Source organism: Oryza glaberrima, chromosome 8 (assembly GCF_000147395.1).
Source record: "Oryza glaberrima chromosome 8, OglaRS2, whole genome shotgun sequence".
NCBI lineage: Eukaryota > Viridiplantae > Streptophyta > Magnoliopsida > Poales > Poaceae > Oryza > Oryza glaberrima.
In genome coordinates this window covers 1,336,923-1,471,717 of record NC_068333.1, presented here as the reverse complement: position 1 = coordinate 1,471,717, position 134,795 = coordinate 1,336,923, and the positions used below count along the sequence as shown (strand labels likewise).

The 134,795-nt window shown below is 43.2% G+C and overlaps 23 protein-coding genes, 2 long non-coding RNA genes, 3 other non-coding genes and 1 pseudogene across 34 annotated transcripts in view; 9 read left to right on the top strand and 20 right to left on the bottom strand.

Moving 5' to 3' along the window:
• LOC127781444 (uncharacterized) overlaps positions 1-1,006 on the top strand; it is a 3,427-nt gene extending 2,421 nt beyond the window's left edge. Inside the window, exons 3-5 of the mRNA XM_052308398.1 lie at positions 1-230; positions 311-575; positions 689-1,006. The exon at positions 1-230 is cut by the window's left edge and continues 35 nt beyond it. Of these exons, the coding sequence (XP_052164358.1) occupies positions 1-230; positions 311-561 (481 nt within the window). The 3' untranslated portion in view covers positions 562-575; positions 689-1,006. The remainder of the gene's footprint in view (positions 231-310; positions 576-688) is intronic.
• A 401-nt stretch (positions 1,007-1,407) lies between these two features.
• LOC127782560 (uncharacterized) lies at positions 1,408-4,212 on the bottom strand. 2 transcript variants are annotated; one of them, XR_008019193.1, is made up of 5 exons: positions 3,974-4,212; positions 2,623-2,787; positions 2,476-2,525; positions 2,144-2,220; positions 1,408-1,984 (listed from the first exon to the last, which is right to left on the bottom strand). XR_008019193.1 is itself a non-coding variant. In XM_052309819.1 (4 exons), the coding sequence occupies exons 1-3, from the start codon at positions 4,203-4,205 to the stop codon at positions 2,488-2,490; spliced, it is 435 nt and encodes a 144-aa protein (XP_052165779.1). In that variant the 5' UTR covers positions 4,206-4,212; the 3' UTR covers positions 1,515-2,220; positions 2,476-2,487. The 2 variants fall into 2 exon arrangements, 1 of the variants encoding a protein (XP_052165779.1); XM_052309819.1 differs by having other exon boundaries at positions 1,515-2,220.
• Positions 4,213-5,770: 1,558 nt separating this feature from the next.
• On the bottom strand, positions 5,771-7,184 carry LOC127783290 (uncharacterized). The gene is made up of 2 exons (XR_008019276.1): positions 7,096-7,184; positions 5,771-5,844 (listed from the first exon to the last, which is right to left on the bottom strand). It is a non-coding gene; the product is annotated as an uncharacterized LOC127783290 (long non-coding RNA).
• A 3,023-nt stretch (positions 7,185-10,207) lies between these two features.
• Positions 10,208-15,308, bottom strand: LOC127782710 (probable UDP-arabinose 4-epimerase 3). The gene is made up of 11 exons (XM_052309977.1): positions 15,050-15,308; positions 14,580-14,740; positions 13,638-13,762; positions 12,617-12,730; positions 12,426-12,533; positions 12,251-12,342; positions 11,792-11,933; positions 11,556-11,653; positions 11,344-11,473; positions 10,985-11,129; positions 10,208-10,706 (listed from the first exon to the last, which is right to left on the bottom strand). Exons 2-11 carry the CDS (start codon positions 14,617-14,619, stop codon positions 10,480-10,482), a joined length of 1,221 nt encoding a protein of 406 aa, XP_052165937.1. The 5' UTR covers positions 14,620-14,740; positions 15,050-15,308; the 3' UTR covers positions 10,208-10,479.
• An 8,154-nt stretch (positions 15,309-23,462) lies between these two features.
• LOC127781915 (protein CHUP1, chloroplastic-like) lies at positions 23,463-28,727 on the top strand. 3 transcript variants are annotated; one of them, XM_052308984.1, is made up of 9 exons: positions 23,463-23,646; positions 23,870-24,047; positions 24,834-25,705; positions 25,798-26,754; positions 26,874-27,005; positions 27,081-27,262; positions 27,367-27,478; positions 27,928-28,071; positions 28,403-28,727. In XM_052308984.1, exons 3-9 carry the CDS (start codon positions 24,920-24,922, stop codon positions 28,484-28,486), a joined length of 2,397 nt encoding a protein of 798 aa, XP_052164944.1. In that variant the 5' UTR covers positions 23,463-23,646; positions 23,870-24,047; positions 24,834-24,919; the 3' UTR covers positions 28,487-28,727. The 3 variants fall into 3 exon arrangements, with proteins under 3 accessions (XP_052164944.1, XP_052164945.1, XP_052164946.1); XM_052308985.1 differs by having other exon boundaries at positions 23,820-24,047; XM_052308986.1 differs by lacking the exon at positions 23,870-24,047.
• A 614-nt stretch (positions 28,728-29,341) lies between these two features.
• Positions 29,342-33,014, top strand: LOC127781921 (uncharacterized). Its single transcript, XM_052308993.1, has 5 exons — positions 29,342-29,716; positions 29,855-29,916; positions 31,746-31,836; positions 31,918-31,999; positions 32,100-33,014. The coding sequence occupies exons 1-5, from the start codon at positions 29,523-29,525 to the stop codon at positions 32,745-32,747; spliced, it is 1,077 nt and encodes a 358-aa protein (XP_052164953.1). The 5' UTR covers positions 29,342-29,522; the 3' UTR covers positions 32,748-33,014.
• On the bottom strand, positions 32,968-33,480 carry LOC127781997 (BTB/POZ and MATH domain-containing protein 2-like). The gene has a single exon (XM_052309070.1). The coding sequence runs from the start codon at positions 33,478-33,480 to the stop codon at positions 32,968-32,970; it is 513 nt and encodes a 170-aa protein (XP_052165030.1).
• A 1,026-nt stretch (positions 33,481-34,506) lies between these two features.
• On the bottom strand, positions 34,507-35,684 carry LOC127781996 (BTB/POZ and MATH domain-containing protein 2-like). Its single transcript, XM_052309069.1, has 2 exons — positions 34,631-35,684; positions 34,507-34,565 (listed from the first exon to the last, which is right to left on the bottom strand). The coding sequence occupies exons 1-2, from the start codon at positions 35,682-35,684 to the stop codon at positions 34,507-34,509; spliced, it is 1,113 nt and encodes a 370-aa protein (XP_052165029.1).
• A 319-nt stretch (positions 35,685-36,003) lies between these two features.
• Positions 36,004-37,014, top strand: LOC127781924 (glycine-rich protein 2-like). The gene has a single exon (XM_052308995.1). The coding sequence runs from the start codon at positions 36,098-36,100 to the stop codon at positions 36,686-36,688; it is 591 nt and encodes a 196-aa protein (XP_052164955.1). The 5' UTR covers positions 36,004-36,097; the 3' UTR covers positions 36,689-37,014.
• Positions 37,015-38,619: 1,605 nt separating this feature from the next.
• Positions 38,620-40,027, bottom strand: LOC127781919 (BTB/POZ and MATH domain-containing protein 2-like). Its single transcript, XM_052308990.1, has one exon. The coding sequence runs from the start codon at positions 39,760-39,762 to the stop codon at positions 38,620-38,622; it is 1,143 nt and encodes a 380-aa protein (XP_052164950.1). The 5' UTR covers positions 39,763-40,027.
• Positions 40,028-41,956: 1,929 nt separating this feature from the next.
• On the bottom strand, positions 41,957-43,102 carry LOC127781995 (BTB/POZ and MATH domain-containing protein 2-like). Its single transcript, XM_052309068.1, has one exon. It carries the CDS (start codon positions 43,100-43,102, stop codon positions 41,957-41,959), a length of 1,146 nt encoding a protein of 381 aa, XP_052165028.1.
• A 3,491-nt stretch (positions 43,103-46,593) lies between these two features.
• LOC127781994 (BTB/POZ and MATH domain-containing protein 2-like) lies at positions 46,594-47,463 on the bottom strand. Its single transcript, XM_052309067.1, has 2 exons — positions 47,171-47,463; positions 46,594-47,074 (listed from the first exon to the last, which is right to left on the bottom strand). The coding sequence occupies exons 1-2, from the start codon at positions 47,461-47,463 to the stop codon at positions 46,594-46,596; spliced, it is 774 nt and encodes a 257-aa protein (XP_052165027.1).
• A 1,350-nt stretch (positions 47,464-48,813) lies between these two features.
• On the bottom strand, positions 48,814-49,720 carry LOC127781922 (BTB/POZ and MATH domain-containing protein 2-like; annotated as a pseudogene).
• Positions 49,721-50,899: 1,179 nt separating this feature from the next.
• Positions 50,900-52,292, bottom strand: LOC127781920 (BTB/POZ and MATH domain-containing protein 3-like). The gene has a single exon (XM_052308992.1). The coding sequence runs from the start codon at positions 52,169-52,171 to the stop codon at positions 51,059-51,061; it is 1,113 nt and encodes a 370-aa protein (XP_052164952.1). The 5' UTR covers positions 52,172-52,292; the 3' UTR covers positions 50,900-51,058.
• A 5,610-nt stretch (positions 52,293-57,902) lies between these two features.
• On the top strand, positions 57,903-60,233 carry LOC127781925 (uncharacterized). Its single transcript, XR_008019098.1, has 3 exons — positions 57,903-58,083; positions 58,192-58,282; positions 59,764-60,233. It is a non-coding gene; the product is annotated as an uncharacterized LOC127781925 (long non-coding RNA).
• Positions 60,234-60,745: 512 nt separating this feature from the next.
• On the bottom strand, positions 60,746-62,955 carry LOC127781923 (60S ribosomal protein L37-1-like). The gene is made up of 4 exons (XM_052308994.1): positions 62,849-62,955; positions 62,631-62,766; positions 61,066-61,167; positions 60,746-60,958 (listed from the first exon to the last, which is right to left on the bottom strand). The coding sequence occupies exons 1-4, from the start codon at positions 62,849-62,851 to the stop codon at positions 60,915-60,917; spliced, it is 285 nt and encodes a 94-aa protein (XP_052164954.1). The 5' UTR covers positions 62,852-62,955; the 3' UTR covers positions 60,746-60,914.
• Positions 61,638-61,722, bottom strand: LOC127783427 (small nucleolar RNA Z199). The gene has a single exon (XR_008019330.1). It is a non-coding gene; the product is annotated as a small nucleolar RNA Z199 (small nucleolar RNA).
• Positions 61,860-61,953, bottom strand: LOC127783432 (small nucleolar RNA R64/Z200 family). The gene has a single exon (XR_008019334.1). It is a non-coding gene; the product is annotated as a small nucleolar RNA R64/Z200 family (small nucleolar RNA).
• LOC127783426 (small nucleolar RNA Z199) lies at positions 62,110-62,193 on the bottom strand. The gene has a single exon (XR_008019329.1). It is a non-coding gene; the product is annotated as a small nucleolar RNA Z199 (small nucleolar RNA).
• Positions 62,956-67,300: 4,345 nt separating the features above from the next.
• Positions 67,301-72,439, top strand: LOC127781918 (actin-related protein 3-like). Its single transcript, XM_052308989.1, has 10 exons — positions 67,301-67,636; positions 68,382-68,616; positions 68,708-68,962; positions 69,615-69,761; positions 70,026-70,118; positions 70,676-70,795; positions 71,271-71,381; positions 71,456-71,581; positions 71,722-71,814; positions 72,002-72,439. The coding sequence occupies exons 1-10, from the start codon at positions 67,590-67,592 to the stop codon at positions 72,080-72,082; spliced, it is 1,308 nt and encodes a 435-aa protein (XP_052164949.1). The 5' UTR covers positions 67,301-67,589; the 3' UTR covers positions 72,083-72,439.
• A 114-nt stretch (positions 72,440-72,553) lies between these two features.
• Positions 72,554-75,853, bottom strand: LOC127781917 (uncharacterized). The gene is made up of 4 exons (XM_052308988.1): positions 75,279-75,853; positions 73,864-74,295; positions 73,461-73,773; positions 72,554-73,252 (listed from the first exon to the last, which is right to left on the bottom strand). The coding sequence occupies exons 1-4, from the start codon at positions 75,807-75,809 to the stop codon at positions 73,080-73,082; spliced, it is 1,449 nt and encodes a 482-aa protein (XP_052164948.1). The 5' UTR covers positions 75,810-75,853; the 3' UTR covers positions 72,554-73,079.
• A 1,380-nt stretch (positions 75,854-77,233) lies between these two features.
• On the bottom strand, positions 77,234-81,434 carry LOC127781258 (kelch repeat-containing protein At3g27220-like). 4 transcript variants are annotated; one of them, XR_008018950.1, is made up of 9 exons: positions 81,120-81,434; positions 80,847-81,056; positions 80,522-80,751; positions 80,036-80,206; positions 79,795-79,900; positions 79,259-79,465; positions 78,965-79,166; positions 77,733-77,792; positions 77,234-77,611 (listed from the first exon to the last, which is right to left on the bottom strand). XR_008018950.1 is itself a non-coding variant. In XM_052308190.1 (8 exons), the coding sequence occupies exons 1-7, from the start codon at positions 81,270-81,272 to the stop codon at positions 79,002-79,004; spliced, it is 1,242 nt and encodes a 413-aa protein (XP_052164150.1). In that variant the 5' UTR covers positions 81,273-81,434; the 3' UTR covers positions 77,234-77,792; positions 78,965-79,001. The 4 variants fall into 4 exon arrangements, 2 of the variants coding, with proteins under 2 accessions (XP_052164150.1, XP_052164151.1); XR_008018949.1 differs by having other exon boundaries at positions 77,234-77,608; XM_052308190.1 differs by having other exon boundaries at positions 77,234-77,792.
• Positions 81,435-82,621: 1,187 nt separating this feature from the next.
• On the bottom strand, positions 82,622-84,866 carry LOC127781257 (cocosin 1-like). Its single transcript, XM_052308189.1, has 3 exons — positions 84,192-84,866; positions 83,623-84,105; positions 82,622-83,245 (listed from the first exon to the last, which is right to left on the bottom strand). Exons 1-3 carry the CDS (start codon positions 84,864-84,866, stop codon positions 82,808-82,810), a joined length of 1,596 nt encoding a protein of 531 aa, XP_052164149.1. The 3' UTR covers positions 82,622-82,807.
• A 6,829-nt stretch (positions 84,867-91,695) lies between these two features.
• On the top strand, positions 91,696-93,112 carry LOC127782454 (uncharacterized). The gene has a single exon (XM_052309644.1). The coding sequence runs from the start codon at positions 91,910-91,912 to the stop codon at positions 92,681-92,683; it is 774 nt and encodes a 257-aa protein (XP_052165604.1). The 5' UTR covers positions 91,696-91,909; the 3' UTR covers positions 92,684-93,112.
• A 62-nt stretch (positions 93,113-93,174) lies between these two features.
• On the bottom strand, positions 93,175-96,947 carry LOC127782453 (pre-mRNA-splicing factor SLU7). The gene is made up of 8 exons (XM_052309643.1): positions 96,774-96,947; positions 96,334-96,497; positions 96,119-96,231; positions 95,325-95,874; positions 94,914-95,213; positions 94,121-94,337; positions 93,641-93,744; positions 93,175-93,550 (listed from the first exon to the last, which is right to left on the bottom strand). Exons 1-8 carry the CDS (start codon positions 96,787-96,789, stop codon positions 93,404-93,406), a joined length of 1,611 nt encoding a protein of 536 aa, XP_052165603.1. The 5' UTR covers positions 96,790-96,947; the 3' UTR covers positions 93,175-93,403.
• Positions 96,948-97,112: 165 nt separating this feature from the next.
• Positions 97,113-101,035, top strand: LOC127782487 (protein CHLOROPLAST J-LIKE DOMAIN 1, chloroplastic-like). Its single transcript, XM_052309688.1, has 10 exons — positions 97,113-97,289; positions 97,376-97,481; positions 97,568-97,672; positions 97,755-97,832; positions 98,308-98,363; positions 99,043-99,100; positions 99,746-99,871; positions 100,260-100,355; positions 100,463-100,534; positions 100,664-101,035. The coding sequence occupies exons 1-10, from the start codon at positions 97,168-97,170 to the stop codon at positions 100,724-100,726; spliced, it is 882 nt and encodes a 293-aa protein (XP_052165648.1). The 5' UTR covers positions 97,113-97,167; the 3' UTR covers positions 100,727-101,035.
• An 805-nt stretch (positions 101,036-101,840) lies between these two features.
• LOC127782488 (uncharacterized) lies at positions 101,841-103,890 on the bottom strand. Its single transcript, XM_052309689.1, has 5 exons — positions 103,553-103,890; positions 103,311-103,467; positions 102,637-102,687; positions 102,267-102,359; positions 101,841-102,135 (listed from the first exon to the last, which is right to left on the bottom strand). Exons 1-5 carry the CDS (start codon positions 103,717-103,719, stop codon positions 102,049-102,051), a joined length of 555 nt encoding a protein of 184 aa, XP_052165649.1. The 5' UTR covers positions 103,720-103,890; the 3' UTR covers positions 101,841-102,048.
• A 3,711-nt stretch (positions 103,891-107,601) lies between these two features.
• LOC127781230 (transcription factor GTE9-like) lies at positions 107,602-114,615 on the top strand. Its single transcript, XM_052308161.1, has 10 exons — positions 107,602-109,568; positions 109,644-109,692; positions 109,769-109,924; positions 111,785-111,855; positions 111,950-111,989; positions 113,149-113,217; positions 113,291-113,403; positions 113,494-113,560; positions 113,637-113,779; positions 113,862-114,615. Exons 1-10 carry the CDS (start codon positions 108,126-108,128, stop codon positions 114,123-114,125), a joined length of 2,415 nt encoding a protein of 804 aa, XP_052164121.1. The 5' UTR covers positions 107,602-108,125; the 3' UTR covers positions 114,126-114,615.
• Positions 114,616-115,143: 528 nt separating this feature from the next.
• LOC127781231 (lysine histidine transporter 1-like) lies at positions 115,144-120,350 on the bottom strand. The gene is made up of 6 exons (XM_052308162.1): positions 120,172-120,350; positions 117,067-117,221; positions 116,085-116,974; positions 115,903-115,994; positions 115,736-115,804; positions 115,144-115,604 (listed from the first exon to the last, which is right to left on the bottom strand). The coding sequence occupies exons 1-6, from the start codon at positions 120,208-120,210 to the stop codon at positions 115,506-115,508; spliced, it is 1,344 nt and encodes a 447-aa protein (XP_052164122.1). The 5' UTR covers positions 120,211-120,350; the 3' UTR covers positions 115,144-115,505.
• Positions 120,351-134,795: the final 14,445 nt, after the last annotated feature.

The window sequence follows — 134,795 nt, the reverse complement described above, 5'->3', positions numbered from 1 at the left end:
AAAGGAAAAATGTGCGAGCAAGAGTTGGTTTGCGAGTGAAGATATTGTTGCTCTTGAAGATCTGATAGGCCGTCTTAGGAGGCTGAAGGAAAATCTTGGATTTATAACGAATAGGGTGACTACACTTCAAGCTAGTCTAGATAGCTGGCAATCTGAGCAGATAAACAAAAGCTTGTACTATCTTTCATTTTTGTCCATAATATTCCTTCCTCTATCCATTGTCACTGGAGGTATGTTCCCATGCGTATTTCTGATGCCATTTATTGCTTAAGGTCTCCAATTTACCTGATCTGCTGCAATGTTTGTGCAGTTTTTGGGATGAATGTTGGTGGTGTGCCATGGACTGAGCAGAAAAACCCTGCAAATCTAGATGGCTTCTTCAATGTCATGTTAATATGCGTCGTGATCTTGTTGATCCTGCTGCTTTGTTTCTTATTTCCTTCATTGTATTCACACGTGTCGGCATGGAGAACCCGCCGTGCACTGGCCCGGAGCAGTTCTCAGAACAAGAGACATCTGAAACTCTTTAAGGGTCACAAAGATGGTTACATGCGCCTCTGAGAACAGAAATGCAGGTAACTGGTAATATATGGTTTTCCATAGGAATCATAATTATCAGTTACTAGTTGAGATTATTGCAGTCTTCCCATGGATTGATAATCTCCTTACAATCTCTATATTGATGCAGGTTCTCCATGTACTTAGCCAGCACATGGATGCCTTTGTAATATGGAACCATAGATAGAAAATCCAACGCGCTCATGTTGTCAGCAAGCAAAGTTGACAGAAAGATAAGTTTATTGATGTGATTGTAACATTGGCAAGAGGAAATCCTAGATAGTCATTCGCACATGTACAGCTTTTGATTCAGAGCCTCTACTGGAGGTTCATATCTTTTTCATTGCTTAGTTCTTTCCTTTGTTTCTTGGGAAGCTTGTGAATGTGGTGGTTTGTTTCCCTGTAAACTTCAGCATTCTATGAGTCATGACTGTACACATTGTTTTCATTCCCTGTGGTTCAATCTTCATATCTATTGTTGTTAACTGTACACATTGTTTTCATTCCCTGTGGTTCAACCTTCACTATGAGCAATTCGGTGTGTTTTTCTTTACTGAGTCATGACTTCATATATGCTTTACTGAGTAGTGACTTCATATATGGTTGGCGCTAGAGTTTGCCAGCGCAAGTGCCATTAACTGTGAGTCAGTTTCACTTCATGTTGGAGCATGGAAGAAAACCCTCCAGATTGTACATCAGGTTGCAATCTGCCGGCAAGAATGTCTGTAAAATTTACTGGTTGGATTCGTCGATCGAATTTGTTTGCAATTTGGGAATAGCCCTCGCCAGAATGTGTACCAAATCATCGATCGAATATGTTTGGAATTTGGGAATACGCCTCGCCAGAATGTTACAGAGCACGGCATCTATTCTATGGAGAAATCATTGTTAATTGTTCATTGAGGCTGTAAGTGAAGCATTCTTGAAACGATCAATCAAAGATTGTTTCGCTGCGCACAATATTTTCCTCGTCTGGCAGTACATTTAGAGCATAATACTCCATCCGTCCCAAAATATAAGGAGTTTTAATTAGACGAGACACATCTCAATACTGTCAAGTCCAACCAAAACTCCTTATATTTGAAAGGGAGTGAGTACATAGTAACGTACTAGATGAATCAATTAACAACTATTCTAAATTTTCTTGTTTTCACTAACGTTGCCGCATCAATGAATATACGCAAGACGGCACAGGTCGGCTTCATCGATTAAACAAAATTTAGACAATTTGTTTGAAATTTGGGAACAAGGTTGGCCAGAAAGGTACAACAGAAAACATATAACAACACAATCGATTGATTCACGTTGTTGGCAACTTCGATGTGTCGATGGAGCAACATTCATCTGATATATGCAGTGACGATTCCTCACCCACAAAAAGAAAGTTCACAAATGCAAATGATACATCTGAAGTACATTTCCCAGTCTGCAGTACGAACAAAAAAAAAAGATTGGTCCAATATATTACTCCCACTCCATTAAATGGCAAAAAGAAATGGAGTGTCTAAGTGAGACTCATTTGGAGGACAAACTGCAAATGTTACTCTCACTTTTAGGCACAACCTCGTACGAAAATGTTGCTTACAGTAGAACTTCAAATGGCAACTCTCCCAGACAGAAACGGGAGTACACGGGGTAACAGTGGAAACTATCTTCTAAACCCTGTAATTCATAGCAGGGGTGTCATATACAGCATGCAAGTCAATAAAAGATGCAATTATAAGGTAGAGAAGATTTCTTATGTGATACTTGGTGAGGCTTATAACATTTCAGATATAAAATTGTTCGAGTTTTTAGCACTAGATTATACTAGCAAATAAGGAAAATCACAACTCTGCATCTCTATTCAATTCATCAGGACTAATCTGTTGTCAGCATATTTTATTAAGGCCTACATCTGGGGACTATATGCTGTACCTCAATCCAACTTCAATTCTGTCTGTGCAACTGTACATGAGAAGAATGATCTGCGAACAAAATGCAAGATGTTAATCATAAGGGACTCATCAAAGTGTTGACAGAAAGATTCAGACCAATACATTATTCATCGTAGAAGAGCAATACCACTTGTTACACCAGTAGAAACAATTCTATCAATGTTATCTATACGTCTTTGTATGGAGCGCAGGAGCATGTTCAAAGCTAAAACTCTCTTGCGAATAGAACAAATCCTTGTGGCTTGTTGCATTATGACCGGGGAGGGTGCATTCTCTAATAGCTTGTCTAGTTCTGCAAAAGAATAAAGGTAATTTCATATAATTCATTAGTGCATGTACAAAGGGCCATGGAGAAACCGCATTTTGAAATAACATATTTGATGGGAGGCAAACTGAGCAAATATCAACATTTTTTTAAGGGAGGACCGGAGGAAGAATCAGATGTAGAAAATGTAGATAAACTACCTCGAGGAATATAGACAGATCAAAAAAATAGGCAGGTCAACCAAAATTGAATTCGTACTTTGTCATGCATGGACAGTATGGATATCCCAAAAGTTTCTGACTATGTTGATCTTCATAATAGCAATTCCCTTACTAGGATTTACAAGTTCATACATTCATGTTTAGGGTGAAATTAAATACAAATACCCTCTCTAAGTCCCAATCATAAACATATCAAACAACCAAATGAGCATTCAATTTATGAGTGGAACTAAGAACCATACAAGTACAGTCAGTAAATCTCCTGGTTCGCTAATTTATTGTACAGTATACTACAAGGTTTAATAACAAAAGATGAATGGCATGTTCCGTGAATTAGTTCAACTCCACACAAGAAATCGTACTGCATGTCTGCATCAGTTTAACAGCTATTTCAATAAGCCAATCATAACAAGTTTTGCAATAAGGAAAAAAATGGAGACGATCTTTAGCAATGTTACGATTTTGAAATAAATATAGAACTAATTTCAACTCATCCAAACCACTTGAATACAACTCTAAACCAAAAAAGAAATCCTCTTGAACTAACATGAATATCCAATCATCCATGTAGCAAACAGATAAAAGTTCAGCGGGAACGGACACGAAAATATCTACCTAATGCTGGAAACAAGAAGACTATATCAGTAATTCAGTATCAAAATATCCAGACAATTAGAGACGTACTTGTCCATAGTGCATAGCTTGTAAAGAAGACTGTACTCGATACTAGCACAATTCACAAAATGCGTGAACTATAAGCATAATTCGTTAATTATTGGTTCACGTATGCCGCAAGCTAACGCCTTAGTGCATCAGAACATTTCTACGAATCAATTACATAGCAGAAAATCGTCAACGCAACTCGAACGACGATTCCTACACCATAAAAGGCACACAAAACCCTAGGAGTCGACGAGCCTACACAGCAGCAGTAGGAAGCAAAGCAACGGAAGTCGCGGGGGGAAGGCTCGGAGAGACAGGCACGCACTCACCTCCGTTGAGCCGGTCGACGGCGGCGGCGAGCTCGCCCTGGCTCCGAGCGGTGGCCGCCGCGCACGCCTCGTGTTCCTGCAGCGCGCCGCCCAGCACCCCCGCGATGGCCCCGGCCAGAGCCTCGCACCGCTCCGGCTGGGCCGCGGGCGCGGCGGCTCGCTCGTCGTCGTCGTCGCCGGCGGCGGCTGCGGCGGATGGGGAGGCGGCGGCGGGTGGATCGGAGCCGTCCATTGGAGCGGCGATGCCATCGAGGGGGGCTTCAGATTGGGGACTAGAAGCGAGAAAGTGCGACACGGTGATGGGCCTCCATGTAATGGGCCCATATTTGGATGTGAAATGGGCTGTGCGGTTATATTTGGGCCTAATTCAGTCTATGAATAAGTTCACTTTATATTCCTCAAATTATCGCTGAGTTTAAAATTCATCAATCAACCACAATAATATGCATCGTTAACATTGAACAGTATGCAATGAGTAGCTAGAACTAGCAGTAACAGATCCTTCCAACGCAGCGTACCAAGAACACAGAGGTCGAAACACCGTGAAAGCAGCGAAATAAACGAAAAATATACGTTCATGAACATGATTTAGACGGCTTCCATCTAATCTTTCCACGCTACATCTTACACAGATTTAAACGACCTATCCAATGTCACACCATTGCTCACGATATGAAATAAACGCAAAATTACTTAACCGCAATGAACAGCAAATTCAGAATTTGCAAAATATCTCCAAATTACATACTCCTAGGGCTTGTTTAAATCAAACTGTTTTGAGCTGCACCTCTGAGAAAATAAACTAGAGAACCAAGATGTTTCAGCTTCGCCTTAAAAGGGATCAGACTGGTATGCTCTCAAATCATATGCCTTCTTTAGTTCCTAACTTTACTTTTCCATCACGTCAAAACTTTTTCCTTACTTTTTCCTACACGTAAGCTCCCATCGGTTGCCCATTTGACCCAAAATGGCTTATTTGGCTTATTAGAAAATTAAAATTAATAAGTAAAACTTTTATAGATTTGTTCATAGCAACTTAAAAGCCAACATTAACAAAAATTATGTTAAAAGCATTTCAAAATCAACTTCAAAATCAAATTCAAAAATTCAAATTTTGGTTTATTCTTTGGCTGTTTAGGCCAAACGATAGGGCTAATAAACTTCCAACTTTTTTTCTTCAAACTTCCAATTTTTAGTCAAACTTCCAATTTTAGCATGGAACTAAACACAGCCATAGACTAGAGAGCAGGGTTCAGGCTGCTCTCCAAAGCCAACTCTTGAGTTAAATTTGGAAGTTCAACCCTGCAAAACAGGCCCTAAGTAGAACAACAAACAAGCTACCACAGGAAGCAAGAACCAGCCGAAGAACTGCAGACATGCAAAACAATGTTAAGCTTCTAAAGAAAAAGTAAGGCCTGTCCAGGCTGAGCATCAGCGTCTCCAGGGAAATTCCTACACTGAAACCATCAAGCAAGCAATAACGCAGAGATCAACACACCAATGCTAACAGATAAAGCAGCAATCAACAGATGTTACCACAGAGCCAACAAAGCAATTACTCAACGGTAGGTAAATATTAGCAGCAAATACGGCTCCATAACAAGTTCACATAACTGAACCGACATGTCTTGGTGCAAAACTCTTGGTAAAACTAGGGATATAAGATGATAACAGCACAGGTAAATAAGCCATTCAACAGTCAAATGGTGACACCACGCCAAGCAGCTTGACATATCAACGAGCTTGGCAGCCGAAGACATGGATCACTGCGACACGCCATCACCATGATCGCCCATCTCCTTCGCCTACTTAGATCTCTGCCTCATCTTTCGGCGCTTCCTCTTCAGCCTCCTCATGCGCTTCTTCTTCCACTGAATACAATACAAACAGAAGTATCAGATCACAGAAAGTTAACTGATGAAAATTAGCTGATAAGCATGGTAGCATAGCTAAGAAACTGCAAAAGATCACAACACAGTAGCCTTCTCTCAAAGAACACAAGGGTGAACAGAAACTGGAACGCAGAAGCAAGAAGCAACATAGCATCACAGCAAATTTAGTTGATTTAAATTCATTGCTTGCGTGATTCAAGAATGCCAGCATAGACATTGTTGAACAAACCAACTAAAGTAGGGGCATCATGGATGGCAAAATGGCAATACAGATTGACAAAATACAGAATGACAATTTCATATTACAAAGTCTATCAAATCATGAATGAATGATTAAGATGTACTTCCCTGGATAAGCTTTGCACCACAAAAATAACTACTATGAAATGGTAACTTAGGTAATCACCGATAATGCAGTTATGTAACTGAATTTCATGTTCACAGGGAATTGAAAGCATTCATAATTTCCTACTGAAACTACAGCAGGAATAGCATATAGACAGTGAGCATCACATAATTACTGATCAACTTAACAGCTACTATTAGTATATAATAGTTATAATTTCCTACAGACAGTACTACGGAGTATTATTTAAACAGTGAGCACCACAAAATTAATGAGCATCTTCAGCATCTAATGGATAAACCTAATTTCCTATGCTAACTGACAAACGGGTAATCCAAGCAAATATCACGCACCATCCATCAGATGTTGCAAGAACAGGAATTCAGCTCGCCAACCAAATACCATCATAAAGGGGGCTCATATCAAGTGTATGCGTTAAAAACGAAGCCTTCATCGTGGCAGGAAACCCCCTCACGAGACAGCAACCCACCACCACGCGCCATCCATTCCTCCCCCAGAAATGAACTTATAACCTTATGAAACGGAGGAAGTAGCAATAACATTTTGGACGGGGAGGGAGTAGTACTAGCATGGTGAGCCATGGATGCAACTACCGAGATACCCAAGCCAACATCGCGATGGGGCGGCACCTCGGGTTCCATCCACTCCACCGCCGTGAACACACGGGGTGCTCGTGGGGAGGAGGGGGGGCACACGGCGAGATCCGCCGCCTCGCTAGGGTTTCCCGTGAAAATTCACCACTCGAGCCTCTCTCTTTGTAATCACAGCCCCCGACCAACCAAGAACAAGCACGGCGACGACGCAACAACACATGGGCGTAGACAGCCTAGGGAGGAGGAGGAGACGGCGGGGAGGTTGGTTACCTTGGCCCTCATGGTCGCCTCCTCGTCGGCTTCTTCTTCTTCTTCGGCGGCGGCGGCGGTGGTGGGAAAGGGAGGAAGTGGGAGAGAGGCGGCGCGTGGTGGTATATATAGGTGCTTCGGGGGAAGCAAACCCTAGGATGGTGGAGAGGCTTCGGGAACGTGGGCTTGGGCCGCTTCGGCCCGTCTTGGCCCAGTGGGAACAGCCCGTGTTGTTGGGCCTAGGCTGCGATAACTTGGGCCAAAACCCCGAGAAGTATAAACTCTTCCCTTTTTTTCCTGTCAAAATTTGGAGTGATTCTGGTTTGCATGGAAATTCAAGTTAGTTAGATTATAAGAAAGTTGTAATAAAATTTGGTCAAAATTTTATTACCATAAGCACTTTGTATAGAGTTATTAGTCATGTCTTTTTTAATATGTGCCAGTTGTATTAGACATTACCACAGCAATTTTAGGCTCTGTTGTGGAATTTGGATCAGTAAACCTGGAAATAAAATTAGAACAATTAACCAAGGGATAACATAAAATTTAAATCTAAATATGACCTGCTATCCAAGCCTCCAATGTGAAATGTTGAATTCACTGCTGAAACTCTCTATGCATATGGAGAGAGTACAGCTTAGGCTAAGTTCTTCCCCCAGGTCACCAACTCTTCTCTCTTGATTTCCGCGCGCACGTTTTTCAAACTGCTAAACGGTGCGTTTTTTTTAAAAAAAATATTCTATATGAAAATTGCTTTAAAAAATCAAATTAATCCATTCTTGAAAAAAAAATACTAATACTTAATTAATCACGTGCTAATGGATCGCTCCGTTTTCCGTGCATGGGACATCGGTTCCCAACCAGAACTAGCGAACAGAGGCTTACTATAGGCTGTATAAATTTTAGCAAAAAGCCAAATTAGTTGTGGGAAAAGAAGGATCTTTCTGTGATGAAAAGAAAGCTGTGGGTACATTCATCATGCAAATTGTTAGCACAATATTATATTATAACTAATGATAGTTATTCTTTTAGATAAATGGAAGCATTGCCGTTTTAAGATAATGGAAGAGATTTACACTGAGATTTACAGCCTGAATCATGCATGTATCATAGTACTCCGTATTTGTCTCGCATACTACTAAAATTCCAGACAAATAATAATAATAGTGACGTACTACTAAAAGTTGTGATAGTCTGTACTTTTTGGAGTACCATACTTTGGTTAGTACTCTGGATACTACTCACATAAATGTTGTCAGCTAACCGATGACCAACAAAGCTTAATTTGCTCCCGGTTCATCCTACCAGAAGCACACTCTCATCTCATCCTTATCATGTGACAATTTTAGCCGTTCTATGTGGTAGTACCATAAACATTCACCATCTACATAATAACTATATCTATTTCTTTTTATAATAGAAATCAGTCCAGCCTCTGCATCGAGATGTATAATAGCATTTGTGAGAAATACCCGGGGGTCTTCTGGCTAGCTCCATAAGGTGGTGGGCTAGATGATTTGGGTTCAAAGCCTCGCTCTTTCTAATTATTTGATATTAGGTACTTCCCTAATATTTGCGTCTTTATAATAGCATTGGTTAAGCTGCGACTGATAAGCTTATAGAAATATGAACGAAAAAGCTAAACATAGTTTATTAATAAAACTTTTATATATATATTATTCACAATTTAAAAACCAATACTAAAAAATAGACTATAATAAAAAAGGTAAAATCAACGTTAAAATTTTGGATGCTGCTGATAAACCGAGAAATCATATCTATTCAAAATTCACCATGCCGAACAAAATGGGAGGAATTTCTTTTGTGTAAACCAATGGGGGAGACTTGGCGTGGCAACTAAAAAAAGAGACATGTTGTGGGCACTTGCATACACCAATATGATCCAAATCCATCACTCTCTCTCCAAAAGAAATCCTGGTTGCTTGTGCATGTGCGTTAGGTTTGGTCACCTGTTGCTGCAGCCTTGCAAGTTGCTAACTACCACTTCATGCAAACCCCAGCATACCATATTAACTGATCTGCTGCCAAAAACTGAAAGAGAGAGGAGGCAAAACGCACTGCTCACCAACCTGCAAAGAGACGCATGAACCGGCAGAATTTAAGCATGAGCATTGGAGAGTTCATGGTGCTACTCCTATCTATGATGGCCTCTCTGTTTCTCCAGCTTGATTGGAGACTATGGCCAAGACAAAAAAGATGCAATCTGGTAGGCCTAATTGAGCATTTTAGTCAAATGGTAGTAGCTGAGATTAGGCAGCTTATAAATGATGGGTCCTTTTGGGGATTGTTGATTTGTGGAGCCATCTTCATTTAAACTTTGATTAGGCACTTTGGATTAGTACCTTTTTATTGAATAAAAATGGACAGGTGGCAACATTTTCAGGTTTCAATTGAAAAACATCTGATTTGTTGTTAGGGGATCTCTCCCTCCAAAATTCATAACAAGATCTTGAATGCTATTCCCAGGACTTGTGTAACATGTTTGACAGGAGTGAGTCAGCGATCACTATTCATGTACTATCTCCGTTTTTTAATAGATGACGCCGTTGACTTTTTCTCACGTGTTTGACCATTCGTCTTATTCAAAAATTTTATGTAAATGTATAAGATATAAATCACACTTAAAATATTATGAGTGATAAAACAACCTATAACAAAATAAATTATAATTACGTAAATTTTTTGAATAAGACGAATGATTAAACATGTGAGAAAAAGTCAACGGTGTCATCTATTAAAAAACGGAGAGAGTATATGATTTGTAATAGTATAACTCTGCCATGCTGCCACCTTCAAACAGAAGTCAAATGTAGACCAAACAAAATTTGAAAACAACCCCCAGGCTCATTCATGGGAAATCAAGTTGCTACTGAAAGTTTGTTAATGACAACCTAAGCATGCCTGATCTCACAAAACAACATGAGCATGTCAAACCGGTTGCCTGAAAATGCGTAGCAGGTGAGGCTGCACAAGAACAACGCCTGATTTGATACTGCTTAACAATACACGTGTACCCAACAGTTGGCACGAAATGGTGATGAGCATTCTATAGATAACAAAACACAGGGATATTTGTAGTCTATAGTTCAGTTCACAAGCTTGCATCTCAGAATGGTAAGAGACAATGTACACTTCTTTTTATCAGCAATTTGTGTCAAAAAACAATGAAATTTGCCCTTACAGGAAGGCTTCCAGGATTTCCAGCATATCAAGACCACTGCTTATGGTTTTGCTAGAAAATAACAACAAACCTTTGAAAATAAAAAGAGAAAAAAATAACAAATGAGTGACTGTGGAAGCGGTATCGCACCAAGATCCTATACCACTAACTAAAAAAATCAATATATCGACGATTCAGCAGAATTATTGATCAGCAAGCTATATTTAGTTTGACCCATATCCGCGTGGATGTGACTTTTGCCATCTCCAAGCGACTGACAGGCTCTCCTTGAGGTCGGTATATTGAGCAGTCCAGTTGAGCTCCGTGTTGATCTTTGTTGGGTCACTGTATACTTCAGCATAGTCCCCTGGCCTCCTGCTGAGGTACTCAATTTTAATGTTGACTCCAGTTGCCTTTTTGCAGGCATCCACAAACTCCTTGACTGAACGACCTGAAAGCAATCATACATTTATTAGAATATACTATTGACAGCACAAGAAATGCATGAGTAAAAATGCAGAATGGAGATAATTTGACAAGAGAAGTCAATTTTTCATAAGCATACAATAAAAAATTATTCTACAAGAATAACCATCTGTGTGTATTCCAGCGTAAAAATTTGATGTAAAATAACCAACAAATGCAGCATTTAATTAAAATCTGATTCTGTCCTAGCATGAGCGAACTGCATTTAATCAAAGTAAATAAAGAAAGCTCATATTGTCAAACCTCTTCCAGTGCCAACATTGTAAATGCCAACTTTACTTGGCTCTGCCTTGTTGAGTGCTTTCACATGAGCATCAACAAGATCTGTGACATCAATGTAGTCTCTTATGCAGGTTCCATCAGTTGTAGGATAATCTGTTCCTTTAACCTGCAATTGATTCATGAAGTATCAGCTTCAAATCTAAATTATCTTCTGTAGTTTCAGTCTCTGGATACAGGTATAATACTTCAAAAAACAAATATCTTCTAGATGGGTATATCATATTGCTATTATCAACATGCAAAGCTGATATATGGTAGTAATACACTAAATTATGCTTTACACCAGGGGTACTGTACAGTCAAAGTATAAGAGAAAATACCTTCAGCCCTGGAATGATTCCTAACGCAGCATCAAAGCATGCCCCGGATATCCTTCCATGCTCTCGTAGTTCAGGTCTAGGAGCTTCACCTAGTCTTCCCTCTGGGTCTGATCCGATAACATTGAAATATCTAATGCAAAAGGTGACATGTTAGTACATACCAATTTTGTGTTCAGAAATTGCAAGCCTATATCCATGGAAAAACAACATACCTTAAAATCATCACAGCCATGTCCTTTCTCCCCTTCGTGAAATCTAGTATGATGTCCTCCGCCATTTTCTTAGCTTTTCCATAGGGATTAATTGGTAACTGTAACAGAGTAAATTATTAACCAATTAGGTACATAATATTTACACACCAGCCTTGAGTTTGCCTTTCCAGCAACAAGATGAAATAGCACAGCACAATCCAAACACTGCAGTTTTGAGGCCATCATAAATTAATTACCTGACGTGTGGTTTCTACAATAGGCATCTTCTCTGGTTCTCCATAGGTGGCACATGTACTAGAGTAAATAAGGGTCTTGACTCCATGAGACGCCATAGCCTCCAAAATCAATAAGGTGTTCGATGTAATATTGTGATAGTACCTGTTAAATACTTAAGATTATCAGAGATATACTAGACATGTTTCAGATATATTATACAGTTCATCATATCTGTGATAGCAGATAATATAAATATCTGAGAACTAAAAATCAGAAAGCACTTGATTATGGAGTTAGCGTACCAAGTACCATGGATTAATAGTGAAAACTGTTTTTTATCATAAGGACCTTTTCCCCTAGCACTACAATTAGGCCTATAGACAAGGGTGTGTACAATGGTAACGTCTGTAGGGGTTAGTAGAATAAGAGGTCCCCCAAGCTCATGGAACTGACAAACTGTCAATAAGGTAATGACTTACCTAAGGGGTTCCAATGTACTCTCACCCACATAGGCAACAGCAGCAAAGTGCATAACAGCATCAAACGCATTTTCGGCAAAGATCTTGTTGACCTGGGAGCCAGTTAAGTGAAAAACTGGCATTTGAACATTTTAAAAATTACAAGGAGGTAATTTAGAAGTACAAATGAGGATACAGTTTTTTGATCTCCAAGATCAGCATAGATAAACTGAAGTCTTCCTGGCTGGGGGAACAACTCTTGGAGAACCTTTACTGCTCCCATGTTTCCTCTAGAAAGATTGTCCTAAAAATCACAATTAACCATCAAGGGTGGCATTTGAAGAACAAACCAGTTCAGAAATTCAGTACAAAGGTAAACTTAATTACCACAATGGTAACTCGATAATTGTCCTTTAACAGGCGTAATGAAGCATGTGACCCAATATAGCCAGCTCCTCCTGTTACTAAGACATGAGTAACACCAGGTTCATGGCGAGAAAACTGCAAGATACATAACCCCACAATCAGTTATACAGTTGAATTAAAAATAGGGGAAATATAAGAACGGCATAATAATAATTGCAGCATAAGAAACATAACAGGCGGATTTGCATGAAGAGTTGAAAGATTAAGCAACAGAAGTCAAAACAGATGGAACATATCCAAGTTTAGCCATACACATACTAGGTCTGCATCGCAGCTTATACATGTTTCTAGACAACAAAAGTAATGTGCTATGTTTGACCTTCACTCTGCAACAGTCTCTTTAACATTTTATTCTAAAGAACTGGATAGTTAGCCTGTAGTTTTAGAGATGTGATATATTTACATCTGCAAATCATATCGTAGTTTTCTTGAACAGGAACATGTCAAAATTATTATGCAGATTGATTAGCTGTCAGAAGGTCTCGTGGCTGAAAGCTACAGTTTGTTAGGATGCCATTTAGGCATCAACTTGCCGCAACGAGAAGTGGCAAACAACTAATGAAGATATGTGTGTTGAAATATCAGGTTGGAACATGAACTAATGTAATAGACATTGCAATAACAAAGGCAATTGGATGGAGAGATGTCACTTTCCTCACCTGCTTGTTAGCACTGAGAGCAGAAATGAAGATATGTGTATTGAAACAACTACAATAGCAGTCATCATTTTGTTTTATGCTAGTTATACAAGGACATATTCTATAATACAGGTGATACTCAAAATTAAAATTGCTTTTTGTGTAACAAGAAAAACATAAGAGAAAGTAAGTTGAGAAAAGTCCAAAAGTTAAACCTATAGGTAGCAGAAAGTGACATACAAATCAAAACATGAAAACGTGAGGAAAGGCTGATCTTAAAAGCAGATTTAAAGGAATAAGGACAAAAGAAGAAGAAGAGAAAAAAAGAAATATAGACATCTTACCACACTACTGCCACCAAAACCAGGAGATTGCTTCAAAACAAATATACATAGTGTTGTGAGGACCAGAGCTGCAATAACTTTCCCAACATTATGAGGCTTCCGCCTAGCATCGAAGTATTCCATCCCTATCAACATGATGAACTTACAACATAAAGGGAATGACCAAACATTTAACCATTACAACAGTTGAATAAATTAAAGCATACCCATGGTCAAACAAAAGAGCAACCTAATTAATGTCAGATATATGGATCCCCTGTTCCGCACAAACAAATGAACCAGTCCTCATTGATAATGAAACTACACACCAAGCAAACTCTGGCTTTGACTTGAAATGCGATATCAGCAAAGTGGCAACTGCTTGCTTAAAGATTTATCTACCAAAAACAAGATCGATATGGTTGCATGTCTTAGTTGACTTCAGTTGAAATATTGCACCTAATAGCTTTAGTTCAACTTGCCTATCTGTGTAGTGACTGAAATCTTAATGTGCACATAACAAGCATTACTTAAGGCAGAAGAAATGGGCTGGGATCATCTACTGAAAAGGAATTTTTGCTAAGAAATTCTTCACTGCTGGCAATAGTGCATACCATCAAAAGACACACTACTGCTTGCCATATGAAATATCTAACCCATACATATGCATGTGAAATGACCTCTGAAAGGTGTTCATGTGCTTGTACACCAAGTGAATCCCATGGCAAAGAAAAAAGGACAGCTTTTTCAGGTGGAGCAATTCTTAAAAAAAAAACAGTTTCCTTCATGGGGCACATAGATTAGATGGACAAACTAAACATTAAAAAAAATGCCACTATTGGTTGGTACACATGCTCAAGGGCCAAAGGGGATCAAAAAGGCAACAACATTATTTAGACGCATATACATATATCTAAAGCAACAGTAAATAACCAAAGAGAAAGAAAGGGCATCGAGATCTACCACCCCTAGTCTGACTCGCCCTCCTGTTTAGCGGAATCATGTACGAATTCTCTTCTTCACTTGGGGATGCAGCCGAGCCGCCAATGGTAAAAAAATAAATCCCTAGTCAACACCACCACCACCACCGTCCGTGAATTGAATTCGTCCAGCCAGAAGATGAACTGCAGCAGAATCAATGAACCATCATGCATCAATCAATCACAATGATTAGAATCATCATTCGATGCAAAGAACAGACAATTCAAACAAGCCAAGAATGGCATATTTTACACTAATCACAGTTCCAATCAAGAATCACAGAAAGAATCATATAGTCAGCCAGGGACGACGGATCTAACATGCCAAGCGCCTTTTGGGGGTGGAACAAGGCTGTAACAAATTAAGAGAAAAAGGGCTCCCATCCAAGGTCTAGAAGAGAAATTAACGCGAGCAAAACTGGAGGAAAATCGTGTCAGGTGGACGCTGCTCACCGGGATGCGATACCGATGCGGCACCAGCTCGCTCGGTCGCGGGTGGGGATCTGCGAGGCGCAGAGGCGGCGGCCGAAGGCGAGCTCACGAGGTGGAGGAGGAGTCGCCGCCGAGGGGAAAATATATCTCGGCGAGGGGGAGAGGAGGGGGGAGGGGAGGAGGGTCGTTGGGGGTGTGTGGTCTCTTGGACCGAGTCCAGTCGAGGAGTAGTTGTTGTATAGAGAGAGAAGTACAGGAGAGAGTTGCAAATGCAAAACTCTCTCCCTCTCTCTCTCTCTCTGAGCTTCCTTCGTGTCTCTCTCTCTCCTCCCTCGCTTTCTCTTTGTATCACTCTCCTCTTCTTCTTGGCAGTGGTGGTCCTGGTGGAGCCAGCATGGTCGTTGAGCTCAAACGACTAATAGTGTTTCACGGTGATCGATCAAGTTTTATACTATATATTAATAATATTTATTAGTAAAAAGGTAGCGGTGGCAGCGGCGGAGTCTGGATGGTCGCCCTACCCCTACCTGCTCGGTGGCGGCCTCCGTCAGAGCTTTCTGATCACATCGTTTGGCATTAGTTATATTCTGCGGTTTGTTGTGGTATACCATGAATCGATGGATTTGATTCTAGAACTCGTATATACGAATTCTATCAATGTATATGTGGGAGCATATAAATGTAAAATCTACTTAACCGCATGATCAATATTTAACGCATATCTTACTGCTGTGAAGTACAACTAATATGAATTCAACTTAGAATAATTCCATTTGGAAGAAATTTAGAGACCAAGCAAACATGAGACGGTTTTTATCAAGCATCAAAATGATGATTTAGCATGTAAGTATGTTGAGTTTTATAATATAATAAATTATGGTTATAATTGCTATATTTATACATTAAACTTTAGATATTTGGTGGGTTGGCGTGGTATTCTTGCATGTTAAGTTTTAAGATACTAATAATTACTATATTTGCATGTTGAGTTTTAGATGTTTAGAAGCTGTAACTATATATAGAAGATATAGATATATTGGTTATGTTAGTAAAACTTTTATAAATATGTCCTTAGCTTTTAAAGACAATAAGTAAAATAAAGTATAATAACAATACCCTAAAATAAATGTCAAATTTAGTTTTAAAATTTAAATTTATCTCCTTCCGTTGAAAGGACGGCCATATTTGGTGAGCTCTGGCTGCTGCAGTTTTTTTAAAAAATCTTCAACTATAGATTTCTACATTTAAAAATAAATTAATAAGTAGAAAATCCAGTTTTTTTTAGGTCCTCACCCTCTACCTACTCACTTGAGCTTCTCCCACACGGGCCGATGTTTTCTGAATTGATTATCGGAGTTTGTTGGGAATCTGTCGTCACCGGCAAACCTGTTTTTTTTCTTGCTGCTGTCCGCAGCATCTTGCATTGCATCTCTCTTCTTTCTTTTTCTTGCATTTATGAGCTTGTATAATGCAAAAGCATCGATTTTGGCTGTGTTTAGATTCAAAGTTTGGATCCAAACTTCAGTCCTTTTACATCACATCAACCTGTTATACACACATAACTTTTTAGTCACATCATCTCCAATTTCAACCAAAATCCAAACTTTGGATCCGGAGGGTTATTAAATAGCCCTCCGGAATCTCGTTATTTAAGAGTATTAAACGTAGATTACTGATAAAACATATTCCATAACCCCTAGGCTATTTTGCGAGACGAATCTAACGAGGTATATTAATCCATGATTTGCTACAGTAATGCTACAGTAATCAGCTGCTAATCATGGATTAATATACATCATTAGATTCGTCTCACAAAATAGCCAAGGGATTATGGAATCAGTTTTGTCGATAATCTATATTTAATAATCCTAAATAGTAAGATTTCGAAAGGCTATTTAATAGTCTGGAGGATCTAAACAAGGCCACGGCCGTGGCCTTTGTTTACATGTGGTCATGTCGACAATCTCGAAAAGCAGCAGCGGAAGGCAGGTCGGCGTCGAATCCAATCTGCATTTTCTGACGAGGAGACACCCTCCTGACAGATGTAATTGATGATCCCAATCAAATGGTGATTAACAGTTGTTTATGGAGTAGATGTCCTTTTTAACTTAACCAAAGAGTTAGGGCAAATCTTATAGAAGGGGTGGCTGCCATATCTATTTTATCCATGTAAAATAAGAGATGATATATACTCTCTCCGTCCCATAATATAAGAGATTTTAGGGAATCTGGACAAACTGTCTCTCTATATTCATTGTACTATGCTGTGTCACATCCATCCAAAATCCCTTATATTGTGGGAGGAGTACAATACATCACATCTACAACTACCTCTAGCATACTAACCCAAATAATTTTATTTTATTTGTTTGTCCAATCTACTCTTCCTTTCATCTCATTTTCCTTCGGGTTTGTGTGGAGGTTGCCCCTCGCATGAGGGGTGGCTCACCTTCTCTTTCATCACTTATTTCTTCCACCTCATCATTCAATCTTATGTGGCATGTTTAGGGGCAATACATCTAGCATTATAGCACTTGCCCTTACTCTACTATTCTTCCTTAAATACGGAGTAGTATAAGGGCTCCTGGAATCGTAGGAATGAAAAAAACGAAGAAATAAGAAAAACACATGGTTCTAACAGGAATGAAAGTGTAAAACAAATGATTCAAAACATAGAAAAAAATACAAGAATGACCATAAAAAAACACAAGAATCGGATGCGAGAGATAGACTAAAGGAAATTTTCTAAGAGCTTTAAGCTATTGCTAAGTTTCTTTCAAAATCTCTATAGGATTTTCTATTCCATATGAATTTCAAAAATTGGATAGGATTCAATCCTCTATTTCAAAGGCATTCATAGAATTTTTCCTATAGAATTGAAATCCTTCAAAATTTATATATTTTTCCTCCAAATCAAAGGGGCCCTAAGGTTGTGTTTGAAATAAAAAAATAAGATTAAGAAGATGCGCAAAATGAGTTGAGCCATCAATACATGATTAATTAAGTATTTATTACTTTCAACTTAAAATGGATTAATATGGTTTTTTCAAGCAACTTTCTTAATGGATATTTTTGCCAAAAAAAAAACATATCGTTTAGCCGTTTGGGAAGCATATGCGTACAAAACAACATATTTTCTATCTTTGCTTTGCTATAAGAACGAATCCTAGGAAATCATAGTATTATTTTTAAAAAAAATGAGAAATTATTAACACAACAAGTTATAACATAAGACATGTAGTTAGAAAAATAAATTTGCACATAAATTGGCAGGTGAGGAATAAACTACTAACTTTAGTTTGGGAAGGGGTAGTATAAAGTTGGTAGATGAGGAATGGTAAAAACATGTCTTGAAACCACAAATTTCAACTTATAGACAAACATCTTTTAAATTTACAGTCGTTCAAAAAATATTTTATATTTATACACGGAGAAAGCGATGAAATGCAGGGTTTCTTTTGCAAGGATTGAAATGCAGGATTTTGAAAACAGTTGGAAGGATATAAATTTTATAAATTTGGATTATTTTTTTGAGCTCCTACAAGATGTTGGAAATATTTAAAAATCATTTCGATGGCACCAAAGAAGAAAAGAAAAGCTTTAAAAAAAAGAAGAAACAAAAAAACTAGGGCGCACGACACATGTTGGTTTCTACTAGTACCCTGCATCTGATTGACAAATTGTTCATGACTTCATGTGTGCATGCACACCACATGCATGCATCAACTAATTCGACAAATAATCATAGCTATAATGTAATCATTGTATGTCCAAGCAGCTCTAACTGCATGAGGTGTTATGGAGTATAGGAGTATAACATAAGTGACATTTCATAATTTAAAAAAAAATGCTAACTCCTATTTTCAAATGGTTAAAGGGGTCATACATGTACTAGTACAATCCATTTGATATTTGTCTCCACATGCATGTGTATGTTGTTGGACGGTTAGACCTTAAGAAAAGCTAGGTCTAAGCTTCCAATCCAGGTTAATGCACTAGCTTTACAGCTAGTGTATAATTAGTCAATTAGTTTATTAATGTATCGTGCTTGGATACGCATATTAAAATAATTGCAAAGACTTACATGTACGAAATCCAAAAATATTCCAAGCAAATTAAGAGAAAATATAAAGTACTACTCTCCAGTACGTGCCACTGTAGCATCGGGGTTCAAGGACTGATTAGCCTCTGTAGTGAAAGTGATAATAGTTGCAACTTTGGAACATGACGCCACCATTATGAATCATATAATGTAAAACAGACAAATGACGAGTCTGGGTTGAAAATAATAGGAGGGGCTCCTTCAATTATGAATATGATGCCTTTATGGCTATTTGTTATTTTAGACGTATAAAGTCTTATTGAGCCATAAGCTGGGTCTAACTTTAGCTATATGGTAATTGTTGCAATGTACTATAGTACTCCCTCCGTCAATATAAGGGATTTTGATATTTTGCTTGTGTTGTTTGATCATTTGTCTTATTCAAAAAATTTATGCAAATATAAAAAATGAAAAGTTGTGCTTAAAATACTTTGGATAATAAAGTAAGTCAAAAAAGTAAATATTAATTCTAATTTTTTTTGAATAAGACAAATGGTCAAATAGTATAAGCAAAATGTCAAAATCCCTTATGTTAAGGGACAGAGAGAGTACGTAGCAAAGAAAAGCAATAAACTGGGTCCCACACAATTAAAAAAAATCTTACTATGCATCACACCTAGGAGTACTACTTTTTGCTGGTGAGAGACTTGGAGGGAAGAGAGTCAAATATTATTGATTTCTTTTCACCCTTAAGGTCACTTGCAAACTGTTCCACAATATATCACAATATATAAGGGGGTGTTTAGATCCAGGGGTAAAAGGTTTTGGCGTGTCATATCGGGTATTATATATGGTGTCGCATAGGGTGTTCGGGCACTAATAGAAAAACTAATTACAATATCTGTCAGTAAACCGCGAGATGAATTCATTAATCCTAATTAAACCGTCATTAGCACATGTTTACTGTAGCATCATATTGTCAAATCATGGAGCAATTAAGCTTAAAATATTCGTCTCGCAAAGTAGTCACAGTCTGTGCAATTAGTTATTTTTTAGACTATATTTAATACTTCATACAGGTGTTCAAACGTTCAATGTGACATGCTGTAAAATTTTAGGGTGGGATCTAAATAGTCCCTAGTTGCTTTTAGAGTTTAAGGTCTATCTTATGCCGAACATTATGGATGCCTTAAGGGTAGTATTAGATGTATGTCAATTTCTAGGTTTAGTTTGGAGTTTGGACAGAGAGATTTAGGCCATTTTAATATCTTTGTCATAGATCTAGATCATTTAACATGTTATTTTGGCCATTTCTAATGTTTTTAATCCATGCTTACGTTTTTACACAGAAAAGCTTTTATTAATACAAAATATTTTACTCTCCTGAACAATTTTATTGGATCACTTTAAGCCCCTAAATTATTTTGGCTCATTTTACCTCTCCACTCTAATATAATCAGATCAATCTTCATCCAAGAGTGGATTTATTAAGAAGTACTCACTCTGTCCTAAAATAAGTTCATTTTTCACTCATCCCACACATATCAATACAAAACCTAAAATACTATAATATCCCCACTTTATCAAATCATAATACAATGATTCTTCTCTTTATCTACTTCCAATACATTTATACTATACTTCTACTTTTATAAATTCTGATGCAATAATTACTTAATAAAATAAAGTATTTTTGGGACAAATAAGAGCTAAAAATGAACCTATTATGGAACAGAGGGAGTACATGACTTGATGCTCCTGTTGTTGCTGCTCCTTGCTTTTGTGAATTGAAACTGTTCTAAACCTGTTGGAGTATATATAAAAAAATGTGCTGAATGTCTAGACCTGAATACCTGATCCGTTTCCTGAACATGTTCCCGTTTCTGAAGTGCGTCTCTTCACAGGTGGTCGCCTCGTCTCCTGGCGCAGCGACGCTGGACTGCAACGAGGGCATGGGTGTGTCATGTGTGGCATGGAGAAGAAGCCTGAAGGCGACGCAATTGTTGGCCTCCTGAAGCTCCACTCCTCAACCACAAACACAAATACACACATCTATGGTTGTTTCAGTGATTGCTCTTCAGAGATTTGTGATTGTGATTTTTTGGGTGATCGTTTGTCACTCCAAAACATTGTGGAATAGAAAATTGAATACGCCAAATCTGGGGAAATTTAACTATTTGCCACTCTTGTGACATGGCAATTAACGATTTGCCACACCGTGTCTATAACATATGGGCCCTCATGTGTCTATGACATGTGGGTCTAGTGGTAAATCGTTAAGCACCACTCGTAAGAGGGGCAAATAATTAAAAGCCCCCCAAATCTGACCCATGATTTTTGGATTTTGTGTTTGGTTTTTCCAAGTTCGCCTCTCGATCAAGGATGTACTCCCTCCATTTTACAATGTAAGTCATTCTAGCATTTCCCATATTTATATTGATGTATATCTAGATTCATTAACATCAATATGAATATGGGAAATAATAGAATGACTTACATTGTGAAACGGAGGAAGTATTGCTCTTTGCTGTGCCATATGTAGAGTTGGAATTGGAGAGTCCGTTTCAAATATAAAAATTTAAAAAATATAATCTTTTGGCTAGCTAGACGTATGGGCATTTTGGGAACATAATTTAGCCATGCTTTAATAGATGCTCTTAATTGGCTCAACCCAGCTTAAAATTAGGCTCCAAAATATGAATTTATCTACAGCTTATAAGCTAATGTTATGAGATACACTTACAGTTACTGTTTTCCGTGTAATTGAATAGGGAAAAGAGAATCAAACGTTTTTTTTAACCTTTTTCTATGTCATATAGGCTCAGACATCAAAATAGCTTCTATTTGCATTATCCGAAGGAGCCATTCCCATCCCAAGTGGTGGCCCGATTCGGCCTGCTAAAGAGCGTGGAGGTTCGAGTCCTCTTCAAGGCATAATATATACACCTGTCATCAAATTTAATAGTTGAAATTAGTTAAAATCACACAAATTTAAAATCACAAGGCAAAGGACTCGATCCCGCAATCCCCAACACGCGCCTATCCCACTAAGCTACGAGCATTTTTGTGTATCTATATGACACTTTACATGCTAGTTACGAGCATAATTGTACTGTAGTTACATTCATCTGATTTTCGTGGGAAAAAAATCCGTCCAATGATATATACTCAGATGGTCCTAAATTTTTATGGAATAAGTTCACTCAACTTGTGGCCGAGTTTGAATTTCGTCATCAAACCATAATACTAAATATAACAAGTTCCTCAACTTGCAAAAGTGGTGTGCCAGAGGTCTCAAGCAGTATACACACGGTTTTAGATGACGTGGCGAGTGGGGCTCACATGTAAGGCCTCTCTCCACCTCCAGCCTCCCCTCTCTCTCCATCTATTCCCCATCTCCCATCTATTTCCTCCATGCCCCATCGTTGGCTGGGGAAGGGGCGAAGATGGAGGCAACGATAGCACCACCCGTGCCAGTGAGGAGCGCTACCTCCTCTCCTTCGATGACCCCATAGTCGCTGCCCACTCCTATGCCATCACCTGGACCCCTGCCACCGTCATCTTCTACGTGGACGGCACCGTCATCTTCTACGTGGACGGCACTGTCATCTTCTACGTCGACGACCACCATCTTCCACCTCTGACCTTTGATTCACTTCGTTGCTCGAGTTTCCATTGCCATGGCGGGGCCAGCAGCGACGACAACAGAGAGCACTACTCGCGGTTGATCCGAGAGCTATGTAAACTGCTCGTCACCATCAATCACCCCCTCAGTCGCTCTGTTGGTGACGTCTCCTCAGCATCAGGGGATGGGGAGAGGAGACAGCGCCAACAAAATCTCACCCATCGCGCCGTCCTTCCCGTTGGTCGTCGCCCTAGAGGGGATTGGGAAGAGAGGAGAAGAGAAGGAAGAAAGTGCTAGCTACTGACATACGGGGGCCCACGTGGGTCCCACGTTGACCCAGCTTGCCACATCAACCAAAACCGGGCATAAACTGCCTAGAACCTCGAGTGATCTAGTTTTGCAAATTGGGGTATCCATTATCTAGTATTTTCAGTTTAGGGATGAATTTCAGACTCAGTCAACAAATCTAGGGACCTCAATTGAACCTATTCCATTTTTTATTTCCAGCATAACAAGACAGCCCACACCTAACACTCAGACTTTTAGAGAGAAGTACCCGGCCCAGTAGCCTGCTGGCGGCCCAGTACGCTCGGTCTCACAAAAGCGACAAGAAACCAGGGAGAGAGAAAAAGAAAAAGGCGAGAAACTGCTCAGTGGGACCCACCTGTCAGTACCTGCTCTGCCAATGTCTTGTCCCCCCCCCCCCCTAGGCGCTACGGCTACTCGTCTCGTCCAAAACCCCTATCCCCATTTCAAAATTCAAACCACACAACCACCCCCCTCCACTCTCCACTCCACTCTTCTCCTCTCCCGAGAAGAAGCAGAGCGCAAGAGAGAGGAGAGGAGAGAGAGAGAGAGAGCAACCGAATCCTCGAACTCGCCGCGACGAGCTCGTAGAAAAATCCGCGCGTGGGCGCGGGGCGCGGCGATCGAAGGCGAGCGAGGCCGAAGGTGAAAGCATCCGAAGCTCCACCGCACTTGTCTTCATCCTCCTATTCTTCTTTGTTTACTGCCACTGGCTGGTGTTGGCTCTACTACTAGTAGGAGTAGTGGTGGTAGTGTCGTCGGGAGTGGCACGGCACTGCGGGGTTTCTGATTTTTTTTTTCTTTTTCGTCTTCTTAAGTTGAAATCGAGCTGATTTGGGGGGGTTCTTGCTGGAGCGGGGGATGATAGGTTGCGGACTTGCGGTCAGGAGGAGGTCAAAAGGAGGGAGAAGGCTTTGATTAGTGGGGGATTTCAGGATTGGCGATCGTCTTGAGCTCGCTCGGTGTGCAGAACGGCTGGGTTCTTTTGTGGACGGGGGAGTTTGCTTTCACCTCGATCTGTACAAATCGATGGTGGGTGGTGGGAGGTAAGAGTCGCGCTTTACTTGTTGTGTCCTTCTTGATGATGAGCCCAATGTGGGTTCAGTCTACTCGCTGTGTTCAAATGCTTGATTTTTGTGGAAGCTTTTGGGTTTTGATTGGCATTGTGTTTATCATCTTCGCCAAAATCGGTTGGTCCCATTTGCTGTTCTCATTCGATTTTGGTTCTAGGGAGTTGGATCTTGGGGCATTTTGCTCCTTCTCCTCGTGTTTTAGTTAGTTCAAGAGGATGCTTGTTTGCAGTTAGCAGTTTTCTGCTTTTTGGTGATTAGGTTTCGGGAGATTTCATCTTCGTCGACGATGCATTGATGGTCGATGCTACAAATGTGTACTGTACGGCCACAAAAAAATTGAAAGGCAGTGCTTCTTTTTAGCCTTTGGAAACGATAATCTCAAAAAAGTATTAAGCTTGATTTGCTCAGACCTTGATGTTATTTATTTGCTTCATACAAATGCTGCTAAAGAGAGAGATAAAGGCAGTTGTAATGCTGCTTAAATGTTGCTCTCTTCAGAGTAGTACACAAATGGACTCCATGGAAGTAGTTAAAGACGTGGTTTGATATGGTTCTGGGTAGCATTGCAATAAAGAATTCATTTAATCTAGTACTCCTGAATTGATGCTTTATTTCCTTATTTATGGACAATTTTTGAAGGCATCCATTTTAAAAGGCATTCATATCTGGTTCTTCATTTTTTTTCTTTATTCTTGTTTTCATCTGTGTTATTGATCTTTGGTTGCTAGCTCAATTCATGTTTTTCTCACTTATTTGCAGGTGTTAGTACAGGTACTGGAACATTTTAATCAAGTCGAGTCACCTCTGCATGGTTAGTGTTCTGGGTCAGGCAAAATCGCTACAAGATGAAAGAAGATATTATGTTTGACAACCAAACAAAGCCATGCAGATCAAGGGTTGACTCCAAAAGCAATATAAATGTGCTCAAGCCAAAATTTGGATCCTCTTGGGGTTCCCAAATTGTCAAAGGGTTCACAGCTGACAAAAAGACCAAGAAGACAGCAGCTGCTGCAAGCAAGAAGCCACCTCTTGCAAGTGTGGAAAATGTTAACACCAGCAACCAACAGATTCCATATCATTCTAGGGTTAAGAGATCTCTTATGGGAGATTTCCCTTGTTCACCTGCTGGTGCTCAGGTTCACCCCCATGTCTTTGATTGCCATGGCATCAGGTCCCCAGCATCTCATGATCTTTTTCTTGAGTTGGATCATCTCAGGGAACAACTACGTGAGTCAAAGGAAAGGGAACTAGCATTACAGTCAGAGTTGCGGCAATGCAGAGAAAATCCTAGAGTTTCGGAACTTGAAAAGGATCTTGATTCAAGGAAGAATGAAATTGACAGGCTTGTGCGACTTAAAACTTCACTAGAAGTTGAGAAAACAAGCCTTTCTGAACAGCTATCAGCTCTATCTTGTATGGTAGAGCAGCATGAAGAAAATGCAAGGTTGGATGGGCATGGCAATCGGGTTTCTAGTATGGATGGGGGCAATGCATCTTCTTCAGAAAACTTGGAGATTGAAGTTGTTGAACTGCGACGTTTAAACAAAGAGCTTCAATTTCAGAAACGAAACCTCGCAATTAAACTCTCTTCAGCAGAGTCCAAATTGGCTGTCATTGAAAAGAATGCCGAGGTAACATTACTTAAACTAAATTATTTTTCAGGTGGGTTGAGTCGTAGTTTGTTTACAGCTAACCTTTTCTATACCATGCTTATTGTCACCAGAGTGAGATAGTTGCAAAGGTTCAAGCTGAGGCTTCATTATTGCGGCACACAAATGCAAACTTGAGCAAGCAGGTTGAGGGTCTGCAAATGAGTCGGCTAACTGAAGTTGAGGAGCTTGCCTATCTTCGGTGGATCAATTCTTGTCTACGTCATGAGCTCAGTAACTCAGATCAAGCAGCTAGAGCAATGACAGATGCAGATTATAATGATGAAATGGCTTGTCATGTTGATGATTGTGATGGTGATGCAAGACTTGATCAGAACAGTTCTGATCACAAGAAGTTCAGCATTGCTGAGCGTATCAAACAATGGTCTCAGAATGATAAGAATTGTGAAGCATCTAAAAAGGAGGCCCTTCTTGACAGAGCATGGATTGAAGCTGCAGAATGCAGAAGCCCGACACGCAGGCACTCACTAGGTGGACCAAAAGGATGTGCTCAGGAGTTTAGCATTGTGAAGAGGCGCCAATCTGATACCTTTATCTGCCTGCCTGAAGCAACAGATGAGGCAATCTCCTGTAATAAGGATGAGACAATCAGGGAGAAGCGTGAACTTCTTGTGGATAAGTATGATTTTGGTCGATCTGAAAGCTCAAGATTTCTTCTTGGCAAGTCAGAAGTATGCAAGTCTCAAAGTATGGATGTTGAAAAGCGTGCCTTGCGTATTCCAAACCCTCCTCCTAGACCTTCAGTTTCTGTGCCACATTCTGGTCCATCAAATGGATCAGCTGCAAATCCACCAAAGCCTCCGCCACCGCCACCGCCTCCAAAGTTCTCCACAAGAAACGCTGGGGTCATGAAGAGGGCACCACAAGTTGCAGAGCTTTACCATTCACTTATGAGAAGGGACTCAAAAAAGGATACTTCTGGGAGTGGAATCTGTGAAACTGCTAACTCAGCAAATGTGCGGAGTAGCATGATTGGTGAAATTGAGAACCGTTCTTCGCATTTGCAGGCTGTAAGTAGAATATTCTGCTCAGATTATTGGACATATGTAGAATTGTAGATACCAATGAAAAGCTAGCTGGTTCTCGCACTGATGTATGGCTATTTACTTTACTCTTTGTTCATTTTCAGATCAAGGCTGATGTTGAGACTCAAGGTGAATTTGTGAAATCATTGATCAAGGAGGTGACCAATGCAGCTTACAAAGATATAGAAGATGTGGTTGCATTTGTGAAATGGCTTGATGATGAGCTTGGTTTCCTGGTATGAATGTTCAGTAGCACTATACTCTGAGCAATTTACTTTGTTTTTTCACTCATGTAATTGCATTACTTGAAGGTGGATGAGAGAGCAGTGCTGAAGCATTTTGATTGGCCAGAAAGGAAGGCAGATACTCTACGAGAGGCAGCTTTTGGCTACCAAGACCTGAAAAAATTGGAATCTGAAGTTTCAAACTATAAAGATGATCCTCGCCTTCCATGTGACATTGCACTGAAGAAAATGGTTACAATATCAGAAAAGTACGACTAAATTTACTATAAGTATACAGATTACATACATTTAACAGAACTAGTGGTAAACTTAAATGGGAATACTGATATTTTCATTTGCATTCTTAATTCAGGACTGAGCGGAGTGTCTACAATCTTCTGAGGACAAGGGATGCTACGATGAGACAGTGTAAAGAGTTTAATATTCCTACTGACTGGATGCTCGACAACAATCTTATTGGCAAGGTATATGTTCTATAATTTTCCGTTTTTGAAGGTTTGATTTCTTAGTGCTACATTGTTGTCAGCATATGATAGAGGAAATGACCTAGTCAGAATTATGATGCTTGGCCTGCAAAAAGTAAAATTTGTTGGTTACCAGTATTCAGAATAGATAGCATGGAGACTACCAGGATAAGTTTTCAAGTACCTATTGGTTAACTTGAGGTGCTTGTTATACAGTATCTAAGGTTATTTTCATCTACTGGAACTTAGGAATGTGGTACGCTTTGCATAGGTACCACTGTTGTTTGCTTGTGAACATTTTGCAGATTATGTTGATACCACAAAAAGGTTGTAAAACAGAAGCAGTTTGCAACGATCACCTAGACCATCGTTTACATCCTGTTGGATTAATCATTGCCTTTCTATTAACTGGAGTAAACGTTGTCTGTCTATTTCCTTGATAACTGCAGATAAAATTTTCTTCTGTCAAATTAGCAAAGATGTACATGAAAAGAGTTGCTATGGAACTTCAATACATGGGACCTCTGAACAAAGATCCAGCTTTGGAGTATATGCTACTTCAGGCTGTGAGATTTGCCTTCAGAATGCATCAGGTAACACATTTCTAGCAGGAACTCCACAAAAAGAAAATTCCCCTGTGCATACTGCATACTCCATTCTGATTAGATGTATACTTGGGCAATTATGTTATACCACATCTCATAATTGTTTCATCTGCCTCCTGATTCCCATTCCGTATATAATTGCACATATTTATTTTCCACAGGTGCTTGTATATGTTTTATGTCCTTCAGAAACATTATGGTTATTTCTGCATTACGTTTGTGCTATTTTCTGCTGTTAACTCTTGTTATGACATATTAAGATGTGTTATTTAAACCTTAATGTCAGCTGCATATTCTAAATTGCCGCTCATTTTTGCAGTTTGCTGGGGGATTCGATCCAGAGACCATGGATGCATTTGAAGAGCTGAGGAATCTTGTGCATGTCAGAAACAGCACCCAGTAGGAAGTTAAAAAAATGTGGAGAAGGGGATAATTCTAGCTTACTCTCTCAGTAAGCATAGCGGAGAGCTTTGTTTTGGTTTATGTGATTGTGTGATTGATGATTAGTGTGTGTATGACTGTATCTATGTGTTTCAGTGTGTGCTAGGCTGAAGAACACCAGCTGGTGTTTGCCTATGATTTTTGTAGCTACCATGACTGAAAAAAGAGGAAAAAAGAAAAAAAATGCATGGAACTTTTCTGTATGCTTGTTGATGACTCAAAAATGAGCCAAGCCACTTTATAATCGAAGCATTTGAACTTAGATTTCAGAGATACTTTGGAACTGTTTCTGTATGAAATCATTAACCATTATTTTTAAAAAAATGTGTCTCCATTGTTTCACTTATGTTTATACCATAAGTCAAGTTAATTTTAAGACTTAATTATGAAGTTGATTTTGTGAATTTTTTCATCGTGATTTATTTTACAACATTGGCCTTTATATCATTAAAGACACACATATAAAAATTTTACGTACAAATTATTTTTTGTTTGCTACTAGTAAGCTGGACAATAAGCACAAGATAAGCGAAATAATGGGGCCAACGGTTTGTGTAGATGAAAAATTTACTTAAAAAAAGGGCACACTTCCGTCACCTCCGTCGCCGGCGAAAATCCTCTTCTTCCGCCGTCGCCGTTGGGGTTGAATTCGGTGGCGCCGGCGGCGCCGGCGGCTGCGAAGTGAGAAGGCGTCGATACGGACGAACTCGCCGGCGTCATCGCCTTGGTAGAATAGACTTGATCAATTGGGCCCAGCCCAATTACACCACCGGGCCCACCTTGTCAGCCACATCAAACCGTTCGTCTCGGGAAGCCACCGCACGATTGGATTGGATCCGACTCGACTCAAGAAAAGAAAAGCAGGAGAGACACAAAAGAAAAAAAAAAGAAGAAACCCTAGCTCGCCGGAGCACCGCCGCCGTCGAGGCCTCCGGTTCCCCGGAATCCCAACCGCTGGTCCTGTGCGGAGTTGCGGGGTGGTTCACGGCGGGTTCGCTATGGCCGCGTCGTCGCCGGCATCCAGCGGGAAGGCGGCCAGCGACTCGTCGGCACCCGTGGTCGCGGTCGCCAACGGCAATGGGACGACGCCGCAGAAGCTGCCCCCGGCGTCCGCCTTCGACATGCCCAAGCCCAACCTGCGCGGCCTCAACAAGCCCAAGTGCATCCAGTGCGGCAACGTTGCGCGCTCCCGGTAAGAATTTTTTTTGTTTTTTTGTTTTGGGGATTTGTAGTGATGGTTTTCTAAGAGAAATCGATGCGCTGTATCGGCATGTCGCTCCTGGATATTTTTTTTAATTCATTCTGTGTAATGTAATGCTTGGCCTTTCAGGTGCCCGTTCCAGTGTTGTAAGAGCTGCTGCTACAAGGCTCAGAATCCTTGCCACATTCATGGTATGTATGTGTAATGCTAGTACCATTTGAGTATATATCTGCTCCTGTGCAACAAATTGTGCTTGTAATTAGTTGTATTAAGCCGCTGACTGAATACCTGTACATCCACTTATTCGATCATTTGATCCAACCAATTTTTTTGACAGGCGTGATTTGGTCTTGCAGTTTTACCTTTCTGTGGACTATTACTCATTGTTTGGCAGTTGGAGATTTACCTGTTTTATTGTTTACAATTTATTCTGGGAATGCTTATCACGTTTAGCTACTTAGCATCAAAGCTAGGACAATTGCTTGTAAGTGGGGTAGTGGGATACTTTAATTATGGAGGAATTTTAAGGTACGGTCACTTTCTTATGGACCGTTGATCAAACTTATAATGATAAGATTTGAACATGCTCATTTCAACATCTAAAAGGGAAACTACAGGTATAGAAATGCATTATTATAACGTTTTGTTCCATTTTGGATTTTTATTTTTCTCAGTACTGACAATGTTGTCGCGTGCAATTGAACAACATTAACAACCAATTAATGCTTCTCCATCAGGCTGCTCAAATAGTGGGATGATGTTGGTCAACAGAATGTTTGATCTTCATATTTTGTAGGGTTTAGGGAAGGAAATGAGGGAAAGGGTGTAGAGAAGAATTTCAGTATGTTTGTCAGGTTGGATCAAACAGCGGCAGTTTTCTTCAGGACTGTAGTTTAGGATGTGGGATGTGACCCTGAACCTGAACCAATGAATCTAGGTCGATGAACAAGCTACTTGGTCTGTCAAAATAAATTATATGGTATAAAATAAATTACTACTACTTTATGGTATGTCATACACAAACACCCAAGGAAGATAATCAGTTTTACACTACAAGGAAGGGAACACGAAATGAGACAAATAAATATTTGGGTTGTAGAGACATCAGACATGTGACCCATCCAGCCACACAATTCTGTTGCTCTATCTCCTCAATTCTAACATAATCTCATATCCTCGCCATCGACGCAGTTTCAGGCTTTCAGCAGACACCCTTGCCACCATCTTTTATAAGCAAATGCCCTAGTCTTCTCCAAACCTCCTCCCCTCTTCTGCTGACTTGTCTTGCATCGGCGGCAGAGAACCTTGAGGGCCACGAGATCACAGGGTGTAGCAACTTGGTCCCCATCTTCTACTGCTGGATTATCCCCTGCAGTGTGCCACCACACACCTTCACACATGCCAGCACCACCTGAATGGCGAGGAACCTGGCCACTGTTGCCCCAATCAAAATCAGGTAGGTTTCTGTACCTGATTTGGATGCCTCTAATAACCAAACACGGCCTGGAGGTGACCTGCATCAACTGTGACCAGCAAACTGGGACAGGTTCAGGAACGACAGTATTGTATCATGATCTAGTGACTGTGGTAATGACTCACTTGAGTGCCATGAGCCCATGACAACCTTGGTTTCTAAAATTAAATTGACCCTTGCCATAGCATTATTATTGCCTTGGTCTCTAAAATCAAATGGACCTTCAGAAATGTGTTTTGGAGGGATAATGGCCTCATGGGTGTACCTTGAAGGGCTCTTATTTGTTGTATTGTACCTCTTAAATCTGCTTTCCAATTATATTCATCTCTCTCTATACTCTTCATTATATGGCACTCAATGTTGCTGTCAAAATTTATTCTCTCTGGTGTATAAGGGATTAGCAACATTTGGTTACATACAAGAAATTTTGATTTATGGCTATGATGTTATGCCTGTCTACATATTTTCTGTGATTTGTCTGGACTCTGTATTTTTCTAATATTTTTGAAAAAGCCACTAACCACCTCTTATCACCAATCATGACAGTTCTGAAACAGAACAACACATTGCCAGATAAGCCACCTCCGTCAACAGCTCCTCTGTCAGAGCAACCATCAGCTAATATACCTTCAACCGGGTAACCTTCTGAACCAGGAGTTTTATCTTATGGTAAAATCTGTCATTATTTCTGATGCTTGCTTGAAATTTGCTGCTGCAGTTCATCAAGGTTGGCTTCTCTGCAAAGGCTTCCCCATCATTTCCTGAATTCCCTCCGAACAAAGAAGTCCCTTGCCAAAAAGGTTCTAGCTGTTCCATTGTTTGCGATTGTTCATTGTTTAGTTTCGTTTCTTTTCTTCCATGATGAGACCATGATTAAGGAGTTAAGCATTTATATTACAGGATGTTGTGGGCATAAACAAGTGGAGGTTTGAGAAGCTAAAAGAACATATCCAAGGAGACATCGATGCTGAAAATGAAGCGTATGAAAGGTATACACAGAATGTTGGGTTACTGGAGGAAACGTTCGGTCTTACAGAAGATGCTGCTGATGAACCTGAACCTGAAGCAACTTCTTCAGAAGAGAGGATGGAAACATTGGTTTCCGAGGCAAAGGTGAGGCTGAAATCGGACTCTGCAAATGCAGATGGCTTCCGGGACAGGATTGCTACTATTTTGGACCAGAAGATAAAGGAATTGCTAGAAAGCAAAAGCACCTACGAGGATGACAACCCTCCTGACCAAAATCCAGATGACCATCCAAAGCCTGTCAAGTTATCCATCAAGCAGCAAATGGAGAGAGGTGCAAAGATGACTGAGCTCCTTGCTAAGATGATAAGAGCACAGAGTGAGGTTGATCTGAAGATCTGCTCTGGTATTGCGGCGCAGCTGTTTGGAAAGAAGAATGAATTGAGCAACCAAGAATCTGTTGCATCTGTTACGATTCCTTATTCTTTTCCAAAGCTCTGGACTAGGGTGGAGATTGATGATGCCATGATGTGTAAGATCAACGGCGAATTTTCGTCTTCGACAGAGGTAATGCAGCTATAAACCTGGAATTAATCTGTTCAGACCCAATGCTTGTCTACACTAGAAGAACATGGTTGAACCACAGCTTCTTTTCTGCTTAACCTACTGTTCGTTTAATGTAAGCAATTGTAATTGTTTTCATCAGAGACAAAAACCATGAGAGCAACACAGTAGTTTGACCAGTTTGTATTAAACCATGACATGAGAGCAATACAGTAGTATAGTTGTTTTTCTTTATTGTCTATGAGACATCGCTTGTCTCCGCCGCCGGCGGCGGCGGCGGCGGCTGTGGCATCTTGTTCGTCTTTGAGACGCGTGGCTCGCCGAAGATCGTGACTATACACTCGATCGAGAGGAAGTCGCCGGCGAGGAACGCCGGCGTCTCGACGAACTGCACGCCGGAGCAGCTGAACTGGCCGTTCCTGGTGTCGAACGCCGCCGTCTTGTCCTCGCGGAGGACGAGGCGCTCGCCGGTGACCTGGTCGACGGCCTTGAGCTCGTAGACCGCGGACGCCGCGGCGTCGGCGGTCATGAGCTCGAGGACCACCGACGGCTGGCGGCACGCCGCCTCGGCGGCGCTGTCGCCGTTGGGGTAGTACCTGACGGCCCAGTCGTAGCCGCCGACAGCGAAGGTGCCCGACCGGACGAACTCGCCGGCGGCGGCGGTCCTCTTGACGAGGCCGTGCTGGTAGACGGTGAACGCGTGCGCGCCCTGCGCTATCGGCGTCGTGCACGTCGACGCCGTCCATGTCATCGTCGGCGTCGGCGGAGAGCAGCCGTGGCGCGGCGACGGCGGCGGCCGCGAAGCTGAGGCGCAGGCGCCCATTGCGCAATAGCAGATGAGAACTTGGGGAGACGAAGAAGAAGACCCGCACGAGCACGTACGCCATGAAATTGGATCATACGATAATATAGTGTTTTAGATAGGCCCTCTCGAAGGCCTGGATTCGGGTTAGACCTGGGCCCTGAGAACATTACTAATCCGTTTCATGAAACACAAACAGAAATATAAACAGATTGTTTTTTTAGATAATGATTACACATAAACTCAAAACAAAACAAGAAAGAAACAAAAGACAGACAGAAAGATTGCAAGTCGAATTCACTCAAACATCGGTTGTGGATTTATGGCAGTGATCAATCAAAATTTTGATGAGATATACGTGTCTGTTCACGGCCACTCACGTATATATACATTCGTCTGGTGTGCATGCAGTGTACATCCTGCTGTTTACAGAGCGTAGAACAGAAATGTGTCAACCAAAACAAGAAGAAGCCTCCATATCTTGAAATGTCGTACGAGATGTGAGCAGATGAGTTACAACATTGCGGCTGACCAACTCCGGAACACAAATCATATGAACGGCTATGTATCTTCAAGTTGCTCAGCTAGCCTAGTTGTCAATACTGAATACTTCGGTTATAAATACTTGTTGTTTATGTCATGAATCAGATAAAACTTTATAATTCTAATCAATATTTTTTAAATGGTTAATTAGCTTAAAAACAAAAAAAATGGTATACATATATTTGCATCAAAAAGCAATATCATTATATCATAAACTTATTAAATTTGATAAACTGATAAACTTGATGGTCGAAATTTTAAATTTTTGATCAAATCTTATCCTTAACTTCAAACATTTCAGATTCTTGCCAAGATGTTGACGATCGCGGGAAGTAGCAAGACTGTGATCATTATCTCCAAACTAGAATCAGTCAATGGTTTATGGTTACATGCTGGCATTTTGATGCGAATTTGCAAGGAAATTCAAGAAAATTAGTCCTTGTCTCTTGCATAGATATTGGGAATAACAGAATAAGAGGTCATCTTCCTGCCTATTATCTCCCACAAATCCACCATGAAAGAAGGGGAATAACAGAATAAGAGGTCATCTTCCTGCCTATTATCTCCCACAAATCCACCATGAAAGAAGGGCAAGATAGCTTCATCTTCTCGTACCCTTGGCTTTCCATGATGCCTTCCATCTTCTTGGAGGTGGCCAAGAACTCGATGCACGCCTCCTTGAGCTTCTGGCAATGGTGCTGATCCGCCATTGCCAGCGTCGCCGCGACGGTGTCCACGGCGATGCTCTTGCAGAGCATGAGCTCGCAGATCAGCTTCAGCCTCTCGACGTCGTACCGGTCGGCGGCCTCGAGCAGGTGCATGATCATCTGCGCCTTGTCGTCGTCGTCGTCGAGGTCGTCCATGGCGGCGGTCGTGTCGGTGTAGATGAAGTGGAGGAGAGCCCGGAACACCGCCGGCTCGACGCCGTCGATGGCGACGCGGCCGGCGTTCGCGTCCGTGGACTTCTTCATTGGCCCGTAGAGCGCCGCCTTGAACACCGGCGAACGCATGGCGAGCACCGCCCGGTGCGCGGCGAACTCCTCGCCCCGCACGACGAGCGTCACGTCGGCGGTGCCCTTGTCGCCGAGGAGCCCGGCGAGGTGGCCGAGGATGTTCGACGGCGGATGGTCGAGCTCCGGCGCGTCGCCGGCGGTGACGACGGGGTCCAGGACGACGTTGACGACGCACTCGATGGTGAGGCGGTCGTCGCGGACGAACCCCATCTCCTCCAGCTCGCGCCGCCGCATGAACCTCAGGTGCCCCCACGCCGGGAACGCCTGGGAGAACACGCGCGACGTCGAGCCGTCCATGGGCCAGCGCACGGACCGCGGCTCGCCGGTGGCCGGGTGGATCAGCCTGAGGTCGTAGAACGCGCGCGCCACCGCGCCGCCTCCGCCGCCGCCAGCGGCGGCGGCGGCGTTCTTGAGCTCGAGGTAGACCGAGACGAAGTCCATGTCGGCGGCCGTGACGCCCTCCGGGTAGAACACGACGGCCCAGTCGAACCCGCCGACGGTGAAGGTCCCCGACGCCACGCGGTGGCCGGGCGCGGCGCCCTTGGTGGCGCCGTACCCGGCGACGCGGAACCTGTGCCGCCCCTCCACCGTCGCCATCGTGTGAACTTTGTTACGCGCACTAATCCGAATCCACCGCTAATTTTGTATAAATTTCGTGCAAATTTACAAATCAAGTCCGAAACAAAATCCATCTCTGTTCCCTTCCCTTGAACGTGTCGGACCGAAACTATGAAGTTGGGCCGCCTAAGTGGGCCGAGATGTCAGTCGGGAGAGGAAGAGTTTGATGGGCCGATGCCGCGGGGAATATCTCGGTAAATATTCCAAAATAAAGAGGCAATTAATGAAAAGATTTTTTTTCGAGGTAGTAATTTAATGCAAAGATTTTTTTTGGGCCGTTAAATAGCCCACCCGGCGGCGGCTTCTCCTCCCATTCGCTTCCACTCCCACACCGATCTAGGGTTTCTAGGGTTTTGGGTTGCGGCGGCGGCGGCGGCGAGGGCGAGGTCGAGATGGCGTCGGAGAGGGTGAAGGGGACGGTGAAGTGGTTCGACGCCACCAAGGGGTTCGGCTTCATCACCCCCGACGACGGCGGCGAGGATCTCTTCGTCCACCAATCCTCGCTCAAGTCCGACGGCTACCGCAGCCTCAACGACGGCGACGTCGTCGAGTTCTCCGTCGGATCCGGCAACGACGGCCGCACCAAGGCCGTGGACGTCACCGCGCCGGGGGGCGGGGCCCTCACCGGCGGATCCCGTCCCAGCGGCGGCGGGGACCGCGGCTACGGCGGGGGCGGAGGCGGCGGCCGCTACGGCGGTGACCGCGGCTACGGCGGCGGTGGCGGCGGCTACGGCGGGGGCGACCGCGGCTACGGAGGCGGCGGCGGGTACGGCGGCGGCGGCGGAGGCAGCCGCGCGTGCTACAAGTGCGGCGAGGAGGGCCACATGGCCAGGGACTGCTCCCAGGGAGGAGGCGGCGGCGGTGGCTACGGTGGTGGTGGCGGCGGCTACCGCGGCGGTGGTGGTGGCGGCGGCGGCGGCGGGTGCTACAACTGCGGCGAGACCGGCCACATCGCTCGCGAGTGCCCCAGCAAGACCTACTAGGCGCTGCTCGCGGCGTCAGATCCAGCTCCCTCCCATGATGCGTTTTGCTCCCCCCTCCCTCCACTGAATCACCGAGCAGCGGGTGATCAGTTCTATCTTATTAGTAGTCGTAGATCTCGTTAGGAAAGCTATGGATCTATCGGTTCGTCGTCGTCGTCGTTCTATGTAATGGGATGGGAGTCTTGGAGTGGTTTAATCTTTTTGTTTCGTTGGGTCGGTTTGAGAGACAAGCCATGGATTTGCACTGTCTGATCTATCTATGAATCTATCTATTATGAACCGAGAAGAAAATATTCATCAGCATTTGGATGAGTATTTTGTGTGAATGTTTCTTGGCCAGATCTGATCTGAAATTTTGTCTCTTTGTCTCCTGATTCAAATCTGATGCCTCTTGTACTCTGCTGTACTTGCAGGGTGGTATTCCTGTATGGTTTATGCAGCTTGGGTTGCAGATTACTAATCACCTGTTTGACCTGAGAAATTGATTATGTCCTTTGCTGTACTTGTAGAGTGGTATTCCTGTATGGTTTATGAAGTTTTATGCTTGTGTTTCAGATGGCTAATCAAGTATGCAGTTTTATGCTTGTGTTGCTGAAGTTTTATGCTTGTGTTTCAGATGGCTAATCAAGTATGCAGTTTTATTCTTGTGTTGCAGATGGCTAATCAAGTAATCAGTTACTACTTGGTGTACTGATTACACAAACCAGGGGCGATATACTGTATTTCATCATGTGGTAGTGGTACCTGATTGTTTTTTGTTGATCAGACTTGAAGGGTTGTGTCTAATTGTTCTCTTGTTCAGAGTACTCTTGTCTGTTCTGTTGTTCATTCAGACAATCTGATTGTTGTTTTGTGCAGAGCCTGCTGTTGTGTTGGTTCTCTTGTTCATTCAGAGAATCTGATTGTTGTTTTGTTCACAACCTGTTTGTTGTGTTGTTCATCCAGAATTTCTGAGTCTGTTCTGCTTGTTGTGCAGAATCTGCTTGTTCTGCTGTTCATTCAGAAATTTTAGTCTGTTTGTTATGATGTTCATTCAGAACTTTAGTGCATGTTTGTCTGTTGTTTCATTCAGAATTATCAGAGGGGACAAGTGCCTGTTGTTCATCCAGAATTTTCAGAGCAAATCTTGTTCTGTTTCACTAGTAAAATTACAGAGTGAATAGTTGGACCTGAACTGCATTAGCTTTATTTCTTTTCCTGCAGGAAAAAATATCTACAAACTCACTCGTATCTGAACATCAACTAAACTACAACTGAGCTAGGAGTACCTACAAGTCAGTAAACCTTCACAAACTATGAATAATTAAGTGGTGAGTAAACAAACAAAAACTGATTACGAAGATTAAGCGTTCATTGATAGTACCAGAAGTAAAAATAATAAGCACGCTGTTAATTTGTTTCACTGGTAAAACCACATAGAAACTCTTGTATGAAAAATCGTCCTTTTCTTGTAGGATAAATTATGTACAAACTCAGGCATATCAGAACATGAACTAAACTGGTTAGTAAAAAACCACAAACTAATTCAGAATATATAAATGTCCATTGGCAGCATCAGAAGTTAGAAAAATCAAGCTCACTGACTAATTAATATACTCAACAAGCTACTGGGGAGACAAACTACTCGTGAGGAGTAGTTTTTAGAGGATTTTGATAAGGTATATCAGAACATCAACAAAACTGCAAAAAAGCTACCTGGTCAGTAAACAACCACAAACTACTAAATGAGAAGATTAGCCACAAACTGTAGTAATTAAGAAGATTAAGCGTCTATTGACTCTATCAGAAGTTGGAACAATCAAACACTCTTGAGTCTAACTAGTAACACAGTTTAGTGGACAAACTAATTAAGAAAAGATTAAGAGTCTATCGACAGTAGTAGAAGTTGAAATAACACAATCACTCTGAATCTTTCACTAATTAAACACAGTTTAGTGGATTTTGAGTAAGCTGCCGATCTGGTAGAAGAAGTATTTGAAGAGCGAGATACAGTTGAGCTGGTCAGGATGCCGGCTTATCACCACCTCATCGTTCATACCCATGGCGATGACGAACTCGACGCAGGCTTCCCTGAGCCCGCGGCAGCCATGGCGGTCGGCCAATGCCAATGTGCTCGCCACCGTCTGCGCCGTCAGGCTCCTCGCGAGCATGTCCGCGCAGATGAGCTTCAGCCTGCCCATGTCGTACCGGTCGGCGGCGACGAGCAGGTGGCGGGCGAGCTCTCGCCTGTCGTCCTCGTCGGCGTCGAGGTCGTCCATGGCGGCGAGCGTGTCGGTGTAGATGAAGCCGAGAAGGACCTTGAACACGGCGGGCTGCATGTCGCCGACCTTGATGGCGCCGACGGCGTTGTTGCGCATCGGGCCGAACAGCTCGGCGGCGAAGACGGCGGAGCGCATGGCGAGCACCACCCGGTGCGCGGCGAACTGCACTCCCCGCACGTCGAACGTGACGTCGGCGTGGGACTTGAGGTCGAGGAGCCGGCCGAGGTGCGCCGCGAGGTCCGGCGGCGGGACGTCGGCCGCCGTCAGCGGCGCGGCGGCGGACACCCGCGGCTTCCCGACGACGCGCACGGCGCAGTCGATGGTGAGGCGGTCGCGGCGGACGTAGTTGGCCTGGAGCGCCTGTATCGCCTCCACCTTGACGCCGTACATGGCGGCGGAGGAGGAGCGGAGTACGGTGCTGAACGTCCTCGGCGCGGCGAGCGGCGGGTGCACGGACAGCGGCCGGCCGGAGTCGGCGCGGACGAAGCGGAGGTCGAAGGTGGCGGCGGCGGCGGCGCGGTCGGTCAGGAGCTGGACGTAGACGGCGGCGTGGTCGCGGTCGGCGTGCGTGGCGCCGCGCGGGTAGAAGACGACGGCCCAGTCGTAGCCGCCGACGGTGAAGGCGGCCGACCGGACGTACTCGCCGGCGGCGAGGAGCGCCCTCAGGCGGCTGTACCCGCGGATCGCGAACCGGTGGTGGCCCTCCACCGTCCCCATCGTGCACGTCGACATGGTGCTCCTCGTCGTCGACGGCGGCGGCGGCTCTTCTCCGGCGTGATGGCCGGCCGGCGCCGCGGAGGACATCATCATCATTAATTACGTGATGCGTAGCTACGACGCTGCCGGCGGCGAGGTTTGCGGCGGCGGCGATCTGTGCGGGTGCACGTGTGGCGGAAATGTGTGTATGTATTGGTCGCGCACGGTAAGTACGTGTCGGAACGGAATTTGGAATAGTGTCTTGGTACCCTGCACGTCACGAATCACGATGAGGGAGGTCGGATCGGACTTTGGAGGCATTGGTTACTGGGCTGGGCGGAACTGAGTACGGAAGTTTTGGGCCCAATTAGTCTCGGCTAGTTAATGTATAGGGAGTGTCTAGCAAACAATGATTTTTGGCTAGTTAATGTATGATTTTTTTTGCAACTCTTGGAAGTTAAATTTGATATGATTTATCACATATTAATCTATCTTGTTAAATTTTATTATTTTTTTCATAACTATTTGGATGACATGCAAACGAGTAGATGTCCCCTTGAGAGTAATAGTTTCTCCTCAGCACGGATATGATTCATTTAGTCTGATTTGGGTTGAATTTGGCTGATGGAATTTCAATAAATGTGTCCCCGTATATTTATCCCAATTATAATCGAAGTACATTGTGTATTTAACTTATTTTCATCCTAACAATGGTTCCATAGGAGGATTTGTTAAACTTAGGAGCTTAGAGAGTTTCTGTTTTGTATTAAGGCCTTGTTTAGATCACAAAAAATTTTAGCCAAAAACATCATATCAAATGTTTGGATATATGTATGGAGCATTAAATGTGGGAAACAAAACAACCAATTGCACAGTTTGCATGTAAATTACGAGACGAATCTTTTGAGCCTAATTACGCCATGATTTGACAATGTGATGCTATAGTAAACATTAGCTAATGATGGATTAATTAGGCTTAATAAATTCGTTTCGCAGTTTACATGCGGAATCTGTAATTTGTTTTGTTATTAGTCTACGTTTAATACTTTAAATGTGCGTCCATATACTTCAAAAATTTTACACCTAAAGAACTAACACCCACTAAAGAGAAAAAAAGGGCGATCAGTTAACGAGGAAAGCTGACCAAATTAAAACCATAGGGAAAACCGATAAACTCTGTAGAAAGGCGAAAATTAAAAAAGCATGTGATGTGAGTCAACACAAGTCATCATTCCCAAGCTCATCACGATGAACAAGTAGTTCCAACTTTCTATGATGGGCAACTATCCAAAACCACATAACATCTGAGTTGTGAAGCAATACATTTTTCATAAAACTTTCAAGAAGGAAGACGACATCAATGATGCTGTCAACACCTACCGAAAACCATACTAGGTTTTCACTTGAAGGAAGAGAGATCCAGTATCCCAACGTCTCCAAGAGGAAACAACGACCATATCACTAGAAATGGTCATATACTGATTTCCGTCCAAAGCTCTCTCATCTGCTTATTATTGTAGCGTTACCATATACCTAGCTCACAGCACTCGACATAACAGCTCCGACTCCGTCATAACTCAACTTCAACTCTATAGAAGCCATCATCGCCACATTACCAAGATGAGAACATTTGAGAGTTATTGTTATCGAGCTTGTCACACCTTGTCAAGTAGTTCCGACTCCATCCCGACACACTCTAGTGTGCCGTATGAACTACGAAGTAAACAACAAATACCAACTTAAAATTTGCAGCAGATTTGCCATCATATATACTTTACTCTAACTCAGTTGAACAAATTAATCCATTTTAGAAAAAAAATGAATTAAATCAAAAGAGCTCGATAAACCCATCGCTAATTAAGAGATTTGCTTCAGTCCAACAAAAAGTTTCTCGAGGTACCGTTACCTCACGGAGTCACGGTACTAAATCGTTTCCGATCGTTGGATCTAGCTAGGCAAGATATGCATTGTTAGATCTAAAGATCAAAAACGATTTGATACCGTGAGGTACCGGTACCTTAAAGATACTTTTTGTTGGACCGAACCAAATCTCGCTAATTAATGTTCATGGCTATATCATCCTCAACATTGCATGAGCAATGTTTTAATATTTACTCTCGACGTGATCGGACGATCCTTTCCCACATGTTTGCGACGACCAACGGGCACGCCCTCTTGAGATTAATTGCTCCATGATCTAACAATGTGGTGCTACAGTAAACATTTGCTAATGATGGATTAATTAGATTTAATAAATTCGTATCGCAGTTTATAGGCGAAATCTGTAATTTGTTTTGTTATTAGTTTATGTTTAACACTTTAAATACGTGTCTGTATACTCTAGACGTGATCGGACGATCCTCTCCCACATGTCTGCGACGAGCAAAGGGCACGCCCTCTTGAGGTTCTTGTAACCATCACTCTCCACGATTCGCTTGCTATGAGAATCGATGAACTCGAGGCAAGCTTCCTTGAGCTCGCCGCAGCTATGCTGTTCGGCCAATGCCATCGTGTCGATCACCGTCTCGACTCCGAGGCTTCGCCGGAGCACGCGCTCGCAGATCACCCGCAGCCTCTCGACGGCGTACCGGTCGGCGGCGACGAGCAGGTGTCGTGCCATGTCGATTCTGTCGGTGTCGTCGTCGTCGTCGTCAGAGGCGGCGAGGCCGAGGTCGGGTGGCATGTCGTCGGTGTAGATGAAATGGAGGAGGGCCTTGAACACGGCCGGCTGCACGTCGGCGATGGCGATGACGTGGTCGGCGTCCTTCTCCTTCATGGCGCCGTAGAGCTCCGCCTTGAACACCGGCGACCGCGCGGCGAGCATCAGGCGGTGCGCCGTGAACGTCTCCCCCTGCACGGCGAACGTCACGTCGGCGCCCTCGGACTCCACCTGCGCCACCAGCTGCCGGAGTATGTTCGACGGCGGGACGTCGTCCGGCGCCTCGCGGCGCCGCACGGCGGCGACGACGGGGTCGTGGACGACGACGCGGACGGCGCAGTCGATGACGACGCTGTCGCCGCGCAGGCACGCGGGCGACGCCTCCAGCTTGCTCCGCTCCATGAACGCGCGGCGGCCGAAGCACGCCGTGCCGGGATTGCTCGACGCGAACACCCTGGGCGCGCCGGAGGCCCGGGCGACGGCGGCGGCGCGGCCGGTGTCCTGGTCGAGCAGGCGGAGCTCGTAGAACGCGGTGGCCGTGGCGCAGCGGGTGACCAGCCTGAGCTTGACCGAGACGTGTTCCCGGTCGCCGCCGCCGCCGCCGCCCTGGCCCTCCGGGTAGAAGCAGATGCACCAGTCGTAGCCGCCGACGGTGAAGGTGCCGGAGCGAATGCACCGGCCGGCGCCGCCGCCCTTGCACAAGCTGTAGCCGTGAAATGTAAACCGGTGCGTTCCTCTTACTGTCTCCATCTTGCTCATCGACTCCGTCGCCGTCGTCGTCGTCGTCTCCATGGGCATTGCTAATCAGATCACTTGCTGCTGTGAGATCGATCGATTCACGCGTTGCGATGCAGGTGTGGGAGAGATTAATTAATTAATTATTAAAGAAACCCTAGATCAACCTATCACAATTTGATTTTAGCAGCGCCGTGAGTACTATAAAGAGTGTTGAATAATATAGGGAGATCGAGAGAGTTATACCGAAAATATTGGACTTATTGACTTGTTGGTATATATAAGAGCATATATGTGACTTAGATTTTAAGTAAGTTTAGAGATATAGATAGAAACTAATTACTTTTATTCGGTATGACAAACATATACTAGAGTTTTATTCATATACGGAGTACTAAGTAGGACCTTTGTCAGACATTATAAGACCCGGTCAAACTCTAATTCCTGAGTAGTTACGCTGTTTCACAGTATAGAAGGCCACAGTTTAATTTGCCACCATCTTCTAAACTATTATTTTCTCATAGATCATGTTTATAGCAACAAAATCTTTATAGTAGAAAAGTAAATTCAAATCTCTACTACTTAAAAAATTCGGATTAATGATGGTGAAGCTAAAGTAGATACACGATCCAACGTAGAAACGTACATCTGCACGTTTGGAGCGACAAAAATAAAAAAAAAGGGTACATGCGATCCGGAAGGAAAAAAGCGTAAAAAGGGTCGATGCCCCCGCGACCCGCGCCCCCTCCCACGCGTCCCTTGACCGCGCCGCCTCCTCGCCGCCGTCGCCCCTTCCTCCGCGCGCCCTCCATCGCCGCCGCCTCATCGCCGCCCCGTGCTCCCTCCTCGCCGCCCTCGACCGCCGCCGCCACCGCAACAGGGCATCGTCGCCATTTTTGCTGTGCCCTACGCTCACGAGTGGAGTTCGTCGCCGACGCCACAACCCACCGCTCGTGACATCCATGCCGCATCTCCCTGACCGTCGCCACCGTTGCTCCATTCATCTGGTCGGTAACGATGGAGGAGGCGGCCTTGAGTGGGCAGCGGTGAGGTTTTACCATTTTAGTATGGTCGCTAGAGCACCGTGGCACACTGGCACGCGGAGGTCCATGCACCACTGCGGCGGCTGGAGAGGACCCTAGGGTTTGCGCACGCGGCTAGATTGAAAGGCTGCAATGTGTCCTGGCAATCAGGCAAATCATCCATCTCCAAGTCCGACCGCTGACGCTCGATCTGAATCCTCTGCCTGAAAATGGGCTGCTGGCCGATGTGTCGTTCCTCGCCATCCCCTCCACCACAGTTCGGTATCTTTTATGCTTAATAGACTTCTCTTTGTTAATTCCTCTTCTTTTGTTCAGCTAAATTAGGCAGTTCCAGAGGATAGAGCAGGAAGAGAGTCAGCACCATGAATGTGAGTCCATCTTATTAGTCATTGCTGTTGTGTTCGATGGTGTTCTACTGCTCCAAAATTTTCTTGCGCTGTTGTCACCCCTACCTCCTTTTTCTACATCTGCTACATATGAAATAAACAATGGAAAGCAACTGATAGGCTGCAGATTATCTATCCTATATATTGTTCATCAAGTTATGCTCATGCTGCACGTATTTCAGATTGAATTGATAACTGATGCATTGAAGTGACAGTAGAGCAGAAGAGATTTGCTTGCAAACCGGTTGGCTGATTTTCTGTAAGTCAATGGCTTGGAAATATTTTGCTCCTGCATGTTTGCCTGTATCACTGCATGTTATAGGGGATAAGTTTGGATATTTACCTAAACATCTGAGACGTACGTGTGTAATGCTGATATGTTAGAGCAATTTTGCTAATAGCATATGGTTTGGCAAAATTGTTTCTTTGGTTTATTTTCATGTTAAAATCTGAGTAAGTTTATTTGCCACCAATTTATCTCTTTCTGACTTTCCCTAATGGCCTAATCCCTTCTTCACATGAACAAAAAAGGTAGTAAGAGTGTAGTGGCTTGTTTTCCTGCAGTGTTTTATTGCTTGATTTCTCCACCTCTTTGAAGGCAAAAATGAGGTGTTAGCTGAGTGATCTCCTTTTTTTTCTCTTTGATTGTTTTAGAGCTCTGTATATCAGTATATCCTTATCTCGGATTAAATCTTTTGTCACTTTTTTGAGAAGTAAGATATCGTGCCAGCATATCTATATTACTACCAAAGGATTTCTGCTTACAGCACTGAAAATGTTTGTTTTTATTAGTCATCCAACTGAATGTTTTAGCCCTTTTGCCAGAATGCTAGATGTAACCCAGGGAAAATGTCTTTAATACATTATGTATTTACATAAACATTGGCTTCCTTAAAGTTGAGACTTAATTAGGAGTGATCTGTTCTGTGTATGCTTTCCCCAAGTGCTAGGGCTAGAATCTTTACTTTAATTTGTTGAGAACTGGCGATGTCATCTGTACATGATTCAAACAAATATGTTATCTGGTAAACAATTATTTGAGTCCCTTTGTAGTGTACTCAATTTTAACACCGATACATCCTGTGTTTGTATATCTTAACAATGGATGCATTATTGTAGATTTTAACAATGTTCCTCTGTATTATGTTTGCAGCGCAAGGATTTTCATATCATTATGGTACACAGGTAAGTACCTTTTTGGACTGTAATATTAAGCTTTGTTCTAATAATTTCTTGCTGAGCATCTAGAATAAAGACCCTGGTATGAGTGAGTTGTCTAGCAGTTATACAAATCATTGAGAAGCCCATAGTTGGTCGATACCATTCTAAGGCTGTGTTCGTTGGGGGTGGGTTGGGAACAAATCTCCTGTGCACGAAAAACGGAGTGGTCCATTAGCGCATGATTAATTAAGTATTAGCTATTTTTTTAAACAAATGGATCAATATGATTTTTTAAACAACTTTCGTATAAAAGCTTTTTTTTAAAAAAACACACCATTGAGCAGTTTAAAAAGCGTGCGCGCGGAAGAGGGACAGGGGTTGGGAACCCTTTGAAACGAACTCAGCCTAAAGGTTTCTTCATTGACAAGCTCGAGTGCCATAGCCGATCTAGATCAACTTAGGCGCAGTAATTTGATGCACTTGCAAAATAACCATCACCTCGAGTTGCAAAAAATACACTTGCTTCCAGTAAGGGAAACCTATAAGGTTATATGCCGTTCTATCCCCTTGTAGCACTATTTTGGATAGAGGTTCTTAGTGTTGCGAGGAGCTTTAAATTTTCATTGGTTTCAGATGGTTGATAGTTCTTAAAAGGTATTGTGATCGATATAATGCAAGGGCAATATGAAAGGTATACATTGTTTTTGTCATTTATGGCTAGATGATCCAATTTGGTAATGTATACATTTCTTATCAATTTTGCAACGTTACATAAACATGAATTTTGTAGGTTAAGCGTGTGGAGATTGAGTGGTCTCTTTGAATGTGGGGCTATATTAAGGTTTTGTTATAATTTACACTTAATGATTACTTAACATTATTTTATTCAATGTAACTTAAAATGGATGCATACTTTTTGCCCCGTAGCAAGGCACGGGCACTCAACTAGTATCATATTCAAATATCAATCATTAATTGTGGTCATCCAACCCAACGGCCATGAACTGAACACAAACATCCTTGAGCGCGTCGCAGTAGTGCTGTGCTGGTCAGCCATGGCGAGCGTCGCCGCCACGGTCTTGGCGTCGAGGCTCCTGGAGAGGATGAGCTCGCAGATCACCCTGAGCCTGTCCATGGCGTACCGGTCGGCCGCCTCCAGCAGCTGCCGCACCATCTCCTTGTACTCGCCTTCCCCGAGGTCGCCGGGGAGCGCCAGCGTGTCGCTGTAGACGAAGCGGAGGAGCGCGTCGAACACCTCCGGTTCCATGTCGTCGACGGCGATCCGCGGCGCGCGGTGCTCCCTCATCGACCCGTACAGCGATGCCATGAACACCGGCGAGCGCATGGCGAGCACGATCCGGTGGGCGGCGAAGGGTTGCCCCCTGACGTCGAACGTGACGTCCGCGCCCACGCCGTCCGCCCGCTCCAGCAGCTCGCCGAGGTGCCTCGACAGGTCCGGCGCCGGCACGCCGGCGAGGGGGGACGCCGCGGCCGCCGTGTCGTCGTCGCCGCCGTTGGCGACGACGACGTCGATGACGCACTCGACGATGAGGCGGTCGTCGCGGACGAACGCCGACGACTCGAGGTCGCGCCGCCGCATGAACGCGCGGGTGCCCCGCTTGCCCTTGCACTTCTTGTGCTTGACGGAGTAGACGCGGACGGACCACCTGTAGCCGCAGGCGGCGAAGGCGGAGGACCGGACGAACTCGCCGGCGGCGAGGCACCTCTTGAGGCTGTACCCGACGATCTCGAACTGGTGCGTGGCGCGCGCCGTCCGCGTCGCGCACGTCGACCTCGTGATGGTGCTCTCCGAGATGGGGCGAGACGATGCCATCTCTGAATCTGATCGAGCTTGCTGAGAGTGACCGATCGAGCTGATGACCATGGAGGAATTTATATACAAGTAGCAAGTTTGGAATCTCAAGATGTGAAGATTTTTTGAATTTTTTTAAAATTGAAGAACAAGAGGGGTCGAGAGAATTTAACTGTATTTGTCAGACATCGAAGCCGAAGCGTCCATTCTTTTCTCTCTTTTTTTTCCCTCTCTTTCTTCTAGTTTGGCCATCATTTTTACACGACATTGAGGTGCACGAAGAGTCTATAGATTGTGCGGTGCAATTCATCAAGGAAAAAAAAATACTACTGCCCATAATTTTTACAAGTCAGCTACAAAAACAAAGCATACTTTGCAAGCGGTAATTGCCAAACTTATATTGATTAGTATTACTCAATAGCCACATTTCAAAGGGAAAAAAAACCAAGACATTAAAATTCATCTTAGGTAGTTCTGTAATCGGCCAAATTCATCTTAAGTAAGATTAACACCTGCATGTAGTATTAAATATAGGCTAAAAAAATACTTCCTCCGTTTCATAATGTAAGTCATTCTAGCATTTACTACATTCATATTAATATTAATGAATCTAGATAGATATATATGTTAGATTCATTAAAATTAATATGAATGTGGGAAATGCTAGAATGACTTACATTGTGAAATGGAGGGGGTAACTAATTACACAGATTATGACTAATTTGTGAGATGAATTTTCTAAGCCTAATTGCTCTATGATTTGACAATGTGGTACGCGATAGTAAAAATTTGCTAATGACGGATTAATTAGAATAAATTTGTTTGTTTTTTATTAGTGCCCAAACACACTATGCAACACCCTACAAATACTCGATGACCGATGTGACACGCCCAAAACTTTAACACCACCACCCCCCTCATCTAAACACCCTCTAAGCAAACAATGTATACTCTACTAAATAGAAATATACTAGCATGGTGTACTAAAGCAAAAAAAAAAACACATTAAGCATTGCCTATTAGTAACTCACCATTGAAAGTGGTGGATAAAAAAGTCCTTGACCAATAAAAACAATATTTTGGTTGTCCTAATAACGCTATATCGTAAATAAGAAATTCTACTACTTTCTACATATTTACAATTTCTGAATCATATATCAACCACATTGTCTGCTGTATTATTTTTTTTGCTTAGCTTAATCTTTGTTGCTGTCAGAATGTGGGCCCCCTCCTCGTATCTGCTGCAACACGTGTCATAGTACTTGTTCCAAACCTCTCGCCGGAGTGAAGGGGAGAGGCGCCCATGGCTGACGCTTCCCGCCACGAAGTAGTAGTTGTCCGGCGACGCCATGAACTCGGCGCACCGCCGCCTCAGCGCGTCGAAGCCGTGCCGGTCGGCCATGGCCAGCGTGTCCGCCGCCGTCCCCGCGTCGAGGCTCCTGCACATGGCGCGCTCGCAGATCGCCCCCAGCCTCGCCATGCCGTACCGCCCCGCCGCGACGAGGAGGCGCCCCAGCAGCGCCGTGTGGCCGGCGCCGTCGAGGCCGCTCGCCACGGGGAGCGTGTCGGTGTAGGCGAAGTGGAGGAGCGCTCCGAATGCCGCCGCCGCCGCCGGGATGTCGTCGTCATCGTCGTCGATGGTGATGGTTGCCGCCTGCGACGTCGTGTTGTTGAGCAGGCCGGGAGCACGGGCGGCGAGCACGGAGACATGGGCGGGGAAGGTCTCACCGGCGATCTTGAAGGTGACGTCGGCCGGCTCGTCGTCGGCGGGGTACTGGCGGAACGGCTCGCCGGAGGGCGGCGTGTCGTGGTGGAACGTGAGGCGGTCGCGGCAGACGTCGACGGCGCACTCGATCTTGAGGCAGTCGCCGGCGACGTAGGGCGAGCCGTCGAGGAAGCTCCTGGCGGCGAGCTCGCCGGTGCCCCAGGTGGACAGGTCCTCGCTGCCGGAGTCGAACAAGATCGGATCCTTCTCCCCGAAGAAGGTGACCATCTCGCCGGCGGCCTGGTCGAGCAGCCGGAATTCGACGTGCGCCCACGCCGTGGCGTCCTTGGTGACCAGCACGACGAACACGGCCACGTCGTCGGTCACCTCGTCGGCGTCGCCCTCCGGGTGGTACAGGATGGCCCACTCGAGGCCGGCGACGGTGAACGTCGGCGAGACGATGCAGCCGCCGCCGCCACCGCAGTGCTGCCTCCTCAGGCCGCTGAAGCCGTGGACGTCCAAGACGTACGTGCCGCTGGCCGGTGACATGGACGATGACGGCGCCGTCTCCATTGTTACCAATTCAATCTACGTGTGGTTTGTAGATGTGGTTATATATAAGGAGATTTGGTCCATTCGACACGGAGGGCTCCATGTATCTTGCAACAGATTAACCGAACAAGTTCGATCATGGAATTGGATAAGAAAAAGTGGTTTGTAGATGTGGCTATATATATGGAGATTTGGTCCATTCGACACTGAGGACTCCTAAGTATTTTTCAATAGATTAATCAAACAAGTTCGATCAGATCGATATTCAGATGGATCTGGATAAGAATTTGACGGGAAAGCAAAGTGTGTTTGTCACATTTTCTCGTAAAAAAGTGGTTTGTAGATGTGGCTATATATAGAGTTTTGGTCCATTCAGCATGGAGGACTCCAAGTATTTTTCAACAGATTAATCGAACAAGTTTAATCAGATCGATATTCATATGGAATTGGATAAGAATTTGATGGGAAAGCAAAGTGTGTGTGTCACATTCGACATGGAGGACTCCAAGTATTTTGCAACAGATTAATCAAAAAAGTTCGATCAGATCGATATTCAGATGGAATTGGATAAGAATTTGACGGGAAAGCAAAGTGTGTGTGTGTGTGTGTCACATTTTCTCATAAAAAAGTGGTTTGTAGATGCGGCTATATATATGGAGATTTGGTCCATTCGACACGGAGGACTCCAAGTATTTTGCAATAGATTAATCAAACAAGTTCGATCAGATCGATATTCATATGGAATTGGATAAGAATTCGATGGAAAACCAATGTGTGTGTGTGTGTCTCACTCTGGTAGTGCTAAAGACAAACTAAATGTTTGAGCACATTTTCTTAAAAAAAATGTGTGAGACACATTTTTTTAAAAAAAAAATGTTTGAGGCACATTACCAAATTTATTTAGAGTTTTTATAGCGAAAATTAATAAAACTACTACAGTTTGGGAGGAATATGTTGGTGATAGTGTGTTTGGTTTGCTACATTGCCGAATTTTAATAATGACAAAATTTAGCAAGGTTAAAAATAGTATCAAAGTGAACACACAAGATATCAAAACACGAGTAGCAACTCATGGGCAATTTAAGATAAAAAGGAGTGATGGGGCAAATTTCTAGCATAAAAACTTAAGAGAGTTGGTAAGAGAGTAAGGTTTAAAAAACAACTCGATCTAAAGGTAAAACCATTTGCATGATCCAGATAGCCACATTACATTAAGGTGCAACCACGCGTGCACCGTATCAGTCATCACATTGTTGAGAGAACATTCGTCAGATCATCAAATGTACCAAAACAAACATAACCAAAAAGGAAATCTCCAGACATCGCGCACATATATCTTCTGAATCAAGAAGATGTTAATTAATTCCTGCGAACACGGCTCCTCCTCTCCCACACTTCAAACGCCAGAGAGGGAAATGCTCTCTTCAGCTGCTGGTACCCTTGACTTGCAGCCACGGCATCCATTCTCTCAGATGGGACCATGAACTCCATGCAAGCTTCCTTGAGCTTCTTGAGATCTAGCAAGTCAGCTAGACCCAGTATCGCAGATACATGCTCCGTGTCGAGGTTCGTAGCTAGAAATCTCTCGCACATGATCCTGAGCCTCTCCAATCCATACCGGTCACCGGCCTTAAGCAAATGCATCATCAAATGCATCTTCTCACCATTGCCAAGATCATCCATTCTTGGAACACAATCGGTGTAGATGAAATAGAGGAAAGCCTCGAAGACAGATGGCTGCATGTCTTGGATGGTTATCTCCTGCATTTGTGTCTCCTTCTTCTCCTTCATCGGTCCACAGAGCTGAGCATGAAATACTGGAGACCTCGCAGCTAGCACCGCCCTGTGGGCACGGAATGTGTCTTCTCCAACTCTGAATGTCACATCTGCTCCTACACCGTCCTTCAACATCTTGGCGAAATCCGACGATATCTCCATAGGAGGCACCTCGATCTCGCGCAATGCCGAACTAGTTTCAGCCTCACACAATGCCCTGGTTTTAGACACTTTTGGCTCATAGATGACAGTAACATTGCATTCGATCACGATGCAGTCATTGACGATGAACCCCGGAGTGCTCTCAATATCGCTCCTCTTCATGCACTTGAGAGACCCCAAGGTAGACTCCTGAAAGCTTGAAGATCTGAACGGGGTAGGCACATCGGTCTTGGTGAACAGCTGACGAGGTTGCCCGGGTTGCAGCTGGTTGATCAGATTCACGTCGACGAGTGCCCATGGCTCGCCGTTCTTGCTGATCAGCTCGAGGTAGACGCCGATGTAGCCCTTGCTGTCGTCGTCGATGCCGTCAGGGTAGTAAAGCAATGCCCAATCGAATCCTCCTACATTGAAGACGCCGGACCGGATGGAGTCGTCTTCGGCTTCGGTGTTCATCATGCTGTAACTCAAGATCTCGAACCTGTGGATGCCTTTTGCCGTCTCAGTTGTGCAGGTTGATATGCTCCTCGACGCCATTGGTGTTGCTTAATTGGTGTCCAATGATGATCGATGACCCTGCAGTTAATATATAGTGCAGATTAACAAATAGCATATTTTTTTTAGATAATATAGAAACACTAAGAAAGTAGTCAGGGATTTTTTTGGTGGATGTGACACATCCTCTTTAGAATGTGTCACATCCACCCAAAAGCACATATATTATGGAACGGAGGACATTTTTTATAGATATTTTATCTTTGTAGTAGTATAGATTAATTGGAAAGCTTATACGTCTTGGGAATTAATTTGGAATCAGTCAAACATGTAAAGGTACTATATGGCAAGAAGAGTAAGAAATCAGGTGCAGATTTTTTCTTGCGATTATAAGAATTTATCTCTTGCTAAAACAGCCTTACAAACTCCTAATTAGGCACAATTTCCTTTTAGCATTCGTAGATCAATCATTCATAACCAATCTTGTCCATGCAAAACATCATTTGGAAGTGCCAACCTATTGTTCGTTGGTGAGAAAGGTAGGAGTTTCAACAAATTCAATTTTGAAAACTTTTGCATAAACATAATTTACGTACAATTATTTACTTTCAAACCAAGATATATACTAGTAATTAAACATTCACTACTACATAAGCCCTAATGGGTGCCAGTTGGGAATCCTACGTAGGTGCCAGATTTTCCAACCGGCACCTCATAGGTGGCACTGATGAGGAGGAATCTTAGGTGCCGGTTTAGGAACCGACATCTTTGAGAGTCCCGAATCCAAAACAAAGGTTGCTCGATTTGAGCCGATGCATCAAGCAACTCTCCATCATCCCTAAAATTGATCAACATCCAAGAACACAATTATAAAATCAACATTCAAGAGCAAAATTAACAACACAGAGGAGAACACAAAGAGGGAGTTGAGGGAGCCACCGTCGTCGTTGAGCAGCCACCCCCGTGCCTGTGGCGATTGAGGGAGTTGAGAAAGCCGCTGTTGTGAGTAGGTCGTCCTGGTGTGCACGGTGGTAGATTCGGCCGCCCCCAAGCATACGGTGGTTGAGTTGAGGGAGCCACAGTAGTCGTTAAATGGGCTGCCCCGTGCTTGTGGTGGCGGATCCGGATACCCCCGAGCGTGCGGCGACAGATCTGGCTGTCCCTAAGCACGTGGCAGCGGATCTGGCCGTCCCCGAGCGGAGAGGAGGAGAGGAGAAGGGGCGACGGAAGACAGGGGAAGGGAGGTGGAGGAGAGGGGGAGGGTCGGCGGAGGCAAGGAGGTAGCAAAAGAGAGGGGGAGGAGTGGCGGAGGCAACGAGGACAGAAAAGGGGATCGGAGAGCAGTGAGAATGGTGAGAGATATGTGAGGAGGGCGAGAAGAAAAATTAGGTCAGCTCGGTTTTCATCGGCTCGGCTTTCAAAACATGTCGGTTTTTAGAAAACCGGTACTCATATATTCTTCTAGGTGCTGATTTTTTTTAAAAAAAATAGCACATGTATTTATATGTGCTGGTTTTTTTAATTAAACTTGCACCTATAAAGGCATGTCAGTATCGTTTTTTAATCTTACACTCATGTGAAGATTGTGAAGAGGTTAAATGTGATGGTTTTTTAGAAATCGGCACACGTCCCCTATTAGGATTTTGTAGTAGTGGTTAGAGGTAAATGCGGCTACCCTGCCTAGCACGCCGATTAGGGCCTAATTTTCTCCTTACATATCTCTCGTCGTTGAGAGCCCTCGCTGCATCGGTGGCTGTTAGCTAGGTGCTCGACGGTGAGAAAAATTAGGGCAGCAGGGACTCACCATCAGGCACCTAAAAACCACCGAGGTGATGACTGCGCCGATTTTTAGAATATTGAACATGCAAGGGTTTTTTGCTTGATGAAATATAGAATAAAGTGCTCCTTTCCCTTGTGCGCCTGTTGTAGCTTGTAGACATATGGCAACCCAGCAGTCCAAATTTACTTCTAATCGCTAACCACTAGCAGTTTATCCTCTTGACAGTTTTGGCAGCCTTAGTTGTATTAACCCATTTAATTACTTGCTTTTGTTGTCTTCAATCTGATATGGTAATAGCAGTGACATTCTACTGGGGACATGTGCCAAACAAAGAACCAATAATCCCCTTGTCAGAAGGGAGCAGTAACAGCAGCAGCTACTGCCCACTGTCGATCAACCCCGACGAGCTCGACGGCAATGCCGGGCTGTGCGGCGGCGTGCTCCCGCCGTGCTTCGGGTTGTGCTCCATGGTGGGCATGGGCGCCACCGGTGTAGTCTAAAAAGGCCGATCAGCTCCCCCGCACGCGCGCCGTGATCGCCGTGAAGAAGCTATGGCGACCAGCCGCCGCCCAAGCCCCCACTCCGGCGGCGGCGGTGGTTGTGGACAAGGACAAGCCGGTGTTCAGCACGACGCCGGACTCCGAGTCTCCGACTACGTACGCTTAGCTAGGAGCTAGCTGGACGGCCGCAGGCCCAAAAGACGTCATGCCTCTATGCAATCTCCAAGAAGAAAAAGTCGTTGCGCCAAGAAAAGAAAAACGATGACTGGATCGGAGATTTGGTCTCGGAGACAAACCCGCAAATCACGGCGACTTTTGTGAAATAGCTCGTGGCACTATGGATCACTGTCCATGGCGTGCATCTGGATGAAGGAGAACCAGACCAAATCACATGGAAGTTCACAATTCACAGACAGTACTCGGCTTCGTCAGCCTACAAAGCACAATGCATTGGCACGCCTGACACGACCTTTGACCCATTAATTTGGAGAGCTTGGGCGCCTGGAAAATGTAAGCTTCATGCATGCTCATCATCCAGAATAGAGTATGGACCTCTGACCGACTCGCAAACAGGGGATGTCAGAACAACGGGCAGCGCCCCCTCTGTAGGGGAGAGGATGAAACGGCCTTTCACCTCGTTGCGGAGTGTCGATATTCCAAAAGGATTTGGAGACTGGTAGCGGACTGGGTTCAGCTCAATCTCTAGCATTGGGAGATGACCCAGACGATCAAAGATTGATGGGAAACGCTAGCCGCTTCGGCGGGCATCCCCAAGAAGGGGTTACGCACCCTGATCCTCCACATTGTTTGGGAAATATGGAAGGTGCGCAACCGGCGAATCTTTGAGCACAAAGAGGCCACAACATTAATGTACCTCATTGCAAAAATAAAAGAATAAGCTGGCATGTGGGCATTAGCGGGTGCTAAGAGATTGCGCGAGCTTATCCCGCACCTTGTATAGTGTACAGTTTTTGGTTTTTGCCTTTTCTTTGCCCCTAGGGGCTGTATTTTTCTCCCACTATATTCAATGAAAAGGCACACTCTTGTGTTGGTTCCATTAAAAAAAAGGAGCAAGCTAGCTGTGTCCATTTTCTTTCTTCTTTCTTTTAATTTTCTTTCTTCTTTCTTTTTTTCTGCGGTGCATGTTAACACGGCCGGTCCTAACTTTTCAGGGCCCTAGCGCGAAAGTAAATATAGAGGCCCTTTCATACTATATAATAATAATCAATAGATACATATACTGAATTATTAATGTTAACATTTAAATTGCATTTAGAAATAATATTTATATAAAAAACATATGTTACCTCAAAAGTTATTATAGTACTTTAACTCATATAAATTACACTACAAAATTACAAATCTAAATTTAGAATCTTACCCAATAGTTTATCGCGAGCGTCCAGATGCGCACCGCAAGTGAGCCGGAAACACAACTAGTGCCTTCGTCAGTTTGTTTAACTATCGGGACAACTGAATTGCCCTAATATAGGACTATACATCAGTACACGGGCACATATATAGCTATTTACATGTTAACAGATATAATCACAATGTTACAAAATTAGTGATGATGTATTGATGTATTGGTGTTGCACTCACCTGAATAGAATCCTCCTTGTCCAATCTCGAGGGGGCAGCCGGGAGCCGGCGGCAGGCAACCGGCAGCGGCTGCACCAGCACCTCGTGCCCTACTGGCTACTGCCGTCGCGCGGAGCAGCGGAAAACGGGAAGCCGTGAGCCGCGGAGTCGGCGCCGATGCGTGGCCTCTGGACCTGGGGATTGCGCGCGATTTCGGCGCCGTGAGGAGGAGGAGATCAGAAGACGTGGGCGGCAGGCGGCGGCAATCGCGGCATGGCGCGTGCGCCGGTGCGCGTTCTGGTGGCGCATCTGTTCGCCTTCGGGCCTACGGCCTTCCGTGTTGGGCTAGGCCTGACCCTGAGGACCCGGCCCTGCTGCATGTTAATGATTTGTTCATGTATGTAGATTATTCTAAAAAATGTAAGAATTTTGAGCTTGTAACAAACCAACCAACCAACCATTTTTTGTAAGGATTAGACATAGATAATGTAGATTAATGTAAGCAATTTGAAAGCAGGTGAATAAACAGCCCACTCGGTTAATTACTCTTATTTATTTATCCGAGTAGGAAAATTAAGAATGAAAAAGATGAACAGAATTAAAACCAAGCTTTCGAAAGGGCCATGTGAATATTCATATTCTCCAATCCAATATTGCAGCTCCTATTTATTTATTTTTTGGAAAAAGTACGAATTATCGCCCCCCTGAACTATTGGGTCGACCGAATTACCCCTCTAAATCCGAAAACCAGATATTACTCACTCTAAACTTTTAATACCGGATGAATTACCCTCCTCAATACTGTTTTGAGCGGTTTTGAATTGAGCTTGCACACGTGGCGCCAACATAGCAATCCAGTCAGCCAAAAAAAACCCTTCTTGGGCCCACCTGTCATACCCCCCCTTTCCCCGGATGCCACTCAGCCACAGCGCGAGCGCCACCGTCGTACAAGGCAGTGACGACCCTCGCCACCCCCATGGGCCTCTCCCTCACCCTCCGCGACGACCCTCGCCGCCCCTATGGGCCTCTCCCCCACCACCGCCGCCACCACCGAGTCGTTGCCGTTCGCACCCACGCCGCAGAGGGGAAGCCAAGACGGACGAATGGTCCGCAGCAGGCGGTCAGTGGGCGGCGGCACGAGACGAGAAGGAGGAGCCCGCGCCACCGCGATAGAGGGGAAGGAGGATCCCGCCACCGCCTCACTCCACGTCCCACCGCCGTCCTCGGTTCCTTGCCCGTCACCCTGCCTTCGCCCCCTCCAGCTGCCGTCCTCAGCTCCTCGCCCGCCACCCGCACCCGCCTCCGCCTCGACCGGCTGCCATCATCGGCTCCTCACCCGCCACCCACGGCCGCCTCCGCGCACTCGCTCCGTGCCGGCCTCAGCTCCTCGCCCGCCGCCCGTGGCCGCCTCCGCGCACCCGGCCCCGCGCCGGCCTTGGCTCCTCACCCGCCGCCTGCGGCCGCCTCCGCGCACCCGCCCCCGCGCCGGCCTCGGCTCCTCGCCCACCGAGAGAGAAAGGCAGAGAAGGAGAGGAAAAAAACGCTGACAGGTGGGTCCCAGCGGTTTTTGCTGTTTGTATCGCCACGTGTGTGCCACGTAGGCTTAAAACCGCTTTGAATCGAGTTAGGGTTATAATTTATCCGGTTTTAAGAGTTTGGGGTGTCAAATGTCCGGTATTGTAGTTTATGGGGTAAATCGTACTACCGCAATTGTTCGGGGGAGGGATAATTCGTACTTTTTTCTTATTTTTTTAACGACTCGCATAAAACGGTGCGAAATTTTATTGATAGAGCAGAAGAAAAATTATAAGACTAAAACCATGGGATGTAAAGGAAAAGATTACAGCTCCTATTTATGGGCCATCTAACTTAAGCATGAGCTAGCTAGCGGAGATTGATTCACGGATCGCCACCCAAAATCCTGACAAATCGAATCAGGATATAACAAAGCAAGCAAGAAGATTGTTTTTCGTCTAGATTTACACTGCTAGCAGAAAGAAAGTAATCAATCAACAAATCATCTATCGGCAGCAGGCGTGTGGAGCAACATCCAGCAATCCTTCGAGTCCGGGAAGGCACACGCCGAGGGCGAGGTGAATTATATATCATCGTTTTGATTGATTACTGCACTTTTTTTAGGTGAATTATATATCATCGTTTTGATTGATTACTGCACTTTTTTTTTATTGTTGTTGAGCTAGTGATGGTGGTGGTGTGAGGTTTGTGGATGCGCAGTACCAGGCGCGACGTGCGGTGGAGGCGGTGACGGACGCCGCCGGCGCCATCCACCAGGTATGGTGGTACCCCTCTATCTCAAATTAGTTGTCTTCCTACCAATCAATCACATTTCATTCAAAATTTTCACTGTTCTACCTCTCAACCACCTTTCTATCATCAACCATAAATTATTTTATAAAGTTTATAGTAATTTGTTCTTAACCATAAATTATTTTATAAGGGTATTATAGTCATTTGTTTTAAACTTTAGGATATGGCAAACAACCTTAAAAAATACTCTCTCCATTCACAACAGTTACACATATTACTTTTAACACCAAGACCAAGGAGAAATTAAATCACCTCGGATGTTGCAAAATCAAGGAGTGAATACAAGCATGCAACCAATGAGTATTTAGATGACTTCTTGGGTTCTAATAAAACATTTAATTTATCTCTTCATTTAAGTCTTGAATGCATAAAGACTATAAATAGAAACAACTTATTTAGAAAAAATCAAATGTGAAATAGGTGTAACTTTTGTGGATAGAGGGAGTAAATAATTTGAGACGGAGATATTACACTGCAATACGGCCCATTGGTGACTCGAATTTCTTGGCAGTGACAGCCTAGGGCCGTGGGCCGTATGCAAGTGTTAGTTGTAACCATCAATCAGGAAAGTGCATTAGAGCAAGTATCATAGTAGGCTGCAAGTCACTTATAAACATATGCGGAAAAAAATAAGTCAAATATAAACACATGCAGGAAAAAAATAAAAGTTGAGAGGACTACAGATTTGTAGCATGGACTTTAATATGTTGTGTCAATAGCAGACCTAGCACTAAAATTTAGCTACGACGGATCATCACACCAGAACTAACTGCATGGTATTTTAAAAATGAAGCAACATTTTATTATACACAAACTATAATATGTCAGCACTTATTAGAATATATGCCATTAAGGATGATTATAATCCTAAATTTGTCATGCAGTTTTTACAACTGAAGCCTTATAAATTCGTCGTATAACTTCTACAACTAAACTACATTTCCACGAGTGTTTCCCTGTTTTCTAGGTGTGTTTATTCATAATAAGTAGACATTCATTGAAGTTACACATATATTCTTTAACATTCAATTTTTACCGATTAACATTTTGTTGTTAGCTAGATTTGTTCATTCATTTGTGCAAACACAAGGCAGTCCCACTATAGGTCTTTATCTCCTGTTAATTAAACGAATAAGCTTGTACCAAATGAAATACAACTAACTAATCACATAATTAGCATCTGAAATCAAGGCTGAGATGGCCATATGCTCGAATACTCTACCTACTTTGGGCATGGCATAGGTATGACTGGTGCCATCCCTTGCCACGAGAGAACACCATTGTGTTGTGTGTACATGAAAGATGTAACCATATATTATAATAGTGTAATATACACTTATAAGTTACTATATTTTATGGATGAGCTATTAGATTGACTATATATAATTTAAAGCTAATAGGTGACTATTCTAAACTTGCCCTAATCTTTTCTCGTGAGAATGTAGACTGGTGAGCAGGTGGCGCAGGCGGCACAGAACGCCGCGACCGCCACCAAGGGATCCGCCGTCCAGGCAGGCATCCATCCGTATGAAAATCTGAATATATTATTCGACTGAGCAGTGAAGGTGAAGCATTGCCTGGCTGAAGCTGCATTTTACGCGCCTTCGTTCTCTGTTTCATGTTTCTTTCGACTAATCTGGTTGTAACAAACATATGCATTTGTTTGCTCGAAGATTCCGAAATGTTGTCACGCTGAACAACATTCCACATCCGTGATAACAGTTTATCGCATGACTTGCACTGTAATTTTTAGCTTCCGCCAAACTGTATTTCTTGGAGTACATTTTACTCCAAGTCAGTTTTAGCTGATAACTGTATTTCACATGCTAGATGTAGTTACATCCTAGCTAATATACTTTCAAATTTAGTTTTTGCTAATGAACGCAACACTTCCCGAAGCAACTTTGTTAGTAAAATTACATTTAAGAAATTAGTAAAATTGGTCCAGTTAAACTGGAAATTGAGGATGGTAGTCAGGTTTTACATACCGTTTCGAGATGAAAACCAGTCCCATTCTGCTTTTAACTAAAACAAAATGGCTTTCAAAACCGATCGAAATTGTGAATCCTGGTGTCAGTTCCCAAGAGGGACAACAGGAGATTTCCTAAGGGCCTATTTGGTAGAGCTCCAACTCTTAAATTTAGCTCTAGGAGTTAGATTAGGGTGGAGTTATGGAGCAGCCTAAACCCAGCTCCCCCTCTCTGGTTCATTTTGTGACAGTGCTCCACCCAGCTCCACTCCCATTTTAGATGGAGTTGAAATTGTTTGGTTAAGCTTCAGCTCTAGATGAGGTGGAGCCGGAGTTCGAGTTGTGCCAAACATGCCATAAAATTAGTTGAATGGCAGCAGAAAACAAGCGGAGACACCATGGAACAAAATAAAATACACCGCTAACATGGACACTTGCAGACATCAACGAACATGGTATGAAACAAAAATACGAGAGGTTCAACTGACTGATATTTCAGATGTCAAGTTTTCAAGCACCGTAACAAATAAAATCAGATCAGTACATCATATTATAGGAGAGATGGCACAATCCAGGCAAAAGTTCTTAAATTCTAGTTTCATAGCTGCTTTCATAGCAAAACGGGATCTAGTTGGCCACGGCAGCTCTCTTCCTTGGGGTAGCCTCAGTACCTGAATCGATAGAACAAAAGGAACATAATGAATCCAAACAACTTTGCTATTTTTAACGCAATAAACATTTCCCATGATATTTAAAACATCAGAAAAGTTTCAGACACCTTCTCTGAAGTTGCTCTTGAACCTCCTAGGCACATGTCGCATGTACCTCATCCTTCCGGTTCCTGTGGTCTTGCGCCTAATGGCCTTCACGCTCCAGTTGTCTGAAATGACATCGCAGAAATTAAAACTAAGCTAATCCAAAAAGACAAAAGAAATTCAACCACAGAATCTAACTAGAGATTTAGAGGCTAACCACAAACAATACAACTCAAACTAAGTATGTTTTCATTTAATGTGTATTTGGTATTAAATGAACGATGCAAGGAAACATATATGCAATGATACGAATTTAAATGGTTACATTACAAACCAAACAACTCAACCAAGTACTGGCTACCATACATTAAACAAGGCAGCAGCAGGAGCAAGTTCACATAATGGTGAACAGAATGACAAATAGAATTGCCATATGTTTGAACTGAAGGTTGAAAAAGAGCAAATATAATAAAATTGCCTGATCTCAGAAAAGAAAAAGAAAACAGAATAAATAAAATATAAGGTTAGAGGATATGTCGAAAGAAAACATAAGAAAGGGAAAATTGAGTACTTATAGAAAAAACTATGTGCATTGGGTACATCAGAGACTTAAATACTTAGGAATCACAGGAGCATAACTCCCATCATATTGTTGCAATTTTTCTCTCATCACTTGAGCCTGCCTCATGACAGAAGCAGGCAACATGGAAATACATAAACACAGTGAAGGTACAAAACTTCAAAGTGTTACAAATTTCCAAAAGTCTAAATAACCACTGCACAAATCATTTAATCAAATGTGATAGCCTGAATAAAATATAAGCTCAGAAAATGAAAACATCTTCTCATTGATGCCATGGCATCTCTGAAGTCTGACATGCGAAAGTTTTCATGATTCCTCATAGCATTTTTTTTGTAAGACAGCAAAATCATTTGGGAAATCAAATGCAAAGAAAAAACATAGTATTTGTGATCAATTACGACATATGAGATATATCAGTGCTTGAATTTTGTACGTTAATACTGACCATTTTCATGAGCCTTTCAAAAGGAAAATATGTTGGAAGGATCATCAGAGACTTAAATACATAGGAATCACAGGAGCTAAGCTCCCATCATATTGTTGCAGTTAAAACCTCATCACCTGACCCTCATAAACAGAATTAAGTTTTCATACGAAAATGGTCATCCTTATGTTTTCCAAGCAAGAATTTTAGCTTATAATCATTTGTGAAAAAAACATGTGTACAAACAACACATTAAATTTTGTTCAGTTTTAAGATCAACGCAGCCGAGCAGGTAAATCACTTGTCAGGACCACAGATCAAAAGAGGATGGATAATGCCCAATACATACAATAAAAATAAAAATGAGACCAAAGTTTTCTTCATTTCCATCAAAATGCCGGAAATGCCACGCTCTACAAAGAGGGTTCAGGTAGGAGAACGCATCTCAGCTTGAGAAGCCCCGATTTCTACCCATTAATTGGCTCATCTAGGCGCAGTATAATCATCATCAAATCTACATGGCAACCCAAAAGCAAATACAAGATCTAGTGGGGAAACCGAATCATGAGGAGGAGGCTTACACTTGCGGATGCGGGCGGCGGGGTAACCGCAGGAGGAGCAGGTGCTCTTCTGGAGGTGGAAGCTGCGTCGGCCGCAGCGGACGCAGAGCGTGTGCGTCTTGTTCCGGCGCTTGCCGAAGCTGCCCGTACCCTTACCCTGCGAGCCACAACAAGATCACCACGTTAGAGCTATGGAGAAGCCATGAGGAGGCCGCGGCGGCGGCGGCGGCGAGGTTTACCATTGCTTGATCTGCTCCTCTCGGCTAGGGTTGGAGAATGGGGCGGCTGCGGCGGCGGCGGTGGAGGCGTGCGCCGTGGCGTAAAACCCTAGCTATTTATAGGGAGCAAGGGAGCAGCAATAGTGGGCTTCCATGGGCCGTTCAGAACAAACGCAATCGATTGGGCCGCACGTAAGTCCAAATCGTACCGCGCGTAATAGAAATATGTTTACTTACATCCCTCATGTTTGACGTTGAGTTTGAATCTCTTCCCTTAACCACAGCACCAGATATAATGTGTCCCTCAGTTTGTAATACCTTATCTCCTTTTCTGTTTCTTTTAACGTAAATATGTAAGTTGAAAGATATGTTATATCCGGTATTACGGTTCAATAATGTATTATTCCAATATTAAGAATTTTCGGTTAATTTTACAGACCTTGCGATTGTTGAGTCGTCGCCACGGCGACGGTCGGCTATTAAAATATACGAGCAACTCGAGCTTGTCAGAGTTACAGATAAGGTATACCCTCTATCCTTGGATATACGTTGTATACTGATACGGTATACCCGCGCGTATACGGATATTTTCTGCGCACGTAAGGAAATCTATCACGTGATAGAAACGGAGTCCACAGATGGAAGGAGTCCTACTCGGACAGAACTGGGTCGTTGCCATATCGTGAGGGGTCCGATATCTCCAAGTTATACTTGGAGACCAACTGATCCGCGATATAAAAGGGACCCCCTGAGCAGGACTGAGGGCATCAAATCTCACCGCCAACACATCTACCACAGCCTACGAAGCCGAAGCCTACAGGAGCCAAGTCGCCGGGTGATCTAGTCGAACCAACTCGACTACGGTCTCGTCGATATCATCGAGTTCCATTATTCCCTTTGTAATCTGTGATTTCCATCATATAATCCCATACCAACTGGATTAGGGCTATTACCTATCAAGGGGCCTAAACCAGTATAATCCTTGTCTTTCATTTGCTTGATGTCGTATTACGTAGATCCTCGTTCCAACATACCCCAATACCCTCTATATCTGGTCTACGGGTATCCCCCGTTGACAGAGCTGCAGTGTCAGATTATTGCACACTTTATGCCGGAAACACGAACAATGATCAAAGGTAGGGGGCGGCTAAAATAACCGAGACGCCTACAAATCGGGCACCCATTTTTTTTCAAAAATCAGGCACGGCTCCACCAAGTAGATCGGAATTATTTCACTAAGTAGATAGAAAATGTTTAAATCGTTTAAAAATCTGAAATACAACCAAATCACCTCATGAAATATTTTGCTACAACATATGAAACAACGGTTTTTGAAGCTGTTTCACTGTATATAAAACACAATGTTTCAGCAAATAGCGAAAGGATGTTTCAATTCACCGCAACACTTGATCTATACATAATGAAACAACACGAGTATACTTTCTGAAACATTATTGGTGGAACAAAAAATGAAACGGATTCACTTAATATAGCGTTTACGTGATATGTGGGGTGATTTGTTGCAACGGCACATGTGGTGGGGCGCGTGGTGGGGACGATGCGGGGGCGCGGGAGCGCGCACAGGAGGACCGTTGCCCCATTTTTTCGGCGTGGAGGCGCGGCGTAGGCACGGGCGCCCGATGCATGTGCGCCCGCATCGGGCGCCCCGATTTAAAGAATTTTTGGTTAATCTTAGGGACCATGTGATTGTTGAGTCGTCGCCATTGTGACGGCCGGCTATTAAAAGGTACGATCAACTCGAGCTGCAGTCAGATTATTGCACACTTTATGCCAAAAAACACGAACAATGATCAAAGGTAAGCTACACGTAAAGCCAGTTTAGGTAGGTCTGCCGAGAGATAATAATATTATTATCCCCGAAGAGGATTTCACATAGTGCGAGACGCCTACAAATCGGGCGCCCGATTTTTTTTTTGTTGCAAAAACCGGGCGATGTTCCACCAAGTAGATCGGAATTGTTTCACTAAGTAGATAGAAAATGTTTCAATCATTTAAAAAACTAAAACACAACCAAATCACCTCATGAAGCATTTTACTACAACGTATGAAACAACGGTTTTTGAAGTTGTTTCACCTTATATAAAAACAATATTTCAGCAAATAGTGAAAATATGTTTCAATTCACTGCAATATTTGATCTATACATAATGAAACAACACGAGTATACTTGCTGAAACATTATTGGTGGAACAACAAATAAAACGGATTCACTCAATAGAACGTTTCCGTAATATGTAGGTGATTTGTTGCAACAGGCCAACGACGCATGTAGTGGGGACAGCGCGGGGGTGCGGGAGCGCGCACGGTAGGCACAGCGCCCGATTTTTTCGGCAGGCGATTTGAAAGTTTTTCATAAAATAACACTGATTTTTTACTTTTTGAAAAACCTTTCCTCGTTAGTGTTGCGTGTCCATTTGTATAAGTAACAAGCATCCAAATGAACAACTCATCGGAGTGCTTGACGTCTCCAATAACCAACCGACCAATTGTGTTCCATCAAATTCATGTGTAATATACACTATGCTTAAAAGTGTCTAATACATAATTTAAATATAATATATCCTCATGTACATAATATGCACTCTGCTTAAAAGTGTAATACATAATTTCTACATGATTATATTTATACGTAATCGGAAATGGACCAGCGCAGCTAGGCACCACACATGGGAATGGTGCAAAAAAGACCCTAATTGATACACATCACTAGACCTGTATACACATCTAAGCATATACTACTCCTAGTCTGTGCCAGACGCTCACATAAGCAAAGGCTATGAATAAATATATGAACCTTGATGAATCCTCACTAAAAGTTCACTCGTGTACATGATTGTAGACACTAGATTTTAAACCCAGATTAGAGGATCACCACACAGAACATGTTTCCCTAAGCAAAACTAATTCATTTCATACTATTTTTCTTAGATAATGATTCATTTTATACTATAGCCGAACTTTTATATATTTGATCAATTATCCAAATCCTAGACTCACGCGGGTAAGCTTTTCATTCGAAAACAACAGACATTAACTTCTACCCCCCTCCTCCCTCCTCTCTCTCTGACTTATTTTTGATAAGAAAAAGTAATGTTGCCTGGATCAACTGTTCTATTTGGTGGGGCATTGAATTTTTATGGGATGAAGATAAGGAATTGAGGGTTGAACCAATGAACTACTTGTTTTTTAATATCTGTTTAGTTCATCGGATGGAGGGTGACGACAAGGTGAGGTCAACAACGACAACATATGCCCCTTGAGCCTCCAGATCCGGAATCTGATCGAGCCCTCCCTCCTTTTGTCCTCCTTCCTACCTGATTTGGTCGAGCTTGAGCTCTTGGGTGCCAGATTTGCCACGTGGCGGTGCTCGTGACCTCAGATCCAGCTCATCGGAGTTAATAAAGGTGTAAGGAGGGCATCAACAAACCCTAGTTTTTGGTTTGGGGGAGAAATGAGGAGGAAGACAGGGTGGTGACCGGTGACCCATCGCAACCCCTTGCCCACACAAGTGTAACGTGAGTTGCGCAACTGCACGCATCGAGCCAGGACAAGTATCGAATCTTGATTCGGTCATTCCTGCTCAAGCTAGATGCGAGGGATTCTTTCATCAGCTAGGCCTAGATCTGGGACATGTGTAGGTAACCAAACAAGGAGCCAGTTGCACCTGAAGATACAAGCCAGGTTGATACAAGCAACCGATTATGCCCTTAAGATCTAGTCTCTAGTTTTGTACTCCGTGTCAATTCCCACTAACTCTACCCAACAAGATATTATAATTATTTTTTTCATATTAATATCGTTACCTGTTCCTCTTTTATACTCCTGCCAAACTAAGCTGTAGAAGCCTATACTATCTACCCTATATATGCATCATTTGTGTAATCTTAGAGAAATAAAGTGCCCCAATAGTAACCCCACACATGGGTTGCGCGCCTACACACGTTGATCCAGGCCAAGTAATGAAGTTCGATTCGGTCCTTCTTGCTTAGCTTAGCCATGGGGCTTTTTTTTTCATCGGTTGTGCCTGAGTCAAATACGTGCAAACAAGCAAACACACCCTTAAGATCTGGTCTTTATACTCCATGCCAATCCTCGTGTAAACTCTCATTCCTCTTCTCCCGAGTTACCAAACTAATCCGTAGAGACCTCTGATCTCTATCCTATACAGGACGTACACGTGCGTGGGTATACATTGATGGTGTGAATGTGGTTTTGTGTCTATATGCATCCTCTGTGTAAACCTTATAAAAAGAAAAGCGCCCCAAAAGTGCCCCCTTTGTGTGTAACCTTAAAAGTGTGCCTGGTCCACACGGCTGGAACGGAAGCGTACGACCGCACCGGATTGTATTGACCGACCCCGATCCCACGCACGCACGCACGCACCCAACACGACAAATCCCCACGCCGCAGTGGTGCGCCACCACCCAACCCCAACCCCAACACATCCCCACGCCCACGCCACCCACCCCTCCTCTCTCCCCCCTTCCCGCTTCCCTCGTCAACCGAATCAACGCCTCCGCCTCCCATCCCTCGCCGCCGACGAGCTCTCCCCTCTCCTCCCCCCCTCCCCACCTCGCCGTCGCGGATCGCCCCGGGCCGGCCCTGACCGCTCGATCGCCCGCCGCGCGCCGCCCACCCCCACCCCCCGGGATGGTTCACAGGGCGGCGTCTCCTGCTCCCGCGGCGGCGGCAGTGGCGGAGGAGGAGGCGTGAGCCGAGGGGGAACTGGAGCTCGAGCGAGATGGATGCCGCCACGCGCCCCGCCGTCGTCATCGACAACGGCACAGGGTAAGGCGGTTGTTGGTTGGTTCGTTTGTTTGTTTGTTTGCCCCCTCGCGCGTTGTGCTCTCCTCCGGTTGTTAGCTTCGCTGCGTGATCCGTGCGCGGCGTGCGCCTAGCTAGGGTTTTTCCGCGATGGGATTGGCTGTGCTGTGGATTCGGCGAGGCGAGCGTATGTCCCTTGTGTGTTATGGCGATGGATTGCCTGTACCGTTGCGTGTATCTGTGGCTTGGATTATTCAGTCGTTCAGAGGTTTCCCATTTCGCGTCCTTGAGGTTCTAGTCAATCAGTAGGAACTCCACTTCATACAGTTCAGAACTTCGGATCATTGGATTTCCGAGTGATGCTGTGTTGGATTGGAGTGCCTTTTTTGTTTAGTTGCATTAGTTGCAAATGGAATAGGATTGGGTTCATGTTTGGGGTGTGGGGATGGAACATTTAAGGTTAACTCCCTAATTAGCCAGGACATGGTGCAGCTCTCATGACTGACGGGTTTGATTTAGTGTCTGAAAATATGTCTTACTTGAAGCATCCTGATTCCTGAAAAGCTAAAAATGGTAGATACCAGAATCGGGCAATACCTGAAGATACTGAAATAGAGTAAAACATATATAAATAGGTTGTAGGATAAAGATGTTTCCCCTGAAGCTGTGTCTTGATTTATCTGCAATTGCTTGAAGGCCGCACACTGTCACCCCAGTAAGGTTATGTTTGATTATTTTCTTACACCATCTTGCATGATCTTATGTTTAGGTATAGCAAACTTGGATTCTCTGGTAACTCTGAGCCATGTTTCACCATCCCTACTGTAGTAGCTGTGAATGAGTCTTTTCTGGACCAGTCAGAGATGTGCAGTAGTGCAAATTGGATAGCACAGTACAATGCAGGTGTCATGGCTGACCTGGATTTTTTTATTGGAGATGAGGCTCTATCACTATTCAAATCTAGTGGGCTGTACACTAGAAAACACCCAATTAATCATGGTCAGGTATGTTTATGTGTTTTCTGTTTGTAATAACAACAATTGTTTATATTTCTATGTTATACGACTATAGTATGTCCCTTTTACCCTTTTGCAGGTTGATGACTGGGATACAATGGAAAGATTTTGGCAACAGTGCATTTTCAACTATCTACGGTGCAATCCTGAAGAGCACTACTTCCTTCTTACCGATAGTCCTGTCAGTACACCTGAAAGTCGTGAATGTGCAGGGGAAATTATGTTTGAGACTTTCAATGTTCCTGGACTATATATTTCTGTACAATCTGTCCTCAGTCTTTCTGCTGGATATGCCTTTCTGAAAAGTATTTCTGATGAGGACTCGGTTTCTGTGGTAGGTTCTGTAAACATCTGCTTTTCATGCTTTTTATTTGCTCCAGTGAGACATTTGTTTCCACATGGACTGCATCTCCTTGACTGAAAAGAATTTTCTGTATTACAAAATTAATGTAAACTTGTTTTAATGACATGTAGCCCTGCTATGACAAACTCTGTTTTTGCTCCCTTTCTCTAAGATATTTAAATAGCCACATTTCAAAAAAAAAAAAATCCAGTCTGTTCCTGCCATATTATCCATAGATATTTGTTGCCTGTGTTGTTCCTAGAATTCCTATTCTTGTATGCAGTTTTGTTTTGCTATTCCCTTGTATACTGGTATGCAAATAAACATGTTCTGCATATTGTGTTATATGCGAAGAGAAGTATATATTTAAGCAATATGAAAGACAGATAATACTGATTGAAGCACTATGAGAAATCAACATTAATACAATATGACTGTGTAAATTTAGTCTTTTAGTTGCCAGTTTGGTTGAGGATAAAGATCTGTAGTTCCTAGCAAGCCAGTACCAACCTTGCAAAAGTTTGAACACCCATAATTCATATCTGTTGGGTCTATTCATGCTCCCTTTTAATTACATGCCCTTAAAATTTCTGGTACACCATGCTACTTATTATTGTTAAGTTTGACCAGTATATTTTGTCAGTCTGATATGACAGGTGTAGTAGTTGATATTGGGGATGGAGCTCCACATGTGGTGCCGGTTGTAAACGGCTACGTAATTGGGAGTAGCATCAAGTCTTTTCCATTTTCAGGAAGTGACGTTACACAGTTTGTTTTGCAGCTTTTACAGGTATTTCATCTTCTCCTCATAAGTCATGTTGTTCATAAACAGGATGTGTGTGTATCTAGCATTCATATAGTGCAAATACATTGAAAGGAGCATCGAGTAGTTTTTACAGTACTAAATTAGAACAATTGATACTATTCTCAATGTTCTACTCAGTTTTCATCTGTAATTTGAGTTATGCTGCTCCCAGATCTTTATTGCCTCTATAATTAGTTGTGGCCTGTCACATAATGTTTTTAGTGATTAATGGCATCTTTTGTTGTGCAGGAAAGAGGTGAACTTATTGCACCTGAGGATTCTTTGGATATAGCTCGTAGGGTGAAAGAAATGTATTGCTACACTTCTTCAGACATTGTCAAGGTATTATGCTGCTTGGTTTCGGAGCTACTTACTCAATAATACCTTATGTTTTTTAGGGTACCTTGTTGTAATTTTCCAACGGTGTACGTAAATACATTCTTTGATGAAATAGTTGAAAGTGATGTTTCTGTTGAAGTATCTGTATATCGACTATCGAGTCAACACAACAAATTCCATGAAAGGAACGGTGTGCTGTATTTTTTTTTTCAGAATACGCAGGAGATAATGGCGTGCTGTATCATCCTTTGAATTTTAAATGCGAAACAATTATGTTTGAAGAAACAAAAAAAATGCCAACTTTGTTGTGAATTGTAATTTATTTTGTTATGATTATCATGGATTAGTTAATGCCTGGAGAATAGCCCATGGGCAAGTTGCAGCATGATTCGGATGGCAGAGATTAAATTTTTTGTGATGTTACTTTTGTCATGGATTTATCTGCTGGCTAATATATACTACATATGATATTATTATTCTGGTTCTACCAGCAAGATTGAACTGTAGTTTAGACTTATCTTGAACAGATAGGTTATTATGTGTTTCCGTTACAATTTCAGGAGTTCAAGAAGCATGACAAAAAGCCTGATAAGTATATCAAACACTGGTCTGCTATTAAGCCCAAGACTGGAGTCCCATACACAATTGATATTGGATATGAGCGTTTTCTTGGACCAGAGGTTTGTTCCCATTTCTATCATCTAGTTTCCATGTTCTTTTAGTAGTGTTGCTACAATTGACATGATACCAATCATGCTTTGAACAGGCGCGCTACCCTACTGACGTGATAACATTTTTACAGCTTTTGATGTTATAATTGATTGTGTCCTGTTTGTTTGTCTAATGTGCTACTCCATGAAATCATGTGCATTGTTGGAATGAACTGAAAGCCCATGTTATGATTGAACATATATGATTAGTTGGAAGAGTAATTCTGTTCTCTAGGGCATTCAGTATTAGTGAAAGTCCAGGGGCTTCAACACAAAAAGGACTAATAAGAACTATGGGTCAAATGTAAATTTTGTGTTGATCTGATAAATGCTTCCTCCAAAAGTCATTTTATTGACATTTGGACTCTTCACCTTGAAATGACATTAAAAGGAGAAAAACATGAATTTGATGTAATTTTCTAACCTTCTACTAGCGCAAATGCAGATCTTCTTCCATCCCGAGATTTACTCTGCCAACTTCTCCACTCCTCTACCTGAACTAATTGATAGCTGTGTTCAATCTGCGCCAATTGACACAAGGAGAGATCTGTATAAGGTGCTTTGTTTGAACTCTGGGACACATCTAAGAATGTGACATATATTGATTATGTGATATTTGACTATTTGCAGAATATAGTATTGTCTGGTGGATCTACAATGTTTAAGGACTTCCACAAGAGACTTCAGAATGACATAAAGAAGATAGTAGATGAGCGTGTTGCCGCAACTAATGCCCGTCACCATGTGGAGGTGAAAGTAAGTACAACGATGATTGGTTTTGAGTTCATACGGCAATACTTGAACTATTCCATTTGTGTTTTGTCTCAACCTGTTGTCTCAGGAGTCTTTGTTGACAATTAATTGAGTGTTTCGTTCGTCTAATGTTTTGGTTCCAGCCTGTTGAAGTCAATGTGGTCGCCCATCCTATACAGAGTTATGCAGCTTGGTTCGGGGGTTCAGTAGCTGCTTCTAACCCTGAATTTTATGAGGTGCCTTCCACTTTACACTCTTTGAGTCTTGACACCTCATTCTGCAAATTTAATAATATGACATATTCTGCCATATAACTTTGTTAATAAGTCAATAATATGCTTCAGGTCAATGCAAACCATATGCACTGCACACGTGAATAAAGTGATAAGATGGAATCTAAAGTGTTTGTATGTTCTCTTTCAGAGTTGCCACACAAAGGAAGAATACGAGGAGCATGGAGCAAGCATCTGCCGGACCAGCACCGTTTTCAAAGGGATGTACTGAATTTTTTCCACCTGTCCAAATCTCTCAGTAGGAGTTCGTTTAGGTTTCACCAGATAGAAATATGTAGTCAAAATTGATTCTTTTTGGCCCATCCAAAGCATCGCCGGGGCCATCCTGATTAGATTGGTAGCTCAGGTTGTTGTTAGCTCTCTCTGTGTTCATGCTGTGTATAGCCAGCAGCTGCTGTTCCTCTGTTTCTGTTCGAGGTGCATGTTTGTAGCCAAAACCTTGGGCAGCGAAGCCTTTTCCCACTTTCTACATACTCCTATTTCACAACATTTTTTTTCTACACATCTTTTTTTCCAGATATATATTCATGATGAAGAAGTTTTTGCTAATAAGAATTCAGGTTATGCATTGGACTGTTGTTAAGCTGAGGTAATTGTTCGTTGATGATATTGAAGACTTTGAACCGTATGACAAAATACCCTTTCTGATCAATCAACCAAGTGCATGTATGTTACGGTTGCAACGAGCCAATAATTACCGAGAGACGATTCTATCAGAAATGCAGATGTGCATAAAATTTGCATCTGAACAATCCACTCAACCATAAACGAAAACTTTAGATTCAGTTGTAGTATCGATCATGTGGTCTATACCCCTAAATTTTAAATCTTAATATGCACAACAAAAAGACAGGAGAAGCCTACAGCAAATTTACATGGATGAAGCTGGCTCTATGCACAGCGCACAGCCTAGAGTGGAGTTTCAGTGATCAACTGTTCAAAATTACATGATGTTCTCTCTGTTTCTCATGGAAAATTGGCATGACGTGGATTAGCGGCAAAACAGGGTGTTCATCAGGAAATCCTCAAGAGAGACCAACCTTGTAGTTCTCAGATCCAGCAGATGATTTTAATCCTCAGAAGATCAGATTTTCTGTCCACCAGATCGGATTCTGGCATGGTGGCAATAGGAGCCTGATGTGTATCCTCAATTCACCATATCTAGCGATCCGGACCAAATTCAGATGTTTGAGATGTGATAGCCCCCATCATGGAAACCTGATGTAATCAAGAACTAATGTTTTGGCCGGAACCACAACGGTCTTGCTAAGCACGAAGAGCACAAGTGTTAATTCGAGCATCAGAATTGTATTTAGGAATGTCCGATCAACGATCCAGCCAAATATCGTGATGCCACCTGGGTTGCCCAGAAGATACAGCACTGCAGTGAAACACAGAAGAATAAAAAAAACATAAGAATCAAACAGGACACCCAAAAAAAAATCTGTATATGAAATGTTAGCTTTAACACTTAACAATATAAAAGAAAAGAATGTCTTGTAAAGTAAGGTATGCATTAATTCCAAGTTATCACAATGAAAAAAGATTAAGCAATGCAAACTTCAAATGGAAGCTTTAGATTTACTAACCAAGTGATTCCCTCTTGTGGTATGAAGACATGTATGAAGCCAATTGAGCTGTGCCATGAGAATTGCCTTGTACTGAGCCACTCTCCAGAGACTCCAAATCACTTTCTGAAAAGTCTCTCAAGAACATATGTGCTGGAAAAGGCACAAGGTTCCCAGAACTGTTTGGTGTGCTTACATAAGTAGAATCACTAGAGCATGTTACTAAGGCATGCCATCGACTAGCCAGTGAAGCAATGTTTTGAGCTCTGTGAGAAATTTTAGCAGCTGCATGCAAACAAAGGACAAGACCGACAACTTGAACAACGGAAGAGACCTGCATCATAAGAGAAATCTATTTATGATCTGTTTTGTTTTTAAACATAACCAGAAGGGAACATTATGTGATTTTTAATATTGTACTCACAGCTATATCACCACCATTAGTGAAATTGATTGGTCCAGTATATGCTGTTGTCTTGAACAGAATGGCAAACTGGCTTGCTGTAACAGAAAAGAAGAGCAGCAAAAGGAACATGCGGAACCTGTGACTGATTTTGGAGAGATTATGACGAAGCTGCAGGTGCTCTTTTAAATAGACCAAAGGATCTGAATCTTGTTCTAGAAGTTTTCCATAGTCATCGAAATGAATAACTTGTAGGTTGCAAACCAAGTTGAAAAGCATGCAGGAGGTTAATATAATTGTGGTCAGATACATCCATGACATGATGGAAGCAAACAGTACAGCACATGATCTCCAAGTCGACTCTTGGAAGATATGGGAGAAACGGAACATTTCTCGTGTGACCTTCACAACAAAGCACGGCAATATCCACCACAAAATTGTGCTGAAGAAATCCTGCCATAGAGATTGAAAACACATGTCAATATGGCAAACAAAACTCTGGCATATCAAATAACAAATGCATGGTTATTACCATCCTAAACATTAAATTTTGCAATTAAAACATCCACTAGAAAAATAAAGCATGAAGCATCACGCAAAGGGTGATAGCAGTTTCAGCCAGACCATAGACCTAGCAGGACACAGCTCATTTTTATTTTTAATTTGTCTTCTGTTCCAAAAAGAAAAAAGTACAGAAATCAGAGTGTGCCCATTTCCTAACCAAACATTGTCTATTGATAACAAATCAAGTATGGCTTTATGCTTCAATTGATTCCTCCCATTAGAACTGCTAAAGACATATCTGAAGAAATGTGAGTCTTCCAGAGCACAATTCTTTGTTCAGCCCCTAATGACACGTCTTCATGTAAAAAAACACAAACAGGTTTGTCGGCACAGACAAAAAAAGTGACCTCCCATGCACATGACATCAACTCACATGGGGGCATAAGTAGAAGTAGGCACATGCAAATGCATATATAACTGAGAGAATCAATCACCGCAGTTCACCCTTCACTGAAGACAATCCCATGAATCCAAGGTGCTACCATAATAAAAAATGTAACTCCATACAAAAGATCTCGTGCTAAATTACAACCTAGATGCAAGCACAAGCTTACAACCACAGCCTCAAAATCCTCCAGGTTTCCTCAATGCTAAACAATCTGAACATCACATTCCACCTGAGTCCACAAATTTCTCCTTCAAATGCACAAGTTGCAGTAAAATGACACCTACTTTCATGCCATAATCTAGTAGTGGAGTAGTAATTCATCGAGAAAATGTCTTAACTAAATATAAACAATTTAGCAACTACTCCTCACTAATCACTATCATTATCTAAAAAAACTCGCTAATCCCTATCAATTGAAGTCAATGACTAGGTGAATTTCAGTGTAATCCAAAATTACATCGATTTGAAGGCGGCGAGACATCACCTTGATCTTAGCGACGTACTCCTTCTGGAAGCGGATCCGCATGCCGAGCTCCGGGTCGACGAAAAGGAACTTGCGGAGGCCGTACATGGCCATCTTCCTCGACACGCACGCGAGCGCGACGGCCGCGGCCGCCGCCTGCGACAGCAGCACGCACACCTCGAACACCTCCACCTCGAACTCGTCGCAACCCCTCCCGCGCCCGCGGCACGGGGAGAGCGCCACCGCCAGCGCCGGCAGCGCGACGCCCAGCACGGCGAGCGCGGACGCCGCCCCGGCCTTCCCGAGCGGGCTCGACGCCGCGAGCCCCGCCGCCGAGAGGAACGCCTCGAGCCGCCGCAGCCACCTCGCCAGCGGCGCCGCGTCGCCCGCGCCCGCCCCCGCGGGCTGCAGCAGAGGCGCCGAGATCGCCGTATGGTTCTCCGACGGCGCGGGAGATCCTCTCGGAGGTAGAGGAGGCGGCGGCGGAGGAGGAGGAGGAGGCGCCGCCGCCGCCGCCGCCGCAGCTCCGGCGAGGCGGTTGCTGGGCGCCATGAGGGCGGGAAAGGGTGGGGCTCGCCGGAGGGGCAGAATGGTAAATACCGGGCGGGTGAGTAGGCGGAGACGAGAGGTGTGGGGCCTATTTATTCTAGCGACTTCCCGGGCCCACACGAGTGGTGGGACCCACATGTCAGTGGACCCGGGGTAGAGTGCTCAGCGAGCAAAGGGATCTCTCCACTCCACGGCCAGGATCGCGTGTTGCCCGCGCCGTCCGGGGAGGGGTAGGGGACACGTGGCGTGATCCCATCCGTTCGTCGGTGACGTGGCAGATTCGAGTGGAAGGCTCGTGGAGTAATTACGTGTGAGGGATGCCAGAAAGATCCGCATGACTGGCAAAGTGAAAGCAAAGTCGAATTCTAAATTTTATAAAATTTGGATCAATATCGTTTTCAAATTAGGGGAAAAGTGTATGTTCGTATTTCTATAGATGTATATCCAGTAGTTGATCATTTTGTTTTCACAAGACCTGTTTAGTTTGTGAAAAGTAAATTTTTGAGTGTCACATAGTACGTTTGACCGGATGTTGGAAAGGGTTTTTGGACACGAATGAAAAAACTAATTTCATAACTCGCTTGAAAACCACAAGACGAATCTTTTGAGACTAATTAATCTGTCATTAGCACATATGGGTTACTGTAGCACTTATAGCTAATCATGGACTAATTAGCCTCAAAAGATTCATCTTGCGATTTCTCCTCTAACTGTGCAATTAGTTTTTGAATTTTTCTATATTTAATACTCTATGAGTGTAACCAAAGATTCGATGTGATGTTTTTGGAAAAAAGTTTTTGGAAACTTAACAGGGCCTTTAAATATGCGACTGTATTTGTGTGGACAATTAATTATAAATGAAATCCAGAGGCTGGGAAATTTGTTCTATTATAAAAAGAAAGGAAAACGTGTGGTTGCATTTTGTCATATGCTGGATATATGTTAGGCCATAAACAACCTCAGCTCATAATTTAACCCCTGTTGACATGGTTTTTGTGCTAAAAAGGTGATCATGGGAATTGGGGACAGTAAGAAAACTCTAGACCAAAAAAGGGTAAACACCTTTAGATTAGTTACATGTAGTTAACCTTAGATTAGTTAGATGTAGCTACTAGTAACTAGCAGCTGTTGCAATTAGACGTAACCTCTAGATAAAAGTTGGTTAACCACTAGATGTAGCTAGCAACTACTGCAACTCGTGACTACTTCTGAAACCATTTTGTGTGTGTATGTGTTTTGATTGATCCTAGTCATCACCTTTTTTCTTGACATGTGTTAGAGCCACTGAATCATTGGCCCCATGCCGATCACCATATGTACATACACAAATGGAATCGATTTAGCACATCACCATCAACACAAATTCCATGATTGGCTGTTTTTTCTCCTGTGACTTTGTGGCAAAAAAGGAGCAACACACCCAGGCAAAAGAAAATAGTCCAGGAGACCAGGAATTCATTAGTAAAAATAATGAGGCTACATGATTATGATGTAGCTTAGAAGCCATGATTACTAAAAAGTTTTCATATACAACACAACAGTTCTATGATATCTAATTTTCAGTAACAAAGAACAGCTACATTTTTTAACTCGAACCAAATTTAATTTTTGACCCTACTTAGTATCATACGATGATGTGAGCTTTCAGAAAATATATATCGGCATGCATGGATTTGAGGTGGTAGTCGGTGACCGGGCGAGCAGCTCGCCTTAGCGGCGATAACGACGGCGAGCTCATCGCCGGCCGCCCATCCGCCACCGCCAGACCGGGCGTCCACGGAGAAGTTGGGCCTAATTAAATCCTACTAAATAAGACGATAAGACCAAGTCAGTTCCATGCGGTGATGATTAGTCATTGTTAATTGTGACAGGTCCCCTGTCAATGCCGGCAAAGTTTAAGCTACACAAAGGAAGAAGAAGAAATGCCTGAGTCACAATCATCCAGCAGAGAGTGTCATCAGTAATCACCCAACAGCTGGTCATGATCTGCACCAGAAGAGGAGAAAATGTATCATGAACTATATTATAATGGGGTCCAATAATTCTTGCAGGAGAAATGATTCTTTCTTGACATCAAGGCAAATGAGAAGAAAATGGGGGAGGAAATAGTTGGTATATCTTGGAATTAAATTGATGAAGGCTATTTCTATCTCTAATAAATATGCAAATAATTGCACCAATGCTATCATGATTAGTTAAATAAATAAAATAATTGTAACTCGACGTGGAGCCCTTTTGTACATGAAAATTATATATGGTAGAAGAAGAAAAGGTAGGCAAAAAATAGATTGAAGCATAGTCATAAAATATATTGAAGCTTATCTGCTAAAGCTGCTACGTGCAATGAAACTTGAAAGAAACATAGTAGCTAAATCAGCCGCAACTCAATCTAGCAGAATATTCTTCACAAGCAACGTAGGAAGAAAAGAATATTAGCGCAGAATGGTTCACGTTTCACAGTCAATTAGCCCCTTGAATTGAAGCCAGTTAACATACCAAATTGTCAAAGGTGCAAACAGCCATGCAACATGACAAAAATGGTTGCTGCATAAGTAAACCATATACTTATATAGCTTAACAGAATGACACAGCAGAGGACGACAATCCAATTTCGATACAGTAGATCTATATTGATTCCTTGACTGCTGCTACCCTCAAAAAAAGGTTGGAAATGGATTGGATCTATAAAATACTGTTACAGAAGTTCATTTGGGTTGTTTGGAGATATGCCTAGATTCTGGTATTCCGATTCCAAACGTGTGAATGAAGACAAGCAGGTAAACAGCATTAAAATCAGGACACAAGTTATCATTCAGAACACAAGTAGACAGCATCAAAATCAGGAGGATCGTCAACATTCAGAACACGCAACAGAAACTTCAGTTCGAACTCTGCAGAAGGGATGGTACAGTCCATGGTACGACCAACAAGGTGACTATCTTACATAAGGCAGCAAGAAGTGGCAAAATGATTGTGTTAATATATTATATTCTGGCCATTTAGAAGAACATGGCAAGAAATTCATCTAGGAAATGTGGATGCACAACAATATAGACAACAAGGACACTATGAATCAGAAGTCAATCTATCATACAAAATACAGGACAAAAATAGCTTCTGGAGAGCCTAGCAGTTAGAAAAGGGAAACAGATACTGACCTATAATCTACAGTAACAACTGCTAAAACTTTCCACATCAAAGGTGTAGTTTTGTTCTCCACGTGCAACCAACAACTTTCTTTGGAGCAGGATTATCAGGCCCCCTATCTCGCTGCCCAGAAGTGAAATAGAGCCAACCATCCCAGTAACCAGCTAGGGCCGTCTTGATTCGGAAAGGCATGCGGCCAATGACTGACCATGTCTGAAAAAGGAGCATTCCAGATGTTTATCTGTCAAATCATTTGACTATGCTTGGGAGAATATAACCATGAAAGGCGCATATAACTGACATACCAGTGTATCCAAATCGAACCGGAAAACTTCACCGACAAGAATCATCTTTTTGGTAATAGGATGCTTTTCTGTAGTTCCACCAACAATTATTACAGAGTTATTAACTATAACCCATGCACACTCTATGTGGGAATTTGGCTTTGGCATTGGAGATAGTTGCTTCCATTTATTTCCATCATCTAGCATATACACATCACCGTACACAACCTGCAAAAGTGCAAATTGTGTTTATGGCAGAATCAAGCTATAGCCATAAACGGCTAGAACATAAAAATCAAAATGTAAACAGAGACTACTAACTAGAATTCTTATATGGAAGTTCATGTCACTTTTTTTTAACAATGATAAGTACTCACTGGGTGTAACTACTGTTATTTTTGTTTAGAATAGCTAAAAACATCAAGTGTTAATATCACTAAGTGGCCAATGCAAACTGTAGCGTTATATCTTGTATTTTGATAATAAGGGAATAAACATCAGGTGCAGGTAAGTAATCTTCAATTTGTAACATCAAGGAGTTACATAAGCATACATACCTCATGCCTCCGTACACATTTAAATATCGGTGAGCCTGGTTTTGCCATAAAGTCTCCCTCTTGACCGCCAATGACAAAGAGTTTATCATTAGCAACAATGCATGCCCTGTAAAAAGTTAAGACAAAAATGAAGTACTGTCAATATTCTAATCAGTTGCATGTGTTCTCACTAATAAAATCTGCACATCAATTAGCAAACTGCATAAACGGCAGAACTGACAACAAGTACACTCGTACAAACCTATGAGGTCCACCACGAGGTATGGGTATCTCAGTTCGCCACTCATTCTCCAATGCTTTGCCATCCTTGACAGCTAAGCTCCAGTGCTCTAATCCAGGTTCATGGCGATCTTCTTTTCCACCACCCATCACATGGAGCCGTCCACGCCAAAGTTGAGTAGCGGGTGCATACCTAAGGGGTGTTACAACATAAGTTTGTTTTGTCTACCTGATTGTTTATATGGTATAGCAATAAGATCATTACATAGCTTTAGAACATCTTAAAATCATAGCAGAAATAGCAGCCTTTTTCAGATCAACAAATTCTATTGGCCTGATATTTGCTCAGTAATCATTACTAGGCTAAGGTTGATCGATAATTCAATACTAAAATCAACATAAGTGCATCAATTGCTTAAGTGATAGCAGCCTAAGAATTAAAGATGATACACAACAACACATAACATAAGCACCAATGGTAAGTGATGACAGACTCCATAGAGCATACCTAGGAACTGCCAAAGGGGGCAGTTCATGCCACTCTTTTGTCACTGTGTCTACAACGAAGTTGCGGTTTATAGGTGATCGGCACTGGGGACCGAATTGCCCGGTCAGCGCGTAAATGTACCTCCCATCTGTTACTATTCCTAGATGTGAATTTGCCATCTCCTTGGGCATATCAAACCTCCCCGTCCATGTGTTGGAAGTGAAATTGTACACATCAACATGAGAATGCACCTGAAATTGAGGTGAACAGAAAGCAGAAAATTAGTAAATGAGAGAATGCATTTTTGCAAAGAGAGTGTGGAATTGTAAGAGGGGGGGATTCTCACATGGTCGAGGTTCTCGTACCCTGCGAAGACGTAGAGCAGGTCGCCGATCTGGACGGAGTAGCCGTCGAGGCGGGGCACGGGCGCCGCCGGCATCTCCTCCCAGTCCCACCGCGGCGCCGGTATGTCGGCGTACGTCGCATTGAGGTAGCCCTCCGCCGCCGGCTTCTTCCCGCGCGCCCTACCGCTCTTCTTCGCCGTCGCCTGCATAGGCTGGTAGAGTAAGCTGCATCACGGCGGCGGGGCAGGCCGCATTGGGCGGAATCAAGCGCTTACCGTCCTGGAAGCGGAGGCGAGCTGGCCGCGGCCGGAGGTGCCAGAGGAGGAAGATGATGACCAGAGGAAGTCGGCGACGAGGCCGAGGGCGAGGAGGAGAGCAATGGCGAGCGGGACGGCGAAGCGCGGGGACAGTGGCTTGGGCGCCGCCATGGCGGATTGGAGGGAGGAGGACGCGGCGACATGGTCGGGGGTAGGGGGGTTAAGGAGCGCGGCGGTGGTACCTTTTTTGGTGGGGGGAAACGGTGGGCGGCCGCCGGAGTGCAGCGGGCGGTTTCGGCGGCCGCCGGCGCCGGTGGAAATGGAGGAATCCTGGTGCTGTGCTGTGCTGTGAGCCTGCAATCTTGGGCTGTACGCATTGTAAATAAGTCTGTTGTTCCTCCCTCCTCTCTTGCTCGCGAATCGCCTCCTTGAACCGCATAAGTGCAAAATGAGTGTAGCACCTACTTCATCTTTGAAAACCAGTACAAACCAACTCATTTCATGGTTTTCTGCTGATGTGGGAGTTTGATCGTGTTGACTTGTTGAGTTAGCAATCCTGGTGCTGTGCTGTGAGCCTGCAATCTTGGGCAGTTTAGTGGACTTGGGCCAGTATTCTGTACGCATTGGGAATAAGTCTGTCTTTCCTCCCCTATCTTGCTCCCCAGTTGAATTGTCTCCAACTGCAAAACTAAAAAGAGTATACCTTTTTCATCTTTGAAAACCGATGCAAATCAACTCCTTTCATGGTTTTGAAAATGGTTTCTACTGATGTGGCAGTTTGATCGTGGTTAACTTGTTGAGTTAGCATGTGATTTCCACCTCATCTTGCCTTCTTCCTCACCCCCTCCCCCCTCTCCTCTCTTCCTCCTCGCTCACCTTCCAGCTAGGGATGTATAAGTGGGCCGACCAGGAGAATCCATTTATAGATAAAATTAGTGAGTAAGCCGCTGATTGATTTGTGTATTGCCTACTAGTATTTTTGACATATAAGTAGATTCATGGGTTGACCCAATTACATCCCTAAATACAGTAAGTTGGACCACGACACATGAACCCGCAGGTTTACTACTTGTTTGACCTATAAACAGGTTGACGGTCACCCGCCTACGTCCCTACTTCCAGCAACTACACATGATGGCTGACGACTCCTCCCTCGAGCTCATGTAAAACTAATATTATGGCTGTGTTCGCTAGGGGAGAATGGGAACCTGCACAATGGGCGCGGAAAACGGAGTAGTTCATTAGCGCATGATTAATTAAATATTAACTTTTTTTTTCAAAAATGGATCAATATGATTTTTTTAAACAACTTTCGCATAGAAAACTTTTTTTTAAAATAAACACACCGTTTAGCAATTTAAAAAACGTGCGCGTGGAAAATGAGAGAGATGAGTGTTGGGAACTTGCTCTTAAGAACACAGCCATGGATAGATTCATGCGCTGATCGACCGACAAAATTTCGGATTGTTCCACAGTTAATTCACAGTTTAAGCCAAATTTTAATTGATAAAGCGAAACGAGCTCTTAATTAACACACTGCACTTTGGTAGCAGCAGCGACTTCATTTATTCTAGATCAGGTACACCGTACACGTACGGGCCAACATACGGTGCATGCAGTGCGTGGCACCCTTAACGGAAAACGTGCACATTATTAGTAGTACATGTACATGCGCACGTGCGCTCACGCTGGAATCTACGTACGCCTCAGGCCGGGGCGGCGAGCACGCCGTCGTCCCTGTGGCCGGGAGAGCGGCGGCGGCGGGCGGCGGCGCCGGACTTGGGGGAGAAGATGGCGAGCTCCTGCCCCCTCCCGAACTTGACCATGCGCGCCTCCTCCCTCGACACGCCGAACGCGTTGGCCAGCACGTCCGCCGGCATCCCGCGCAGCGCCGACGACTTGCCAACCACCGGCGCGTTCATGGCGCCGTCGCTCGTCTGGAACGACACCCACGCGAACCCCTCGTCGCCGGCGCGCCCCGCCACCGCGAAGCTCTGCGGCACCACCACCATCTGCCCGCGCCGGAGCTCGCCGTCGAACACCCGCCGCCCCTCGCTGCTCACCACCTGCAGCCTCGCGCTCCCGCTCGTCGCGTACACCGCCGCGTGCGCGTTGATGTTCCAGTGCGGCGCCAGGATCGCGTTCTGCAAATCAAATCAAACACCATCGATTAATTCGTGTCTGTTAATTAATCATAGAAGTTGGATTCTAAACTCTCGGATAGACGTACACCAGTTTCTTATATACCACCTAAATAACTATAAAAAAATTAAAAAAAAATTACAAGTTAGTAATATATCATTTCACAAACATGCAGGTTCAAATTTAACTTTTACAAGTTGTAACAAAAATAATAAAATGTATAAGTTGAATTTCAATTTACATGGTTGTGAAGTGATATATTACATTTTAACCTATCATGTTAATTTTTTTAAAAATTTTTCTTAAGAATTTAGATGACATACAAGGAACAAGTGGACGTCCACCGATTGTTTAAAACAGTGATCGTTCGTCGTCTCACCCGGCGCATGACGCCGCGGTTGACGCTCATCTTGATGAGCTTGAGGACGGGGAGCTTCTGGCTGTTGAGGACGGTGATGCGGCCGCCATTGGGGGTGTAGAGGTCGGCCTTCATCGGGTCGGCGACGTTCTCGCGGAGCTTCATCAGGCAGACGGCCTCGTCGATCCCGTTCCCGGCGGCGGCGGCGGCGTTGGCGCCCCTCATCATCTCCTCGTCGGTCACCCGCTCCGTCGCCGGGCGGAGCATGCGGAGGCCGCCGCGGCGGACGCGCACGATGTTGCCGCGCTTGTCGCTGCGGCCCTGCAGCTTGCGCGCGATGTCCGGGCTGACGCGCATCGACTCGGCGAGCAGCTCGGTGTCGAAGCCGCTCAGGATGTTGTACGACTCCTCGCCGCCGCGTTCCGTCTCCGACTCCGACGACTCGCCCTCGCCGTACCTCTGCCTCCCCTCGCTCCTCGCCTGCCCGCCGGCTAGCCGGAAACGCTGCAGAAGAAACATTGCACGTTAGGTGTTCGACCGATGGAGTCCATCAATTAATTAATCTCGAGATTGATTACGCACGTACGTACCCTGGAGGTTTGGTCGAGCTGGTTGGCGCTGTTGCTGACGTCGTGAACGGAGATGGCGACGAGCGGGGAGTCGCCGTCGTTGTGGACCCAGAACGGCGCGCCGGCGGGGATGGCCACGACGTCGCCCTGGCGGACGGTGGTGATCCTCTGGTGCTCGTCGCGGATGGACTGCTCGAAGCTGCGGCGGCTGGTCTCCTCTTCCTCCTCCTCCTCTCCCTCGCTCGATCGCCGTCTCTCCTCATCACCACGGCGGCCACGGCGGCGGCGCTCGTCGTCCTCCTGCTCCTGCGACGACGACGACGAGGTCTCCTGGTACGTCTCGGGGCAGCCGGGGATGACGACGCCGACGATGCCACGGCCGTGGACGATGTAGGCGAGGCGGGGGGAGTTGGAATAGGAAGGGAGGAGGAGGCCGTTGCGCTGGATGGTGATGCGCGCGGCGGCGACGCCGGCGCAGGGGAGCTGGCCGTCGCGGTCGTCGTAGAGCTCGGTGTGGCCGGCCTCGGAGTCGACGCGGCGCGTCGGCTCCAGCGCGCGGATGCGGCGGTCGATGCGGTCGCAGCTATCGCGACGGCCGGCTTCTTGCTGGTCGCTCACGGCGGAGGCGCCGCGCAGGAGGAGGATGCAGAGGCAGAGCGGGATGAGCAGCGACGCCGCCATTGATGCCGTCTTCATGGTGGTGTGTTGTGTTGCAGTGTTGGTGGTGGTGAGACATGGCGGGAATGAGGTGGTGATAATTTATAGTGGGAGAAGGGGGAGTGCATGCATGGCAGCTCAGCGAGGGGTTTTGGATGCGTTTGGGTTGAGTGGTTTGTAGCTGGACGCGGCTCGCGGCGTCGTGACTTGTGACAGATTCATAGAACGTACACACTCACCTTTTGGTTTAATTAGATAGGTGCCACTAAAAAATTGCCGGTTTTGAAATATGCCATTACTATTTATGTATTTGTAACAATACCACTGCTGCTTGTTCGTAATCTCAATGGTGCCACTAAGATACGTATTTTGCATGTATTGGACGAAAAATCCCCTCATCTTCTATCTCTCTCTCTTCACTCATCTTCTACCTCTCTTCGCCTGCGACATCCGCCGCGGGAGCTCGGAGCGCTGGACAGAACACCGCAGGTCCGCCATCTGCCGAGGCTCTTCACGAAGGCCATCCTCGCTGCATCGGGCGTCAAGGTGGTGGAGGCAGCTGCTGAACCGGAGAAGCTACGGGTGCGATGAGGGAGGGAGGGAGGGAGGGAGGTGCAGGAGCTTGCCGGAGAGAAGTGGCCGCTCTTTAATTCCTTGGTCATCGCCATTGCCCAGAGCTCCTCACACGGCGAGGAGAGGCGACTGGATCTAGGACGTGCTGATGCACAAGAGGAGGCCGGCGGCGGGTCGAGGTGGAGGGAGATGACGCGTATGAGGAGGCCGGCGGCGGGCTAAGGTGGAGGGAGACACGAATGAAAGAGTGCTAGAGAGAGGAGGAGGTGTGACTGTGGTGGCCACCATCGCCGGTCAGGTCACGCCATGGAGGAGAGGCGGAAGAAGAAAGGGGAAGAAGGGAGAAGGAACAAGGGGAAAAGGGTAGTTTGGTCCAGATTTTTGTAAATGCATCCAAAAGGTAGTGGCATATCTTGAATACGTGTAAAATTATAATGGCATGGTTCCCGATACGTGAATACTAGTGGCATATTTCAAAACCAACATATTTTTAATGGTATGGATCCAATTAGCCCTAAAATTTTTGAATAAGATGAAGGGTCCAACATCTGCCTAAAAATTAATGGCGTCATCTATTAAAATATAGAGGTAGTATCATCAGATATTATGAAGGTTTCAGGTATCATGATAACTTCAATAAATATAAAAATATCGGATGATACCTAAGTACCATGATTTCTTTGGGTATCATGAAGGTATCATGTATGATGGTACCATTAAACAGGTACGAGTAGTATATAGATATAGATATGGATGATACCTAAATATCATAAATAAATGTATCAAATATATATCATGATATCTTAAGATATCATGGTGATATTAGGTATAATGATAATTGAACCATTAGGTACCAAATGTCATAGTACAAGTATCTTGGTATCTTGGTGTCATGGAGATCAATATGATGATACTTGAACCTTTTGGTACCAAATTTTATAGTACCTATGAATATTATGGATGCGCTACCTCCATCTCAAAAATTCACTTATATATAAGGGTAATTTGGAACCATGCCATTATAATTTTACAAAATTTGAGATATGCCATCGGTATCTCAATGACATGTAGGACCCACATGAGTCAATGACATGTGGGTCAGGATGGCATATCTCAAGTTTTGCAAAATTATAATGGCATGGTTCCAATTTTCCCTATATATAAATATGAACAAGTTTTTTTCAGATCCTTGTAAAAAAATAAACTCTTTTTCAATTAGAATGAAGATAGTATCAAGTATTAAGTATTGTGGAGTTATTATGTACCATAAAAGTATCGGGTATCATATTTTATTTTACCAATTGATCTAAAAGTAAGTACTACCATTCTTGCCACATGCGTGTACCATGCCTGGTTAGGTCTGGTTTCTATCGTCGCACACTTTATTTTTCCAATGAAACAAACGGCCGCGTTTGTGTTGAGAGAAAAAGAGAAGATTAAGAAAATACGTGAAACGAGATGAACCATACTGATTAGTTGAGTATTAATTATTTAAATTTGAAAAAAATGAATTAATATGATTTTATAAAGAAATTTTCCTATAGAAACTTTTTGCAAAACGCATCATTTAATAGTTTGGAAAACGTGCGTGTGGAGAACTAGAGAGATCTTCTCTAAAGCTGCCGAACAAGAGAAATCTTCTCTCAATCTTGCCTTGTCAATCTCGTCACTCTCACAGCAATTGGAGGTGTAGGATGAGTAACACCACAGATAAAGTGAGATAAGTGATGCATCTTAGAGTTACAGTACTACTCTATTCGTCTCAGAAAATGCACTCAGTCTTTTTTTTTTGAGAAAATATACTTAATCTAAACAAAGATATGACATCATCTATTATAATGGATCTGGATAAAGAGTTAATTATCCAGATTCGTTGAACAAGAAGAAAAAGTCACATATCCGTCTAGATTGAGTTTTTTTAGAATGGTACAACTCAGGACGCACACTCACACACACTACACTCACACCACAACACACGCACACACACGCGTGCGCGTCCTTAACACACACTAGGAATGAGATTGGAGACCACTAGGTCTCAGTACACGGGAAATGTGCAGTCCCACTAAACACGCACGCGTGTGTACCATATTTCTAATCGAGACTGCCCCGAAGGACAGTCCCGAAGAAAGACGGGGAAAAATCCCGTCGAGGTGAGGTCCCGCGAGTCGAACTCGCGACCGGCTGTTCGCTCCACTGCGAATGTGCCAACCGAGCTATGCTCGGTCCTCAGATTAAGTTTTTTTTGGATGAAGAGAGTACATAGCATTAGGGCATGTACAAAGGTAGAGTCAGATATGAGCTCTACGTTATCTAGATACTAGCATCCTACAACAATTAGAGACAATATGGTCTCATCAAAATACTTTTTCTTACTTTTCTTTCCTTTCTTTCACCACCATACAACAAAATTTGCTCTAATAAATGCTAAGAGTCGACTCTGAGCTGTTGTCATGCATAACAACCATACTCATTTCTCTTTCTTCCATGTCATCAAATTTACTTGCATGGCAATAGAGAGAGACCACTAATAAACACCGTTGTACGTGCCCTTATAGAGTAAGAGCTAAAAAGTGGGGTGTGGGATAACCTCAGCAATAATATAAGCGAAATTCCGTGGGAGTATTAAGTATCCCGTCCAGACGAAATTCCGTGGTGTAGTCTCTTTTTAAAAATAATATAAGCGAGAATCTACTCTGTTTAGAAAGCTTGAGATTGTAATAAAAAACTGCAACAAACTTCTTAAGATTTAAAAGAAACTACAAGCTCTCTAAACACAGTGAAAAGGTCCTACGAGTCTATCCATATGACCATATCTGAACAAATTTTGTTAAACTTTACACGAACTGTAAGTCTGTAACAGCGTATGTGCATTGGACGGTAGCGGTAGGTGAGGTGCAGGGCATGGACGGACGGGAGAACGCGAGAGGTTGCATGCCATGCCATGGATGCCACGCGCGCGCCGGAGACGGCCGTGGCGCCACGGCGACGCACAAGCGCGCCATGCCAAACCCAGCGCGCGGCGGCCATGCGTGGCGAAGCATGTCAGACGGTGCGCTCCAGCGCGGCGGGGGCATGCAGGCGACGACGACGACGACGCAATTAATCAACCTAAGCGGCGGGAGTCCCGAGCTCAGTTACCACCATGGAAACATTGGTATCGGACGGATCGATCCACGTAGGGACGAGGTTGGAAATAGTCAAAAACGGTGTCATTATTTTATTATTTTATAGAAACAAATAAAAACAGAAAAATTTTATATTTATAGATTTAATATTTAGTGTCAACTTTGACTCCACATTGATAGAAATAGGAAAAAAACTATATCTTTTTTAAGAAACGGTAACCGTGGTAAAAATTATTATTATTATATTATTTTTTCTGTCGCTCGTGAAATTTTCATACCGTTTTTATCCATCGGTCTGGTGGGCTCACGGGTTGGGTTGGGCCGCCGGTCGCCGCTGCACTTGGAACAGGCCTAGAAGGCCAGGCAGCAAGACAAATATGTGAGCCTTATGAGAGAAACTCCTTGGGCTGTTTTAGGCATCGGATATGTTTCACTTACATATAGGTCTCATGTGTTTTTTTTTTTGTTTTTTTGCTTATTGTTCTATGTCACTCAAAATAGCCTTTAATACTGTTTTAGGACTGAATTTTGAATAATAAAGGATGTGTTCATCCCCATTTTGCGGTTTAGGGATGTGATTTAAAACTTAACGTAAAAAAGAAGGGACCTAACATGAACTTATTCTTCCACTTGTTCCCGTGTAGCAGCCCAGCCCAATTATGCTGATCATCCATGCAGAAAAGTGAACTAAACATTTTCGTCAGATCAGCACTAGAAAACTGTCTGACAAAAATATAGCAATTCCGAAAAATTAATTAAAGCTCTCTGTTTACAATCCCAAAGAAAACTAGTCTTCTGATCGGGTCGAAAGCAGAAAACGCTCGGGTATTTTAAGTCAAAGATGAAAACAAAACAAACTGAATGTTAGTTTTTTGACAATATTTGTTGGGATTCATTGGTTTTGTAAATGGATTCCACGAAATCTCATGAGCGGTTTATTTTCTATATTGGGATTGTAAACCCTGATATCAATACTACAGTCAATTAGTCAAATAAATCCAGCTGCCTATGACCATATATACGTATGTGTCCAGGGTAGTAGAATATCCACTCCTCAAGCACATGCATGCTCAGCAAGCCAGCAAATTGAAGTCCTTGATGCAAAAAGAGTGAAAGACACAGTTCCTGAATATTTAAATCGCTGAATCTACCACAATTATATTAAAATTGACCCTCGTGTGCCTGCACATATGAGTCTCCTCTCCAGTACCACTAGCATGTAGGATTAAATTAATTACCATGTAGTTAACGAGCTGATTAACTAGTTAATTTTTCATCTGATAAAGATGTGCATATTCCTCTTCCCATTCTCGTAGCTTTTAAGCTAGCAACGTACACGCAAACAAGACGAGGATATAATCTTCCTTTTTCTTCCCTTTTTTTATTTCTTTTTGCTGCAAGTTGGGCATCAGCTTCAGCTAGCTCGATCGATCACGAATTCACGAGATCTATGAGAAGAAAATCTCGGCAAACATGATGGAATCTGCCCTGCCGCCCTTTTGCCGATGAAGAAGACGTATGCATCTCAAGAGAAGTTTCCCCTTGATCACACAAGATTCTAAAGCTAATTGTACTTAGAGAAACTTAGTTTGGGAGGAGTTTTAAGAATTCTTTTCTTAGGCAGGCAAGCACAAGTCCCATAAGTGGTCGGTGTGCTTGCTCAAAGCAACTTGTATTTGGTCAAAAAAAAAGCAACTTGTAATTAGCTGTTTGTGAGTTGTGACCTGTGAAGATGTGTATATATCTTCCTTCATGTGTGCTCTACTGGATTGTTTGCTTTGGCCTTTGGTGCTTGTCCCTGTGACTTGAGACAGCTACCCAGAAGATGGGGCCTTGTGTATCCACACTTTCAAGCGATCCAAAAGGGCAAGAATTATTAAGCATGCATGCTGTTAGCATGGTTATCTTTTCTGATTAAACAATCATTAATCTCAGGTTCTAGTGATTTATAGCACATCAGTGAGTTAATGTTGGTCAAGTCTCACTTGCTGCAATATTAGTCAAGTCAAGAGAATGTTCATTTTGGTTTCAGATAGTTTTCGGTGCTCAAGTAGGGTACTTCCACACCCCAAAAAAGAATCAGATACCAAAGTTCAGTCATTTTGATTCTCAGCCAAATGCTAATTAAGACCATCTGATCACCTTGACCCAACAGCCTAATCATTTGGAAAATTAATGGAACACATCACACTGATGAGTAAAACTGATATTAGTGGATTTGTCATATATTAAAAAAACACTTCCATATAATTAAGTTTATTTCTTTTTCTAAATATGTGATAAAGAGAAAGTCCCATGGGTTTTTAGTGGCTAGCACCACAAATTAGTGGGTTGATCAGCCTGGGTTTGGGACTCACTCCGTGCTTAAAACCATTGATATAAAATCCTTCCTTTCATATCCAGATGAAGTCTTACGGCCTCATCGTTTGTCTTATTTGGGGAATAAGTCAAACGGCATATTTACAAACGAAAAATAATTTGTGAATAAAACTTTTATATACGTGTTCTTAACGATCTAAAAGCAAATAATAAACTTCAATGAAATCACTAAGGTTGAAAATTCAAATTTTGAATGATAAGCATAAGCATAAGAGAAAAGATAAGGCTATTAGACAATAAGATTTAGAAAATAACATATATTAAATTTCCTGAATATGTGATAAGAACATAAGAAGATTATGGATTGTTACCCCTAAAAGAACCCCAAAAGACTGAATTTTAAGAACAGGAGAATATCCCTCAAATCCTCAATACAAACAAAAAAAACATCACATTAGAAAAAACACCCATCACATTACTGGAGTACAGTGACAGTTGACAGTTGACACTAATCCACATCTCACAAGCCCAGCAGGTGAGAAAGCCTGAAAAAAGCAGTAGCAGTAAAGGCATTGGCAAGCTAAGCTAAGCAAAGCAAAGCAAAGAGAAATAACCTATAGGTTGCAAACCTGAGTAGCACCCTAAAGTTTTAAATTTAAATTTCTATATAAGCACATTTCAGATTGGGTTATTTGAGGGCTAAGTTTTATATTTAATATGCTAAGTTTCTAATATAAAAGATTGTATATATCCGGTTAGATGTATAGACCGAGGAAAAGAATACCATTTAAGGCGAAAAAAAAAAGAGAAGCAGCCAGCCAGACAGGTTGGAGCTAGGCAGCTGCTAGCCAACTGCCATTCCCACACCAACCAACCAAAGAAGGAATGCGCAGTCAACCACATAGCGTGAGTCTTACCCGCCAAAACCGCCGAAAGCCATCCCCCGCCTCCTCCTCACGCCACCCCCTCTCGCCATCGCCGCTATAAAGCTCCTCTCCTCCCATGGCGGCGTCTCCTACTTCGATCTACACGCTGCTTTCAACTCTCTGAGAGCTAGCTAGCATGTCTTGCTTTGGCATGGCGAGCGGGAGCAGCGCCGGGTGGCCGCTGTCGCCGTCGCCGTCGTCGACGAGGGGGAGGAGGAGGGTGAGTGTGAAGCCGTGGCGGTTGTGGTGGCGGAGGTGCGCTGGAGTTGCGGCGGTGATCCAGTCCAAGATCCATCGCCGCGCCGTGCGGTGGCCGGGCGGGCATGGTGGTGGGCGCCGGCGCCGCGAGGCCGCCACGGCGTCGACGCGGGAGCGGGAGGGGTGGTGCCATCACCGGAGCTTCGCGCCGGTCTACATCGACGAGCTCTACAGCCATCCCAAGACCCACCACGTCGCCGTCCACGAGGCGCAGGCGCAGCAGCCGAACACCACCGCTGCCAAGACCAACGCCGGCGCCGCCAGCTGCAAGGCGCGCGCCGTCGCCGCCGCCGCCGCCAACAACAACAACAACGCTGTAGCCGCGACCAACGCTAGCGCCATGTTCGCCGCCAAGAACGCTGCCGCTGATGCTGCGACCAACGCCGCTGCCGGGGCCAGAGGCAAGGGGCGGGTGGGCGGCGGCAAGAAAGCTGCTGCCGCTGGCGCGGCGACCAACGGCGGCGGCGCCAAGGCGGCGCGCGGCGGCGTGAGGAGCTTGCTGATGAGCCCGCTGAGAGGAGGAGGAGCGTGTGGGATGGGGGAGGTGGATGTGAGGGCGGAGGTGTTCATCAGAAAGTTCAGGGAGGAGATGAGGCTGCAGAACCAGAAATCCGCCGAGGAATTCCAAGCCATGCTCGCGAGAGGCCTATGACACATCATCATCTTACTTTATTATTAGTCATCTGTATAATATTCATAATCTAAGCATGATTATTATGAGTTATTGATAGGTAGCTATGGTTTGGAGTTTGGAAGATTTTTAGGGGCTTAGGTAGGAGGAGATTATGTCGTGTTCTTAAGATTGCTATAGTTTGAATTTGGAGTCTTTTCGTGTAAATATTAGTTTTATGTAGGATTGTTGCATTCATTGGTTGCATGGATGTATATTGCTGGGTGTTTATCACAATTCACAAGGAAAAAAAGAAACAGGGATTTCCGGCTTGTTTAGATCATCAGTTTGCATACTCTCCAGGGGAAAAAAAATCTTGCATGGGTAACGGTGATCATCCGTCGCAGGAGAAAGTATAAAAAGAGTCTGAATCATGGTAAATACAATCGAGTCACTTACACACAAAAATTAGCACTTCTCCATCCTGCTTTGTACATTACGTATCCATAACTTCGGCATCTCAAATAAGCATATGCAAGTATGCAACTCCTTTTTTCCATATCATTTATAGAAAGATCAGCAATACAAACACAACCATCCGGACAAGAGGATGGTAACATCTGGAAGAGAAGTAGAGAGCTCTTAGCTCTAAATTATCACTCCAGTTAGAGGAAGACATAGCCACAGCTAATACATTACACAAGTGACACTGCAAGGAAGAGTGTTGTGCTCATATATGAGCAACTATGGAGCATACAAGGCCTAATGGAGGAAATCCCTCATAGGATCATCATGGTGAATTCTCTTCATGCGGTAAGCCTCCATGTCTTCCGCGGTGACCTCATCATTCCATTTCACATTGTACTTCCTCTTCCTTTCATCCATCTCCTCTTTCCTCCTCGCACCCTCCTGCAAAAAAAATGGAACTCAGCGTCAGCATCTACATAAATAAATATATTGACAGAACGAAACAGATAATATCAGATGAAAGGTGCTAACCTTCTTTAGGGCTTCATCAAGCAGCTTCTTGTCAAGAACAATATCATTAGGCACATCAGTTCCCCAGGTGGCCAGTCGCTTTTCTTCATGTCGTACAGGCTCATCTGCATTGGCAATTTCAGGTTAACTGAAGTTCATCATCATGGACTAACAGTACTCACACATGGCTTAATGTAAAATAGACCACTTAAGCTAGTTTATATGGAAAGAATTTCAGCTGCACGTTTCCAATTATCCACACAAAACATCATTGAACAAGATAAACATGAAGCAACTGACATCTGAGGCCTCCCGCTATCATAAATAAGACAACTTTGAGGGGAATACTTTTCTGAAAACACATTGATATGATAGCTATGCAACCCACGAAGACATGTTTTTATCCCACATAAACTAAACTGGCAATATGAATATTAAATCATGTGTAGTGTAAACTGACAAGACATACACAGAAAGCCAAAATATCTCTCAACAGCTTACCTTCTGCAGCTTCCTTGCGGGCCATATTTGCCTTCATCAAATCAGCCGATGCTTCAGCAGCCTCAATTCCAGCTAAGCCAGTGCAGTAGCTATTTCGGATAGTCTGCTTGCAGCATTTGTAGCCCCACTGATGATCTTTCCACCATGAGCCCCATACGGTTGTATGGTTATTAATGAAAACATCCTCTTCATATTTGCTCTTGGGGAGGGCTACATCCTGTATGAAATGAACTTTGAGAATCCATGAACTAATACATGCAAAAGACAATAGATAATGTGAACAACTGAAAAGTATTAAAGTAATGACCCAGAAATGGATAGAGCTAATAGGAAAAACTGGTATAAGCACAAAACCTACACTCGTGTAGAGAGTTCTACATTCATGTGCTGTTCCACATTTCTTAAGTTTCTTGCAGTTGTAATGAATGGTCTCTATAACTTGCAACTGCCTAAGTGCTTAGAACAAACCTTAAGCTTCTTGTCATCTGATGCGATATGGAACGAGTTAGCTAAACAGCGTTCTCAGAAACAGATTATTATGTGTAGTTAGCTAAACAGCACATCTTATATGGTGTAGAGTTCTATAGTGACAGGTTACGGAAATAGACTATTAAAGGAAGAACTATGACAACATTACACTGGCAAAGAACAAAAAAAAAAAAAAACACTTGAGATTTGAAGGATGACAGAAGATTAGGCTGAAACCACTACATCCTAGCATCCTAGGAAGAAGTAACTATTGAGCAAGAAGCTATAGAAGTGTAATCGACAGTAACTAGTATTGTATACCAACCTGTCCTTTGATTATTCGACCAGTTCGGTCATATTCAATCTCTTTTTCACTTTGTCCAAGAAGAAGCTCCCGAGGGATTGGTTCTTCAGATGCAGCATTCCCATACTTCTCCATAATCTTATCTTTGTTTTCAGATTTCAATTTCTCCTTTTTGATCTTAAAACTCTTGAATAGAAGTTCAGCTTGAGATGGGGCAGCTTGCATGTGAATATCCTGTCCCTTATCAAAAGCTTCCCACGCATGTATGTTGAGTTGCTTGAACTCCAGAGCTTGTCCGCTAAGTCGATTTTGGTTATCACCCTGTGAAAAACAACACATCAGAATACTGAAAGTAGTCTTTGCAAGATAAGAAATCAATATGGGCCATAACACAGTGTAAAGCATTAAACTTGTAGGGTGTCTCACACTTACCACATAGAATTTATCATTGGGGTCTGCATCTGGCAATGGATCTTCACGCATGGAGCGGGTTTTTGGATCATAGTATGCAGAGTTCACATCAAGGTTCAGAAGATACTTTGCAGTGTCTTCCCTAATACGCAAATTCCTCACAGTTCCAGTGCTTCCACCACCTGTTGTACGTACACGCTTCTCTACCTTAGCAAAATCCATTTGAGCACTCTCATCAACTTTAGCCTCATCTATCTTCAAACCATCTTCTTCATCATCCTCCTCACTAGCCACGTTCTCATCACCCTCCTCACCATCCTTCTCCTCAAGTTTCTTGAGCTGTTGCTCTTTCAGATACTTTTTCCTAGCCTCTTCTCTAGCTTCATAATCTGCAATAACACGGGTGTACGTCGATGGGTCGTAACCGTTCCAGCGATCACGCTTTCCATCATAATCCAGTTCAAATGACTCCACTTTCTCATCTGGTGCTATATTGATGTTAGTCCATTTAGCTCCCACACTGCGAGGTCGCTCCATGCATGACTTCTTGTCATGAGTCATGGCTCCACAGCTGGAACATACAGATAATTCTCCGTTAGACAATCTGGGCTGGGAATAGAAGTAATAGAGGCCAAAAAAAACTTAAACATGGTAAGGCTATTTGGAATCAAAACAACATTCAAATATATTCTGAATAACAAGACAAATCAAATTCTACATATTGATGCATCCTGACTTAATAAATAGATTGTTAAAACTTTATGATTAAATGCTGATTAGGATTAATGGCATAATGAAATGAACACCGCACTTACTTCTCACAAGCTCCTTTCCTGTACTTGTTAGCCTGAAAAAGCTTAGCACCCCTATCGTACCATGACTTGGTGTAGTTCGGGTCCGATTTCCAATTCCGTTGATGCTTCAAACTCTGAACCCCATCAAAGCAACATGAAGTCAGAACTTCCACTAACCAAAAATCACCTGACTCGTACAGAGTAATTTTTTTCCGTTAGAGCAAGCGTCAACTTACCGGCTTATCAGCGTTAAGATACCATGGGGCTGAGGACATGTACTGGGGGATATGGGGATTGATCTCCTTTCCATCCTCGTCGACCTCGGCAGGCGCGAGCCCAGCCTTCCTCGCCTCCTCGAGCTCGAGCTGCTTCCGGTGATCCTCTCTAGACTTAAACGACACTGCAGCAACGGAGAAATCACCGTAATAAGAGAATCATCCGCGGAAATCTCCCCGCATCAACCAATCGCAACAGCCTCGATCCCCAATTCAGGCAACGCAGAGACCGTACGGATCCCCGCGAAACCCTATTTCCCGTCGAATCGAAGCGGAATCACCCGTTTATCAACGCCCCTAGATCCAAAACCAGCGAAATCTACACCAAATCCACGCGGTTTTTGCGCAGGATCGAGCTAGGGTTACGGAAACCGGTAAAAGGACGCTAGCAAAAAACTTACCCGAAGCGGTCGCCATGGCGCTGCTCTTCGCCTAGGCCCGCTTCTCCGGCAGGAGAGGAGTGGACCTCGGGGGAGCGCGACGCGGCGGCGAGAAGTCGGCGAACTGCGGCGAGGTGGGGATCGCTCGCGAGGAGGCCGAAACGGATTGGAGGAGAGATTTCCCCACGCGTGCTGGGCCCCCTACTACGTATACCCCCTCGGCGGCGGCTACCGCCATTAACATGGGCAGAAAGCCCAGTAGGCCCATTATGATGTTGGGCCTAACTCGTTCGGGCCCATGAGGGGTCGCGTGGGGCCCAACCCCACCACCTTCCGCGAGACCTCCCAGAGAGATAGACCTTGCGCTTTGCCCTCCCATGGCGTCGCGTCCGAGGCTTTGAACCCTAGCGCACCAATGGCGACGGCGACGGCGACGGCGGCTGCAGCCGCCCCGGCGGCGGTGCCCGCGCTGGTGTCCCCCTTGTCCCGCCGCGCCTTCTTCCCGCTCCCTCGTCGCGCCGGCCCCAAATCGCTTCGGTAAATTCACCTTGCCGCTTTTCGGACCGGGGTTGTTTTGGTTTGTGGATAAGTTTGAGATTTTTTTTTTTTGGCATGAAATGAAGGGTCTTCGCGTCGGCGGCGAGGCGACGTGGGTTGGTCGTGGTGGCGGCGGATGCGGCAGCGGCGGCAGGTGGCGCGGAGTTCAGCGACGAGGAGAACCCCTACGAGGTGGAAGCTGAAATGAGCAGTTTCCCCTAAACTTTTATTCGCTCGGTGGACTTGTGTTTTGATTTTTTGCGCTGTTGGATTGTTAGATTCTGGGTATTACCCCGCTTGATAGCTTCGACCACATGAAGCTGGCCTACAAGAGGAAGCACAAGGAAGCGGACGAGAATGGAGATCAGTACTACCTGTCAAAGGTTCTGTATTGTGCCGAGATTGTATGTTTGGGCTTGCAATGTTACTGTTATTTTGTTGCTGATATACTTGTTGTGGTTTCAGTTGGAGAAGGCATACGACACTGTGATGATGCAGCAGCTGCAGTATAGGAAGAAAGGAGTAACATATGGTTCTGTTCAGGTCAGATTTCTATAAATGCAGAGGCACCCAAAACTGCAAGATTTTAGAGTGCTTTCCTACATATCCTATTTGCAAAAGAAACAAGTTTTGTGAGTATAGTTTTGTGAGTATTCGGTTTACTAGTGCTTATCACAGGATTATAACACATAAGATGGAGGCAAGTAACTAAACACTAAAACACATGCTATGAATGGCACCATCTCGCACTGGTGTTTATGAAAATTAGGGGACCAGTTACCACTGCATTGAAAATATATAAAGAACTTTGGAAATGGATAGAGGATCAAACAAGGCAACAGTTGTTATTATATCCAGACATAAGTCACCTACTACAGTTAGTTTATCCACAAACATTTTTTGTTCTATTGATAAACTAGTAGCTCAAAAGTCGTCTACATCATTTCCTACAATTACAATTATATTATCCAGTTATGATTTTATTCACTGGTGCCCTGGTTTTTGTTTCCACTGTCAGGTGTCGAAGGATATCAAGTATGCTGATGACCAGCCAATTGTTCCTTGGGGACCTAGGTACCTTTTTAATCAAGTTTATTATTAGAATACTATATTTCATTAGTCCATCGATAATCTCTTTGGGTGTATGTCAATGATTGATGTGATGCATGTTTATGGAAAATAACAAGCTTCTATCTTTCATATAAACACAGCCATGAAGATTTGGTAGAGATCATAAGAAATTTGAATTGCCCTGTTTCTCTTGCGAAGTGGATGAGGCCGCTGAAAGGCAGGCCTGTCCTACAAGCTTTGCCCTATTCAGTTTTGCTTTCCTCAGCTGGTGTTTTGTTTTCATTTCCATCTTATAGGACAAGCATTGTACATGAGCAGTGAAATTTCCAGGCCCCCATTGGATGGCCTATTCAGCCAAAGAAAAAGCCAAAATTTAAATTTTCAAACTTAATTTTGACATTGATTTTGAGATATTTTCAACGTAGTTTCTTTTTCAGCATTGGCTTTTAAGTCACCGAGAACACATATATAAAAGTTTTACCTACAAATTCATTTTTATTCTCTAATAAGCCGTTTTGGCTTATTACGAAAAAAAGCCAAACGATGAGGCCCCCAATGTTCTAGTTCTGCATGGACAGCGAAATTGTTGAGAAGGATATGCACATAGAATGCTTGTTATTTAAATTAAACAGAAACATCCATTTGAATCCAATAACTAGTGGTTGATATATTCTTCTTGCAGATCCTCCAAATCAACAGTAAAGGACATGCGCATCAATTTAGGAATATCAGCAGCCATTGTATGCAGCTCTTCTCTTAATATTTAGCACATGCCTATATCAACTAGTGATATAATTCTGACCTTTTTTTTCCTTTTTTGCAATTTTGTGGCACTGTCTTCCATATCTGCAAGGGCTCTATATCATAATTGTTATAACAAAATCTATCTATTTTTAAAGATATTGATTCTTTGGGGTTTACTTATAAGTTGGGAGCATGCTTCTGTGCGGTATAATGTTCTTGTAATATGTTAGTTTGAATGCATGCACTATTATATAGTTCTATCGTTGTGCTCCAGTCCAAAATAGATGCTGTCATGCTGCTTTAGCCTAAACAAGTTTTTGTTCAGATACTTCTTGTTTTGATTTATCTAGGTAATGTTTCTGCTTGAATGCCCTTATTAAGAGCCCAAAGGTATATAAGTCCTATTGGATTATCTATAACCACGCGGCTAGGTTACTTTTGTTTAAAACCTTCATATGTTTCCGAGGTCAATTAATAAGAGTAAACATGTTGTTTCTTTTTGTAAAGCTAGAATTGGCACTATTTAGACAATGCGAGTAACACTCCTATGTTTTTGTTCTAGACAATAATGCTTTGAGGATACCTCTATCTCATTGGTTACGATTTTCTTGCAAAAGATTTTTATTTTTACTACCCTGCAGGTTGTTTGGATAGCTATCATGGGCAATGCGGACTGGAAGCCATTGCAGTTCCTATGTTTTGCTTTCTTCTACAGAATACTTCAAAAGCTAAGGGCTACTGAACCACCAATAACGCCAATATATAATGTGAGAAAATATTTCTTAGTCACCTCTATTTACCTTTTTATGAATCATGATACTGTAATTTGCACATTTTACTGTGGAGTGCCATGCTGCTGTTTGCTACTTCCATAATTATCAGTTTTTTTTGTCAAATATAATTAATGTATTTTTACTGAACCTGTTTTATCATTTGACTTCGCTTCCATTACCTGATTCTGTTGTAAACTGAAAGGCAATTAAACAAAAGAAGATGCGCAGAATTCCGTCCCCCAAAAGCTTTTGTAATTTTTCAAATGGGGTGGTTCTTACTGATGATGGGTACCATCATGAATTTATTTTATATTAATCTTATGACCGTTATTTGAAATGATTAGACAATGGTCATATGATCGCATCCTGGTGTTTTCTGCAGGAGTATGGTGAGGTTGAAGGACGTGGAATACGAATGGCAAAACGAGTAGTCCGTGCTTTGGGTTTGATATTTGGATGTGTATTTGCTGCGTCATTGGTAAGCAATGCTGGAATTTTCTTGATCTGCTGCTGCCATGTTATCTACCTATCATAATATTTATCAGTTGCCTTTTGGTTTGGTTTTCTTTGTATGAATCTTTCCAGGGTTATACAGCAGCTGTTAACGTGATTGAGTTTTCATGGCAGTATACTCCACGCATTGTTTATTACTATCAGGTACAAAAGAATATGCACTTTCTTTTTATCAAATGCAAAGATTTGTAGATCTATCAACTCTGTTCAGAACCATTGCCTACTATTATATATAAAAAAGGGAAAAACTAACTACCTGGTGATTTCTTCCAGGAGTTGATTGTTACAGCAGCTACCGCTGCTCTGCTGTACATCACAGCCTCATACTACCGGTAAACAGACAGTGGAATTACAGTCTGGCTAAGAGAACCATGAGATGTTAGGATATGAGCTGAGATTCGGTGAGTGGCACACTTGTGGACTGGTGTTACCTCAGGCATTAATGGAGAGTCAAGAGTTCACAAATTTTGAAGTATAATTGGGCCGGCTTTTGAGTTAGATACTGTTGAATATGCGCTTGTATTTGCACAGTTGTGAACCTCCTCACTGGGCGTAAGGCGTCGGCTGATGAAAAAAAAAATAGTGTGCATATTTTAACAGAAATGTAATGTATGAGATTATATCAGATTCTGGTATTTTCCTTCCCTTTTTTTTTCCTTTTGAGGGTGAGAGATTCTGATTCTTGTTAAAAACTTGACGAGTAGCCCAACAAAATAACTTGACAAGTACTTTCAGGCTTCAGCGGTATGCTAAGCGTTAAGTTTTGCGCTTATCACACTTCTATGTTAGCTGCATCTGTGATTACCATGTGCCAGAAGCAAAATTCTTTCCATACAAGTACTATTAACTTTCTAAGAAAAATAATTTGATATTATCGAATACCATGTCATTTAGACAAACTTGTAGCATATAGAGATGGCAGCCCCATTGTTTGGCTGTTTGGTGGAATAAGCCAAACGGCATATTCGCAAACGGAAAGTAATTTGTGAAAGGCTAAAAAATAAATTTCGATAAAAAAAAACCCTAAAATCAGCTCTAAATTTAAGAGTGAAAATTTAAATTTTGGTTGATAAGCATAAGCATTAGTAAAAAGATGAGGCCGTCTATATTGTCACTGTTCACCGGATCTTATCATTCCTTTCTTTCTTGTATACGCACGAAAGCTGCGTATCATTCCATTAAGAGAGAAGAAAAGGAAAAAAAAATCACGGCAAGGGGAGCTGAAACGCCACCACTCATATCAAACACAATAACACATACAAGCTTTCACCGAGTCTAGGGACTAACCTATCTAACGATTCAATTGGTTTCCACCATTGTCAGTTAAATTACGGAAATTTAGTTAGCAGAATATTAGTGCCTAATGGCTGACAGTACTGACCAGTGACCAAAGATCACCTGGTAATGGTCGATCACCATCAAATTTCACCTCAAGTAGGAGCACTTGTGATTTTGTGAATACAAATAAGCTGATTATTTCTTAGCTACAAAAGAATGACATGAGTTTTCTTTCTCACATGAGATTGGCTTACGAATTCCACAAAAGAAAAAAAAAAACTTTACATACTCCTGTACGCGACCCGAAAACGCATAACCGATTTGGATTCTAACACTTCAACAAATTTGGCGTGAAGCTACAAATATCGCCAATCCGGCAGTCAGGGCAATGAACCAGTGTTACCAAGCCCAGCTATCATGCCTGTAAATGTGGCCACTGCAAATCCAAGCACCCCACCAGCAAAAACCTGAGAAATGCATCTTGAAATCATTAATGTGTTTCACATATGTGCTAGAAATCAGAATATCATCTTATGCAATAACATGCACAATTGACTTTCTAAATTGCTAACATATACATTCAAGCAACAGATCAAACCTGAGCTGGTGTGTGTCCAAGGAGTTCTCGGAGTGGTCTTGTTTCAGCCAGTGGATGCTCCGATGGGAGTTCATACACAATTTGATTCAAGACCTAACATGTTAAAGTAGTTAGAACTGGAATGCAATTTAAGCATCCATAGAATTAAAGAAATTATGGAGATATCCAACAGAAAAATCGACAACATCCTTCTCAACATATGATAAATACTAGGAATAACATGGGCTATTAATTCAGACTATCACAAACATATTAAAGCATGTGCATATTTCAAATAGAACCACACCCTTCCTTCTCTCTCCAGCAAATGACTCGTGTCCTTTTGCTTTTAATTAAATGGTAATAGAAACGTGAAATATTCAGGTCATACCTCTGCTTGCTTCCCTGCATGTAGCCTGACACCAAAAGCATCATACATAACCTGCAAGTAATTGCCGAAAAGTTAGCAGCTTCCACCAAGTGAAAAGAACAATATAATCCATGATGAAAATGCAGCATACTGCATTTCTGAAGCAGATGACTGTAAAAATCCATAAGAATCACAATCAATTATGTGAGGATGCTACATTGCCAGGTGCGGGACAGGTAGGGTGAGAGCTAAATCACAGGACACTTTCAATCTTTAAGGAAGAGGCTAGCTGTCAGCTGTTTGTATTATTGCGATGTCCTCGACTGATTTTTGTAGTGCCAATATAAGTAGAACAATCATAGTGCTAACATGCTATTGTCCTTCCTTCCACTAGTTTAATCAACTAAACAAAGAAGGCCTGATCAATTATAATCTCAGGATACATCTTCTCTTCCATATTGCAATAAAGCGAGAAAAAAAATGCAACCTTGCTGCCATGATTATCAGAGAAAATTGATTGAACCAGTTGAATCGGATCAAGATTTAAAATGGATTGAACCAGTTAAGAGAACTGTAGAAAGAACATAGTAAATTTACTCGTTCCCGACCAATCAACTACTAGTAATATTCCAAAAACCAGTGATCAGATCCACACCCCATTAACAAAAGCCTGAACATTCGGATGAAGAACTAACCACGGACGCGAAGATGGCGGCGGTGGCGAAGAGCGAGCTGCCGAACCCTTCCTGGAGGCCGACGGCGACGGCGAGCGCGACGACGGTGGCCGAGTGCGACGACGGCATCCCGCCGGACCCCACCAGCTGCTTCGCGTCCCACCGATTCTCCTTGTACCTACACCACCCCCCACCCACGCCAAGGTCAGGTCAGGTCAGATCCCGCCACGGGGGGAGCTCGGATCCAGGTCAGTGTGACGTACCATGTGGTCAACACCTTGATGAACTGCGCGATGGCGCCGGCGAGGACGGCGGCGACGAGCGGGCAGTTGCCGAGCGCGGCGAGGTAGGAGAACGACGGCGCGTCACCCTCACCCGCTCCCACCGGCGGCGCCAGCACGGAGGCGGAGGCGGAGGCGTTGTCCCCCATTGGATGGAGCGGGCGGGTTCTAGAAGCTTCTGGAAGATCTGGCGCCCGGCGCGGTGCGGGGAGGGGAGGCGAGCGGCGGCCACTCGTCGGCGTCGTCTGCTGCGTGTGCAGGTGGAGGTGAGGGTTCGTGGGTGTGGCCGCGCGGAAGGTGGAGGCGAGGGCCGAGGGGAAGAGGAATTGGTCGGGTCCGAGCTGGCATGTGGGCCCGGCTAGTTGGTGACACTTTGTGGCTGGCATTTTCTTCTACTCTCAAGTCTGAACAGCTGCGTTTGAGAGCTGAACATGGTGGTTTTAGTTCGCGAAAAAAAAAATTTAGGTGTTAAATCAGATGTTTGATCGGATATCGGAAGAGGTTTTCAAATACGAATGAAAAAACTAATTTCATAACTCGTCTGGAAACCGCGAGATGAATCTTTTGAGCCTAATTAAACCGTCATTAGTATATATAAGTTACTGTAGCACTTATGGCTAATCATGGACTAATTAGGATAAAAAGATTCGCCTCGCGATTTCCATACAAACTGTCCAATTAGTTTTTATTTAAATATACTCTATGCATGTGTCCAAAGATTCGATGTGATGTTTTTTTGGGGGAAAAATGGGAACTAAAGTAGGCCTCTGTATTTGGCTGCCTTTAAGAGTTGAAAGAAGAGTATATTTTCACGCACATATTTCCCGAAATGTTAAACTGCGTATTTTTTTATAAAACATTTTATAGAAAAATTGCTTTAAAAGAAAAATTAATACACTTTTTAAGTTTAATTTTTTTTGAGAAACACGATACAAACGCATGCGTCCACAATACGCGCCCACTCACCTGTACGGACATCTTCGAAGGACTAGGCCCACGGATGTCTCACTGTTGACGGGTACGTCATCTACAACTGAAAAAATAGTTAGTTGTAAATGCGAGCACCCGAGTCAAATCTACGGTTGGATTTGAACCCGGATGGACTGGTTTCACCACAAGAAACCTAACCAGTTGAGTTAGCTCACTTCGCAAGTTTAAAATAATTAATTACGCACTAATAGCTTATCTTGTTTTTTATATCTTCTTTATTCCTCTCTTTTCAAACACAGAAAGCTAACCAGATGAGTTAGCTCACTTCGCAAGTTTAAAATAATTAGTACTTAATTAATTAGGCAGTAATCTAGCTTACCTTGTTTTGTGTATCTTCTCTATTCCTCTCTTTTCAAACACAGCCAATCTTTGCAGTTACAAGGATACCTGATAGATATATGGTGGCATTTGAATTTGATGAAGAGGAAATACTAAGTTGGTGTATGTAAAACGAGAAAGTCATTAGCACATAATAATTAAGTTTAATTATTATAAACTTGGCAAATGGATATATATTTGATATTTTAAAGCAACTTGTATATAAAAGTTTTCTTATGGAACGTACCTTTTAAGTAGTTTGAAAAGCGGGCTAAGTAAACAGAGGTAATTAAATCTGAATCTCAATCATAAAAAAACAGGGTAGTAGGTTGAAAAGCGTGCTAACACGGAACTAGTCTCTTTTTCTTTTTTGAAATGTTAAAAATTTCTCAATGAGTTGAAACTGATTACTGAAAAAATAATATGGAAGAAACTCATGTATTTCTCTACCTCTTTTTTTACACGGTATTTCTCCATCTCTAACGCTTTAACAACGCAGTTCCGTCCATATGTCCTCCCGCTCCTACTGAAGCATTCCAGTTCTTTGAAAGAACCATAGGCATGAGGAAACAAAAAAATAAACCGGCTCCAGAAAAAAAAAATTCGTTTTGCTAACCCATGAGATCATTATGATTCTCCATACGAGAAAACAAGAAAAACACATATGAGAAAACTAGTTCCGGATCAATTTTGGTTACAATGCGCGAGCAATTATCATATCATTAGAAGAACATCTATATATACATGTTGTTCTAGAATTTTCTGTGACATTTGATACCTATTGTGCATCGGAATTTTATGTGTATAGGACATATTTCATACTATGAAATGTTAAACCCGTATACTTGCATGAGCATTTGGTAATGGAGAAACTATAATCACATGAGATATGTGCATTAGTAGACCCAACACTAAAATTTAGTCCGAAAAAGTGCAATGTACTTTTTATTAATGAAATAAAATTTATTATACATGAACTGTATTACAATTACACTTGTCAGAATGTATGGTCCTAACTGCAATGCAATATCAACAATTATATTCCTAATTTTCCATGTAATTATATAATTTTACAATTGAAATAATCTTCACAGAATGTGTTCCCTATTTCACAGATGTCGTGCTTGATCATACCCCTTTCCCTTTGTTGCTGTCATTGTAATTGCATTTTGCTTAGGCGGCCAGGACAATCAACAGTTAGGCGTTGCATTTTTCTTAGGCCGTCGAGACAATCAACAATTAGGCATTGCATTTTGCTCAGGCAGTCAGGACAATCAACAATTGGTCTGAAGAAATAAAGTACTAGTTAAACTAGTGGTCATTAGTTAACATCACAAACTTATATTTAGTATTTGCTCTTTTAGTGACCAATATTTTGTTGTTAGGCACTTAGGATCTTTGATTCATTTATGTAGAATCTTTGTTCATTTATGTAGACAAGTTTCAACGAAGCCTTTACTCTCTCCCTTATAGTATCAAACAATTAAACTTCTACCAAACCAAATGGCCAATTAATCACTTGGGCTCACTCCTCGCCCTACGAGTCTTGATTGATTGAGTCCATGACCCAATCAAGTCGGACAAATAACTAATAACAGGGGTAGCGAGATGTGCCTTGCGTCCTTAAGCCAATTGTTGCCATCATCAAGTTGTGGGGGCAAAACCATGGCTTCTTCATTTTCTCGGGAGATTAGGGGTAAAGAAGAAGAGGGAATTATAGCTTCTAAGTTGCTTTTCCGGTCATGTCATACGCCAATGTCATGGCATACCATAGGAGTAAGTATACCTTCGGATATGTGCATACCTACTTTCAATGAATACATTTTAATGATGCACTAAAATCAATAAAACTCTCAATAAATAAATTATTCATATATACCTCCGGATATATGAAGCTTTTAAAGGTTTTTTTTTCCACTAACCAACATCGGACCACTAATTGTTATCCACTTAAAACATACATTCAGGACAGGTTTGGTTTGAGGCTTAAATTTGGCTTACCAATATTTGTAAATTTCAATAGTGTTCAGTGTCTATTTGGTTTGAAGCCAAATTTTGATATGCCTAAGAAAATAGGCCATTTCAATAGTTAACTTATGCTATTTTGGCTTCAATCCAAATACAACTTTGCCTTCCCAAAATTAATCATGCCAAAACTTACCAAAATTTGGTATTGTCAAAAAATTAGTAAGGCCAATTTAGGGGCCTGTTCACTTTGATGCCATTTTCAACCTTACCAAATTTTAATAAATTTGCCAAAAAAATGGCTACATTTAATTTGCTGCCAAATTTTGATAACTATATAAGAGACCATGCCAAAATAGCATCAAAGTGAACATGCCCTAGGTCACAAACCAAACCAACCCTCAACCTTTTATCATCAAAACCTTGCGGATTAGCATTAGCTTATCCCTGGAGGCCTTTTTTTAATCAGAAAAAAATCTCATCGCAGAAGTTTTTTTTTTTTGGGCAATAGGTGCTTCTAACAAATGGTAAAAGGCCTAGCTAGCCCCGAGGACACGCAACCGCCCTTACCACCGTCCACCCGAAAAATCCAACGGCCAGGATATCCCCCTTCGCAACAAGCCGCGCAGCCCCCGTCCTAGTCACTGCCACGTGGGCCCCACAGCTCAGCGACCGAGCAGACACCTAAAACCGCCGCTTACAAATGGGCCCCCACCCTTGGCGATTCGAGCCCCCAAAGCTCGCGAGGTCGAGGAGCTGAAGCGAGAAGAGAGAGAAAGAAAGAGAGAGATAGCCGAGCGCGGAGACAGAGGAGAGAGAAAGAGAGAGAGAGAGGAGAAGCCGTAAGCCTAGCCGCCTCCTCCTCCTCCTCCTCTCTCGCCGCCCTACGCCTCCCCCCGCTCGAGGAGGGGGAGAGCTCTAGGGTTTCGCGGGCGGCGCCGGCGCCCGGGGGGTGCGCGTGGGAAGGCCTCGAGATCTCGCGGCGGCGCCGCCGGGTGTGGGGGTGTGGGGGCGGCGGCGGCGGCGGAGGCGGAGGCGGTCGGTGAGTTCGTTCGTTCGCTCGCTCGCTCGCTCGATCTCTCGCCGCGGGTGGTGGTGCCAATCGAGCTGCTTCGCCCCCCGGATTCGAGGGTTTTGTAAGGGGCCGCCCCTCATCCGTGGCGGCCGTGGAATAATAAGCTGGGCCTCCTCCCCCTCCTTGAGGGGTTAGGGTTAGGTTTTTGAGGAATTGCGGGTGGATTTTCTTTGGTCCGGCCTGACGCGTGAGGGGGGTTTGCGCGCAATGATGGGGAAGACGCAGAAGTTCTCCAAGGGGCACCCGCTCGGCTTCGTGCCGGATTACCGGCACGGCGTGGAGACGGTGGGGGAGTCGAAGGGCTGTATCGGGAGCCCGGAGCGGATCGTATCGGGGAGCTCGTGTGCTGTGCCGAAGAGGAAATGCGGAATCCTGAAGACAGAGGATGGAGGGGAGCTTCCGGGGTTCAATGTGCCGCGGGACGTCTTCATGCTGCCGAGGATGTCGCCTTCGGATAAAAAGGACCTCGAGATGAGGCTCCGCAAGGAGCTTGAGCAGGTTAAGGCCCTACAGAGTAGGCTGTTTTCGAGGCCGGCTGCGGTGAGCATGAATGGCGGGGCGGCGTCAGCTTCTGGAGACGTAGTTGCAAAGAGAAACGATGCGAAGCTTAAACGGAGCAATTCAGTGCAGTCTGGCAGAGGAGTGCCACCATCAGCAGCCACACCTGTGGTCAGGTCTGCAAACTACGCAGAAGCTTTTAAACAATGTGGCAACCTTCTGAAGAACCTCTTCAAGCATCAGTGGGCTGGTCCGTTCCTTGCGCCGGTTGATGTTGTACAGTTGAACATTCCTGATTATTTTGACATAATCAAGAAGCCAATGGATTTGGGTACCATCGAGAAAAAGTTGAATGCAGGCATGTACTCTACACCTTGGGATTTTGCTGCAGATGTGAGGCTTACTTTTGACAATGCCGTGACTTATAACCCAGTCGGTAATGACGTGAATTTAATGGGCAAAACTTTGAAATGTATTTTTGAAACTAGATGGAAGTTTATCGAAAAGAAGCTTCCTTCACTAGATGATAAATTCTCTGTGAGAAGAGAGCCATCACAAAAGGGTGCAGTTAAGAAAGATACCATTGAGAAAGATTACCCTTCTGAGAAAAAGCACTCGACAAAAGGTGTACACAAGAAAGATATGTTTAAAAAAGAGGATGCTTCAACTAAGCCAGCTTTGCAACCAAAGAAGAGAAAAGCTTCTCCCTTGGTTCAGGGTTCTCTTGAAATACCTGTAGTAGAAGCTGATAAGGTCCTTGATGATGCTCAAGTGGTACAGCCTTCTAAGGTGATTGATGATGCCCAAGTGGTGCAGGCTTCTAAGGTGATTGATGATGCTCAAGTGGTGCAGGCTTTTAAGGTGATTGATGATGCTCAAGTGGTACAGGCTTCTAAGGAGATTATGACGGACAGACAAAAGTATGAGCTAAGCGTAAGACTTCAATCATATGGTGGGTTGATTCCTAATCATGTAGTTGATTTTATAAGGAGCCACCTTCCTGATGATAATGAGGGTGATGAAGATGAGTTAGAGCTTGACATGAATGTCCTAAGTGATAGTACATTGTTTGAACTTCAGAAGCTTCTTGATGACTATGATAGGGTAAATCAGTCAGGAAACCCTACAAAAGATGAGCATCGTGAGGTTGAGGTGGGTGCTGTTGTATTATAGTTATCTTTTTCATCGGTTAATTAGCTGATTACTGTTTTCCAATCTGTTTGGCAGTTTGAAAGTGAATATGGGCTTAGCAACTCATCGATGCATCATGAAGAAGGTGTACATCTCATTCTTTGATTCTTTATGATAATTATTGCTTTTGTGGTTTTGAACTTTTATATGCATGTTTGTAGGTAATGAGCTCGTTGAAGAAGATGTTGATATTGGTGGGAATGATCTTCCACCTTTGACGTATCCTCCTGCAGTATTTGAAAGTGAAACTGCAGAAAGAAGCAGCAAGCATAGCACTTCTAGCAGTTCTAGTAGTGATTCAGAATCATCCTCCAGTGGTATGTTGTTTATGCAATCTATTATTGTTTTACAGTCGCTAACTTTCTGTCTTCACTTCTCTTCTGATGCTGAGTTCAGTAACATGTTTTCAACAGCCTGGGCTTTATAACCTTCTTAAATTCTATGCCATGTTGCGTGATACAAATTGATGGCCTTATTGATACTGTCATCCTTATTCTGTGATGCTGTTTTAGTACTTGGTCTGTACATGTATATAGTTTACAAAGTAGATAGAAGTTCAAAGTCTTAACTTTGAGATCTTATTGATATGTCTGGACTGTTTGATTCTTGTTTAGTTCAGACTCATCCCGATGTTTAATATGCCGAGTGTTATTTATTGCAATCCTGTATTAGCTATTGGACTGCACCAAAAAGAACCTAAATTCTCATGCGTATGTGCTGCAAAAGTGGACAAACAAGTCAGCTGAACATTCATGTCAGTGGGCAAGTATTGCAATTTTTATTTGGCAATTGACATTGACTCTTTTGACTGTTTCCTTTAGGTGCAAGTTGGTAATCATCCTTATACAGTATTTAGATTTTTTGAAATTCTGTGTTTCTTTTATAATTTATTTCGCAACTCTATCTCTCAGATTAATATGGTATGTTCATGATCTTTGCTCTATGAGAGTCCTTCAATTCATGTTTCTTTTTGTTCACATCGATGATCACATACCTTGAACATATATTTGCTTGAATCTAGACCATAAGGCCTGGTTATTTCCTCCTTGTTTCCCCTTCTGTTTGCCCGTGCAATTTTGTAAATGCTATCAAACCACACCATTGTGTAAATCATGTTAGTCTTGAACAAGTGATTCTACTCCCTCTGATCTCAAATATAAGTCGTTTTAGCCTTCTCAGCTCTTTACTAAATATAAGTCATTTTAGAATTTCTAGATAACTTTCGACTACTTTTCCTTGTTTTCCCTTGGTAAATAAATGATATCTCCCTAACAAAATAAAGCGATTCATCTTTCCCAATGCAATATAAATGGAGAGCAACAACGTCATTTGATTGTTTTCTTAATTCTTGTGCCCATGTCTAAAACATCCATATAGTACAGTTCCCGTGCGTGCAGCTATTCTGAAGTTAAAAAAAAATACAAATATAACTATCCAAAACTTAATAGATTGCACACGTAATATTCAATTAACCGGCTGTCAATATATACACATTTCAATCAATTGAACCCTTATTGTTTCCCCCTTGAAGGGAAATTGTATTTTATTTTATAGTTTCTTGTATATCCTGTCTGTCCTGATGAAATGTATATATAACACTTCATTTTTTGTTCCATTTAAATAGTTCATTTTTTGTTCCATTTAAATAGCTAATCTAAATAGTCATTCTTTACCGGACCAACAGATTTATTGATGTCTTTATGACTGATTATTCTGGTGCAAGTTTACTGAATTCAGCTCTGAACCATCAAAATACAAAACTTCGATTAAAATCATATATTATATATATGGAGGTGCCTAAGCGTCCTCTTGTTATGATTCTCCCTCTAGTTACAATATTGATCGTTTGGACATTGACATGGCCTATAAAATGCAACTTCGTCCAGTAGCATCTGTTGGTCAAATCCTAGGATACCATGGTATTACGGAAACACATTTTAAGACAAATCTACGTATATCATCTTTTATAATCCCAGTGTATAAATGTCCATATAAATACCAATAGTTGAAAATGTTTGACTGCATGCAATACTAAAAAGACACATCCTATGATCCCTTGCCCCTTGGCGCATGAGTCATGACATCATTCTTTTTCTCTCTCTTTTCATTTTCCTACCCTGTTTAGACTTTCATGTCCAATGCATTTATGTTTTCCTTTTCCTTCTTTACCTCTTCAGATTCAGATTCAAGTAGCTCTTCTGGAAGCGATCTGGATGTCAATGTTCCTCCATCAACAAGTGGGGCCAAGGTGCTTATCTCAAAAATCTTGGGGACAGTGAATGTCTTAGAATTTTGGGACATGAGTTGAATTTCTCAATGGTTCCTCTCTTTTTCACATGCAGGACAACACGCAATCTGCGGTTAGGTTGGATCAGGAAAACGGTATGGTGCTTACCCTAGTATTCCCCCCGTCCCAAAATATAATTACCTTTAGCTATGTAGCTAAAGGGGCTATATTTTGGGACTTGAGGGAGTATTTTGGAGCCGAACGCATACACTTGATACAGTTGCACAGTCCATCCTTTAAAAATTAACACCAATAACCTATTTATGTTATTTTGGGCTGAACAGGCAAACGAACCGTTATTTTCTACTATCTCAAGTGATCCTAAGTGCTACATCACTATGCATTTATACTGGATCCATGCTGACCAATAAAATTTGTTGAGACAACATGTCTGTCTTTAGCCAATTTATTCAGACTTGTTTTAACACACCAAATATCAAACTGATGTGGTCAGCTTACATGCTGGGTCCATTATTGTGACCCAAACAAGTCTAACTCCTAAATTCATTTTAACCATCACATGTCAAACAATTAGAAGTAGTAGTTGATAGACTGCATTTCATGTGTTCTATTGTTGGGTGTAGTCGGGTTGGACAGTAATTTAATCTATTTATGTTATTTTGGGCTGAACAGGCAAACAAACCATTATTTTCTACTATCTCAAGTGATCCTAAGTGCTACATCACTATGCATTTATACTGGATCCATGCTGGCCAATAAAATTTGTTGAGAAAACATGTCTGTCTTTAGCCAATTTATTCAGACTTGTTTTAACACACCAAATATCAAACTGATGTGGTCAGCTTACATGCTGGGTACATTATTGTGACCCAAACAAGTCTAACTCCTAAATTCATTTTAACTATCACATGTCAAACAATTAGAAGTAGTAGTTGATATAGACTGCATTTCATGTGTTCTAATGTCGGGTGTAGTCGGGTAGGACAGTAATTTAACCTTTCTTATCCCACCAAATATCACACTTTCTGGGAAATGATTTATCCAGATATCATTACACAGGCTGATCGTTGGATGTATGTGTTACCTTTGGTCAATTCATTTAAATATCTTTTGTAAACCATTTGCACTTTGATGTAACTGTCATAGATATTGGAGCATTTATAGGAACAGCGTGAGATTCAGCAGGACCCATGTCTGCTTAACTTTTTATGCATAGTTTTCTTTGAACTTCTGCAATTCTAGAATAGCTATTTGTGTCTTGTGTACTTCAACGTCTTCCTCTTATGATTACAGATCCACTGAGCTCGACCAATCTACCACAACAAAGTAGTGATCCTGTACCTATTTCTGCCGAAGATGAGGGTAAGCATGGAATTTCTTAATGGTCTCATTGAATACCCAAAGCCTTATATATATATTCATCTAAATATTTCAGGGGAGAATGTGTCTGAGAAACAGGTCCCCCCTGCAAAGCAATACCGAGCTGCTGTTTTGTTAAACCGCTTTGCTGATACAATTTTTAAGGCTCGTGAGAAAACTCTTGATCAGGTATGCATTGGAAACTTTTGATTGAGAGCACTGTTGCCTGGGCAGCTGATGACATTGTTAGTAATCTTCACATGATATTATTAATATCAGGTCGCGAAAAAGGATCCTGAGAAACTTCAACACGACATGGAGGAGCTTGAAAGGTTACGAAGAGAAGGTGAGAAGGAATTGATAACTTTTTGGCTGATAAGCCAAGTACACTTCTGTGTATTGAGGCGCGGTCTTCCTTACAGAGAGAGCTCGGATACAAGCTGAGGCAAAAGCAGCTGAAGATGCTCGCAAGAGAGCTGAGGCAGCAGCAGCTGCTGAGGCTGCTGCAGAAGCTAAACGCCAAAGAGAACGTGAGAGGGAAGCGGCTCGTAAAGCCTTGCAACAGGTAAATCATGGATGAGATTCTGGCCAGAAGCACTATACTCTGTTAACGTACATACTTAGTGTGAATGCTATTGACCCTGCAGATGGAGAAAACTGTAGACATCAATGAAGGGAACCTCTTTTTGAAAGATCTTGAAATGCTTGGAACTGTTACATCAGGTGAACAGTTTCCCAGCTCGGTTGGTGAGACGAGTCCAACTCATACGCCTGAAGGCCTTGGATTTCAGCTAGGTAGCAACCCTTTAGAACAGCTTGGTTTGTATATGAAAAATGATGATGAAGAGGATGAGGAAGGTGAGTCTGCAGATGAACCAACGATTGATGTTGAGGAGGGCGAAATAGATTGACATCTTATAGACCATTTTTGGATACATAAGGAGGTCAAGCATGACTGGGGCGGATGCTTCTAACGTTTCCTGTCTGCACAGAAATTTGTGAACTGCACTAATTTTGGGAGCCAAATGATAGGTTGGCAAATGTGTGTGGGAAACTAGTCCATCATGCGTTTCACTATCAAATGAAGTGAAAGCTTTCTTGGAATGAGTTTATGGCCAGCCATGAAGTGATGGTCGTCCGCAAGTGCTTTTCTCGATCAAAATAATGGGTTGTTTTGAGGGCGATGGTCTTTTTGATGAGAGAGAGGGAGAGGGGGTGGAGGTTCCATGGCTTCAACACCTTATGTGTGAGCCATTTTTGAGATAGTCTTTTAGTGGCATTTGCTGTTGTGAATGTAATCTTGGAAACTGTACAAAAAGGATGACTGATAGATGGAAAACATTGTCCTGAGCTATCTTGTGCCCATTCTTTGAGAACTTGAATGATTAGTCTGTCTGAACATTGAGGCGTCTGGTAAAAGTGCCCATTATGCATGCACTAGCTTTTATTCATCCGGATGTATGTGCCATCCTACTACTGCCCAAGAGCTTACCCTTGTGTTACTGTGGAAATCAACCTTTTTCTTTTTTTGGATTAGGTTAGAAATATATTTGGAAGGTCTTGTTGGCAGTCAGTGATGTGAGTGGTTAGTTTCTGAGAAACTTTCGGGGTTCAATGTTTGAGAATGGTACGCATTCTCTTCATCCAAATGTTGGTTGGATCCATGTAGAACTTTCAATTTATTTTGTATTACAAACTTAAAACGAAAGGCCCATTCAGCTTTTTTTTTAAAAAAAACCCAAATTTCATGATAACTAGTTCAACTGTTGGTAAAGGTGATAAGAGTAAAACTGGTGCTAGTTTCAACTGTTGGCACTTGGCAGTATCCGATCGATTACGGTGATAATCCGAAGTTGCGGTTTTAGGGCAGCATGCCAAGATTCAGGGTAAAAAATCGCAGCATGTGGTAAATATGTACACGCAGTAAACTTGAAAGCAAAAGAATCAACCAGTAATTATCCATCCCTTTCATCTTTCTGCACACAGTTTCCATGTCCAGCCTACAATATAATAGTAGATTGAAATATAAAAACACAGTATGATTAACCCAGCGACAATGCACAAACACAACCTCTTTGTTTTTAATTAAGTCACATAATTAACGACTGATGCATGCATGACACGTCTCAAAAGATCATCGTCGTAGTGACAATGTATGAACTTGGTGCTGAACTTTCTTCTTCCTTTGTTGGCTAAAAAAAAAACTTTTGCAGTAACTGGTTTCATCATGTGTGCCTATGAGTAGAACTTGAACTTGCAGCCACATGAGATTACTATGATGAACATGTAATCTATGAGTAGAACTTGTATGTCTTGGCATCTATGATGATCTGCCGGAGTCCTCCGATTGGTGACAGGATCATGAGCATCACTCCAAGAATGATGCAGATCTGAAAGAGAATCAGTTGAAAAAAACAAATCAGATCAGAATGCAAGATCAAGCAGAGGCATTTTCATTTCAGACAAAAACAGGGGAGAAGATTGAAGAAAAACAGAGCATAATTAGTTTGTGTGTTCTTACCCAGTTGGTGAACCATGAGAGACTGAACCTTCTTGGCTTGTAGATTGCTAGCCACATGATGCAGGGAAGCTGCCAAAGAACACAGAAAAAAATAACCGTCAGTTCTGAACTCTGATCATCTCTCAGACTCTCACCCATCAAAACGAAATGATCAATGGAAAACTTACGAAGTAAGTAGTTGGCGCGAAGGCGAATCCACCGAAGAACCCAAGCAATCCACCGAAGAACGGGAAGGTGATCGCGATGAACATGGTGAACGCTGCACAGATTCCAGATCAGTTTCAGCCATGCCAAGATCTAATAAAAAATTCAGTTAAGTTCAGATGATGAACACTTGAACAGTGCTTACCAACGTAGAGTGTTCTTGCGATGAGGCGAAGCGTGAGGCCGGGAGGGAATCTGAGCTTCTTGACGAGCACGGTCTCGATCATGTCGAACACCGGCATGGCGTAGATCTGGTAGCTCCCGATGACATGGATGACGACCATCATGTTTGCGAGCGCGATGAGCCATTTGGGCCTGGAGAGCGTGATGAGGATGTTGTCGTCGACGTGGTTGCCGAACGCCCAGTATCCGACGAGCGCCACGGGGAAGTAGCAGAGCGCGACGATGATGTAGGCGACGACGACGCCCTTCCACATCGGCTTCTTGGACGGCTTCTCCGGCGTCGACGGGATGGTCGCCTGGATCTCCAGCACCACGTTGTGCCCCGCGTACGCGAACGCGACGTCGCCCAGCGCGCTGAAGAAGCCGAACACCTTCCCCGTCGACGTCGTGGCGCGCAGGTGGTAGTCGACGTCGGCCACCTTCCCCTTGTCCACCGACGCGCCCCACGCGATGGTGGAGTAGCTGAGCGACATGACGGCGGCGGCGAGGGACACGCCGGAGATGGAGTTGAAGTTTGGGAGCTGCGAGAGGACGAAGTGGACGGAGGCGAAGATCATGATGAAGTAGGTGAGCTTGATGTTCTTGCAGCCGTGGCCCTCGCAGAGCACGTCGTGGAACTTCTTCAGCGACTTGCCGCCGGTGACCATGTACACGATGTTGACGCCGACCTCGACGACGAGCTGCTGCGGCACCACGATCCAGAGGCCCAGCTTCTCGCCGAACGCGTGCTGCCCGAGCTCGTGGTACCTGTCGAACCGCTTCCCGGGCACCATCTCGTGCATCTCCACCATCTGCCACAGCGTGTAGAGCGTGATGATCCATGACAGGATCAGCACCGCGATGCCAGGTCCCCTGCAAAAATTCAAGAATTCAGTTAGATTAATTTCTTGGTTCGTTCGTGTGTTCTTCGTTCAGATGAAGATGAAGAAGATAGTAGGACTGACCAGCCGAGCTCGGACATGGCGTAGGGGAGGCTGAGGACGCCGGCGCCGACCATGGCGGTGACATTGTGGAAGGCGGAGTACCACCACTTGGCGTTCCTGGACGACGTGATGGGAAGCCAGTCGTCGATCGCCTTCTCCTGCGCGCTCCGGCCATCCTGCCACCATTGTTTCGCCATTGATTAATTCAAGCTTGCTACTTTGCTACAGATGGTTGATCTCAACAGTACTAGTACAGACTACACTCTATGCAAGAAAGGTTTGTTCTTCTTCTTGTTCTGAAGAATTCGGCTCTTCTTTATACATCAATATGTACGCCGAATCGGGAAATTTTTCCCAAACTGTTTCGCATTTTCACTTTCGGTTTTTAGCAACATGGAAAAGTAGCAAGTTGTCCCATAAATGGAATATCTTTGTTGGGCCAATAATTCGCCATTTCAAAGTTTCTATTCTTACGTTTTTTGAAAATCGAGATTTCGAATCATTCGAGTAATGCTTTTAATACTTTTCAATGTGCTATAACGTCGTCGCCAATTCTGTAAAACTTTAATTCTTGAATGCCTGGCTAAGTTTAGAACGGATAATTATGCGCGTTCATGCTTTCTTTTTCTGTCTGATTTATCAAGCGAGACTTTGCAAATTTATATATTTGTTCTCAAGGAGAACAAAAATGGCTAAGTTTAGAATGGATAATTATGTGTTGATGCTTTACTTATCCTATAGTAGAATTCCTATAGGATAGGTGTTTTGTATAAATATTTGTAGAACAAACATATATATCATTTGATAAATTATGGAGTATGATTTATCAGTTGAGACTTTGCAAATATATTCTTTTATTTTTAAGAAGAACAAAATATCTAAGTTTAGAATAGATAATTATCTGTATTGATGCTTTCTTTTTTTTTCAATGATTTATAGGTTGAGACTCTGCACATATATATTTTTAAGGAGAGCAAAATGACTAGGTTTAGAATGGATACTTATGTGTATTGATTCTTTCTTTTATTTTGTCGGAGTTATCCATTGAGAGATGCAAATATATTTTGTCAGAATAAAAAATCCACTAATCAAGGGGCATGATTTTCAAAGCTCCACCATGGACTGTGGAGGCAAGTTAGATTATCTTAAAAAAAATCTTCATACAATCACAACACTAATAGACAAGTGACAGATCAGTGGCAGGACTTTTCAATTCAATGACACGCCATGTTTGAAAATTATAATGCAGAACATGAGACTGAACTAGTGATTTATTTTCTTGTTGGCAGTTGACTTTATCACATGGCCACTTTGCAATAGAGTCAATGCTATGAGCTATCTGATGCTTATCAATGACACTTCAGGAGGATAGAAATTTTTTTTACCTACCACGCCAAGCTCACCTAACGACAGTAATACTTTTATATCAAGTAGAGCACACTTAGAGTGATGCATGATTATCTAATAATGATTTGGGGATACAAAACTAGGCTGAGATTACAAAGTTTTGATTCTTAAGATAGGACTTGAAAACTAGAGCAGAGAACACCAAATTTCTTCAGACTAGTAACAACTTGCTTCTAATATACCCAATCTTTTAACATTTTATTTTAAGATAACACCCGATCTTTTAACTAACATCTTGCAGCCTTGTTATTGGAGTTTGTGTCCAGCCAATCTGTTTGGGTTAATCAATTTGTCGTGCTCACCATATGGGTAATTATACTAATCCATGTTATCAGAAGTTTGCCAGAAACTGATGACTATTCCAATGTACTCCATAGAATAAAATAGTCTTCCAAAATAATGCTTTCCTATACCTTTTTGGGCTATGGAAATTCCTAAAAATGTCTCTCTCCATCATCTGGAGTTAATCCTAAAAATATTTTCCTAAGAAATATATATATATATATAAGAATCCGCGTCCCAGATGGGCTACAGTGTCATACAGTATGGCCACGGACAGATCCTAGCATGGGCAGCTGTTATTTATAACAAAAAAGAAAATTCATTGCCAGCCAAACATAACAATTTCTTGGAAATTTTCCATGTGATAGGTGTTTTTTTTCTGATAGGAATTGCTGGTCTTGGAAGCTAAAGCGAAATATAGAACTGTCAGTGTACTGTGCAGTAACAAGGATTTCTCAATAGGCCAAACAAGACAGCGACCATGTGAAGGAGACACTTTTATTTCCAGTTAGTACCTTTCTATGTAGTGCATTTAATTTCTAAAAGGCTAAGGAAACGAAATTTCTGCAAGAAAAAATAGTGCAGTTCTGACTTCTGACCATGGTAAGAAATTCAGTGAGAATTCTGACTCTTACAGCTGAACACTGAAGAACAGAGTGGTAGGGATATAGTACAAACAGCCTGTAAACAATATCTTTTCGAAAACAGAGGATTTTTAAAAACAATTCTGCAGTTAAGGCAAAGTACTGAAACCACACCGATCCTATGATATGATAGGTAAATATATATACTGTTCCTCATATGTTTGTGTTCAATGAAGAAGAAGAAAAAGGTGAGAAAAAGGAGTGAGAACGAGCTGCAATCGATCTCCATTTTCACATGAAGAAGATGAACTAGGACAACTAGACAGGTGCTGCCAAGAGGCTGCAAGGTGGGGTCCTCCGATTGGTGTTGCGATGCCGGCAAAGGAGAGAATCCTCCATGAAAAAGGAGTCCAAAACAACACTTTTTGAACTCTACCTTTCTCGTGTGCAAAGGTATCTCAAAAATGTTCCCTTTTCATCAACTGAATCAACGACGGCATGACCAACTCTTTGCTTGTCCATTTCATGCCCTCCCGGCTTCTCGCAGCTCGACATGAAAACTCCTCCAAATTTAATTTGATCTTTAATTCTTTCCGTTTATTTTTGAAAAAGCAAAACAACTCTGCCGATCATCTTTTCATAGAGAAACGGTTCTAGAAAGAAAGAAAAAGCCCTTTTGGTTGTTGTTTTTTCTTCTTCTTTTATTTGGATAAATTAACAAGACTGGATGGTCATGGCTACCGACGAAAGATCAAGATGAAGAACACAAACAACAAGTTCAGAAACACACATCGATCTCCAATGGAGACAGACAGAGAGAAACAGAGATGGATGCTGATGAACAAACAAATACCTTGGCCGGTGGGTAGTTATCTGCCACATGAGTCCCCATGATCACCTGATCTCCTCCTCTTTCGTCTACCTCTTCTTCTTTTGCAGCAATGGAGGATCAGAGGAAGAAGAAGAAGAAGAAGAAGAAGAAGAAGAAGAAGAAGGGTTGCTGCAAGGAGGCCGGCAGATCAGAGTCGCCAAGTCTCTACTTATAGAAGACGAACAAGAGGAAGAAGATTATTAAGCCCAGACCCCAGTGAGTTGTGAACGTGAAGAAGTTAACGCCAATGGCGACTGGGTTAGTTGACCGTTGACTCCAGCGCAGCAGCTATTTTTGCGTCGTAATTTCACGGATATTGGGGAGGAATTAATGCTCTCAGTCTCAGATGGGGGTTACTATTATTAAATCGGGTGGTGTGTGCCGTCCGTCAGATCCAGGATAGACGGTCCAGATGATGATGGTGATTTTTTTTTTATGTCTCTTGGAGGGACTCTTGTTTTGCTAACTCACAAAAAAAAGAGAAAAAGATAATCAGAATTCATAACGCATGGCACATGGAACCACAGGAGCTCTGGAGTTTATAAACAGTAGTAGCGTGTGCCGAAATTCTCTCGGTTAGGTCCAGCACTTGGCGTGTTTAAATTCTGTTTGGAGGGTTGACTCGTATGAAATCGTGTACGAATTCATAGTATATTCGTCAAAACATGTACTACTCTATCCAAAAAAAAAAACATAATCTTAGCTATGAACCTGGACACATATGTATCCAGGTTAATTGGTAGGATTAGATTTTTTATGAGACGGAGAGGGTAAGCATTATGAATTTAGGTAAAGCATTTTTGAATATGTATAGGGATAAGAGCTTATCTTTTATCCAGATACATATCTTAAAATGCCTTTTTTTTTTGTCTAGATACATTGTAATGTCCATATACATAGTAAAAAAAATATTTTCTTCAATCTTATCCACTGCATATTTGCCTTCTACATAAACACTCATCTTCCGACTAGTAACATGTTTAGACAAACCGTCTGTTTTCTTTCTTTTTTGAGAGGGTCTTGCTTTCTTTCATTTTAGAAACATTGTTTGCTGCAGTTGTTACTGCTCAAACAACTAATATCACAAATTAAATGACATACAAGCTATCCCTCCAATTACAAATATGAGTAATAATTATCAATGTTTTCGAAATTGACAAGGTCTTTGAACAATTTTTTGACTAGAAATTTATATTGATTCTTTTACAAAAGTGGCGTATCCAACATATTTTAAGAATACCTTTAAGACAAATCTACATTATACATATTTATAATGCCATCAAATGCCATATATTCTTTTTATGACCAATACAGAGAGAGACAGAGGATGTGCAGTTGTCAACAGCCGACTGTAGCTAGCACATGCCAACTTTACCCCTATACAGTTCATATATGATGGATCAATCTGCATGGCCTCAATTGCCCATTTCTACATTTGTTTTTCGTTTTATTCTTTTTCCAACAACGGTTTGATTGGTCTAGCAGATTATAATGCTGAAAAAGAACTTGTTTATCTACCTAAATATAGCTTTCTCTGTATCCACTAATCTAACATTATGTAAAACATCATGTAATCTAGCAATAGGTGACCTTTTCAAACAAATATCTATACAGAATTAACAAGACATTATTGCCACGACAGCATCCGATGGAATCTCACAGCAAATGGGCAGTACTTGGCAAAATCGGCCTATCGACTACAATTCCTTGGGGCTGCCAAATCTACCTTATATCAGTCAATCTGGAAGGCATGGGCGCCGCCGAATTGCAAGTTCTTCTCTTGGCTGGTCACGCAAAATAGAGTATGGACAGCAAACAGGCTGGAAAAAAGAGGATGGCAAAACCAAAAGATTTGCCCACTTTTTTATAATGTTGATGAATCGGCCCTGCATCTCCTGGCCAAATGCAGACTCACAAAGAGGATATGGGCAGAAATGCAGAGATGGACCGGGACTGACCTTCAGATGGACAACTGGGAAAGCTGTCACTCAGTCGAGCAATGGTGGACACTCGTAACGGAATCTCCAAACACCCCACGCAAGCCTCTCAGGACCCTGGTGATTTTAATCTCGTGGGAAATCTAGTGGAAAGAAACACAAGAATCTTCCGCAACAATGCATCTACGCCATCCTCAATTCTAGCAAAGATCAAGGAGGAAGGGAGAGCATGGGGTCAAAGCAGGGGCTTCAATCCTGCAGGAGTTCAGAATTTTGGGAGATATCACTTAATCCCTGTTTTTTGCCTCTCCTCTTGCAGGTTATTTGTTTCGGTTTTTTTATCTAACCCTGTATATATCTCGCTATATTTTTTTCCTGCTCTATTAATATATTCAAGGCAAAGCTTTTGCCTTCCTTATAAAAAACAAGACATTATTGACTTCCCCAAGAAAAAGAATAAGAGAATATCAAGCTATCCTCACGAATGAAAAAGACATGATTGAATTTCACATGAATGGTGGCTTTTATTGTCAGCCCCAACCAAAATTTAAATTTTAAAACTTAAGCTTATGTAGTTTATTCTATTTTTTGTTATTGTACTCTATTTTACTGCTTTCGTTTTTAAGCCGTTAAGAACAAATTGATATAAAAGTTTCACCAAAAAATATTTTTGGTTGTTTTGTTTATTTTTTCTATGACTTATTAGCTATAACTCTGACCATAGCCGATACTATTTCTCAACATTCTTTTTAGAGAGAGACAACTGGAATTACATAATCCATAAGTTTATCTTTATGTCGATTTTATGAAAGCTAGGAGTAATGGAGGGATTAATTTTGGTTGAAGAAAACAGCTGGAAGCATATCCCAAGGCAATGGGAGGGGCTCCACTTCTCTTTGAGCTGATTGGCCATCAGATTTTAATGCTTAGCTATGAACATACAAAAGGCTACATAAAGCAAGATTCCTAGTGGGAGATTCTTCTAGCTTATCACCAACCGTGGAGCCCTATCTAGATTCCAATTCTCACTCAACCACCGGAATCCAGAAAGGAGAAATGGATATTATTAATTTAGAAATAAATTTTTTGGGTTCCGAAAATGCAGATGAAATAGGACAATTCCTAGACGTCACTCTAGCATCATGGGGTGTCATGATAATGAAATTGTCTGATCACAAAGTTAAGAGAAATTAATTCTTATCCTTTCTTTGGAACACTTGAGAGAATTTTTCGTGATTTCCATAAATTAAAAATCGGACTAATTAATATTAAAACTATGAAGTTTTTCATAGAATATTCCTATATTCCAATTAATTCAGCAAATAATTGGCATGAATTCATCCTTTTTGTTTGTGGTAGTTTTTAAAGGATTAAGAGGCCCCATCAGGAATCATTGGTTTTCTAATAAATCACTGATAAGGTTGTGTTTGACTTCACACGGTAATATAATCAGTTAGGTTACCTACGTTGTTTCCTTTATCTGAAAAGGAGTTAATTGGAATAAACTTGTGTTTGACAACTACTTGCAGTTAGTCATGCTAGCAATATAAGAGGACAATCCTTCATCGTTTTGATGTGTTTATTTAATCATATCCCGAATGGTTAAATATTTCATAATTGTTTAAATTTCTGATAAGTTGAGCTGTGGCTGAAAAGCCATAGAAAAAAAACTGAGGCAATAACAAAATTATGGTTAAAACTTATCTATATTATTAGTGGTTTAAAACTTAAGGTAAAAATATGCTGCAATGGAAAAAACCAATTGATTCTAAATTAAAGTTCCAAAAAGCAAACTTAAGAAACAATGACAAACCAATAAACGAACGATGAGGGCCTTAGTTTCTGGGATTTCTTTGGTGACCCCTAATAACCTTTTAGCTTTGAGCTAAATAACCAAATACTAAGAATGAGTTAATTAATGAGGAAAACCACCATCAAGAGGAACAAAACTTATTTTTTTTTGCGGGGAAAGAGGAACAAAACTTAGACGGTTGCAAAATTAATAAGCCATTTGTCACGAACATGTCATACCATCTAATAACAAAAGAGGACAAAAAGATATAACTGAAAGAGTATAAGCATATACATTTCTCCATCACAGAACCGGTCAATTAATTTGGAGTTTGTACACATCAGTAAAAGAATATTTAACATCCCCCTTGTACCAAATTTAGGTGTACATACCTAGACGACGTAGCTGTTTGACAACCCACAATATCTGTCTGAATTATATTACAAAACATCTCCATATTGTCTATCCAATTAACAAGTACTAACCGCCACTTCAGAGAGAGAGAGAGAGAGAGAGAGAGAGAGAGAGAGAGAGAGAGAGAGAGAGAGATGTGAGTTGAAATTATTTGGAAAATTCGTGTGAATTGTAATGCCAATGATATGTGGCAACTGGCAGGCGTTCATGCAGGCTAGTCGGCATCCTGCTATTGGTGTTATTCTCTCGTCAATTCCGTTAATTATTTGGTCTTTGCGTTGATCGATCATACTATGAGACAATTATTCACTTGACCGATGGTGAATTCTTGATCGTATTTCACAATAGATGTAAAGACGAATTTGTTGCTGCAATCCAAACACAAGTGAACAATACGTTGTTATCACGCAAAAAACTGTAGCAAACAATCTTGAACACCAAAAGTCAAGCAGAAGATGGAACAGAATTGTCCGAAGTGACAAGTAGTGACGCTATGTAGTACGTTGTACCGATTGTGATTAGTGACCAAAGCGTAATTCGTCTAGATTTTCAAGTTTCAATTTTTTTCACGTCTCAAATGATACCATGGGCAAAGGACAAGCTGTCACTAACTAGTTCGTTTATTTCACCGCAGATTTGAAGCGTACGGCACCAAAATTTCATGCTGCCTGATCATAAATTATACAGCCCCATCGTTTTCGAGCACTAAGCTAAACAACATATTTACAAACGAAAAACAATGCAATAAGCCAAACAACATATTTACAAACAAAAAATAATTTATGAATAAAAATTTTTATATACGGGTTCTTAATTATATAAAAGTAAAGACTGAAAAATAAACTACGATAAAAATAACAAAAATTAACTCTAAATTTAAGTTGAAAATTCAAATTTTAACTGATCCCACTTTAAGGAAAACGAGCGAATTAAACAAGTCACTGTCATAAACAGCAAGTTGAGTAGAGTTGTACTCCTCCTCCTTGACTCTGAATCTGAATTATCAGGCGTGGCCATCTTTGCTGACTTTTGGGAGGTGCAGACCTCTGACCAAATCGTCACGCGGATTCCTCCTCGTGCGCTCTACTAGTGGGCTACACTGCATAAACTCTCTATATATTTCCTTAATTTCTCTTGCCAGAATATTTGTTAATACGATGAAAATGATTTATATCTCCGATCTCTGTTAGCGCTGGCCACACAGCCAGTTCCCGCTTGCATATGGACGCCGTGTTTAGTTCCGAAATATTTCTTCAAACTTTTAACTTTTTCATTACATCAAAACTTTCCTACATACGTAAACTTCCAACTTTTCCGTTACATCGTTTCAATTTCAACTAAACTTCCAATTTTAGCGTGAATTAAACACAGCCGGAGTATTGCTTTATTTTTCGACCGCCACACTCTAGTCCTCTTGTATTGGTACTCCTACTTACCCTTCTCTTTTTTAAAGAAATAGATGATCGGATGAATGAGCAAGCTTTCCAAACTTTTTATGATGAATTTCTTGAAATGCAGGTTTGAATCTATTTGTCAACTTCATAATAAGTTGATTTTTTTTGCAAACGCATAATAAGTTAATTTATTCATTTGTATCCTTAAATAATTATCACAAGTCATTCAGCTATATTCAATACAAGAGAACACACATGGTGTTTGTTTTGATTAGACTAGTAGTAATGGAAGGTCTTCAGAGTTCAAAGCCAGCAAATACACACCGTACAGAGATATTGTGCATGCATTTCTATTGGCCGACGACGATATGGAACTATATTATATGTGTTTACTTTGCCTGGAATATCGGGGAGAAAATCTTTCATATATATAATTTTCGACCAAGTGGACATATATCTCTGTCATCACATGATCAGCTCATCCATGCAGCCATACTGACATGCTACACTAACGAAATTCAATCTGAAACCAAGATTTTGGTTGATTTTTCTCTCCTTTTGGTAATGATCATACCATTCATGCTTCTGCATTCTTTAAAACAAGGTGCTCAATGCTACCTAGTTTAATGTCATCCAGTCAATGAAGGTTTGTTTTCTTCTTCTCTTCTCAATGCTAAATTGCTACTCCGTTGCTTTCTCAATGGTGTGTGCTTGAGCTATTGGCACGTTTGATGGTATATTTTCTTTTTTTTTTAACTATAGTCTCGCAGGGCTGTAGTCTTGTAATTTTTTTTCTATATTGATATGATACCTCGTATCGTCTGGTGTGATTTATTTTAATAAAAAGATGTATAGTCCACCCCATGGACAATTCACGAACCCATGGAAATTCAGGAATTCAACAACTAGCCGAAAACAAGGGACTGACTACTCATAAATATGAGCAGAAACTGGGGCTAACTTAACTACTCTGCTCCCTTCACCAAATTCTATTCAGACTTTCAGACTAATCAGGGTGTATTGTCCGTGTCTGTTAGTTAGTCATCCGTACGTAACTTTAGCCACAAAAGAACAACAGTAGGATAAAATGGATAGCAACTGACTGATCAGTATGTTCTTCATCTAACCATATGTTAATTCACCCTGATTGTCCTAATCAACTTAGTGTGATCACACTATTGTTTTTAAGGATTGGTTTAGTGTAAGATATCCATATGTTGCCATCAATTGCAAGCTGGTCAACTTCTAACGTGTGAATCTATAATGCAGCAGCAATTTTGCAAATTAGCAATCAAGAGGTTGCAAGGAATCAGTTGGCTTCTTGCTTAATTAGTTGATATCTTGATAAGTACGTGTTGAACATTTGACCAATCATAATAAGGCAGCGCAAAATCCAAGCATATATGCGCACTAGTATCGTGTTGACATGTCAAATACAATTTTTTTTTGTAAAAATTGATCTTGAAATTTGCTGACGTTGATCTTGCTTTTTGAACGAGAATTTGCGGCAAGTGATGCTATCAGCGTAGACTTTGGTAAAGATTACGCAATCCAATTGAACGCAGATACCGGGTGAGTCAAGAAATCGGCGGAAATTATAGCTGTTCTGCATATTTTTCAGGCATAAATCTGGCCCATTTGGCCATTAAGTTTCTTCACTCTTGCCTTTTCAGGAAAGAAATTTGCTTATGTAAAAGCATGCTTATTTGATTTTGAATACATTTGTATTTTTCATTTTGGACTGAAGAATTCAGAGGCTCTCAAGGGACCCCAGTTCCATGTGCGCGAAGAATAAAAAGATTTCCTAAGCACACTTGTATTAATTTCTAAAACAAACTCAGTCTAATATAATAAAGTGTAACCGTATCTTACTTATCCATCAAATTAAACAAATTTCTATTGCTTGTCAGAGCAGACTAGGATTGCAAAAAATAATCAAGCGGAGATAACTCTGAACCCTGAAGAAGCAATAAGAGAAGTTTCATGCAGGTTTCGCACTGAGAATCTCTCCGTTGAAAACGAACTAGAAATGGCGCGAAATTTCACTCAGCCGTGTTCACATCAGCATGGCAGATAAGTATAGCCCTGTTTAGTTCCCACAAAAAATTTTTTTAACCCTATCACATCGAACTTTCGATTTGAACACCTGCATGAAGTATTAAATATAGACTAAAACATAACTAATTGCACAGATTACAACTAATTTGTGAGATGAATCTTTTAAACCTAATTGATCTATGATTTGACAATGTGGTGCTACAGTAAACATTTACTAATGATGGATTAATTAGGCTTAATACATTTGTCTTGTTGTTTACTTACGGATTCTGTAATTAGTTTTTTATTAATACCTTAACACCCTATGCCACACCCTATAATACCCGCTGTGACACGTCAAAACTTTACACCCTGAATCTATACACCACCTATATATCTATCCTTGTCAATCACTAGGAGATTTTCTTGGCCAAGAAATTTCACAAGCAGAGGACGGGTTGCTACTAGGGATAGCAATGGGTCGGGTCGGGCACGGGTAGAGCAAAACCATGTCCGGCCCGAGACCCATGTGCCCGTGCCCGACCCACGCCCGCAAGGCATTTCGGGCAAAATCCTATGCCCATGCCCATGCCCGTCGGGCACGGGTATACCCGACGGATATCCATTGGGCTTACTGTCACGCCCCGAACTAGTCCCAAGCGGAACTAGCCCGTGACGCTCCAAATTAACCTGTTAATTGATACCAGTCCCAGGAAACAGTGCTGGTATAACAGGAAGACAGAATATCACAGCAACAGAGGTCTCTTTATTATAGAGTAGGGGTACAGTCATGTTGGGCTGCGGACAGATCCCGAGCTCACAACTGCATTACAAAAGGAACGCGGAAGCCAAGACTTGGACCACACATCACAGGCGCGACTTGGGAACTAGGCCGAAACCCTAAAACTCATCGTAGCCGGCTTGCTCCTGAAGGAACTCCTCGTCAGCGGGATCCGCTTCATCTTCTTCAGCAACTGGGGGGGGAATTATTTATATGGAGCAAGGGAGAGTACTCAGCAAGCCATGTGAAATAAGTGTTTAATGCAGGCTTCAAAGAAGGGCTGTTGTTTTTGCAATTGATTTTATTTGAACTCTTTCCTGAAACAACTAAGTGAGTGCTTCTCAAACGACACGGATGAGAAAGTACGTCTCGTCCGGTCGGAGTTTGTGCAATGTATCAGTCTTTTGAATTGATCAAGATTGGCACCCGGCCAATAGCTTTCAAACGGCCACTCGGGCCTGGCTGGTCCCATCAGCCGCAGATTTTCCAAACATCAAACCCATTTCACAACAGCAAAATTTCTCAAGGCAGTAGTCAAACAAAACTACGCTAGGAATCACCTCACATCCGCCCATGACCGTGGGCACGGCTGTTCGGACAGTTTAATAACCTCTGCAGAGGGGGTACACTTTACCCACACGACATTACTAACCCGGATCATCCAGCCCGTGCAGAACGGCCACGAATAGAGACCTTAAGGCTTTCATGACAAGGCATTTCGAAAGCCGACACAGGTTCACCATATGCCAGCGAGAGGGGTCCCAGACCAACACCAGATTAGGTCCCAGACCATACTGTGCCAGGAAGCCCAGGGGTCCTCCCCGACACCACCCCGGCGAATCCACATGTCTCTTGGCATCAAGGCTCCCCCGATTAGCTAATTACTCAGCCAGGGGTGTCCCATTCCACCCATGTGGTCGTACTTGTCTTATGTTCGGATGAAATTCTAAGGAAACGGTCCTTAAGTGCAAGAGCGGGAAACCGTACTCCCGGTACGTTCCCCGGTCCGCGGTTTTGGAAATTCATTTAGTTCGCAAGCACCGACCCAGGTGTCGGGTTTTCCAAGTCTTTTGTAAAAACCCAAGTTTTACCCAAGAACTTACTCAGATTTTAAGTTTGAAGGCGACCGTCGATACTCGCACAGAGTGCACGAATATCGAGGCGCAACTAGGTGGTTACAAGGGAACATGGTATAACAATTAACAGTGGAAGGATCAGATGCAACAAGTTGGGTAGGCCCACCGGTCTGCCTTGCAGACGGGGCAAACAGATTAAGTGCAATCCTATCAATGCATAATATTTTGCAAGCAAAATAATTAAGTTCAAATATAGGCTCAAGATGTTCAAAGGTGGCTTGCCTTGCTCGAGATATTGAGCTTGATCCTCGAAATCCTCGCACTGCGGGTCTTCGGGCTCCGAAACTACACGCGAAACGGGACAACTCAACAAACGGCGAAAATAAAGCCCTATTATTGACCTCTAAGCGTGCCATTAGATAGATCTCGAGTTTTGAGGAATTTTGGAAGTTGAACGGAGTCAAACGGACTTACGGTTGGGAAGATATTGAATTTCTAAGATTATTGGATTTTTGTCTAAAGGAAAAGGATTTATTTAAACCCTTTTTGAAAAAGAAAAGAAAAGAAAAAGAAAGAGGGAGGGAAATTAGACTTCCCTCGGGCGGCTAGGGCGCGGCCCGAGAGAAATGGGCGGCTCGGCTCACCGTGAGCGAGGTGCACGCGGGCGTGCTAGGGTTTGGGGAGGGGGCGCGGCGCATGCGCGCGGTTCGCGGGGGACGCGGTGCGGCGGGCCCACGCGCAGCCTCACGGCTCACGGTGGACCGCGCGCGCGAGGGGGCGGAGGGAAGCGGCGGACCGGGGTCTGCTTGACCCGGTCGTGGCCGAGGTGGGGCCGACGTGGTGCCTACGTGGCTGCCACGCGGGCCGGCGGGAGGTAGACGACGACGTCGGCCGAAATGGACGGCGGGCGGTGGCGGCGAGCGGCGGAGCGAACCACGGCGATACAGGCGAAAGCGAGCACACCGGGAGGTTGCACGGGACGAGAGGAGACGAGCCAACGGCTCGGATTCGCCGGGGGATGCTCGACGGCGGCGGATTGCGGCGGCGGCAACCGGCGGCAGGAGAAGGGGGAAACGGCGATGAGGTCACGAGGGGTCGATTCCCGGCGGTGAGAGCATCTACGCGGCTACGGGAATCCGTTGCTAGCGTCGGATTGGGCGGAGCTACGCCGAGCGAGGCCGGCGACGAGCGGCGCTTTCGAGCTCGGGCGGCGACGGCGGCGAGCACACGGCGGGCGGCGGCAACGGTCGGGGCGGCGCCAGCTAGCTACGGGGAGGCTACTCGTGCTACTACCCGAGTCTAAGGGGAGGAGATGGAACGAGGAGGGGGAACGGAGGGCGACACTACCGTGCGGGGAGGGGCGCGGTGACGAGAGGCCGACAGCACGGGAGCGATCTCTCCGGCCTCGGGCCGGGGAAGAGGAAGAAGAGGGCGCGCCCGGAGTCCCCTTCCGCGTCCTTGCTCGTGCCGGCTCCTCCGGCACACGCGTCGGCGGCGGTCGGCGAGAGGGACGGCAATGGCGCGGGCGGAAAACGGGGAAGATTGGGAGGAAAAAAAAGGAGGGAGGGCGCTTGGGTTTATAGGGTGGCGATGTCGGTTTGGGGGAGGGGAACCGACATTGGACGGTCAAGCCAGCGAGCTGGCGCTCCGGCTAGCGGCCAAATCGGCGACAGGGAGGAGGGGAATGACGCCGGCGGAGGAAGAGAAAGAAAGAAAAAGGAAGGGGGAAAGGGAGCTTGTCCCTTGCCTCTTCGGGAAAAGGAGGAGGGAGCGGGGGCGACGCGGCGGGGGGGGGGGGGGGGGGGGCTCTGCCTCCGTCCTTTGGAGGCACGCGCGGGGAGTGGCGGGGCCGAGTCGATGACGACGGCGATGACGGCGGAGGCGGCTTGGAGCGGAGCGGCGACACGGGCGGCAGGCGCGGCAGGCGCGGCAGAGGCTGACGGCGGCGGCGACCAGGCGGTCGGCCACCACGGCGCGCGCGCGCGGGAAGCAACGGCGCACGGCGACGATTTGGCGGCGTCGGCGGGAATGGCAGCGGGGCAGGAGGGAGGGCTCGGCGCGGCTCGCGCGCTCGCGCGAGCAGCGCTCGGGCAGAGCGGGGGAGAGGGAGAGAGAGAGAGAGAGAGCGAGCCGGGGAGGGAGGGGGAGATGGGCCGAGAGGGATTCGGCCCATCGAACCCTAGGGAGGCAAAATAGACTTTTGCGGAGGGATTTGATTTGGGAAGGATTTGGATTCGGGATTGAACCCGACGATGGATCGGGGGTTTGAGACCTGAGATGGCACGGGCACTAGACAACAAGCAAAGAAACGGATTTCGCAAATAGGATTTTTAAGAACTAGTTTTTCCCGCTAGGCGCCAAGACGGAACGGGCGCTACAGACCAACCCCCCTAACAAGAATCTCGACCCCGAGATTCAGCACCTAAGGGAGCAGCTCTGGGAACTCGGCGCGGAGAAGATCTTCTCGTTCCCAGGTTGCCTCATCTTCAGAATGATTGCTCCATTGGACCTTGTAGAACTTGATGGTCTTCCTTCGGGTCTGACGTTCTGCCTCTTCAAGAACCTTGATCAGTCTTTCCTTGTAGGTCAGGTTCTTTTCCAGCTCGATATTACCCAGGGGAACTTGTTCTTCTGGAACTCGAAGACATTTCTTTAACTGGGATACATGGAACACATTGTGCACATCTGCGAGACCTTCAGGTAACTCAAGCTGATAAGTCACTTCGCCACGTCTGGCTGTTATGAGGTAGGGGCCGATGTAGCGGGGTGCTAACTTGCCGGACATCCCAAACCTCCTCATACCACGGAGAGGTGATACCCGCAGGTACACGTGGTCTCCTTTTTCGAACTCAAGATTTCGCCTCCGGTTGTCAGCGTAATTCTTCTGACGGTTCTGAGCTGTCTTTAAACGTTCTCGGATCAGCTTAACTTGTTCTTCTGCTGCCTTGAGTACGTCAGGACCGAACACCAGTGCTTCGCCAACCTCATTCCAGCACAAAGGAGTGCGGCACTTTCTTCCAAACATTGCCTCATTTGGCGACATCTGGATGCTGGCCTGATAACTGTTGTTGTATGAGAACTCAGCATACGGCAAACAACGATCCCAAGTGCCTTCAAAGTCCAGGGCACACGCGCGTAGCATGTCTTCTAGGATTTGGTTTACTCTTTCTGTCTGACCATCGGTCTGCGGATGGTAGGCTGTGCTAAAATTTAGATTGGTTCCGAGAGCTTCATGCAACTGCTTCCAGAACCTTGAGGTGAACTGAGTGCCTCGGTCTGACACAATCTTCTTGGGACAGCCAAATCTACATACGACATGGGTCATGTAGAGTTCTGCTAATTTCTTTCCATCATAGGTGGTTTTCACTGGCACGAAATGAGCTGATTTCGTGAGTCGGTCCACGATTACCCAGATGGAGTCGTACCCGCTAGGGGTTCTTGGTAAACCGGTGATGAAGTCCATCCCAATTTCTTCCCATTTCCACTCAGGAATCGGTAAGGGTTGCAGCAGACCAGCTGGCCTCTGATGCTCTGCTTTGACTCTCTGGCAAATGTCACAAAGGGCCACATATTCTGCGACATCTCGTTTCATCCCAGCCCACCAGAAATATGCCTTGATATCCTGGTACATCTTCGTACTTCCTGGATGAATGGAGTAGGCAGACTCATGAGCTTCTTTTAAAATGAGGTCTCTTAACTCCTTCTTGGCCGGTACACAGATGCGTGGACCGTACCAAACTGTGCCTTGATCGTCTATGGAAAAATTGGTGTCCTTCTTTTCCTGTATTATTTTTAGTAATTATTTTATCCCTTCATCATCTTTCTGAGCTTCCCGGATTTGCGATTCTAGGGTAGGCTGCACTGTCAAGCTGGCAGGGACACCTGACTGTACCATGGTCAGCCTTAACTTCTCCAATTCTCTGCACAGGCGATCTTGGTCTGGCCATATTTGAGCTATATTGCAATAGGTCTTGCGACTTAGCGCATCAGCGACCACATTAGCTTTTCCGGGATGGTAATGAATTCCAAGATCGTAATCCTTGATTAGTTCTAACCATCTTCTCTGCCTCATATTTAACTCGGTCTGCGTGAAGATATACTTTAGACTTTTGTGATCGGTGTATACTTCACATCTGTTCGTGATTAAATAGTGCCTCCAGATCTTAAGAGCATGAACCACGGCTGCCAACTCGAGATCATGGGTGGGATAGTTGACTTCATGAGGCCTGAGCTGCCTGGATGCATAGGCCACAACCTTTCGTTCTTGCATTAGGACACATCCCAAGCCTTGTCTTGATGCATCACAGAAGATCTCGAAATCTTTTCGGATATCTGGCAAGGTGAGAACTGGGGCAGTGGTCAACCTTTTCTTCATTTCTTGAAAGCCGTCTTCACAGGCTGCTGACCATTCAAATTTCTTTTCCTTCTTTAACAGCTCGGTCATAGGTCTGGCTAGTTTAGAGAATCCTTCAATGAATCTTCGATAATATCCAGCTAAGCCAAGGAAGCTGCGGATCTCTGACACATTCTTGGGCGGGTTCCAAGCAAGTACAGCTTCAACCTTGCTGGGGTCTACTTCGACACCGTTGGAGGAGATCACGTGTCCAAGAAATGCTACTCGGTCCAACCAGAATTCGCACTTCGAGAATTTAGCGAATAGTTGATGATCCCTAAGCTTCCCCATTATCAGCCTCAGGTGTCCAGCATGTTCCTCCTCATTCTTGGAGTATATTAGGATGTCATCGATGAATACCACGACAAACTGGTCCAGGTATTCCATGAAGATCTTGTTCATTAAGTTCATGAAGAATGCTGGAGCATTGGTGAGTCCGAAGGACATCACTGTGAATTCATATAGACCATAACGCGTTGAGAAAGCGGTCTTCGGGATATCTTCAGATCTGATTTTCAGTTGGTGGTAACCTGACCTCAAGTCAATTTTAGAGAAAACTCTTGCTCCTTTAAGTTGATCGAACAAATCGTCAATCCGTGGCAACGGGTACTTGTTCTTTATAGTTACTTCATTTAGGGCTCTATAGTCGATCACCATTCTCTCTGAGCCATCCTTTTTCTTAACCAGGAGCACTGGGGCTCCCTAAGGGGATGAGCTAGGTCGCACATAACCTTTACTCTCCAATTCTTCGATTTGTCTTTTGACTTCTGCTAACTCATTAG

Excerpts from the sequence above, each read along its gene's own strand:
- LOC127782560 (XM_052309819.1), bottom strand. The coding sequence starts at position 4,205 with ATGGACGGCTCCGATCCACCCGCCGCCGCCTCCCCATCCGCCGCAGCC. Across the intron at positions 2,788-3,973 it reads CGTCGACCGGCTCAACGGAG|AACTAGACAAGCTATTAGAG; the intron begins GTGAGTGCGTGC and ends ATTCTTTTGCAG. Across the intron at positions 2,526-2,622 it reads TTCTACTGGTGTAACAAGTG|ATCATTCTTCTCATGTACAG; the intron begins GTATTGCTCTTC and ends TTTTGTTCGCAG.
- LOC127782710 (XM_052309977.1), bottom strand. The coding sequence starts at position 14,619 with ATGATTCCGCTAAACAGGAGGGCGAGTCAGACTAGGGGTG. Across the intron at positions 13,763-14,579 it reads GGCGAGTCAGACTAGGGGTG|GGATGGAATACTTCGATGCT; the intron begins GTAGATCTCGAT and ends TCATGTTGATAG. Across the intron at positions 11,130-11,343 it reads GAATCATTCCAGGGCTGAAG|GTTAAAGGAACAGATTATCC; the intron begins GTATTTTCTCTT and ends AATCAATTGCAG.
- LOC127781915 (XM_052308986.1), top strand. The coding sequence starts at position 24,920 with ATGAAAGAAGATATTATGTTTGACAACCAAACAAAGCCATGCAGATCA. Across the intron at positions 25,706-25,797 it reads TCATTGAAAAGAATGCCGAG|AGTGAGATAGTTGCAAAGGT; the intron begins GTAACATTACTT and ends TATTGTCACCAG. Across the intron at positions 26,755-26,873 it reads GTTCTTCGCATTTGCAGGCT|ATCAAGGCTGATGTTGAGAC; the intron begins GTAAGTAGAATA and ends GTTCATTTTCAG.
- LOC127781921 (XM_052308993.1), top strand. The coding sequence starts at position 29,523 with ATGGCCGCGTCGTCGCCGGCATCCAGCGGGAAGGCGGCCAGCGACTCG. Across the intron at positions 31,837-31,917 it reads GCTAATATACCTTCAACCGG|TTCATCAAGGTTGGCTTCTC; the intron begins GTAACCTTCTGA and ends TTGCTGCTGCAG. Across the intron at positions 32,000-32,099 it reads AGAAGTCCCTTGCCAAAAAG|GATGTTGTGGGCATAAACAA; the intron begins GTTCTAGCTGTT and ends TTTATATTACAG.
- LOC127781997 (XM_052309070.1), bottom strand. The coding sequence starts at position 33,480 with ATGACATGGACGGCGTCGACGTGCACGACGCCGATAGCGCAGGGCGCG.
- LOC127781996 (XM_052309069.1), bottom strand. The coding sequence starts at position 35,684 with ATGGCGACGGTGGAGGGGCGGCACAGGTTCCGCGTCGCCGGGTACGGC. Across the intron at positions 34,566-34,630 it reads GGATTTGTGGGAGATAATAG|GCAGGAAGATGACCTCTTAT; the intron begins GCAGGAAGATGA and ends GGGAGATAATAG.
- LOC127781924 (XM_052308995.1), top strand. The coding sequence starts at position 36,098 with ATGGCGTCGGAGAGGGTGAAGGGGACGGTGAAGTGGTTCGACGCCACC.
- LOC127781919 (XM_052308990.1), bottom strand. The coding sequence starts at position 39,762 with ATGATGATGATGTCCTCCGCGGCGCCGGCCGGCCATCACGCCGGAGAA.
- LOC127781995 (XM_052309068.1), bottom strand. The coding sequence starts at position 43,102 with ATGCCCATGGAGACGACGACGACGACGGCGACGGAGTCGATGAGCAAG.
- LOC127781994 (XM_052309067.1), bottom strand. The coding sequence starts at position 47,463 with ATGGCATCGTCTCGCCCCATCTCGGAGAGCACCATCACGAGGTCGACG. Across the intron at positions 47,075-47,170 it reads GACGACCGCCTCATCGTCGA|GCACCTCGGCGAGCTGCTGG; the intron begins GTGCGTCATCGA and ends GGACCTGTCGAG.
- LOC127781920 (XM_052308992.1), bottom strand. The coding sequence starts at position 52,171 with ATGGCGTCGAGGAGCATATCAACCTGCACAACTGAGACGGCAAAAGGC.
- LOC127781923 (XM_052308994.1), bottom strand. Across the intron at positions 61,168-62,630 it reads CGCCGCCCGCATCCGCAAGT|ACAACTGGAGCGTGAAGGCC; the intron begins GTAAGCCTCCTC and ends ATGTCATTTCAG. Across the intron at positions 60,959-61,065 it reads CAAGAGCAACTTCAGAGAAG|GTACTGAGGCTACCCCAAGG; the intron begins GTGTCTGAAACT and ends CTATCGATTCAG.
- LOC127781918 (XM_052308989.1), top strand. The coding sequence starts at position 67,590 with ATGGATGCCGCCACGCGCCCCGCCGTCGTCATCGACAACGGCACAGG. Across the intron at positions 70,119-70,675 it reads CTTCTTCAGACATTGTCAAG|GAGTTCAAGAAGCATGACAA; the intron begins GTATTATGCTGC and ends TTACAATTTCAG. Across the intron at positions 71,582-71,721 it reads GTCACCATGTGGAGGTGAAA|CCTGTTGAAGTCAATGTGGT; the intron begins GTAAGTACAACG and ends TTTTGGTTCCAG.
- LOC127781917 (XM_052308988.1), bottom strand. The coding sequence starts at position 75,809 with ATGGCGCCCAGCAACCGCCTCGCCGGAGCTGCGGCGGCGGCGGCGGCG. Across the intron at positions 73,774-73,863 it reads CTAATGGTGGTGATATAGCT|GTCTCTTCCGTTGTTCAAGT; the intron begins GTGAGTACAATA and ends CTTATGATGCAG. Across the intron at positions 73,253-73,460 it reads CCACAAGAGGGAATCACTTG|TGCTGTATCTTCTGGGCAAC; the intron begins GTTAGTAAATCT and ends GTTTCACTGCAG.
- LOC127781258 (XM_052308190.1), bottom strand. The coding sequence starts at position 81,272 with ATGGCGGCGCCCAAGCCACTGTCCCCGCGCTTCGCCGTCCCGCTCGCC. Across the intron at positions 80,752-80,846 it reads GGTACGAGAACCTCGACCAT|GTGCATTCTCATGTTGATGT; the intron begins GTGAGAATCCCC and ends CCTCAATTTCAG. Across the intron at positions 79,466-79,794 it reads AATGTGTACGGAGGCATGAG|GTTGTGTACGGTGATGTGTA; the intron begins GTATGTATGCTT and ends GCACTTTTGCAG.
- LOC127781257 (XM_052308189.1), bottom strand. The coding sequence starts at position 84,866 with ATGAAGACGGCATCAATGGCGGCGTCGCTGCTCATCCCGCTCTGCCTC. Across the intron at positions 84,106-84,191 it reads AGCTCGACCAAACCTCCAGG|CGTTTCCGGCTAGCCGGCGG; the intron begins GTACGTACGTGC and ends TTTCTTCTGCAG. Across the intron at positions 83,246-83,622 it reads ACCGCGGCGTCATGCGCCGG|AACGCGATCCTGGCGCCGCA; the intron begins GTGAGACGACGA and ends TTTGATTTGCAG.
- LOC127782454 (XM_052309644.1), top strand. The coding sequence starts at position 91,910 with ATGTCTTGCTTTGGCATGGCGAGCGGGAGCAGCGCCGGGTGGCCGCTG.
- LOC127782453 (XM_052309643.1), bottom strand. Across the intron at positions 95,875-96,118 it reads AGGAAAGGAGCTTGTGAGAA|CTGTGGAGCCATGACTCATG; the intron begins GTAAGTGCGGTG and ends TGTATGTTCCAG. Across the intron at positions 93,745-94,120 it reads CCGCAAGGAAGCTGCAGAAG|ATGAGCCTGTACGACATGAA; the intron begins GTAAGCTGTTGA and ends TTGCCAATGCAG.
- LOC127782487 (XM_052309688.1), top strand. The coding sequence starts at position 97,168 with ATGGCGACGGCGACGGCGACGGCGGCTGCAGCCGCCCCGGCGGCGGTG. Across the intron at positions 97,833-98,307 it reads TAACATATGGTTCTGTTCAG|GTGTCGAAGGATATCAAGTA; the intron begins GTCAGATTTCTA and ends TTCCACTGTCAG. Across the intron at positions 98,364-99,042 it reads ATTGTTCCTTGGGGACCTAG|ATCCTCCAAATCAACAGTAA; the intron begins GTACCTTTTTAA and ends TTCTTCTTGCAG.
- LOC127782488 (XM_052309689.1), bottom strand. The coding sequence starts at position 103,719 with ATGGGGGACAACGCCTCCGCCTCCGCCTCCGTGCTGGCGCCGCCGGTG. Across the intron at positions 102,360-102,636 it reads ATGCAGGGAAGCAAGCAGAG|GTCTTGAATCAAATTGTGTA; the intron begins GTATGACCTGAA and ends TTAACATGTTAG. Across the intron at positions 102,136-102,266 it reads TTGGACACACACCAGCTCAG|GTTTTTGCTGGTGGGGTGCT; the intron begins GTTTGATCTGTT and ends TGCATTTCTCAG.
- LOC127781230 (XM_052308161.1), top strand. The coding sequence starts at position 108,126 with ATGATGGGGAAGACGCAGAAGTTCTCCAAGGGGCACCCGCTCGGCTTC. Across the intron at positions 111,990-113,148 it reads TAGGTTGGATCAGGAAAACG|ATCCACTGAGCTCGACCAAT; the intron begins GTATGGTGCTTA and ends TTATGATTACAG. Across the intron at positions 113,404-113,493 it reads GTGAGAAAACTCTTGATCAG|GTCGCGAAAAAGGATCCTGA; the intron begins GTATGCATTGGA and ends TATTAATATCAG.
- LOC127781231 (XM_052308162.1), bottom strand. The coding sequence starts at position 120,210 with ATGGGGACTCATGTGGCAGATAACTACCCACCGGCCAAG. Across the intron at positions 116,975-117,066 it reads GCCATGTCCGAGCTCGGCTG|GGGACCTGGCATCGCGGTGC; the intron begins GTCAGTCCTACT and ends GAATTTTTGCAG. Across the intron at positions 115,995-116,084 it reads CGCAAGAACACTCTACGTTG|CGTTCACCATGTTCATCGCG; the intron begins GTAAGCACTGTT and ends GAATCTGTGCAG.